This window comes from Cryptomeria japonica, chromosome 2 (assembly GCF_030272615.1).
Source record: "Cryptomeria japonica chromosome 2, Sugi_1.0, whole genome shotgun sequence".
In the NCBI taxonomy this organism is placed as follows: Eukaryota; Viridiplantae; Streptophyta; class Pinopsida; order Cupressales; family Cupressaceae; genus Cryptomeria; species Cryptomeria japonica.
In genome coordinates, this window is record NC_081406.1 from 388,118,083 (window position 1) to 388,262,261 (window position 144,179).

General features: G+C 37.3%; 1 protein-coding gene across 1 annotated transcript; it reads right to left on the reverse strand.

The window, feature by feature from the left end:
- Window positions 1-19,758: 19,758 nt before the first annotated feature.
- On the reverse strand, window positions 19,759-89,662 carry LOC131026870 (hexokinase-2). The gene is made up of 9 exons (XM_057956877.1): window positions 89,085-89,662; window positions 85,313-85,463; window positions 85,010-85,192; window positions 60,737-60,811; window positions 60,332-60,487; window positions 60,042-60,140; window positions 59,785-59,915; window positions 20,840-20,921; window positions 19,759-20,689 (listed from the first exon to the last, which is right to left on the reverse strand). The coding sequence occupies exons 1-9, from the start codon at window positions 89,411-89,413 to the stop codon at window positions 20,348-20,350; spliced, it is 1,548 nt and encodes a 515-aa protein (XP_057812860.1). The 5' UTR covers window positions 89,414-89,662; the 3' UTR covers window positions 19,759-20,347.
- Window positions 89,663-144,179: the final 54,517 nt, after the last annotated feature.

Below are 144,179 nucleotides of genomic sequence, written 5' to 3' on the forward strand. Positions count from 1 at the left end.
TGATATTGTTGGTGTTATCCTAAGCGAGGAAATGCGAAGGAAAAGCACAGGTGAGACTCCAACATCATCGGGTAGTGTTTTGAATGTGGAGAACAGAGGAAGATCAAAGGAAAGAGGAAAAGGCCCTGGGAATGAGAAGTCACGAGGGAAGTCAAAGAAAGGATGCTCTCAATCTAGAGGAAAGAAAGATTGCTGGTACTGCGGAAAGCCTGGTCATCTAAAGAAAGACTGTTGGTCTCGGAAAAACAAAGAAGGAGACAAAAATGAAAATGACAGTAAGGAAGCTAATATTGCAAGTAATACTCTACAAGATGCTTTAATCTTATGTTTGGATAATGTTAATGATTCCTGGGTAATAGATTCTGGGGCTTCATTTCATGCTACACCCCATAGAAAATATTTTCTAGATTATGTTCAAGGTGATTTTGGACAGGTATATTTGGGTGATGATGAGCCCTGTCAAATTGTTGGAAAAGGAAAGATAAAGATCAAGTTGCAGAATGGTAATGACTGGTTTCTGCAGGAGGTAAGACATGTTCCTAATTTAAGAAGAAATTTAATTTCTGCAGGGCAACTAGGTAGTGAAGGTTGCATAGTTACCTTCTCAAACAGTATGTGGAAGGTCACTAAAGGATCGTTAGTAGTAGCTAAAGGTGCGAAGGTAGGCACATTATATCTATGTACTGGTAACACTTACTCTACCTTAGCTGCTACAGATAAAGTTACTGCAAGGACAACAACAATAAATGTTGCAAGAACAGATTCGATAATGTGGCACCATAGGCTTGGGCACATGAGTGAGAAAGGGATGAAAATCCTTCACTACAAAAATCTATTGCCAAGACTAAAGAAGATTGATTTAGAGTTCTGTGAAAACTGTGTTTATGGTAAACAGAAAAGAGTCAGATTTCTCAAGGTTGGAAAAGAGAAGAAGAGTGAGAAGTTAGAGCTTGTACATTCAGATGTATGGGGACCGGCTCAGGTATCATCTCTTGGTGGCTCTTGTTATTATGTTATTTTTATTGATGACTCAACTAGAAAAACATAGGTATATTTCCTAAAACAAAAATCAGATGTTTTTGAAACTTTTAAGAAATGGAAAGCTCTGGTTGAGAATGAGACAGGAAAAAAGTTGAAGTGTTTCAGATCGGATAATGGAGGTGAGTATTGTAGCAAAGCATTTGAATATTACTGTTCCTTAAATGGGATTCGAAAGCAGAAGACAGTTCCAGGAACTCCACAGGAAAATGGTGTGTCAGAGAGAATGAATAGGACCATCATGGAACGTGCGAGGAGCATGAGATTGCATGCTGGATTGCCCTTACATTTTTGGGCAGATGATGTACATACTGCTGTCTATTTGATAAATAGAGGACCTTCAACCCCTTTGGATGGTGGTATTCCAGAGGAGGCATGGACTGGTAAAAAGGTAAATTATTCTTTTCTAAAAACTTTTGGTTGCGAAGCTTTTGTCCATGTTGATAAAGAAAAAAGAACCAAGCTTGATGCTAAATCTCAGAAATGTACCTTCATTGGATATGGGATAGATGAATATGGCTATCGGTTATGGGATTTTGAAAATAAGAAAATAATTAGAAGTAGAGATGTTATATTCAATGAGAAGGTTATGTATAAAGAACAGATGCAGGAAAAGAAGCATGAACAGGACAAACAAGAATATGTGGTGTTGGATGAGATTCCTGAAAATGAAATGCCACAGGTACCTGATGCTCAGCAACAACAGATTGTCCCACAAACTCCTGCAAGTGTTAGACGTTCTACGAGGACAAGTAGACCCCCTGAAAGATTTTCTCCTTCTTTGTATTCTATTTTATTAACAGATTCTGGTGAACCAAAAGAATATGAAGAAGCAATGCAGGTGGATGCCAAACAACAGTGGCAACTAGGCATGAAAGAGGAGATGGACTCCTTGATGAAAAATAAGACTTGGGACTTAGTCCCTTTACTTGCAGAAAAAAGAGCCTTGCCTAACAAATGGGTTTATCGGCTGAAGGAGGAGGAAGGAGGTCAGAAAAGATATAAGGCCAGACTTGTGGTAAAAGGTTTTGCACAGAAAAAGGGTATAGATTATGATGAAATATTTTCTCCAGTTGTAAAAATGACTTCAATTAGAACTGTACTTAGTCTTGTGGCTGCAGATGATTTACATCTTGAACAATTAGATGTCAAAACAGCTTTTCTCCATGGAGATTTGGAGGAGGAAATTTACATGTTGCAACCACAGGGATATGAGGTCAAAGGTAAGGAGAACTTGGTGTGCAGGTTGAAGAAAAGTTTGTATGGCCTAAAGCAAGCACCCCGACAATGGTATTTAAAATTTGATAGTTTCATGGCTGAACACGGTTATCATAGATGTCATTCTGATCATTGTGTATATTTTAAGAGATTTGATAATGGCAGTTATATTATCCTGTTGCTTTATGTTGATGACATGCTTGTTGTTGGGTCTAACATGCAACATATAAATGATCTTAAACAAAAATTAGCCAGGTCATTTGCTATGAAGGATTTGGGTGCAGCTAAGCAAATTCTCGGTATGAGGATTACACGGGACAGGAAAAATAGAACCTTGAATTTGTCCCAAAGTGAGTATATAAAGAAGGTGTTGAAAAGATTTAACATGCAGGATGCAAAACCAGTTAGTACACCTTTGGCTAGTCATTTCAAATTGACTAAGGAGATGTGTCCAAAGGCACAGGAAGAGGTTAATAAAATGTCTAACATCCCGTATTCATCAACTGTTGGCAGTCTGATGTATGCAATGGTATGCACAAGGCCAGATATTGCACATGCAGTGGGAGTTGTGAGCAGGTTTATGAGTAATCCGGGTATGGAACATTGGAATGCTGTGAAATGGATTCTTCGGTATTTGAAAGGAACTACTACGAAGGCATTATGTTTCAAAGGATCTAATGCTGCTCTAAGTGGATTTGTTGACTCTGATCTGGCAGGTGATATTGATTCACGGAGGAGTACTACAGGGTATGTTTTTACTATAGGGGGAACTGCAGTCAGTTGGATTTCTAGGCTGCAAAAGGTTGTTGCACTTTCAACCACTGAAGCTGAGTATGTTGCTGCTACAGAAGCCAGCAAAGAGATGATTTGGTTGCAATGTTTTCTGAAGGAATTGGGTCAGACACAAGAGGATAGCCCATTGTATACTGATAGCCAGAGTGCCATTGATCTTGCGAAGAACTCTGCTTTTCATTCAAGGACAAAGCACATTCAGCTCAGGTACCACTTCATTCGGACTATTTTGGAGGAGGGTCAGTTACGGCTTGAGAAGATTCACACAAGTGAGAATCCTGCCGATATGTTCACAAAGGCAGTTCCACAAGAGAAGCTGATTTCTTCATCAGTTTTTGTTGGTCTTCTTGATTAATAATTGTGGAATTTATACCAGTCAAGTCCTAGTGTTTTATCCAGCGGATGTTGCATGTACAGTGGTGTCGTGTAGTATCAGTCTCCAAGTGGGAGATTGTTTGGTGTGGAGCCTGATCAGTCTCCAAGTGGGAGATTGTTGAAATGTGGCGACTGATCAGCAAAGTACTGTACACTCAGCATGTATCCTCGCCAGGGTCCGGGGCCGGGCCGGGCCCCGGGCAGGGGTTCGGGGGCGGCAGCCCCCGAGAAAAAAAATTTTGCCGTTTTTTGTTGATGAAAACCGACATTGTAATAAAACCCTAAAAGGCCGACTTTGTTTGTTGCCCTAAAAACGCATGTTATAAGTGGCTGGGATGCTTAAGGCATTGTAAGGTTGATGTACTATTTTTGCTGGATAATAAGAAAGATTGGACGGCTGTGTATGGTGGACGTAACCATTCTGGGTGAACCACGTTAAATCTCTATGTTATCTGTGTCCTGTTTTATTTCTTTATCTTTTGTATTTAAATCTGCATATAATTGTTAGTTCATATTTGCTTCAGATCTGCTTGAAACCCTAACATGTGCGTGGTACTTATTACTTGTAAGCGCATACAGGGTACTGAGACCATTATTCGCTACCCTGCGATAACAGTTTTTAGGCTTAGGAACGCGTACGCGCTACTTATTAGTACAGAATGGGAAAAAAATATCGTTGGGCTTGCCAACATTTTTATGGACTAACAGCATGTACGCGGTTATTAATGTAGCGCGTACGCGGTTATTAATGTAGCACATACGCGGTTATTAATGTAGCGCGTACGCGGTTATTAATGTAGCGCATACGTGGTACATAGACATAGTTTTAGTTTCCCAAGAGCCTCAACGGCCTCAAAAGAAGTTTTTGAGGTCGTTGAAGGCCCCACTGGAACTGTGTCTACACTTCTATCACTGTTTTATACATAGAAGTAAGTATTTTTTTTGTTTTTGCATGATTTCAAATAATTGAATTGTTGTTCTTATTAGTTTTGTCATGAGTATTGTGACTGTTTAATAGTTTGATTCCAAAAAATAGTGATAAATAAGATGCATATTTATGGTTTTTTTTTTTTTATGAACTTTTGTTTACATATATATGTAATATGATTCTATTTAGGACAACCGATATCAACCATGGGAAAGAACAAGAGAGGAATGATGGAACAATGAGAGGTTGAAAAGGAAAGACAAAGGCAGCCTATAAAGAAATTATGTGACATAAGAACAATGGGAGAAGAAGGTATGTCATCCTCAACATCTCAATTCGATTTACCAAACGAACATAATGCACCTAATGCAATTGAAGAAGAGACATTTGATTTACCATATGAACCTAATGCAATTGAAGAAGATGCCGCATTGAATAATTAATTAAATGATGAACATACACCTTCTCTATTTGATGAATTGAATGTACATAATGCACCGACGTTAACACCTCCTAGAATCATTCATAGGAAACCAAAGTATCTAATTGACATTGATGAGAATATATTGAAGCCAATGCCCAATAAAATGAATGAACGAACTTGTAGGTGAATGGTTAAAAGAATATGGAAAAACTATTTTGAAAACTTAAATCAAACCACAAGATGTCAGTTAATTGTTCAAATGATTAAAAATTTGAATTTTAGAGAGAATGAAAATTCTAGGCCTAAGATCATCTAAAAGTAACAGTGAAAGAACTATTGTGAGAAATCTATTTGATGCATATCAAGCTATTGGTTCAAAATCATGTACTAAAGATTCTAATGCTACTCGATGTGTCATTACATCAACCATAATGAGCAAGAAAATAAAAAAAGATCGTTTGATAAGCAAAACAAGTCATTAAACATTAGTAGAACAACATTAAGTAAAGCATTAAAGAGGCGGGAAAAAATAGAGGAACCTAACAATAATTCTCTTTGGGCATTCTTGGGTAGACTACCATGCAAAGACAAGGTTGTTGTTGATGCACTAAGAACATTAATTGGAAAATTTTGGCATGACAACACAAGAGTTTCGCCCAACCAAAGAGATGTTGTTAGAAGGCGAATTGGGTCTACAAATCATGAGCCACATGCCAAACACTATTTGGATATGACTCAAACTAAATTTTATGAAAGATTCCTTCAAAAGTTTCCTCAAATAAGAATTTCTCAAAGATTTTTTGAAATGACAAAACCTTTTTATATTAAGATTAATCATGTATGCACCATGTGTTGTTGTAGGATGCATATTGAATTTTCCATGCACTATGATATTTTTCGTCATATTTGTTCTACTTTGCACACTAACGATGTTTTGCAGGAATGTAATATACAAGCACCTCCTAAGTCGGTAATAGAATTTATTTCAAGTGTGCTATGTAATAGACATGATGGTTGCATTTATTATAAGATGCCTTGTTTGGAAGGTTCTTGTGATATATGTGGTGGTTTGCAACGTTTACCAAGATGCGTACATTTGGAGAGCACACATGAAATTGGTACGAAACTAGTTTCTTTTGGAAAATACAAGACAGTCACATATGGAGTTAAAGATAAAAAAGATTTGAAGGGATGTGAGCTAGTAAAAAATGATATATGTGTAGCTAAATTGATGAAAATGTTTCAAGAGAAACTAGTTTATGAGTACATAATGCATACACACAGAGCTCGATGGTTAGATGAGCAGTTCAAGTTATTTAAGGACACATTTCCTCTTGGCACCATTGTCTCTATCGTTGATTTCGCTAAAAATTATACACTACAACCTCAAAATGAAGTGCAATCTATGTATTATCACTCTACACAAGTTTCTATTTTTGTACACATAGCATTCATGCATGCAGATGATAGCACAGAGGAGGATAGAAAGGTTGTAAGAGAGTATCACTTCTACATAAGTGATGATCGTACTCTTTCATCGGAGTTTGTACAAGGATGCTTTAAAGTTTTCTATGATGGTTTAAGGGAAAGGAACATATGATACAACCGACACTTAACATGGTCAGATAATTGCACCGCACAATTCAAGAATGCAAGGATGTTTTATTGGTTGGCAAGGATGCATATGACAAGCGTTGTACAATATTTTTGGAATTTCACTGAGGCTGGACATGGTAAGGGAGAGCACGATGGTGCAGGAACATGTGTGAAAAGAGCCCTAGCTAGAGAAGACTTGTAGTACGAAGGTGGTGCTGAGTTGATAGATGCAGAAATAATTGTGCGATGGTGTAAGTCTACGATGGGTCCAGGTAATCCAGGTACGTCAATGGTTCATAGATATTTTTGGCTGATCACTGAATCTAACATTGAAAACTATCTAGATTGTTGTACAGTTGCAGGATCGAGTGACATGCACTCATTTATGAGTTCAAATTCAAGTTCACTGGTAATTTATATGAGACAGATGGTATGTTTTTGCTCTTCATGCATGTATTGTTTGTGGGAAGAATGTGAATCACAAGAGTGGGTTGACAAATGGTCTTGTAGACCGTTGGTTCCCATTGATTCATATCAAATTCCCAAAGCACTACAATTGAGCCAGATGGAGACATCAGTGGATTTTGACCATGTATCCGACCTAGTGGATTCAGGTGATTTTTTGAGTTAATTTTTTTGCAAGTATTCCTTTTGGTTCATTTTGTTGTACATCATACTTTATTTTTGGCATCAATTAACACTTTATAAAATGCAGGTCATGTGTATGCAGTTGTTGCAGAAGAGAACAATGAAGAAAGAACATATTACTATTTGTGTTGTTGTGTTGAGCCAAAAAGAAAATTGACAACCACTATCATTGACGGAGAGGGTATTGAGTACCCAATAGGGTCTATTGTCGTGACAGGAACATGGCTTTGGAGATACCCTATCAAGAATTATGATGTTTGGTTGTTCGAGGACTTTGAAACACACAGACATATTCTTCATTTCTCTAACCTTGTTGTTGCAACAAATATTCATTTGATGAAGTATCGTGGTAGACCTCATAACAAGATTTTATGGAAAGTTCGTGAATCTAACCATGAGGCAATACCTGACACAATACGGGTTAGAGTCAATCCTGAAGGCTCACTTGATTAATTCTACGGTTCAGAGTAGAATGATTTTGAGAATTTTGTATAAATCATCGACAAATTATTCTATATTCATTTTTTGTATATATAAATGCCCATGAGCTGATTTTTACATGTTTAGGGGCATAATTTTATATATTTAAATGGCAATGATCTGATTTGTACATATGTACATGCCAAATTTTGTATATTAAAATGGCAATGAGCTGAATCGCACATATTGTAATGCCAAATTTTGTATAAAATCCCATGAGATGATTTGTAAGATATTTTTTTGTATAATCAAATAGCCAAGAGCTGATTTGACCATATTTAGAGGCAAATTTTTTAATAATATGTGACAATGTTTTGTGACTATTTTGTGTGTCAATGTTTTGTGACTATGTTTTGAGTATATGTGATGTGTCCCTGGTCAATCATGAGCATTCTTAATTCTTGTATAACCATGGAGAATTATTTGAGTCATTATCAGGTCATATGGGTCATAGATTGAGACTAGATACAATTTGAGCAAAAATTGTCATTGTTGTCAAAAACATTGTCAAGCAACTTCTACATTGCGTCGGTAGGGTATGACTCTCGACGTTCCAGTGCTTTGGGATGCATGTCAGGGCCATGCCTAGCGTAAACCTACCTACCTAGATGTGCTCACAACGTCGGTTTGTGCACGCGATGAACCGAATCAATTCTAGCCAATCATGCAACTTTGCATTGCATGCAACTGATGGTTTTTGCTGCAGACGAAAAAATGCTACCAATTGAAAATGGCTCCGAGTTGTCAAAAATCGAGATAGGACATTGTAGAGGAGCCTCACGTGACCCCACAAGTTCAAACGGATCGACCATATGTGTCCTGGATTGGAACAAACAGTCCGTCAAATTTTGATAGTTTTTTGGACTCATGGCACTTGAGAGATCGCCCCGGTATGGTATGACTCTCGACGTTCCGACGCTTTGGGATGTATGACAGGGGCATGCCTAGCATAAACCTGCCCACCCAGATGCGCTCATGATGTCGGTTTGTGCACACGATGAACCAAATCAGTTCTAGCCAATCTTGCAACTTTGCATTGCATGCAACTGACGGTTTTTGCAGTAGGCGAAAAAATGCTACCAATTGAAAATGGCTCCAAGTCGTCAAAAACCAAGATAGGCTATTGTAGAGGATCCTCACGTGACTCCATGGGTTCAAACGGACCGACCATATGTGTCCTGGATTTGAAGGAACAGTCCGTCAAATTTTGACAATTTTTTGGACTCAGGGCACTTGAGAGATCGCACGGGTACGGTATGACTCTCGATGTTCTAGCACTTTGGGATGCACGACAGGGGCATGCCTAGTGTAAACCTACCCACTCGGACGCGCTCGCGACGTCGGTTTATGCACACGACGAGCAGAATCAATTATAGCCAATCCTGCAACTTTGCATTGCATGCAACTGACAGTTTTTGCAGCAGGCGAAAAATGCTACCAATTGAAAATGGCTCCGATTCATCAAAAACCAAGATAGGCCATTGTAGAGGAGCCTCACGCAACCCACAAGTTCAAACGGATCGACCATATGTGTCATGTATTTGAAGAAACAGTCCGTCAAATTTTGACATTTTTTTGGACTCAGGGCACTTGAGAGATCGCACCGGTATGGTATGACTCTCAACATTCTGGCACTTTGGGATGCATGAGAGGATAATTCCAAGCGTAAACCTTCCCACCTAGATGCGCTGGTGACGTCGGTTTGTGCACACGACGAACCAAATCAATTCTAGCCAATCCTGCAACTTTGCATTGTATGCAACTGACAGTTTTTGCAGCAGCTGAAAAAATACTACCAATTGAAAACGGCTTTGATTCATCAAAACTAAAATAGGCCATTGTAGAGGAGCCTCATGCGACCCCACGGGTTCAAACGGATCGATCATATGTGTCCTGGATTGGAAGAAATAGTCCGTCAAAGTTTGACAATTTTTTGGACTCAGGGCACTTGAGAGATCGCACCGATAGGGTATGACTCTCGACGTTTCGGTGCTTTGGGATGCATGAGAAGAGCATGCCTAGCGTAAAACTTCCCACCCAGATGCTCTTGTAACGTTGGTTTGTGCACACGACAACCAAAATTTGACCATTGCGAGCATGAGGGTGCTCTCGCACCAAACACATATTGTTGTTTATATTAATATTATTGATTACATAGGCAAATATTCATTTAAATTTATAAAAAGGCAACCACCAAATACATCGAATACACAATAATGAACTAAATACAAGGAGTTTTGTAGGGTTAATTCAACATTTTAGAAATTTTATCAAATCATATTCCACGATTGCAATGTTTTATATCATAATTTTTTGTTGTTTATATTCATATTGTTGATTACATAGGCAAATGATCAATTAACTTTATAAAAGGACAACCACAAAATACAACGAATAAAAATAATGAACTCACTACACATTTATTGGATCGAATATCAACATTTATATATATCAAAAAAAGGCATGTCTGCCAAGTCAATACAAGTATTACAAAAATGTGGCATATGCCATGTCCAAATCGATATACAATAAAAATATAGAATATATCTACATGTATTGGTCATTCTATGACCAAAACTAACACTATATGATCCTAAACTTGTGGTGGATCATCAAAATCAAGCCTCTTCGATGCAGTACGTAGCTCTGTAGATGGTTGCAAAACCATAATTCAAAAGCCAAGTTAGAATTCTTTTGTAGAAAATGGTTCACAATTAACAACATAACTATGCATTTAATTATAATTCCTTTGCAATTGAAATGTAGATTACCTCATCGGCTGATCTAGGAGCTAATGTCTTCGCTCTCCTCTCCTTGTCACTCTTAGGAGTTTTCTTGAAGACATACTGAAATGGATCCACGTTATGGCTGTACTGCGAAGGGGTCTATTGTAGATTAAATGTACAATTAATACAATGTACTAACATAAATATATCAAAAACACTTAAAAGCTATAATATATAGAACAATGACATACCTGTGCCTGAGATGCTTCTCCAATGGACTGGGGATGGCTCACCATCGATGGAGAAACTGTCGCTATTACCTATACAAAAAATGTTCAAAGATTAAATACAATTAATATAATGATAAGTATTGTAGGTTAAAAACAATTAATTTTACATATCAAACAAAAGTTTACCGGATCCTGAGATGCTTCTCCAGTGCATGGAGGAGGGTTCGCCATTGATGAAATAGGTATGGATATTTCTTGTATGAAAAAAGTATAAGATTATAATATATCACAAGTTCACATGTACACGTGCATATAATCATGAAATCGAGAAAATAAAGTAGAGATACATACCTTCACCCTCTCTTGATCCACGGGTGAATCAGGTGCATTCAACAATCCACATAGCTCAATGGCCATTGTACATGTAAAATAGACAAAAAACACTAATCAATCTACAAACCCCAACTAATACTTGATTTCAACATTTTCAAACAATTGTACAACTAAAAATGTGTTCAATTACCTTCTTCCCACATTTTGGCGTCTTCGAGGAATTCTTTTCCTTAGGACGAGCCCTAGACGCAGAGGGGGTACCCTAAAAAAACAAAATTAACATGAGATAAGAGTACAGATAATAAATTAAACATAATTTTAAAAATCTAAAATAAAATGACTTGCATATTCCATCAAAACAATACATAAAAAGGGTTGTACAAAATATGATACCGTATAGCCTTGTAGGCCAAAATCGATCGCTGAGAGCGTGATGTCATCAAACTGGGACATTTGGTCCCCTGTCAACACCTACAAACCAAAAATTGGACCAAGCATTAAAGATAGTTAGTATATCTTGTATTTTTTTGAATTCAAAGTGTACTATTCTATTTTAACATGTTACAAAATTTATACCTCAGGCATTGAAGTTGCAGCTGTAGTAACTGGGGGAGGAGTATGGGATACCGCTGCTACATTATGAAATGCATATTATTTGTCTCAATTTAAATCGATGTATAAATGAAAATGCATTTATGTAATTACAAATTTAAAGTGATTGATAAATAAAATGCTATGAATTCAAATCAACACACCTGTGTCTATCGCTCATGGGCAAACACCATGTCCATCAACTCATCTGTCAACGTGAAATCCTCAGTCGTGCGGACCTGACATCTACTCCCGCAAATCATGCACAGATGAGATGAGGATCCATCTACACCGGCTGCATCATCTATCCCTGAGCAACTGACACACATATGTTGAATGGGCTCTCTATCGCCACCTAGAGCAACTAATGGCTCACCATCCAAAACAATAGGGTGTGCTAACGACGTCCCATGCTGGATGATGGAACCAATCAATGTTGTGGCCGCCTGAAGAGTCTGTAGCTCCACCAACTCTTTCAGCTCTACTAGGATAGCCTTATGTACCTTGGGTTTGGGTGCTAGGGGGCGACGACTATGTGGGTAATCGCCTACGGGCTCCAAGTCTATCTTGGGCAGAGCCACCACCTCTACCATGGAACTCTCTCATGTCAAAATAGTTTGGGCGCAGATTGAGCATAAACTCACAATATACTTTTCTCAAAAAATATAATGGCACCTCATAATTATTACAAGGTGGATCATCAAAGACCATCCACCACCTCTGCCAAAAAAGATTCTTCATCTGCACATTGGTACACCAATGTATGGGAAACCTCTTTGCATTAAGAGGTAATGACTGACCAGTTTTGGGATCAACGAAAAGGGCACATATTTGTTGTTTACTAATATTTTTGTTTTTTACTCCCTCGTATGATAGCCAATCGACGTAGAATTGATGACACATATCCCTAAAGCTTCCCCATTTGGTAATTTGTGTGGAAACAGCTATGGCACCACTAGCTAATGCTTCTAGGTTAGTGGCGAGGGATTGATGATGCTCAAGTTCGGATGTTTTCAATTTAACAATCAGTCTATTGATTTTAGACATATTTTGCCCTAACTGATTAATTAATTGCTCCTTTGTTTTAGGTGTGCGGTCAAAAGGAGAAATTGGGGGTGTATCTTGTGGGTTTTCAAGAGGTGCATTTGGTTGTTCTTGTGGGTTTTCAGGAGGTGCATTTGGTTGTTCTTGTTGTGGATTAGAAGAATCTGGTTTTTGAAACAAAAAATGAAAAAACCTAATCAAAATTAATGAAATTAAATTCAAAATGTAAAACAAATTGAACAAACGGGAAAGAAAGACAAAAATAAACAAAAACTAACCTTGATCCATAGTGTCTGGAGGAGAAATCTAGCACCTCGTTCGCGGTTTAGGAGAGAAAATGAAGAAAAAACAAACTAAAAACGTGCTATTCACGAGAAAATAAGACCTAGTTTTTTTTATAAAAAAAATTGATAGGCACCGCATACGCAGTTCTTTTGGGATTATTAGCGCGTACGTGCTCATTTTCTTATAAGTAGCGCGTACGCACTCATTTTCCTAGAGGTAGCGCGTAGATGCTACCTTCTCTAGGCTCAGGAACAACAAACCTAAGCGCATACGCGGTCATTTCAAATTTTAGAACCACGTACGCGCTGCTTGTTTTTCCATGTTTTTTTTGGGTGGTGTCCACTTTTCTGGCCACCATCTTTGTGCACATACCCAACAATAGACTTTTGAAATGTCTACGCTTAGAAAGGAGATTTAGAACCCATGCCAAGAATAACACCCAAATTGACCCATGAACTAATGGTTATATAAAATAGATGCCAAGTGCCTAATTTATGATCATAATGATTATTTGACCTCCTAAATCATCATGTCAGAGTCAAGGTAATTGCCCATCTTGGCTTACACACCCAACAATGATTGTAGAGAGTCAATCACACAAAAAGAAAGAACATAACGATTATGAATGCCACCATACACATTCAATTGCCCAATGGCCACAAAGGACTTATTCCACCACAATCAAATCTCATTATTATCTCCCACTAGTACAAAATTGATAATCATTTGTAGCTTCCACTTCACAAATTTCATAAAACTGAAATATATTTGATTTTGCTTACAATCAACTAGGCTAGGTATCTTACTATCAAACCTAATATCAGTTATGAAGCATGAAGAAAGTTGAAATGTGCAACGCATAAACTTTGCCTCCTCGTTTGTGTATAAGATTTAAAGCAATTCTGAATAATATATTTACCATTTCGAGGAAGAATAATAATGAAAAAATCTTTTAAATTTTGAGAATGAACGAGTTATTTTGTTTCTCCATAAATTAATAGAAACTCAAGTCATTGGATTATATGAATAGAGAATTTAGATCACTTAAATTATTGTTAAATATTATTATTATATTTTATAATTTTAATAATTTTACATTTAAAGTTAAAAATCAAATCAAATTGAATTGAATTAAAATTAGATTAATTATATATTTTTTAAGGGTTGTAAAATTTAAAATTATTTTAAAGTAAGAATATATTTTCAAAATGATATTATGCTTGATCCTTTTTATTATATAAAATAGTAGAAATATGATGTAGTGTATCTGAAGTTTAAAATATTAGCATAGACTTCCATTAGCTAAATTTGGTATTAGAAGTTCAATCATAGTGATTATTTGAAGTATGTTCAAATAGTTTGATTTTTTAAGTCAAAATAGAAATTATCTAAAATAGATATTATTATTTTTTAAAGACACATCATATTTTAACTTCTATATTAATATGTGAAATGCTTGTTAGGAGTTGTAAATTCAATTAAATAATTTAGGTTAAAATTACAATAGTATGTATATGTATATGTATATGTATATGTATATGTATATGTATATGTATATGTATATGTATATGTATGTGTATATGCATATGTATGTATGTATGTATGTATGTATGTATGTGTGTGTGTGTGTGTGTGTGTGTGTGTGTGTGAGAGAGAGAGAGAGAGAGAGAGAGAGAGAATCAAGAAAATAATGAAAATTTTAAAAATAGAATAGATGATTATTGTTCTATTAATATTTCTTGTGATTAATTTGAGTTCAATTTAAGAAAAATATTGTAAAAAGGATATAATTTTCTCTGTGTATTTGAAAGAATTTCTATTCTAGATAAGTTTCCTTTTTCAAATTGTTTTAAATGTATTTCTAAACTCCAAGATAACTTTTTGTTATTGTTTTTTTAAATATTATTCTTTTTTCAACAAGTAATAGTAGTTTATGGCCAAGTTATTATTTTTCTTAATATTAAGTCCATTTTAGAATATGAAAATATAGAAATGTTCTAAAGTCAAAGGAAGTTCTAGGTTTGTAGGTCACAAGTCAACTAGGCTTTAAATTTAGCTTCTTTTGGCCACTTTAGAAATACTTTATGATGATAGAACAATCTCTTAGAAGTGAGAGTTATGTTCAACACTATAACAATTGCCAAAATAAGTATAAGATATCCTATAATTGAGTAAAAGTTCATTTGTTGTGGGCCTACCAACTATAGGTTGATAAAAAAAAAACTTGTATATCAAAGAGTAAGAGGAAACATACAACATGGCTACCAAATAGTCATTCAAGACCCTTTCAAGAAGTAGCCACTTGCAAGGCCATCCTCTATTTAAATAAATATCATATTTATTTTTAATTCTCATCATCTTCAAAAGGATATGATAAAAGCCTCCTTTAACAAAAGCATTAAAGTGTGTGGACTTGTTAGAAAGAGTATTGCAAAATAAGACAAGAAGCAATGTTAATAGACTTATTCCACGTGTAGATAATGAGTTCTCTTTTAATCTCATAAGATCACCATACTAGCGAGAAATAATGAGTATGGCACTCTCATCCACCCTACTCCCATTGGCCCTAGAGATTTCATGCCCTAGTGTTGCCCTTGCACACTGTGCCCTCCTCTTGTCAGCTTAGGAGTTCTCATCATCTAGTTTGTGTGTTGTTATGCTTGGATTGGTGGCATCTTGTCACAAGCTAGTGTCTGTTGTGGATGTTGTCCCTCTATCTAATTTTCTTGCCCTTTACACTGGGGTCTCTCTTCTTCCTTTACCCCTTGTCCTTGGCTTGGCCTTTGTTGTTCCCCATGCCATTGTAATTAGTGTTCATCCTATCAGCCATCCCCCTCTAGTGGTCGGCTCTAGGGGATTGTTTCTTCTAGGATAGGGGTTGTGACGGCTTCTGTTCTTATGGCTATTAACAAGGTTGCTCAAAATTTTGACTAGGTTTTTAGGTCAGTTATTGATCCTCCTCCCCATAGGAAGTTCGATCCACTTTCTTGTGCCAAAAACTCCCCTATGGTGGTTTGTGGTTAGGATGTAGTGGAGAATGAAAATTTCTACCTTAGTAGGATTTTGGTCTACAAACTTTTTAGTCTATGGCCTTCTTTGTCGAATCTTCACATCTAGGTTGTGGGCTCTTGGCAACCCCTTGGGGTTGGTAAGATTTAACTTTACCCCTGTGCTAAAGGATTCTTCATTTCTTCCTTAACTTCTATGGAGGACAAGAATTCGATCATGGGGTAGTTTTGACCTTGGGGAGAGAATTCTCTCTCTTTAGCCTCTAAAACCTTCAACCCACTTAGTGTGCATCCAATGTGGGTGCGACTTTTGAATCTTCCACTCCAATTCTAGGAGGTGTCTTGTTATGAAGCTAATGGAAACTCTATTGGTTGGTTCTTGAAGGTTGATGAGTCCACTTCCTATATGGGCATTCTACCTTTGCTTGTTTTTTTGTGGACATTGACCTTTCCATGCTTCTTCATAGAGATGTGGTTTTGATGGTTGGGGACAGGCCTTGGACTTAACCATGGATTATGAGGGCATCCCTTTCCAATGTCATTGTTGCTTTACTATTGGACATTTGGCTTTGAATTGCTCTCAGGGGCACCAGAAGGGCCTTGCTACTTGGTAGAAGAATGCTTTTGAAGATCATTTGGCTATTGACGACCTTGTTTATTCGAAGGATGACTCCTCTCAAGGCTCTAATGATTGTTTTTCTTATGGGGTGGCATTTTCATGTCTTGAGGACCTTGTGGTGATTCCTCCTTTTGTGTACCATCTCCCTCCTTTATTTGTTTTCACTCTGATCTAGTCTTCTTTGGTGTATGTTGGCTACCTTTTACCTTGTCTTCCTATTGTTCCCCTTAATTTGTTGTTTGTCCTCTTATGGGGTGTGGGCTCCTATTTCTTCCCCTCCTTGCGAGATTTTGGATGGTAGCATCACTTGGGTTGTTGTTTGTAGACAAAGGAGAGATCGTGTTTCCTCTTCTCTCCCTTTTTTCTCATGTTGAGAAAGAGATGTTATTAGTATAGGGACAAGACCCTTGTTTCTTGTTGATTCTTATCTTTGATCAAAAACTTTGTCTGACTGATTTAGGTTTTTAAATCTCACCACTCATGAGATTCATCCTTCTTGCCTTAATGGCTATTTTGGTAACAAGTTTGGGCCCCTCTTGATTTATCTATTCAAAATGATAAATAATGAGTGTACAAATAAAGCCTATAAAAGATACACAACCCCTAACTACGAAAAAGGTATGCATCATCATATTGGCCAAGGAAAAAAATGCATACTTTGTTAGAGTCCATTAGAAATTCATGGATAAAAAAAGAGACCATAATTTTTTATAGATTATAAGATTGTAAAAGCACATCTTTAATCGATATAGTTTGCCTTAAAAGGATAATTGCTTTTAGGATGGTTGTATGACTAAAGCAAAGGATGCAAAATTCATTGCCAACATCCTTAAGAGTTCCTTGAGACAATAAGGCCTTAAGACATTTTAAGTATAACAAAAAATACAAAAAATTATATTTGCATTTGCATGGCTCTTGGTCAAGGTGAGATACATGCCCATATTTTGAACACTGTTTATTGTTCACTTGTTCAATTTGATGATATAGAAGTTAACACATTAATTAAATAAATAAAATAATTCTAAAGTGAGCTTAATTCAAATGTTTGTAATTAATCATCTTATTTCATAAACCATCTTTTCTTTTCTTTTTTTTATCGATAATGGGCCGAAGCCGAAACGCTTTTGACTAGAGTTATGAACCAATGAGACCACATTTTTTGAGGGGCCTCATCCTCATATTTGTTTAGCAATAACACCCTTATATCTCCTTTGTGTCGTTCTCATGTCTTCCACACCCAAGCATCACCTTATCCCTCCATTGCATGTGTTGTAGTTGTTTCCACTGTAGACAACGTGGATTGCAACATCTACAACAGCGACTGGGGGCATTAATACCCCCCACATATCTAACCTCACGGGGATGCAATGGGTGGAGGTCAAGCCACCATCAACTCCATATAAGCGCCAGTCCACTTCACCTCTGCAGACACCTTGCATCATAGATGGGCAAGGTTCCAAGAAAACAAGAAGCTCTAACAAGCTCGAACCCTAAACCTCCCACAAAGGAAGCTCGCAACTTATCGCTGCGTCATGAGGTCATCCCCTATATCACAAACCATCTCTAAAAACTTCTTGAAATTAAAATTATTGAATACATTTTTCTAAAAAATTTATAATATTTTTATTATTTACTTTATTTTAAAAATAATAATTTATATTTGTAATTTTACTTTATCTACTTTATTTTTTATATTTAAAATTTTATAAACAAAATATATGTTTTAATTTCAGATTACATTTAATTTGTTTAAAAAATATAAAACATTATCACCTCACACAAAATTATCTTCAAACAAGTTGTGAAGGTGCTAATGACAATATGTGTCATGTGATCAATAAACTTTGAGGTGTATTAACTCAATCAAATTCAGAAGGGTTGAAAAGGTCAAAACAATTATTTTAAAGGGTCCACTTTTCATTGAATCCATCATGTATGTGCCCAATATATGACCAAGTTAGGTCTATTAGAGAAAATAATTGAAATAAAAGCAACACATAAACTAACATTTTTCTAGTATGTGAAAACAATAAAATTGAAAAGTGGAACAAAATGACCGCTCTACTCATTTTATTGTTTTGACTGACTAGTAAGTATTATAACAAGTAATTAGCGATGGATACAAGGTAACGTTGACTAGTTTCGTTTTTGATCCAGACAATTGACATAAGTTGTATAGGGAAGCTCATTCATGGTGTTGCATCCATAACCAAGGGTCTATTTACCTACAACACCTTGCCATCAAAATTTTATAGCACAATGTAGCTTTTATTCTTTCATTTGTAAATTCATATAAACAGGTACTTTTGTTTTGAAATTATCTTGAATCTCAAGAGGTTAAGAGTTCCTCTTTAACCGAGTTGAATGAACTACAGTAAATAGTTACTTATCTAGTGAATTAAGTGCAAACGACTATCAGCTAAAATAGGCAGAGGAAATGACATGGGTGTATAATTAACTTGCATCTCATCTCACACAAGCATGTCCAATGAATGTAAGGCAAGGAAGAAAGCTAACCGACATTAACTTTGAAATGCAATGTCAACGCTACCCGACATATGTTTTTGTTGCGTAGCTTTCTTTAAATTTGGTCAATACTGTGGCACGAAGTTGCCCCACAGAGCATTTACAGTGCAGCGACTAAAAGCGGCATTTGCACTGCTTGTAATTCTAATGAGCCAAATAATGTTTTGATGCTCTTGATGAAGAGCAATATATGATGATTTATACGGACTTTCCACATACTGTTACACATTTGAATCACTGTGTCTTGTACGTAATGTTGACTATATATATATACATATAATAGCTGTACCCAAGCCATTTAGAAACTAGGTTTTTTTAAATTTGGCAAAACGCTATATGGAACTGGACACTGAACCAGCAACTTCACCTGTAACCATTACAATAGTTAAACTTGCACCTGCTGCTTTTTCAAGATGAAGACAAAATGCAACCAGGAAAGGTACATGTGTGCTATAAGCATGTACCACATTTCCTAATAGCCAATGGCAGAACTCGTTAAGGAAATTTGTCATTGTTTTCCAACTTTCACTAAAAAGTACATTTAGTTCTTTTCTCCTTACATGTTTTATGAACGATACAACATCATTACTGATATTTTACCATTGCAAGATAGCGTCCATAATTAACCTTGTATAATCATAATCTCCTCAATTATCATATGGCAACTCAACATGACAAATAATTGCTTCAAAATCCATATGGCAACTCAATTTGCAAGCCCTTTATGCGCTAAATTAATTCTTTAATGAAAATGAGATTTACATAATTCTGATTCTCAAAATTTAGGTGTTCTGATGGCAGGAACGAGGGCATGCAACTAGAGATACACTAATAAACAAAATGAAAATTACAACTCCTCGAAAGGCAATGGTACAAAGAAGTTAACAAGAATACAGAGGAACGGAAAGCAGTTTGACTCCTTTGAAATATGTCCAAGGACAAGAGTTCAAAATTTCCTTCTCTGCACAATTTGGAACATAGAACATCTAGTTTTATTCAGCTCCAATGCTACCGATTCATTCACAACTTCATGCTACAGGTGATAATTCAACATTTATAGTCCCTATAAATAAGATGGAATCTAAAACTCTAGCAAAGATAAAATTCACATAAAAATGTCAGAGTCGAGCAAAGCAACTGTAAGATCAGCACAGCTGTAAACTTACTAGTAATTGCCTCATAAACTGAGCCAAAGTGATCCCTTGTTTTACTGACCATTATAAACCAAATTCAGGTTCGATTCCGTGCTCAAAATTTTCAATTTCTGCCTGAGAAACAATATTCCCAAGCAGACCTTTTATTTAGACTGTAAATTAAACTCTACAGTTGACCTCCAAAACAAACAAGCTAATTGGTGTCCACATGCCTGAGAGAGATCAAAATCAGTTGCTCCATATGACCGGATGATTTACCCTTACGGGGCTAAAGAATCAAAAAGTTGTGGTAATGTGCCGCAGTAGCAGAGAAATCTTACAAAGTACCTGCATCAAGATCTCTTTGAATACTGTGAGTTAGAGGCGGCAAGGAGAGTAGCTCCAATACCTGAACCATCTTTTGAATGTTCTATAACCACAGTTTCTGAGACCTCACTTCCAAGCAATTCTTTGACTGCAATTTGCATGTTTTGCCTGAAGAGAGGATAGTGCTCATACAGTCCTCCATCAATTGCCACAACAGTCTTATTTTTGCCTGTGGGTCCAATGACATCTCTCCCTAATTTCTTTAGTATTCCCACAATACCAGCTCCTGCCAAACGAGCAGCACGTACTGTTACAATGTTGCAAACTTCAACCACAAGTTTTCGTGTTTCCAGAGGAATGTTTGATATCTGAAAGAAAATGCATCAAACATAAGTACTAACCGAGGTATGTAAAGATTTTATAGCATTATTTGATTAAAAACAAATTCATATTTCAAGGAGAGGTTGAAAATGCTCTCCTAAATTTGTATACTGTTTGAATTTAATGGCTGGACTTACCCCAAACACATTCCTCAATGTGTTTTCAACTACTTCTAGATCAGAAGAGGCATCCTGGTGCATAGAAGATACATTTGGGGTCCTGATTGCTCCAAACAGAGAAAATAGGTATATCAGTATGCAGAACTAAAACTGCTCTCTTAGTAACATTGAGTTGTGTTGCTAGTAATCTGTAACCAGTTTAAGAGACAAAAGAAGATCTATAGGCTAATAGCATATTGGCATAAAATGTCCTATGCTTGAACAAAGCATTTGCAATAACCAGGGACATGTACGAGTGGTGTTCCAGACCTTCAGAGATATCTGAAGGCAGCATAAAATCATGAGATTGCCAATGTAGTCAATGCTTTATTAGGTAAAGTTGTGAAAAATCAATATTGTAGCACACAGCTAAGGAAAAGCTATTATATGCTAGAAAATGAAGAATGAAAATATAAACAGTTGCCATGCTTCAATCTATAATAGAATAGAAGCTTAAAATATATGACAGATGTCTGGTTAACATTACATTTGTATAAACAGTGAAAAACCAATGACTGCAACTTCACACAATACAGCAGATGTCATAATTGATTTAACTATTAAGCATAGCAAGCAGTTCTCTGAAAATTCTGTCAAGATATGACTTGCCCATTTTTAGAATTAACTATAGATACATTTAATAAGAGAAAATGTAGGTAATAAGAATTTTAATAACATAACTCTGCAGGCGAAGGACTCTAACATGTTTCCAATCAAATGATTCTGCAGGTCTACACTACTTCCCAAAACAGTTTCCTACTTTCTATACAAATGCTGTAAGCCTTTCTTAAAAAAGGACTGCAGAAAATGAGTTTGATTTGATGAGCAAAATCGGTGGCCTTTATTCCTTTGCACAAACTAAAGCTTGAAGAAGGATTTTCACAAAGCTCTTTTGTCATAATAGACAGAGATACACATTCGGGAAGCTTCAACAAGGAAAGATTAAGGGTGATGATGTGCAAGATGATTGAATAAAAGGTGTTATGATCAGCTCTCCTATTGTAGACTGTCCCAATTTAATTGCATATTAGCCAAATTGCAAAAAGAAACATAAGAAAAATTTCAGACAGAAGTCGCATACATGAAAAACCAGTTTTGTTATTGGCAAGTGTTGACTGATAGGACTGAAGCTAGATGATAAGAATTGGCACGTGTATTCAATTTCTTCAAATAGACAAGATTCCAAATTCAAAGTACCATGATTGGTCTTAAGGTTTTCAAAACTTCTTAAGAGGAGTTGCACTTGCCATGGTCAAAATGGAAGAGCTTCATTAAAATCATCATCAAGAGCCACATGTTAGATTGACTAATTTTAGTCTGAGCTATTTATAGCTCATACTAATTTTAGTCTTCATTGTTTTTCGAAATGGCTATTTTAGATTGGTTATTTTTAGACAAACTTCTAGAAGATCTATTTTAGTTTATATTCATCCTTAACATAAATCTATTAGAAGATTTCTTGATATAGGGTTTGGAATTTGTGAAAAAACTTGTCTAATAAGTTTGCTTTGTGTACAAGCAAACTACTCGTAGCATACAAGTTCTAGTTGGCTTTTTTATTATTCCTCATGCAAAACTTTGTAAATCTTTTGAAAAGGTATTTTTGGCGCTTAGATTTTCATGAATGGTAATTTTAAGCCTACTTTCTACTGAAATTATTGATCAATTTGCCTTGTGGTATCTCGTGTTTACTTAGGTGAATTAAATTGCTTTTAGTGAGTTTTGCAGGCTTTGTATTTTAGGTTCGCTCGAGGTTGGCAACTATTGGTTTGTACACAATTTCTTAGTTCAATTTGTCAAAGTATTCATGTCCTTGTGTTTATCTGATTTAATCATTGTGTATACTTACACCTTTTAGTTTTTGCTTTTCGTTGAAGGGTGTAAGGCTGTAAGCGTATGCTTATTGTTTACATCAGCATTAGTCAAAAACAGAAAACCTCTTGTATTGCGTGGAAGTGCTGATTTACCTTGTGTCCTTAGCCCTAAGAACAAAAAGATAGATTTGTTTTTAGTTTGTGTTTTCTGCACACTGAAGTCCCCACTAGTTCCAGATCTTATTAGTTGATTTTTTGAACAAGGAAAATATCATTTCCTTCGCTTTTGTAGGAGGGAGCTTCCCCTTTGAATTTGATGAGAGGTTTATCCTCACACACTGTTCCATTTTATATTGCATTGAAAGGTGCATATTAGAACACTAATTGATCAAAGAGCTAACCAATCCCAAACTTCTTATTTCAATTCAACATTTATTTATTCATGTTAGTGACTCAACTCGAGTATATTAGTCTAGGGTCTGATTTTTGTGTTAATTTTTATTTCTTTGGAAGATAAGGGTGTCTCAATATTTTTCTTCAAAATATCAGTAATATAAAATCCACTTAAATCTTTTCTAAACATTAATATTTCAAAAATTATCTCTATTATAAATGTTTTTTAAGCACATTCATATTTTTACTTCCCAACATTATATCAATCTATTTTCAACCACTTATTTCAATGTCTTCAACCGACATGTTACATATGTTTAACCACTTAGGAGGAAAGTTCATTAATGATGGGGATCAAATGACTACACATCCTCCATGAATAAGAACAATTTCCACTATATCTATGATGATCATAATCTGTACATGTTCCATATGTCATGAGTCAAGACCAACAATGTCTACCATGTTCTACAAGTGATGACTGGATCCCACAATGTCCCCTCTCCTTGAATTAAGAAAAAAAACTGTGTCCCTTTTCTTTTCTCTGCTTTGAAGCAATTCTGGACATAATGTCCTATTTTGGAACAATAGTAACATATCTTCGACTTCTGTGACACTTGCAAACAAACTATTAAAGAAAACAATTCCTCTACAAATTGATCCTTGATGTGATCACATTATGATTGGCATCAACATGAGCATGCTCATCAATAATAGTATTCGGAGGAACATAAGTATAAGCAATATTAAAATTATGAACACAATTAGAACTTATCCTCAAAAGCTCTGACCTAAGGTTTTCAAACTCTTTCCTAGATGGAACATCATGTTCAAAGCCAAACAACTTCAAACCTAATAATATCTCATTTGGGAATGCCTATCCATAAAACAAATGAAGGCTTGTCGAAATGAGAGTTAATATAATCCCAACAAACCCAATCTACCCTACAATAAAATCCATTCTTATCTTCCTCTATATAAGGAAACTTTCAGTTTAACAAGCAAAGACCACAATCCCTAGGTCTTCAAAATTGTCTCAAGAAATAATATCTATAACTATAATTTGTCACATCAACACATCTCTAGAACCATCTCCATAAGAGAAATTAAGACCACATAAAAAGATTACAAATGCTAGTAAAGAGTGTCTCACTGCAAACAGCTCAGAATTTCAAAACAATTTGAAAGCAAGCTAAAACAAAGTTTGCATGATCTAGCTAAACCCTCTAGAATAACAGGTCTGTATATGGCAGATGATGATCTAGTGGACATCAAATCTATAACACTCAAATTTTTTAATTCAAATACACAATTCAACAAATGGGGAAAGGACCAATTTTTTGTAAGTGGCAATATAAGATCTGCACTTACACTTTGCTCTTCATTGACTGTGAGTTGACTCCATTGCCCTTGATGACTACATTGATTGGAGTTTGGACTACCCCTATTGATGTGCAAAAATTATAATTTGATTCTATGTTGGGTGGCTTTCTCATCAATCAAAATAGGCATAAATATACAACATTTGGGCCAATGACAATGACAAACGTTGACCACTCAACCCAAAATACACAAATTTTGATATTTTGCCACTTAGACCATTGATTCCAACAAATGAATCATGTTCCATCATATTGTACACAATATGCCAAATTCATGTTGGCATCATTGTTGATTTGACACAATGACATAATGTGCACTATATGCCAACATTGCCAAAAAATACCAAGTGAGACAGGGAAAAGTCGAAATGGTGCGAGACAATTCCTTAACAACCAATATGTGACTAGCTAGACTAGCCCATGTGCCCATTAGCAAAATGTGGTTGTTGCATCTAGCTAAGCATGCAAACACTCAATACATTCCTATCACTCATCCACATGACTACCAACTTTCCGTATAGTTGCTACAAATCTACAACTTCCAGGGGTTTTTTGGAGGCTAAAATGGTAGAGATTTTTCATGAACAAAAAATGGTCTCCCAATGATTTTTTGCAAGAATTGAAAAGAATAATCATATCTGAAAAATTATGTACCTATATGGAGGTTCATTGGAGACCCTACTTTTTTCTGTACAAACAAAATCTTGTGTTGAGAGCCTCGCAATTCAATTCCCTGCAACTAAGCTCCTATGTAAAATTCAGCAAGAATGCAGGGTACACAATCGCTAAAATTCCATTGCTCACAAAATGTGTTATATCTCCTCTTTTGTCTAAAAAATCACCCATTAACACTCCCTTTGTTGCAGCAAAGGACCATAGCCTAGGGAGTTTAAACCATACGCTCTGATGCCATGTGACATTATTAGCATAGGCCCATAATCAAACTTGTCCAATGCTATGCACAAATATCAATAAATCAAACAGACCCAAGAAGTTGTGTTTTCCACATTTGAACAACATTCACAACATCATGTATACCAGCTTATTATTACCAAGCTAAGAAAAAAGATTATTTGAAAAATGTTCTCACCAATTTAAAAAATGTTCTCACAATTTGCTACAAAATGGAATATGGTATACCAAATACATTTAATCTTATGATGTTGTTGATATCCAAATCTTTGTTTGTTTTAAATCCATTTGTATCTATCTTTCTCCTTTCATTGATGAGATTTAGAAGTCATGTGAAGAGTTATTAGAACCTCATAGGGAGAATGTGGTAGAGGTTCTCATAGTAGACCTCAAACAGAGGATACAACTTAATAGATCTATTGTAATTTGTATCCATGTTACAACACACGGAGATACTTATTCTGCAACATATTTTGTTGATAATAGACATGGAGATCATGAACTAAGGAACAATTAACTACAGTTTGACTATCAATTTGTAGAAGAGGATGCAAAAAAATCTCAACTACAAACTTCAAAGATTAAACATTTTTTTTAAATTCGCTAAGAAATCAGGAGTCACAATCAAAAACACAGTAACGAGTGTCAAACTAACATGGCACCATACATGCAAGAAGAACAAATTGGCAGTGTAATGTCCCCTTTCTCCAAGTGATCACCTAGAGGAGATTATTAGCCCATTTTATTCCCGTGGGCTGATTAAATTGATGCAAGGAAATAAATTATTTAATTAAATGTTAAAAGTCCTAAGTCCTTGGGATTATTTATATTTAATTAATTAGCAATTGGTCATACTTTATTTTAGAAAGTGACTTTATGATAATGTCAATGACAAATTATAAAGTAAAGTCACTTTTGGAGGGAAAAGTAAAAAAAAGAAAGAAAGAAAATAAAGTATTACTTTCAAAAAGGAAAAGCATTATAAAAGGAGGAAAAAGTGAAATGTGGATTCACTCTTGAGTTGTTAATTTCAAAGAAACTTTTCCTTCAGAGCTTGAGAGATTTAGCTTGCAAGTTCAGTAAACCCTAGGACGGAAACCCTAGAGGTTTTGGCTATTTGGACGGAAATCCAGATCAGCCCACTTGGTGAATTCATCTCAAGATTCGCAATTGCACATCATTGATCAGTTTTCATGGAGATTCGATGATCTATCTTGCAGATTTAAGAGGGTTTGTTATTTTATGTATGGAGGCATTCCGGGTATGTGTTACTTGATGGCATTAGGCATTTTCTGATTTGTAACAGCACAATGTGTTTGAAAACAGCAATACATTTCTATATCAAAAAATACCGTTGACTTATTTAGATTCTTTGTATTTCATTGATTGATTTTCTTGAAAATCTATATTGATCATTTTGCATGTTTGTAATATCCCTACATTAATAATACCATTATTACCATTTCTTTCCCCTTGCACTTAATATATGTATTAATGATTCAATAGGTTATAAATGAATTATTACTATTATTGTATATGAAATGATTATAACATTAGGTATTCATATCAATACTAATATTAATATTTATTAATCTTAATATTAACATTAATTAATCTTAATATTAACATTAATGTATGTGAACTAACAATATTAATAATATTACCATATCTACATTGAACTAAGAAATGATATTAAAATATTATCATTAAACACATATAAACCTTATATTAAGAAATAACATAGAAAAATAAAAAGACAGAAATATTAATAATGGTCATACACGAAACGGCACATTAGTATCTATTTTTAAGATGTGTTCTTTCCTAAAAGAAGTCACACCCATATTCAAAAAGGAAGGTGTGACTTTTCAAACACCGACGGGTATATTACGATGGGCAAATTTCCAACCAAGGGGAAAGAGGGAAAAGATAAGAGAAGAAGATCTCAGGACTGGGCACAAAGGGTGACAGGCTGGAGCGATCTTATTGGTGAGTATCCCTTCCTCAGTTGCTGATTGTATTCAACAGCAACTTAACTCAGCACTTTCATTAAATATGATTCTATTCTTTGTGAAGATTTTCTTATTAATAATATTAATAATGAAAACAAAGCAATAATAATGATAATAATAATATATATATGTATATATATAAGAACATTGGGAAGAACAATGGAAATCTGAGCAAATATATGTATATGTAAACAAATTAGAGATTTGTTCTGCACAGCAAATAAACAGAATTAAAGATTCACCAATCTAATAAATACAATGGATTAAAATACCTGAAATGTGACTATAGTAATTAACTATAACATTCTGAGATGAGACTGAAAAGTCAGTCCACGGAGTCTTGTAAATAGAATTTCTTAAAACTAATCTAATCTTCAAACTAATAACGTATTTCTCCACATCCCCAAGGGAGATGGGGGCTGCTAGGGAGGGGCGGAGTAATTCCATCTGATAGGATGCCCCAAGGGTGAAAGACTCCTCCTGAAATTTGGGCTGCATGCCCCAAGGGTGAATGGACTGAGTTCAGTAATCTGGGCTAACTTGAGAGTTGGTTTCAAGCGCCCTAGACAACCAAACCCTCTTCTGGGAGTAGGGACGGAACAGTAGGAAATTAGAGGATGATTTTTTGAGAAGTTCTCTTATAAGATGCGGTTAATTATGCCTAATTAAGGTAGTAACATAGATATTGTTTGGATAATTGGCAGAGTATAATTAGGGAACATTACAATTGGTATCAGAGCACCATTCCTGCCAGCCTAAGGAGCAAAATAATTTATGCTATGTACTAGGAGTGCTACATCCACCATGAATGAACAAATGATCAATGAAATAAGAGCCTTCATGGAGAAAACAAATCAAACATTCATAGATCAGAATGCAAAAAATGAAAAAACAAACCAAGCACTACTTCAAGCCCTACAGAATATAGGGAATACAACCTACAAAAATAATCCCTCCAATGAGAGAGATGTCAGTTCAAATCCATCAAGAAATAACAACGGATCATCTATACCTAGAGTACCCCAACCACCATTCCTACCCAGGGAAGATACTCCAAGGGAAGAAGATGAAATTGACCCTCCTTCCAATAGCACAGAGGAAATTGCTAGAGCATATAGAGACTTGGACCCGGAGGTTAGGGAACTCGTAACATTTAGGGAGTTTTGTGAAGCTAAGAGACAAGAGGTACCTAGGAAAAGAAAAAAACAACCAAATAAGGAATTGAAGCATAAGGTGAATGAGGTAACACTTCCTAGCTTTGATGGGACAAATAAAATCACAGCTCACACTTGGTTACAAAAACTAAACACCTATCTCACACTCAACCCAATGACAGAAGAAGATGCACTCCAATTTGCTACCCTACACTTGGAAGGTTTGGCCCACGATTGGTGGCACCATGGACTCCTCACCCAAGGGCATCAAAATATAACCTCGTATGAAGAATTCTCACAAAAACTCATTAAGAGGTTTGAAAGGAGACACCCTCAAGAAGATTTTAAAAGGTTGACACAATTAAAACAGCAAGGATCAATAGAAGACTATATAACAGAATTCCAGAAAATCTCAATCCAGGTCTCAGGAATAGAAGAAGACAGACTTACCTACCTATTCGTAGAAGGCTTAAACGACTCACTCAAGGGGTTAGTGAGTGCACTCAATCCACTATCCTTAGAAGATGCCATTGAGAAGGCATTAAAACTGGAAGTAACATCAGCTAGCAGCAAACCCTCTTTCAACCATGGCAAACCCTTTTCCAAAAAGAATGAAGCACACAAACCCTCCCAATCTAAGGAAGGTCATAATGAACTCAAGAAAAAGAACTTATGTTACACATGTAAAGAGCCCTGGGAACGAGGACATTCCTGCCAAAAGAAGGAAAAACTATGTTATAGCTGTAAAGAAAAATGGGAACCGGGTCACAGATGTACCAAAAGGGGTAGAGCCCAAATGATGGAAGCAACCTCTGAGGATGAAATGGAGGAAAATGATAACAAAAGAGCTAGGGCCGAAGAAGATGAACATGTAACCTTAGCCACCATCACTCATACTTGCAAAAATCAATTATTTCACATCAGAAGTACACTTAGAGGACAAAGAGTTATCGTCCTAGTGGACAGTGGGGCGTCCCACAATTTCATCAGTGAAGCATTAGTGGCAAGAAGAAAGATCAAAACTGAAAATTTTAGAGGGTTTACAGCAGCAACAGCCACCGGACACATGATCCAATGAAACAAAATAGTTCCACAACTGGAGGTACTCTTAGGCAAACATCCCATCAAGGATGATTTCTACGTCGTACCTTTAGATGCTGATATGATCCTAGGTTCACCATAGATATACTCCTTGGGATGTTACATGACGGATCTTCCCAACCTAACAATCCGCTTTCAGCATGAAGGGAAGGAAGTTACATTGCAGGGTATACCTAACGGGACCTCAAAGGTAGTTTCTTGCAAAAAGATGGAAAGAATTTTTGGGTAAGTTTGGGGGCAGAAATATTATTAATAAAGTCAAACTATTGTTTCTTGGTAAACAAACTTACAAGTTTATTTTTGTTGTAATATTTAGGAAAGGTCAAGGACAATGGGTAGCACAATGTTTGGTCCTTGACAAGTCTACTTCCCAAGGAAGAGCTGTGCACATTGACATAAAACCCATTCTCAAGAAGCACAAAAAGGTCTTTGATGACATCCCTCCAGGATTACCCCGCAAAAGAGGATTTGAACACATAATAGAATTAGAGAAGGGAGCACGGCCAGTAATCACCACTCCATATAGACATCCCCAAAAGTTTAAAGAGGAAATAGAGAAAGCTATAAACGAATTACTTGAGATGGGACACATTCCACCTAGTTCCAGCCCTTTTGCATCATCCGTGGTACTTGTCAAAAAGAAGGATGGAACAATGAGAATGTGTATAGATTACAGGGCATTGAATAAGAAAACTATTAAAAATCGGTATCCTATTCCAAGGGTGGATGAACTTATAGATGAACTCCATGGGGCCAAATACTTCTCCAAGATCGACCTAAGGTCAGGATACCACCAAATCAGAATGAGGGAGGAAGATATTCCTAAGACAGCATTCAGATGCCACTATGGACACTTTGAATTCCTAGTCCTTCCCTTCGGGTTAACCAAAGCCCCGGCCACATTTCAGTCTTGTATGAACCATACTTTAAGGAAACAACTTAGGAAGTTTTTGTTAATATTCTTTGACGATATCCTGATATATAGTAAAACATGGGAGGACCATCTTAAACATATTGATGAAGTATTGGGAATACTGGAGCAAGAATCACTATATGCCAAAGCTTCAAAATGTGAATTTGGATTAAAGGAAATCCTATACCTAGGCCACAAGATCAGCGAACAAGGTGTAAGCGTTGACGAAGAAAAAATCAAGGCTATTAAGGAATGGCCTAGACCCAAAACCTTAACTCAACTAAGAGGGTTTTTGGGGCTATGTAGTTATTACCGGAGGTTTGTGAAAGGATTCTCCAAGATTTCAGCTCCCCTCATGGACCTAACCAAAAAGGGAACTTTTGGATGGAATGAACAAGCCCAACAAGCCTTTGACAGCCTCAAAGTGGTAATGAGTACATGTCCTGTTTTGGCCACCCCCGACTTTGGCCTCAATGTGATGCATCGGGAGAAGGCATTGGTGCAGTCCTCTTGCAGAACAATTACCCAATTGCTTTTGAAAGTAGGAAACTCACCACAACCGAGAGGTTCTACTCCATATATAACAAGGAAATGTTGGCTATTATGCATGCCTTGGCAAAATTCAGGCAATACCTTGTTTGTGGGAAGTTCTTGGTTAAAACAGATCATAACAACCTACAGTTCTTCCTACAACAAAGGGATCTTAACGATCAACAACAAAAATGGGTAAGCAAACTACAAGCCTACAATTTTGATATAGAATATGTTAAGGGAAAAAACAATATGGTAGCTGATGCATTATCCAAAAGACCCTATCTATGTACCATAACGGATATCATGGCCGATTGGAAGCACTCCATTATTTTAGAATATGCCAAAGATCCTCATGCAAATGACATCATCGAAGGCAACATACAACATGAAGACTATAAAGTGGTAGAGGAACTCATCCTCTATAAGAATAGAATATATCTTACACCGGGTTCAAAAATGAAGGAAAGAATTATTAGGGAATACCATGACAACCCTATGGCAGGACATCCAGGATATTATAAAACATATAAACAGGTGAGAGAAAAATATTCTTGGATAGGTCTTAAGAAGGATGTATTGAAACATGTCCAAGAGTGCATAACCTGCCAACAAAATAAGGCAGAGCAAACTCATCCAGCAAGACTACTTCAGCCTTTGTCGGTGCCAGATCAGAAATGGGAAAGTATTTCCATGGACTTCATAATAGGCCTCCCAAAAATTCAAGGGAAAGATTGCATATACGTAGTAGTGGATCGACTGACCAAATATGCACATTTTATGGCCATATCTACAGAATCTAGAGCCCCTCAAATTGCCGAAGTCTTCTTCAAAGAAGTGTTTAGACTACATGGGTTGCTTGAGAACATTGTCAGTGACAGGGATAGCAGATTTCTTAGCATGTTCTGGCAAGAACTCTTCCGTCTAGTGGGCACCAAAATAACACCTAGTACAAGTTATCACCCTCAAACCAATGGACAAACTGAAATTGTTAATAAGTGGATAGACGGATATATGAGGAATTATGTTACGGGACAGCAAAATGCATGGGTAAAATGGCTACACCTTGGCGAACATTGCTATAATACTACGTACCATCTATCCATTGGAATGAGCCCCTTCAAAGCACTATATAGTTATGAACCTACTTCTTTTGGGAGTTTAATCCATCCAGACAGCACAATACCAGGGGCTAAGGATTTTGCACAACAGAATATTGATATCATGAATGCTCTCAAAGATAACTTATATCATGCTCAGAACTAACAAAAGCTATATGCGGACTGGAATCGAACTGAACGAACATTTGAGGTTGGAGATTTGGTTTTCCTACGACTACAACCATATAAGCAATCATCTATCAAAACTAGTGGAGCAGAAAAACTTAAACCACGATTCTATGGCCCCTATAAAATATTGAGGAGAATTGGTGAAGTAGCGTATAAACAGGAATTGTCGGGAAACAGTAAAATTCACAATGTCTTCCATGTTTCATGACTTAAGAGAGTTCTTGGACAACATACTATACCGTGTGAAGAATTGCCCCCACTTGATGATGAGGGTAAGCTCATATTAGAACCTGAAAAGGTCCTCAATATGAGGGAAAAGAGGTTGAGGAATAAGATAATTCCAGAATATTTGATCAAATGGAAGGGGCTACCTGAAGAAGATGCAACATGGGAAGGAGCAGAAATTTTTCAGCATGCTAACCTTAAATTGCTTGAGGACAAGCAATATTAGGGAAGGACGAACTATAATATCCCTACATTAATAATACCATTATTACCATTTCTTTCCCCTTGCACTTAATATATGTATTAATGATTCAATAGGTTATAAATGAATTATTACTATTATTGTATATGAAATAATTATGACATTAGGTATTCATATCAATACTAATATTAATATTTATTAATCTTAATATTAACATTAATTAATCTTAATATTAACATTAATGTATGTGAACCAACAATATTAATAATATTACCATATCTACATTGAACTAAGAAATGATATTAAAATATTATCATTAAACATATATAAACCTTATATTAAGAAATAACATAGAAAAATAAAAAGAGAAAGAAATATTAATAATTGTCATACACGAAACAGCACATTAGTATCTATTTTTAATATGTGTTATTTCCTAAAAGAAGTCACACCCATATTCAAAAAGGAAGGTGTGACTTTTCAAACACCAACGGGTATATTAAGATGGGCAAATTTCCAACAAAGGGGAAAGAGGGAAAAGATAAGAGAAGAAGATCTCAGGACTGGGCACAAAGGGTGACAGGTTGGAGTGATCTTATTGGTGAGTATCCCTTCCTCAGTTGCTGACTGTATTCAACAGCAACTTAACTCAGTACTTTCATTAAATACGATTCTATTCTTTGTGAAGATTTTCTTATTAATAATATTAATAATGAAAACAAAGCAATAATAATGATAATAATAATATATATATGTATATATATAAGAATATTGGGAAGAACAATGGAAATCTGAGCAAATATATGTATATGTAAACAAATTAGAGATCTGTTCTGCACAGCAAATAAACAGAATTAAAGATTCACTAATCTAATAAATACAATGGATTAAAATACCTGAAATGTGACTACAGTAATTAACTATAACATTCTGAGATAAGACTGAAAAGTCAGTCCATGGAGTCTTGTAAATAGAATTTCTTAAAACTAATCTAATCTTCAAACTAATAACGTATTTCTCCACATCCCCAAGGGAGATGGGGGCTGCTAGGGAGGGGTGGAGTAATTCCATCTGATAGGATGCCCCAAGGGTGAAAGACTCCTCCTGAAATCTGGGCTGCATGCCCCAAGGGTGAATGGACTGAGTTCAGTAATCTGGGCTAACTTGAGAGTTGGTTTCAAGCGCCCTAGACAGCCAAACCCTCTTCTGGGAATAGGGACGGAACAGTAGGAAATTAGAGGGTGATTTTTTGAGAAGTTCTCTTATAAGATGCGGTTAATTATGCCTAATTAAGGTAGTAACATAGATATTGTTTGGATAATTAGCAGAGTATAATTAGGAGACATTACAATGTTCAATCTGCATGTTTGCATGTCACAATATTACATTATGATGAAACAAAACATGAGCAAAAATGAAAACCCATATCAGATTTGAAGCAATATCATCTGGGATATTTCAGGCAGCTTTGGAAGCATTTATAGTTTTGTTGCACAGAATAAAATCAGCAATTTGAGAAAAATGATATACAACAAAAATAAAAGCATGTTTCCTTTTTAATTGATGATAGACGTGGAGATCATCAACTAAGGAGGAATTAACTACAATTTGACTATCAATTTGTAGATGAGAGGATGCAAAAAATCTCATCTACAAACTTAAAAGATTGATCATTTTTTTAAATTCACTAAGAAATCAGGAGTTGCAATCAAAAACACAATATTGAGTGTCCAGCTAACAGGACACCATACATGCTAAAAGAATGAATTAGTAGCTTTGGGAGCATTGATAGTTTTGTTGCATGGAATAAAATCAGCAATTTGAGAAAACTTAAAAAATGACATACAACAAAAATAAAAGCATTTTTCCTCAATGTAGTGTACAATCTGCTTATAAATTCCATGGAAATGGAATCCCAATATTTGTAGGGAACAAGGAAGATAGCTGATATAAACCAAGTTTTCTAGTAGTAACACATGAACACCTAATAATGTCTTCCACATGTCCTCATAAAAAGCCAATACATATATCTCTGTAAATGCTGCAAAGTTTTTAACATAACAAAACGAGCACCAAATGACCAATAGTGGACCTCTTTAATGGGTGCAAGCATGATGCACCAATAGGAACACTAAGCTGGTTTAAAATGTACAATAAACCATCTCTTATTGTATAATCCAGAAAAGTAGTCCAATTTACTATTGGAGGTTGATGTATGGAAGTGTGCGTATGCAAAACCAAGGACGGAGGTGTAGTCAACAAATTAGCAGCTCTATAAGCACTCCCATAATTAAGCTTAATGAAAATTGAAAAATTTGAATGTGAGAAGCTCATTTAAAGTGCCTTTGTTTTTTCAACATTTAAAGTCCATTTAAGGTGTCATTGTTCAGTATGAGAGATTGATTACTTACCAAACGATTTAGTCCTTCCATGACTTGAGTGCTTGAGCCAATGCATAGAATTATGTGATGTGAAGGATTTCTGTTTGGTTTCAAAATGTGTTTATGAATTTATATGCAACTGAGGTGATCTTTGTGACTATAGCATTTTGTTCTATCTCAAATGGCTTTTGCCAAACAAAATATCCATATGATTCAGCAGGAATAAAGAATTTGTATGCTCTTTCCATTAAATCTTTTTCAAAGCTAGCTAATTCTCTAATGCTTGGAAGCAAACTCAAATAAATTTGTTCCTAAGCAGCTTCTTTGTATCAATGATCTCTAGAAACATCAATACATTATTGCACCAACCTAAATGTGGCCTGGGTCAAAGCCATCATGCTCGTAGATAGCTGTGATTCCCAAAAGTATACGAACTCTTCTTCACAGCATCTTTGAAATGCTCTTGCTGGGTGATTTCATGATTAGGGCCATCTTCATCATCAGCAGCCAAAAAATGTTATCACAATTTGCAGCAACAAAGGAAGCAAGAAAAAAAGTCATTAATTTCTTGAGTTAATTAAAAAAGGACCAATGGAGCATAAGAAGCAATAAGCCTCAAGAAGACTAGATCAAAGGCCTTGATCATGACAAGCCTAATAATGAGATCTAGTAAAGGTAAAAGATACTGATGCAGGAGCATCTTGGTCTACGAATGAGCCTGCATCGCCAAAAAACTGATTTCAAAGTTTTGGTTGGTATTTGTTTCATGGTTTGTTTTTTTGACAAACATGCTTAAACTCAAAATGTTGCTACAAGTTGCAGGGATTCTCTTATGCTACAAGTTGCAGGGATTCTCTTATGTTGCTACAAGTTGTGCTACAGGTCAGCTACAAGTTGCTACAGCCATGTATTAGGCTGCTACAGATCAATTACAAGTGTTAACAGGCCACTACAGGAGTGCAACAAGCTGCTACAGGTGTTCTGTAGACTATTGCAGGCAACATGATAACATGCTACAAGTCATTGGAAACTAGTCACAACCTGGATTGATTTGTTCATATGAATATCATTGCTTTCAGCAATATAATCTATTTCTAAATGAATATGCAGCAACTTTTTGTTATTTATTAGCAGTCATTGTTCTACCTAAAGACCAATTTTCTTCTTAACAGGAGGCTTACCTTTGTTGTTTTTGTCACTGGTAACACTAGGTCAGAAAATTGTTATGATATGGCAATTGCTCACTTGTTCCTGCCACCACTACTCACCTTCCTTCGATATGGCAATTGTTCACGTACATTTCAGGGGAGTTTTCTTGCGCTACTGATTGTTGACGGCCATAGAAGTTTGTTAGACAGGGTATTTGGAGTTCCTGCATCATCTAGGCATTGGACAGTTATTCTCAGCAGTTGTTTCCTATTCCTCCATGCAGCAGATCATTTATTGTCATGTCCCCTCCTTGGCCATTATATATATAACTTAAATCAATATGATAATTATCAATAATAAAATTATTTGAAAACTATTATTTTTTTATTAATATTCATTGATATTTATTATTAATGTGATGAACCTTATAGTATATTTTTATCTTATAATATTACATCTTAATGTTTTATATAATATTACATCTTAATGTTTTATATCATAAACATAATTTATATATATTAAATTTAATTCATTAACAATCTAATTTATAAGTGAGGAAGGACAGTGATTAAAAAATATGAAGAGGTGCATATTCATTATGAATTGTTTACAATACTAATTCCATAGTGGCCAGCGAACACTTAAAGAAGAGATTAATTAATATTAAGACACAATAAAAAAATGATACGATTTGTTGGAAAATAAACTATGGCAGCCTCCGTTAAGACAAGAGATTCAACTTGGTGAAGACCATATAGAAGGTGCGATCATTACCTAGTGCTGCAACTATCCCAATAAAATAATAATAAAACACATGATCATCCAAGAGGTGTGAGATTAGTAAAACAATATCAATTCAAATGTTAATTAATAAAAGACAGATTTGTTAGTAAAGATTACCTTCGTAAAGAAAGGATGTGCCCCCTCGGTGGTATCTATCCAAAGGTATATGACATTCAGAAAATATATATGTAAAAAGAAAATGGGAATGGAGAAGGGGAGGGAAAACAGATATTATCTGAAAAACATCGATCAGATCAGATTAGAACTGTTATTAATTACAGGCAGTGATATCCTTGTTCTCGGTGGTATGCATAGGGGATATGCTTAATACGTATGCTTAATATGTGAAGCCTGATAATGTTATTATGCAGAATTTAATAATACTATTAATAGACTGCAATACGATGACAGTCATATTTAATTTCATTACTGTGGCAGACCAGAACTGATGCATGTTAGATATGTCTGCTTTTACAGCCACAATAGGTAGAAGTGGTGTTAATAATTTATATAGTAGGTAATTACCAAATATATTGGTAATATAGTTTATATATATATATATGTATATCAAGCCAATATATTCAAATTAGAATAAGGATAATAGATTTATATATCATAATGATGTTAGAAAGATTTATATTGGCTTGATATATATATATATATACTTGATTATATTTTCTTAGATTATTTATATATGTGTGTCTTATCTCGTAATCAATCAAAGGAATGAATGGAGGAAGTATGTTAGGTAATTGCAGTTTACCGGTTCTCCCAAGCTAAGTAGGCCACCCCAAGGGATGGAATTGTCATAGTGGGACGTTCCTGCCTCTTGTGGGCCAAGAGGTGAGTTGTCATAGTGGAACACTGCACGCTCTTGGGCTTAGTTGGGTTGAGCAGTTTACAGGCACCCTCTCAAGGCTTTCCTACCAAACTAAACTATGATTGGTTATAGGTAGAAAGACATGTTTATCATTCTTTTTAATATATATGCTATTAATCCATGTATTTATTCGTCAATTCGTAAGTTTATTGAATGAATAGATTAAGTCACTTTCATAATTTGAAAAAAATGATAAACTATATTATGGAATTACTATTTTAGGACGAAATTTAGGTAATCCCTAGTTGGGGACATAACATTTATCTTGATCATCTGAGCATTTGTTTTGGTTGGCAGTCAAATTCTTGGCGGTTTCTTTGGAAGTTTGCTTGTCTTTGCATGTATACAATTCACCTTCCATTGAGAGCAGTGAGGATGGTTATTTCTGGGAGCAACAAACTATATTCAAGTGAAAGCAATCTGATAAGGGGAGGAGGCCATATGGAAAAGACCTGGTTAGCTGGCTCTAAAAATGGGGGGACACAAATTAGACAAAAGGTGAATCCTCTAAGACAGGGCAGAGGGATAAATACTGCTCCTCCAGTCAAAGAAAGGGGGGCCAAAGAGTAGAAGAGACAAATAAAGCTGAATGGCTGATTGGGTCAAAGAGACGAGCCAAGGGAAAGAGAAGCCAAGGGAAAGGCAGCGAAGCAGGTGATTAATTTGTAGCTCATACATCTAGGATGAAGAACAGTCTTACAGTTCATTGTTGAACAGTCTTTGGAAGGCTCATCTAAGCATGTTGAAGACCTATTCCAGGCAGATTTTATGACTTTAATGCAAGTTATATTGTTTTTGCTTCTCTCTGATGTGCATGTGTTAGTGAGTGTGAGGCTGCTAGGTTTAGGTCATCTTCCATCAGACACACTTGCTTAGACTGCATCGGATGGAAGGCATTTTGAGGGATTGACTGAACAGACACAATTGACAAGCATTGATACCAAATGACATTAATACAGTTGAAGCTACACGAAAGAGCAAAAAAGATTGTCACATATGTATATGTACACTCATTTATATTGTGTAGATACAAAATTATAAGCACATCAAAAGAAGCTTCTGGATATAGGACACTTCTAAAAGATGAAAGCTAGCTGCACATGGAAGCTTCTGGATAATTGCATAGAAAAAAAACAAAACATACAAACAAATTATATGATTTACCAGTCCATTTGACTCTCTCAACAATATTGCATGGAATTCTACACAAAGATCATTTCCAAATGCAATTCATTGTTCACTTTGGTAATTACCAATAATCAAGAGATTTAAATCATTTAATAGTGGAGAACCAAAAGAAATGCACAAGAATAGTGCAGTGATCTCCCTACTATTCAACAAAGAGGAAAACCAAGGAATGTTTTGACATAATAGCAACTTTTAGTGATCCTCATCTTAATTGAAGTCCCACAGAAAATAAGAACTTGAATGTTAGATATAAAAATCTAATCCAAATTGAATTCAACATATCCAACAAAGAACTCATATCATAGAACATAGAAAAATCTTCAACAGAAATAAAAAGCATTTAAAATCCCCCCTGAGGTTTGGCTTTAGTGGTGTGGCTGCCTGCTGTGCGTGGTAGTGTAGACGTGTTTTTTTATGACAGCGTCCAACACAAAATAAAGTTGCCCAACGGTCACTTTACTCTCTCTTGATCAAAGTTCAATCGTATGCTAAGATTGCAGTAAGTTCAAACGATTGACTCCAAAGTTCCAGTTATGCAATGGATGTGACTCAGTAAGCTTGATGTGATATGCCGGTAATCCAACGGGACTTACGCACACTTGAAGAAGATTAAACAATTCTATGACTTTCAACGAATTTGATCACGAATGATTTGTTAATGAGAAGCCCTTTTTTAGAATTTTTTGATTGAAATATGCTGAAAGTAAAAGGAAGGGCTTAGGGGTACAACTTGAGTTGGCCTAGTGGTGGAGAATTTGTGCTCTTGAAAGAGAGGTCACAAGTTCAAATCCAACAAGGGGGTAGGGTATGTACACCTTATCGGCTTTGGCCCATTACCCATCAAAAAAAAAGGAAGGGCTTAGGGAAAACTATTCTAAAACTAAGAACAAAGAGACAGTAATCGCTTGAGTGAGATCAACCACACTTTCCTTCCGCCAACTTCATACAACTACACAAAGGCAGTGCAATCTTCAAAGGTTGTGCAAAATATTTTCATAACACCAATGAATACCATCAAAGAGCAATGTCCACCCAATGATTGAAGTTAAGTTTCCACATAAAAAAGCTCAAACTAACTTTGCATAGTTAATAACAATCAGCTATTAACAAAAGGTATGAACAAGGATCTCACTACAAACAAATATACTCTAAGTGAGGAAAGCAAGACCATGCAAGCTACAAAACAGGACAAACATACACCTTCAAAAGAACAATGTATTAAGTTTACTGCTTCAATAGCTTTTCGCAACAATCTTAGAAATCTCTCGTCTCCTTACAAATGAGGGGGTCACCCCTATATATAGGTCTCAAGCCATTATTACATGCATAACCCTAATTAGGGTTTGCCTTAAAATGCCCATTAAACCCACTAACAATTAATTCCTGCATGCCCAAAATGGCATCCACTTGTGCATTAAATGCACCATTTTCCATCAAATCTGCCATATACATCATAAATGCAATAAATGTGCCTCCATGCAAAATCGTCGATGATGCCATAAATGCACCACCATCTCCCGAACGCGATGGCTGCATGCAACAAAGATGCTCCACTACTTGCATGTGTTGACCCAGCCGCCACTTGGTCAAACATTCCAACCATGCATGCGCCATTGTGTCAAAAGCTTCTCGTCCAAAAATAGATGACCATTATCACACTCATTAATGGCATATGCAACGAACCTGGCGACGACAACCATCAATTCTCCTACAGAGACACTTGGCACACTTTCCATCCTGAATTCCATCAAGGCAATTTCCTCTTCACACGTGGAGAAAAACTTCTCCCATTCTGCCACCAATTCTTGTGTCCTCCACATTGTGCTGGAAAATAAGGAAACATTTTCCAGATGTGCCTTGGAAAATGATTCCACAAAGAAATATTCATGTAAACGGTCCCTTAGGAAATTCACCGTCACTCCTTCCTCGGCCAGCCTTCTTGCGAATAATGCCTCAACTGCATTGAGGATTTCATCTTGTACTATCCTGATTGAGTCTTTCAAGGTCAAAGACTCCACGCTGAATCTCTCGAAAGATTCCTTTCCAGTGCAGACGGTACAAAACCATCGAGGGAAGTTATAGATTTCGTTCTCCTAGACCACCTTCCCATCTATCAGTGTCTGCCTAGGAACTTTCATCAATGCTCTAAGTCGGCGAATAGTCAAGTCCTAGTAAATGTGCACATCCTCCCATGAACTATCCACGACCTCCATCCTATTCAGGAGGGCAAGAAGCCTAGAATGAAGGCGAACCAGGTCTTCAATAAATTTTTCGGCTGCAGTGAAAACATCCTCCACCCACTCCTTAGAGCATTGAGCTCTCTTCCTGACCTCTTCAGCAACATCAACAAACTCCTTAGGGAGAGAGGTGGAAAGAACAAAGAATGGGTCTTCCTCCCTGAGTGGATGTTTCAAATTCTTTACATACTCACATAAGGCTTTATTTTCACTTTTCAACCTTTTGTTTTTCTCCTTCATCTTCTTCATCCTTTCTCTCATGGCCAAGGAGGATTCTTCAAAAATCTTCCACTACCTGTGTTGTGGATGCACACCCCAAATCAACTTCTCTGATTACATATTCATCCGGCGCGATCTCATTTCTACCGCAGACTCAGCAAAATGTAATGTTTTGGATCCGAACTCGCCCCTTGTGATTTTGGAAAACTTCCGAGCGGCCTTCTTTTTTGCTGGTTTGTCCATTCTTCTCAAAAGTTCTTCCAACTCCTATGCTGGATCCACTTCCTCTTCTGGCTCTCTTCTCAATCTATCTCTCATCCAATTTGGAGCGGCTGTTGACTGATCCTGAACCTCCATGTGTACGTGTTGTGAAACTTCCTCCATGTCCCCAAGAAGTTCTTCAATGAAACTATCCTGGCATTGCTCTTCTAGATTAAGGGGGAGTTCCTGCCTTTGCATTTCCAGCTGAACTGGCCTGTGAGAAGCACTCATGCTAAGCATATCCTACGCCTGAACATTATCTGGAAAATTGTCCTGAGGCTGACCTCTTGGAACTTCTTGTGCAAACATCTCTATTTCCTACACACTAGAGGAACTGGCCGGTGAATGTGCCTCTTCTACCCTTGGCCTTTTCTGCTAAGGCTCTTTCGGCTGAACACTTGGATAGACTTCCTACTAAACATCTAGATGGACTTCCTACTGAACATCTAGGCAGACTTCCTCTTCCTTTCGCGATTTCTTTGGAACATTCCCCTGCTTGGCGCCTTTCTGTTGGATTTCTCCTTCTTCCGTATGGGCTTGTGATGATCCTTCAGTGGCCTCACTATGGGAGTCCAAATTTCCCATCAGTTGGTAAGTTAAGGGAACATTTGCATCCTTCAATGCCCTAATGTGTCGATCCACCCAGTGCTAGGTGAATTTCATAACTACCCTAGCTAGAATGTCCAAGTCATCAATTTCTTGTTCTGACCAATATGGGGCCTAGATAGGTGTATCTTTCAACTTTTCAAACTTCGGCTACATCACATCTTTGTCTTCCTTTACCTAATCTCGCATCTGAATAAATTCACCCATTCTGATTAAGTCAAGGGGCAATCTAGAATGCATAAGCTTCTTGACTTCAAGATCATCCTTGGCGCTGGCCTAGAAATCCTCCACGTGAAATTTGTGTCTGAACTTTATTCCAACGACCATTCTAATTTTGTTATATGAATCAAAGTATGATCTGGTCGTGTGGAATGTCAAATAATAGAATGCCATCTCTTCAAAGGATTTTTTCGTCGCTGCCAAATTTGGGCACACTTCCACGTAGTCGCCAAGGACAATAGGGAATTCGATAGACAGCTTCTTTTTCTGAATCTGAATCTGGTCATTGGCTGTCAATTGCCTAGTGAGTTCCAGCAGGCACCAGTTTGTTCGATGACTACCTGGGTAGCTTACGCAGCTGGAAGAAAAATCCCTGAGTCCGGATATGTGTGAACTTCGGAAACTGAATGTACACTACTCCAAATTTCCGTATCAATGCTCTAGCCTCTGGTGTCACTCTCGTGTGGAGTTCACCCTGCAATAACCTAGTTAAATACATCATGAAAGTGTCATTCACCAGTTTGAAAGAATCAGTGTTGTACAAGTGCAACTAGGGATAGCACTCATGGGCCTTCAACTGTGTTGGCCCACATCCCTGGGGCTCTTTTCCTGGCAAACCGTCGAAGCTTCTCATCCTAGCCAGCGAGTAAATCACATATGAGCTCATGTAGAAAGATTGGGAACGCATCTCCTTCAGATTCTTCAACAGTTCATGCACATAATGACTTATCAATCTCGCCCAATCCACTATCCCATTGGATTTCATGACTTCACCAACGAAGAAGAACATCCAGGTTTCAAAAGTAAAAGCATGCTGGCACCCCATAATCATGTTCAGCATCATCACCAAATCCACGTACTCTTGTTTGAAATCAAGACTAGTCATTTGTTTAGGCATTTTGGAAATATGAGGTCTTGGCTTCTGCATCCAGGTCTTGTTCATCTTCTCAGCACATCTATCAGGACCCGCATCATATATTGGCGTTTCTCTATCCTTAGTCTTGTAATTCATGGAATGATAGAATGGAATTCCAAAGGTCTCCCCGATAGCCTCCACAGTCAAGTTGGCAAGCAGCTTTCTATCAGATGTCAGGATTGCCCTTCTTTCTGGATTATAATGTTTTGCACATTCTAAAATCAATTCTAGACATTGAACAGCTGGAGGGAAACCGGTTGCCGAAACAATTCCACTTTTAACAATTTTGGCAGTGGTGGGAGATGGAGCACATCCAGCTGTTCCAAATATCCTGAGTCAAGAGCACCCAACTGGAAAGTTCCGAGATTGTATCACTAATTTCTCTCCACTAGAAAAAATCTTGGACGCTGGAAGAAATCCCTTCGCCTCGTTCTTAAACTATGTCTGTCGGGAAGTAACTGCAGCCTTGCTGGATTCCACCATTCCTACAAAACAAAGTAAATTAACATTAAAAATCTGTGTAAGGAATTAAATAAATTGGTGGAGAAATTCCAGTCGACAAATTCCTAATTAGGAATAAAATAAAACCTCCACAATCAAGAACTTGAAAATAAATAAAATTCTTCGCTATTGAGTCTTTGCCACTTCTCTCCAACTTCCACTTTCTCCAAAATCGCACGTGAAAAATATATTGCGTTCCATCGTTTATATAGAATTCCTCACAAAACTGCCAATTTGGCAAGAGACTAATCTTAGCACGTTACATTAAGAATGCGTCATAGTTTCCTTAATAGCTCGCCATGCAAACGAGCCTCGTCATTGTCATTGAGTTCAAAATGGAAATTTCCATTATTCTTTAAGTCATGGCACCATAAATTTGGAATATTCCTTTTTTGCATGTTGTCAACTTGTCAATCTTTCCATCTCGAATTTAAGATGATATCCTTGAAAGATTTTCTTTTCTACTTAGAATTTTGACCATTTATCCGTCTAGAAAGAAATCATGATCATCCGGATTTTGGAGAGAGAAAATTTTGTCCGGGAAGAATTTTCTTGAGTTTTTGAATTTGTCATGTCCCAAAGGAGATTTTTCATCAATTTTCAACATTTCCTATTTTTTAGGAATTTTTTCAAATTTGAGTTCCGGAGTCTAGGATAGAGAAAATTCTCTCCCTTGGCCAATTTTGTCATCGACTCGAAATTTTCTTCAACATTTGGGCGAATTTTCACTCCTGAAGGAGATATTTTGCCCTTTTTCCTAAGGGGATTTCCTTTCTCCTTCTTGAGCGTGATTTCTCCCTTGCCCAAAATTCCTTATCTAAACATGGGCGTGGATTTCATGTCATGGAGGAATTCACTTCCGGAAAGAATTCCTTGCAGACTTGGGCGGATTTCTTCATGTGTGCAGGAAAACGTGGTGTGTTCCTCCACAACCTCATTCTAGTGCTCTAACTCTCCTTGGGCGCCAAAACTCCCTTGTGGAGGATTTTCACATCTTGGAAAGAATTCCTTAACCCCCCCTGTCTAGCGCTTTGCCCTCTTATTGGGCACCAATTTGATGTGGTGCAGGAAAGTGTGGTGTGGAGGAAAATTCCTCCATCACCAAGTTCTGGTGCTCCTTCTTGCTCTTGGGCGCTATTTCAATGCAGTCAAGGAAAATGTGTTTGGTGCCCTATCCTATACATGAGCGCCCAAAACACATGCCCATGGAATTTTGGGGTTGGAGGAAAAATCCTCCATGACCCCATTTTGGCGCCCTCTTTCAAATATGCATGATTTCATTGCCTTAGGAACTTCTTCTAGCTTATAGCCATTTTCAATCGTTTTCTGGGTTCGGATGCTATATTTGGAATTGAAGTGGATTTTCGTGCCTTAGAGGATTTTCAATGCCTTTCCGTTTTTGGAATGATTTCCACAGCCATTTTTCGCTCAAAAGCCTACTTTTTCACACTTTCCGAATTTAGACAAGTGTTCAGGATGTTGGCATTTATGAGTTTGTTGGCATTTTGCATAGAGATTGCATTAATGATATGTTGTCATTGATGTCAATTGAACCAGTAATGGTATTCATGTTATTGTTGATATTGTTGTTTTTGATATTGGTTAGTAACCGATAAGAAGAGCTTTGTGGAAGATGTTGTAAACCGGTATGTAAAGTTTGTGAGTTGAACCGGTAAACCGGTGTAAAGGGTTAAACCTTTCTATGCATTGTAACCAGTAAACCCTATCAGTTGTTAAACCCTAACCGATCAAGTTTGTTGGTTTATTATCTGATAAGCGGTAATGATGGAGACACATATGATCATTGTATGAAGATAAGTTCAAATTGTTTTGGCGTGTTTGTTTATTGTGTAGGGAAGGAGCAAAGTGGATTGCATCTAATGCACAGAGCGTGATGAGTTACAAAGTCCGATGAAGCGGTGATCATGGAGCGGTTGAAATTTTCGTGAAGAATGTGAAGAGATTGTCATGATTTCTAACGGTCAAGATTGTACCGACTTGTTTGTAATCTCGATGATGAGAATTAGGTTTTTGTTGTGTTACCGACCTAATTAATGTGTATTTAAGGTCGATGAAGTTGTTTGTAAAAGTTGTTGGCAAGATTGGCAGAAACCTATTGAGTGTGTAGTTGCCTAACCAGTGAATGGATCTGCACTTTGAGTGAAGGCAGATTGAAGCTTAAAAGGATCTGATCAAACAAATGTAGTGCTACTTAGACAGATCAAGAAAACCTGTTGTTTTCTAACAATTACAATAGAAGTGAAATCCCTTAACCGGGTAAGCTCTAACAAGCTTGGTTACTCATTAAATCCTCCTCTAACAAGGTGGTCCATTAGCTTGGATTCTTAAATCCTCCAACAAGGGTACTCCTAACAGGGTATTGTGCTTTTCATCAAGGCATATTTGTAAATCCCTTAACCGGGTGATTCCTAACCGGAATTAGTTCCTAACGGGACTTATTGTAAAGCTTTAACAGGCTTGGCTCCTAACAGGGCGAACTTCAGAAGAGTTCAAATAGCTATCCTTGTGAGTCTCATCTCACCGTGGTTTTTACCTATTTGGGTTTTCCACGTATAAACATTTGTGTCAAGTGGTGAATGTTTTTGTGGTTATGATCTTATTTGTTGATTTGATTAACTTCTGATAAGGAATGGTAACTAGAAGCATTGAGAGATGAATATGTTGAGTTATGATTAAGTATTGTTGATGTTTAAAAGATTGAAGTTGTTTACTGTTAAGTTGTCATAACAGTTAAACCGGTTGATGTCAAGTATTCTTATGAATATTGATCTTGACTAAGATATGTTTACTTTGTGTGACTGAGTTTGAGTTTGGGAACTTTGTATCAATTTTTCAATATATTGATTTCATGATCTTCACTGATGATTGTTCAAGGATGATGTGGGTCACATTCTTGAAGGATAAGAATGAAGCTTTTGGTAAATTCAAGGCATTCAGAGCCTTAGCTGAGAAAGAGAGTGGCAAAAAGATAAAATGTCTGAGAACAGATCAAGGCGGTGAATTCACTTCTACAGAGTTCACTAATTATTGTGATGATAATGGTATCAAGCGGCAGCTTTCTGCACCAAGGACACCACAGCAGAATGGTATAGCAGAGAGAAACAACCGGTCAGTGGTTGAAGCTGCTAGGACTATGTTGATACAAGGAGGTGTCGCAAAAACATTTTGGAAAGAAGTTGTAAGTACAGCTGTCTACACAATGAACCGAGTTCTGGTGAAAAGAGGTAAGGGCAAGACCCCATATGAATACTGGTATGGGAGGTCACCTGATGTTAGCTATTTTAAGATATTTGGAAGCAAATGTTTTATTAAAAGAGGTGATTGCATAAGCAAGTTTGAAGCTAAGAGTGATGTAGGCATATTTCTTGGCTATTCCACCAAGAGTAAGGCCTATAAATGCTTCAACAACCGAACACAGAAAATTGTTGAGAGTGATGATGTTCGTGTAGATAAATGTCCTGAAGTTTCAGATGTAACCAGTTCTGAGAAGAAGGATGAAGATCCTTGCATTTTGCTTTTGGAACCTGAAACTGTTAAATAAGAAACCGGTAAAGCAAATCCTGATGTACTTGTTCAACCGAAACAAATAAATTTAGAAGAAGATGATAATGAAGAAGTTGAACCTGAAGAGAATGATCATGTTATTCCTAGGTATGTGAGACTGAATCACAGTCCTGAACAGATAATTGGGGATAAGGATGCAGGTGTACTAACTAGAAGGAGAATAAGAGAGAACTCTTGCATGATCTCCACTTTTGAACCTAGAAGTGTTAAGGAGGCATTTGGTGATGATCATTGGGTGAAAGCTATGGAGGAGGAGTTGGATCAAATTGAGAAAAACAACACTTGGACCCTAGTACCCCGACCGGTAAACAAGAATGTTATAGGTATTAAATGGGTGCTCAGAAACAACTTAAATGAAGATGGTATTGTAGTTCACAACAAGGCAAGATTACTATGCAAAGGTTATGTGCAAGAAGAAGGAGAAGATTATGGAGAAACTTTTGCACCAATAGCAAGACTGGAAGGTGTCAGAACATTACTTGCATCTGCAGTTCATAAGAAGTTCAAGGTATACCAAATGGATGTCAAGTCTGCTTTCTTGAATGGGATACTGGAAGAAAAGGTTTATATAGAGCAGCTTGATGGTTATGAATTGACAGATAAGGAAGACATGGTATGCAAATTGCATAAAGCTTTGTATGGATTGAAGCAGGCACCCAAAGCATGGTATGAACGGCTTCATACTCATTTGATGAAGATAGGTTTTGCTAGAACCAATGATGACAGCAACATTTATCTCAAGTCTGAAGGAGATGAAATACTGGTAAGCGAAGTATTTGTTGATGACATTATATTTGGAGGTAATGATGACATGAGTAATTGCTTTGCAAATGAAATGAAGAATGAATTTGAGATGTCATTAGTAGGGGAAATAAAAAATTTCATAGGCTTATAGATACAGTAGATGAAGAATGGTATTTTCATTACTCAATCCAAGTATGTGAAAGAGGTTTTGAAGACTTTCGGTATGAGTGACTGTAAACCGGTTGGAACCCCAATGTTTACAGGTTGTAAATTGTCCAAGGAAGATGCATCTAAGTCTGTAGATGAAAAGGAATACAGGTCAATGATTGGCAAATTACACTATGTTGTTCACAGTCGACCAAATATTGCTCATGCAGTTGGTATTGTTGCTAGATTTTAGAAGAATCCAAAGGAGGCACATCTGATGGCAACCAAGAGAATTTTTAGATATCTGAAAGGTACTGTTGACTATGGGTTATGGTATCCATATGGTGGAAATTTTGATTTGAAAGCATACACAGATGCTGATTGGGCAGGTAATATTGATGACCGGAAGAGTACTACCAATGGAGCATTCTTTCTAGGAGGAAGGCTAGTCTCATGGAGTAGTAAAAAGCAGAGTTGTACTTCACAATCTACTGCTGAAGCTGAGTATGTAGCAGCTTATATGAATTGGACACAAGCTATGTGGATGAGGCACATTTTGGAAGGTTTGAAGATGGAAATCTCAGAACCAATAAAGATTTTGTGTGATAATACAAGTGCAATAAAAAGTTCAAAAAATCATGTTTTGCACGCAAGGACTAAGCACATTGAATTGAAGTATCACTTCTTGAGGCGAAAAAGTTCAAAGTAAAGATGTTATCTTGGAGCATGTTTCTACCAAGGAGCAACTTGCAGATATCTTTACCAAACCTCTGCCTAAGACCACTTTTGAGTATCTTAGAAGTCAATTAGGGGTTGTCCCTCTTCATGAAGTTAGTTGAACATGATGTTGATTGCATCAGTCCCTAAATTAGTTGTAGAATCTTACATGGATTGATGAAGTGGATGTATTTGTTGGCGTGTATTTTGTACACTATCAAACACAGAATAAAATAGCCAAGGGTACCTTATCCTCTCTTGAGTAAAGCCTCTGAATGCTGAAGATATCGCGAAAAGGATCAATCAGGGTGACTTCAAGGTTTTTTGCTGTAGGATCTCTACGTGTGGATAAGCACCAGTAGTCGTTGTGAATGTTGTTTCTTCAAGGGGTCTTACGCACTTTAAAAGTTGGTCCGTGTTACTCTTACTTGACTACAGGAACAGGAATTTCCTAACACTAACAAATTCTTAAAAAAGATCAAAAGATAAGGTTTTCAAAAGATGAATTCTAATCTAATCCTAAGAATGACTCAATGTGGGCTAGACTTGGTAAGATTCTACCAGTTTCAGTATTGCCAAGGAATTACAACTCTACTGGAATTGATGCGATCTTCTAAGGTGATTAGTGATTTTCAAATCATCAAGAATTATAGATACTACCATAAAGATACATATCAATAGTTCAATAATGACTGAAGGTTCAAGCAATCTAAATATCTCCGGTTGACCACGCAAGGCGTCCTTACAATCAGTACAAAGCTAGTGGTTTGGAACGTGAATCTCACCAAAGATCAAGCACAACACTTAGTCCTTCAAACTTAAATACTACTTCGACTGAGAATGATTCAAGAAAGTAAACAACCATGAAGATAGCCACAAGAATTGCAATAAAACACCATAACTTCAATATTTTATTGATCTCAAAGCCAAAATAGACAACAATTGTTCGAAATTCTTTCTTCACTACTCAATCTTGCTACAAAATAACTTTCTTCTCTCCAAAGCTCTAACTATTATCTATCTCCTTAATATCTAATGACAAAACGAAAATGAGTGAGGGTATATATAGCATCCTCAATTACAATGAACGGCACAGATCGAAAGAAGATCAATGGCTGAGATACTGACACCTAAACCCTAATTAGGGTTTGTTACAAAAAGTCCCCTTTTTAGATGAACATTATTAAATGCATAGCCAAATATTTAATTGGCACAAAAATCGAGGAAACATAGACCAATGATAATTAAGATGCCACATCATTCTATAACAACCTTTCTTCTAGAACCTTGTTCCCTTTCCAATGCTCTTTCTTAGCATATGCAATGAATCTGGACACAATTCCTTCAATCTCAGCAATAGGAATCTCAGGAAGATTCTTCATTCGTTCCTCCAAGTGGATCACCTGATCAAAGGCAGTGAGAAGAGCCGTTTCCCATCCAGGTTCGAGTTCTTTGATCTTCTCAATCAGGAGCATAGTAGTGAACATTAGATCACGCTGCCCATCTGTGATGACATTCTCATCTTTGCAAAAGATGACCTTGACTCTCTCTTCCAACTCTTGGAGGTCCACATAAGTCTCAACTTCGATCTGCCTACCAAGAATGGTACACAACACTTCAAACACCTTATCCTGAATTGGATGGATGACACCTTCAACTTGATTGCATTTGGTGCTGATGTCTTCGAAAAGAACCTCTTTCATCTGGAATAGAGTTGACCACTGAAGTAGGTTATGAGCTCCTCCATCCATTATCTTTTCTTGTGCTAAGATCTTCCTTGGTGTTTGCCTGATTACTTGCAGAACAAGAATGATAACATCTCTAGTGTGAGCAAAAGCGGCTACAGTTACCATTAGGTTGTGGACGATCTCAAGGACCTGGATAGCTCGGTGGATTGTCTTCATCATTCTTGTTGTAAATTCAACAGCTACTGTGTGGGATTTGTCAATCCAAGAGCTCATAAGCTGAACCAAGCTCTTGACTCTCTCTACCTCGCCAATTGATTCAAGGGGAAGTGCTTGCATAGGAGATACTGCCGGATCCTGACGTCTCAAGGGCTGATTGAGATGACTAAAGTAGCCTCTCCAAGCACCGACTTCTCTCTCAAGCTTTCTATTCTTTTCCATTTCTTCTTTAAGTTTGTCTTTAAGTGCTTCAAATGAATCGGTTGCCTCATCCAGTGCCTGTTCGGTAGTGAGTGGACCAAGCTCAAATGTTTCTACATCATACTCATCTGCAAGGATTTCACCTTCATACTTGTCCACTACTGGCGTGGCTATCTGCAATTTCCTGGATCCTGTCTCATCTCTGATCACCTTGGACATCTTGGTGGCCTTCTTCTTCTCCGTTACCTCTTGAGAATTTCCTATAAGACTCTCTAAGTCAATCACATCTTCTTCATCTTCAATCACAATCACCCTTGTCAGTCTCTCTTTTAACCAATCCGGAATGGCGGATCTTGTCTCTCTAACTTGTATTTCCTTAGGTAACGGTTCATCTTCTCGAAGAGGAGATGTCGCCTCATCATCATTTTCCTGATCCTCCTGTAGCTCATCAATTTGTAGCGGTTGACTTGATGAATGTTGAGGTGTTTGTCCCTTCTCTAGTTTATCATTCTATACCATGGATTCCATAGATTCATCAATCTCAGGTACCATCTTCTCTTGACCTTCAGCTTGACTTGCCTTCTTTCCATGTCGAGCAGATGTGCCTGATGGGCGATCTCGATTGGCCTCTTGCTTCTTCTTGGAGGGTTCTCTTTTCTCAGGTCTTTCTTTCCTCTTTGCGCCTCTGGGATGAGAATTGTCTTCACTTGCGCTCGCTCCTCCTTTTTCTGGCCTTTCCTCCAAAGTAAAAGTCATTGGTATGTTCTGCTCTCTTAACTTCTGATGTTGTACATCCACCCATCTGCGAGTATATGACAAAACTGGAGCCATCAAAGCTCTCAAGTCCGAAATCTCAAGTTCGCTCCAATCTATCTTCATTCTCTTATCTTCTTTGTCATAGGATGACTGGAGATGTCTACCACTGTCTTGAGCTTGATCGGCTACTCTATAAACTTTGCATTTCCTGATGAAATCTAAAGGTAATCTGGAATGCATCTTTCTTTTCACTTCTAAATCACTTGATAGATTCATCCAAAAGTCCTCTACCTGAAATTCGTGTTTGTACTCCTTACCAACTGTCTCCTCCATATAACCATGAGGATCGAAATTCTCCCTCGAGGCAAAGAATGTGAATGAATATAAAGCCAATTCCTTCTCCGCATCTTCCAAGGCTTGAGTATTAGGACATACCTCAACTGAATTCCCCAATATGATGGGCACGGGAACTCCATTTCCATGCTTGTGTCTGAATGCCTTTGCATAAGCTGCCAACTGTCTGGTCACCTCAAGTAGCACTATCCTGTCTGTCGGATACCTCGGCAACATGTAGGGAGGTGAAGGACACCCATGAATTCTAATATATGTAAACTTTTGAAACTGGATGAACCATGCACCATGCTTCTTCACAAGTTCTTGTGCATCCAGAGATAGTCGATTATGAATCCCACCTTGCAATATCCTAGTGATGTTCATCGTGAAGGTGTCATTGACTAACTTGTAGTCACCTCTAGGAGGATGATGCAAATGAACATAAGAGTCACAAACTCTCACTTCTCCGCGTCCTCTTCCGATCACTCCTCTGTGAGGTAGCCCTGCATATTCGAAACTCCTGATCAGGGCATATATGACATACGAGCTCATGTGGAATGATTTAGTAGGTCTTAGTCTTCTCAACTGCACATCCAGACAATGGCTAATAATTCTAGCCCAATGAATCGTTCCTTTTCCTTGGACTATCACTTGGATGAAGAAGAACATCCACTTTTCGAAGTAGAAGGCTTGAGGAGCCCCTGTAACTCGATTGAGCAAAGTTATCAAATCTCTGTACTCCTCCTGGAAGTCGATCCTATGTGGTGTGTTGGGAATCTTGCTCAGGCGAGGACGGCTTTTGAGCAACCAATTCTTATTGATGAGATTCAAGCAAGTGTCGGGATCATCTTCATACATTGACCTGGCTCCTTCTAGGTTTTTGTAAATCATATCTTTATGCTCTGGAAGATGAAGAGCTTCACTTATAGCCTCCTCTGAAAGGTAAGCCAAAGTGTTCCCTTCCTTGGATACGATCGATCTCGATTGTGAGTCATAATGGCGGGCACACTCGATCATCAGTTCATGACACTGGACTACTGGAGGGAAACCGGCCGCCTTGATGATGCCACTTTCAATTATTCTCTTCGCGACAGGTGATGGCTTGCCAATGTAGGGGACCTCTCGAAACTTCTTCATACTAAAGTTTCCCAAGTTGGTATCTTCGATATTACTCCATTTGGACACGATCCTGGTCTCCAATTCTTCAATCTTTTGATCTTCCTTCATGAGAGCCGAGCGACTAGTAGATGCTCCTGCCTTTGGAGTCGCCATCTTGACACCTACACAACATTTCACAATTAGTTCTTAGGCATTATATCTTGAAGTGTGGAAATTAAGACTCAAAAGGAAGATAAAAGATATTAATTAGGAAACTTCATGATAAATCTTGAGTTATCATTTCCTAATTAACTATGCCAAACTTAGAATTTTCAAAACAAAAGTTCAAAATTCAAATCTTCAACAATGGTGTCAAGATGATTTCGCCATACCTCCTCTTGAGTATTAAACTCTAAGAAATGATGCAAAAATAGGTGGATTTCACTAGGCAAAATGTAGATCAAAGTTCTCCCTTGAATAAAATGCGCCTCCTTTAGCCTTCAAAAGAATCAATTCCACTCCCTTCTAGCCTTCAACACTTGAAAGAAAATCGCTCCAAACAAACCAGATTTCGCACCTTCAATTAGCCTTCCAAATTCACACTTGAAGCAATGATTGAATGATTTGATTAAACTTGATCAAAGCATCCCTATTATATAGAGCGCTTACCCCTTTGCTCCCTCTAGGGCGACTTGGCAAAAAGGGGTTAAAAAAAATAAATAAAATTCCAAAAAGGAGGGGCCGACTTGGTAAAATAAATAAAAATAAGACCTCAAGCGCTCCATATTTAATTTTAATTTAATAAAAAATTAATTTTAAATGCCTCCAAGATAGAAGTTCGATTTTTTAAGGCTTAAAATTAATTTATTAAATGCCAAAATGTCTTTTACTAAATGCGAATTTAAATTTAATTTTCCAAATGCCTCAAAATTAGTAATTTTGGCGATCATTTTAAAGAATATCAATGCTCAATAATGTAAAAATGAAGGATATCACCAACTTCGCCCTGGACCTTCAGTGAAGGTCAGGAGCGATCTTTCAATTTTGCCCTAGCATACCTCCCTTTTTCGTCCAAAACTTCATCTAGGCATTTAAATGGCATTTTTAACTGTGGTTTTGAGTTTGATTTCATTTGATCTCTAGGAGGAAAGTGCTATTAGGACTTTTTCGCCCTGGACCCTCAGAGAGGGTCAGGAGCGACTTTTCAATTTTGCTCTTAATCCTTCATCTTTTAATTGTCAATTCTCCTTGTGGGGTAAGCAATGATCTCCTTCACTCGTTCTATGCATGCTTGGTTTGCTTTTGCAATGCAAAATAGGGGCTTCAAAGATTTTCGCTCTGGGCCTCCAGTGAGGGTCAGGAGCGACTTTTGCAATTTAGGCTAGGATCATCAAGTTTTGGAGGTAAATCCTTGTTCATCACGTTTTGGAGGACCTTTCCACCTTAGCACAACCTTGCCTTAGCGCAATCTTGAAGGGAAGTTGTTGGTTTTGCAAATTTCGCCCTGGGCCTTCAGTGAGGGTCAGGAGCGATTTTGAGTCTTTTTACACAAATTCTTGATGACTTCAACTTCAAATTACCTTCAAGGCGTAGAATATCATTCTTCACTCCCTTTTGAGTCTTGGAAACAAAAATACCATCTCGAAATACAAGGGAAGTAAGAATTCTTGGAAATTTCGCCCTGGACCCTTGGAGAGGGTCAGGAGCGATTTTCCCTATTGTCATCAAAATTTGCACTCTTAGCATCTCCATTCCACTTCAAGGCATTTCAAACACCGTTTCTACCTTGTGCCTAGGCTTAGCTTTGCTCAATTTTGGAAAAAAAAGTTGGATATTAGGTTTTTCGCCCTGGGCCCTCAGAGAGGGTCAGGAGCGATTTTGCAAATTCAAGTTTATCCATCTTTTGTTAGCCCTCCAAATTATCTTCAACGGTCAAAACACACCCTTCCTCACTCATTCAAGCAAGATTTTATCTTAATTCTTCAAAGAAAGGAGAGAAACTTAGAAATTCGCCCTGGACCTTCAGAGAGGGTCAGGAGCGACTTTTAAACCTGGCTTGATTGCCTCCTTGTTGATCGTCCAAATTATATTCAATGGGTAAAACACACTTGCCTTTATCTATTCCAATCATAAAATCACTTTGACCTAGCAAGAAATGTGCCTTTTGAAAATTTCGCTCTGGACCTTCAGAGAGGGTCAGGAGCGAATTTTGCCCTTTAGACCAAAATGCTTCACTTTTCATCATGAAATGTCTTTGCTAGGGAAGATTTCATCTTGTTTCACGCTATCAATAAAAGTTCATGTCCAAGAAAGGTCTACAAATGTGCATATAAAGAATTTCGCTCTGGACCTTCAGAGAGGGTCAGGAGCGAATTTACTCCCCTTGGGCAGAACTCCTTCAATTCATCATCTTCAATCAAGTCTGGACACTTTATCACGCTCATTTCATCCTCCACCATGCCTTTGATATCTCAATTTGACCAAACAAGGTCAGGAATGACTCCAATAAGTTTTTTCGCCCTGGACCTTCAGTGAGGGTCAGGAGCGATTTTGATGATTCCAACAAGATCCTTCATCATTTCAAGTTAAAACTCCTTCAGGTGGGTGGAGAAAGTCATTCATTTTCCATTTATGCCCAACACTTGGTCCTTTTTCACTACCAGATGAGGGAAATCAAAAATTCGCACTGGGCCCTCAGCAAGGGTCAGGAGCGATTTTTCCCTTAGCCTTCAAAATTCATCATTTTTCATGCCTTCAAGTCTTCAAAAGCATCAATTCACGTCCAATCATCCCTCCTGGAGACCCTGCACAAAACAAATTAGAAAAGTCAGTGACAAATATGCCTTAAATAACATTTTTGCCCTGGACCCTCAGCAAGGGTCAGGAGCGATTTCACCCTTTCTGGCTAAATTATTCAAAATTTAAGTCTCCAATCACTTCACAAAGCAGAGTTAGGTCATTCTCAAGGCCAAGAACCAGTTAGCAAGCTTTCTCAAAACAAGAATTTGTGTTTTACGATGAAGTCCGCCCTGGACCCTCAGGAAGGGTCAGGAGCGACTTCTCTATTTCAGGCATCATTTTGCTTTCAAAAATTCATCAAAACTTCCCCAGGCAAGAACACACCAAAATCCTCTTAAAACATCTCAACACTTAGCCAAAATTGTGAAGGAAATCCAGCCTACAAGGATTTTCGCCCTGGGCCCTCAGAGAAGGTCAGGAGCGAAATTGGCATTATCAGGCTCTTGATCTATTTCCTCACTTATTCAACTTAGCCCACTAGACTCACTTTCTTCACTGACTGTGTTTAACTGACTTAGACCAGGAAACAACTGGACCTTACCGTAAAGACCTAACCTGAGACCTATTTGACTCCCCTGACAAGCTTACCTTATTTCAACAATCTCAATTCTTCATGAAGACACTTAACAATCTTCCAAAATTTGACTGGACTTAGCTTGAATAACGTCAAAAGGGACCCTTAAGGTTTAGCCCTAGCCTAGACAAACCACTTACTCACTCAAAACCCCCAAAGTAGAGAGAAGAACAAGCAAAACAAAAGCAAAAAAGAGGGGGTCCCCATTCTAATGGGGCAATGTGTGAAATGGTCACAACAGTATTCCACAGGGGGAGCATCAAGTTGCAGTATGATGTTGATGCACAGTGAGAGCAGAATTACATGTTTTTACTTTCACTTTGGCATTGCTATCAAAGGGGGAGAAGAATTATGTGATTGAGGAGAAGAATTATGTGTCTGATTAGGTGAACCAGCGGCAGGCTGAAGACAGACAGAGCAAGGTGAATACTTGGTAATGTAAACCAGGATTCCTATTCACCAATCTCAGCAGCAATCAGAGGCATTGATATTTGTATTGCCATCAATGCCAAAGGGGGAGATTGTTGGCATTTTTGAGTTTGTTGGCATTTTGCATAGAGATTCCATTAATGATATGTTGTCATTGATGTTAATTGAACCAGTAATGGTATTCATGTTATTGTTGATATTGTTGTTTTTGATATTGGCTAGTAACCGGTAAGAAGAGCTTTGTGGAAGATGTTGTAAACCGGTATGTAAAGTTTGTGAGTTGAACCAGTAAACCGGTGTAAAGGGTTAAACCTTTCTATGCATTGTAACCGGTAAACCCTATCAGTTGTTAAACCCTAACCGATCAAGTTTGTTGGTTTATTATCTGATAAGCAGTAATGATGGAGACACGTGTGATCATTGTATGAGAATAAGTTCAAATTGTTTTGGCGCGTTTGTTTATTGTGTAGGGAAGGAGCAAAGTGGATTGCATCTAATGCACAGTGCGTGATGAGTTACAAAGTCCGATGAAGTGGTGATCATGGAGCGATTGGAATTTTCTTGAAGAATGTGAAGAGATTGTCATGATTTCTAACGGTCAAGATTGTACCGACTTGTTTGTAATCTCAATGATGAGAATTAGGTTTTTGTTGTGTTACCGACCTAATTAATGTGTATTTAAGGTCGATGAAGTTGTTTGTAAAAGTTGTTGGCAAGATTGGCAGAAACCTGTTGAGTGTGTAGTTGCCTAACCAATGAATGGATCTGCACTTTGAGTGAAGGCAAATTGAAGCTTAAAAGAATCTGATCAAGCAAATGTAGTGCTACTTAAACAGATCAAGAAAACCTGTTGTTTTCTAACAATTACAGCAGAAGTGAAATCCCTTAACAGGGTAAGCTCTAACAAGCTTGGTTACTCATTAAATCCTCTAACAAGGTGGTCCATTAGCTTGGATTCTTAAATTCTCCAGCGAGGTTACTCCTAACAGGGTATTGTGTTTTTCATCAAGGCATATTTGTAAATCCCTTAATCGGGTAATTCCTCACCGGAATTAGTTCCTAACAGGACTTATTGTAAAGCTTTAACAGGCTTGGCTCCTAATAGGGCGAACTTCAGAAGAGTTCAGATAGCAATCCTTGTAAATCTCATCTCACCGTGGTTTTTACCTATTTGGGTTTTCCACGTATAAACATTTGTGTCAAGTGGTGAATGTTTTTGTGGTTATGATCTTATTTGTTGATTTGATTAACTTTTGATAAGGCATGGTAACTAAAAGCATTGAGAGATGAATATGTTGAGTTATGATTAAGTATTGTTGATGTTTAAAAGATTGAAGTTGTTTACTGTTAAGTTGTCACAGCAGTTAAACCGGTTGATGTCAAGTATTCTTATGAATATTGATCTTGACTGAGATATGTTTACTTTGTGTGACTGAATTTGAGTTTGGGAACTTTGTATCAATTTTTCAATATACTGATTCACCCCCCCCCCTGTCAGTATTCTACCTGATACTTATTCTTTCATCATACCATCACAGGAATGCTCAGTCTTCAGTGTCGGTACCCATGCCTATGAAGAACCTGCCAAAAATAGACTTACTATAAATAGTAAGTACTTCAAAATGTCAAAATTAGGGCAAATTGGGGTAAGATGACACTTACTAAAAATAGAAATTGCTAAAAAAAGTAAGTTTGATTTTTGGCAAAATAAAGACAATCCGAGAGGCAATGAAATCCCTAACAAATAGGAACTTTCTAAAATTAGAAAGCTGCTCAAAATTCACTCAAATTTCACTAGTAGGTTCCTTGAAGAGTCATGATTCCAACACAATGCTCAATTTTTCCAAAACCCTAAGGAAAAGACCTCAAATCTAAGCCTAAAGGGCAAAACCCTAAAATAGGCAAAACAAGTTCTAGACTTGGCCAAATTTGCTCAAACGACTTGCAGACTTGATCAAATTCACCCCAAAACACTTGCAACCCGAGGAGATTGACAAGAATGCCGCGAAAAGACCCAACGAACCAAAACCAAAAGACCAAGAGGACCTAAAAAGTAGGGTGTCCACATTTGGAATGGGGTGATGTGTGATTAGGTCACAACCAGGAGCTTGCCCACTAAGTTCAAATCCCATCAGCGAGGATTGGGGGCATCCTAGTGCCGACCTGGGGGTTATAGGGGTTTCCCCACTAATTGCATTCAAGTGAATGGCATTCATGCCAACTTGCACCTGTTAATGGGTTGCTATCTTGCTGATTCCCCCAATTACCGGAAAAAAAGCATTTAAAACATGATTCAAACCTACAATGCAAATTATTATAAACAAAACTAAGAATTGAGCAACCAGAAGGAGAATAGAAGAAATGCATACATTAATACATATGGCTCTTTGAGTTTGGCTGGAACGCTATCTCCAGATAGAGCAGCTTCTACAGCTATTTTCAATAACAATCTTCTTACAATGTCTCCCAGATACATTCCTGAGATAAGCTTTTCAAATATCTGTGTACAAACAGCAGATTAACAAATTAACATGCCACACAATAAACCATTCTTTTTTTGCAACATATTATCAAATGCATTCTCAATTGAAGGACAATATAAAAATATTAGAATATGTGTCTTTACATGATCTCCAGGATTTATACTTTCTGCATCAAGAGCCTTGTCAAATTCTGTCAAAGGAAGATGAGGAGACCAAAAGTTCCCCCATTCTGTGTTGATAACCTGAGAGTTATTAAAAGTAGTATTAATTATACAATTGCTCTAAACTTGAGATATCTAAACTTAATGGCTATTCTTTCAGTTTCATTCATTTGATAGATGAGACAGAAGAAAGTCTTTCAGTGGTATGTCAGTTAAACACGTGACAATAAATTCAAAATAATCAAAAAATTATCTAGTTACAGGCAACTTACCATATAACCAGACTCTGGGAGATGACCTTTCCATTTTGGGATTGCAGCTGCACGTTCCACATAGCAGGCATTAGTTCCAGTGCCCAGAATAATAGAAGCCATAACATCTTCATCTCGATATCGTCCTCCAGCCAATGTTCCCACAGTATCGTTCACCTGCTTCAAATGTGCTACTTAGCATACATTACATAATTTGCAAGCCAGTATAACATGTATAAAAGAAATAGGTTAACGCCCATCATAGAACAATAAAGGTCATTGTTGTTCCATAAAATAGCTCTAACACAACTACCATAAGCCTTCTCTACAAAATATAATCAAAAAAACATCATGCAAATTCTTTTTTAGGTGATGGATCTCCATTTTCAAAAGGAAAACTTTAGCAGTGACGTCAGTAGCAGTTACCAGAGCAGAGACACGCATATCCAAACCTTGTCTTTCCATGGCCTCCTTTAAAGCTACCACCACATCCTTGCCAACCTGCAATCAGATAAATCAGTTTAGATATTGGAAGAAAGAGATGAACCACAAAGAAAAAGTTCAGAAATTTATATATGTTGCATTAAAGAATTGTTCATACTTCATAGCATTGAGGCATAGTTCAATTTCAATGTCTGACACTAATGACAAACAAATACTAATTCAATTCCCTTGTACTTATCAGAGTAAAACAACCACAACTCTTATTTAGAAAAAGGAAACACTCTTCTATCCACCCTTGGCCGAGAAGGAAAGGGACATCAACTCAATGCTAATATGTGATATGTGGGACATAGACACAGAATAGTCATAGGCTGATGAAATGGACTACTAGATTTGTTTTGCTTATATGCACAGAAAATATATGCTCCCCATACTTCCAATCGGTGGAATTGTGAACAGTTCCAAGAATCAATCAACTTGTACCTTATAGACAGATCCAAGATGTGAAGACATGAATTATTGGTATGTGGGCAATGCAATGGCTCTCATGTGATAGGTTCAAAAATGACCCAAGAGAAAACTGTAGGAAGGTGTATCATCCCCCTGTTTAAAAAATGTACCAGATCACAACATTTAAAAAATCATGATTGCAACCTTACTGAATAAATCAAATCGCAGCCTTTAATCTATATTCCAGATGGCTGGCTTAAAGATAACAGTAGTTTAAATAGGAGAGTCATTTCATATTAACTTAAAGGAAATAATGGTCATTAAAATTAATAAAGAAAATACTTTAAGATAACAATTTCCTAGAATAGTCTTCGGACATGTAGTGTCGCAGTTAAAACACTTCATTGGTGAAGCGGCCACAAGTGAAGTGTCGGGATGTGGCCTCACCAGTTCATAGCTCCAGGTCAAAGGTGTTTCACGTGGAGCCGGAGGGCGTGTCATGCCAGCGTCGTCGGTCACGTTAAAAAGTTTACCAGGCATTATTTAAAAAAAAAAAAAAAAAATCCTAGAATAAAAGATAATTAAATTATAATTAAGGGTCAAAAGTTGTGACTCTTTCAAAAGGGCAGTGATAATGAAGAGGCATGACTTCTCCCTCATATTGGAAGATATAAAAGGGAGAAGAATTCATTTGAAAGAGCATCAAAAATATTTTCATTATCAGCAAGAGATATACACATTAGTAACTCAGCAATCTGAGTGCTCCTATTTATTCTGGTGGTAAGATCTATATTAAAGGGAATATACATTTATGTGTAAAATAATCTTTATATGATCTTAGTATTGTCATATATGCTGTATTAAGTCTGATTATACATTTCTAAAATCTGCATAAGATAGAATGAACAGAAACTGTAGAACTCCAACCAATCAGACATTCTGTTGTGGAGGGGATGATACGGTACATATAAGGAGGGCAAGCAGCCAACAGGTCCATTCTAGGTTAAACAGGGGTTGATTGATGGATGTGCTTCCGTACCCCTGAACTCTAAAGAGTTAAGCAGGAGGTAACATAACGGTGGTATTTACATAACCCTGAACCTGTTGGATAGGCTCAAAGGCGCCTTGTATGATCTCCCATGGTACTTCACAATAGTAATGGGTTGATTCAATGGAGCTCCAAAGGCATTTATTGAATAACATAAGCATGAAAGTTATATCTGTACCATATTATTGAATACCATAAGCATTTATTGAAAACAAATAAATACACGAGGAAAGGCACTCCCTGTATGCTGCAGCCTAAGATATTGATTGTTAAACCATTATAACATCAAAAAGGAAGGTATCCGGCACTGCATTAAGGTATTCATATTATGTTTATTTGTGTTACTAATCTGGTTGCAGGTTCAAGATTAAGGTTCTAATTCAATAATACACATTTCCAAGCATCCTCCGAACCCTAATCAGGGCAAATTGAGTAAGGTTCCTGTAGGGGACATTACAAGGTGGAAATTTGAAAACCATAATTTTGGCTTGCATGGTTTTGGGTAGTAATGAGATTGGGAAACAAAGGCATCCAAGTGGAAGTTGTCTTTAGTCATATCCCTAGCAAACTTGTTAGATGATTGAGATTGTTAGTGGAATAGCCAATAGCTTTAATAGAATCAAGGTAAGTGACACTAAGGCTAGATCCTTCATCCATAAGGACTAATTTGACATAGACATCACCAATTTTCATGGTGAAAAAGAAAGGTGGATTGTCAATTCAGAATAATATTTCACTGGGATAACAGAATTGATAGGGAGCTTAAGAAACAGACATTAGTTTGTAGTTTAGTCAAATTGGACAAATACCTTCTTGCATTATTGCAAGATATTTTCATTGGAACCATGTAGTGGGAACTCTTGGTCAGGAGATAAGGGAATAGAGATACTCATTTGAAAAGACGCTCCATGAATTTATTGTGATGCATGGGTGAAATTCTCATTAGCTCAAGAAAAGAAATTTTGCTAGGGAGGATGACTAGTTCAGTCATGGGTCCCATTCACCAAGGATGGGTTGCACTAAAATGGATTACTGTGGAGAGAGAGAGGTCATATTAAGTGAAGAAGGATCTGCGGAGGAATTTTTAGATTGCTATTTTTTTATTTTCTTGTTCTTGAGTGCCATTGTCAGCCATGGACAATCATGTTTGGTGTTTTCAGAATTTTGCATTTTTGAGTCCAGGAAATGGATTTCAAATAAGGAATTAACTTTGACAATTTTATAAAAATGTTGGGGTTCTTTTGAATACCCAAAATTAACTCAAGCAATGACATGTCTCATGCATGATAGGTTTACTATATTTTTATCGTCCAAGGTGTAATTAGAGTTTGAGGTGTTATGGTACTTGTTATGTTAAGTTACCTCAAAGCTGATTTACAGCCCTATGGTGGAAACTTATGCTGTGGCCCGACACCTCAATGAATGCTGGAATCTGAACCTTAGTTCTGCCCAGAGGTAAAACATATAATCTTTTATAGCTACATTAAATGTCTTGGTAAAACATATAATCTTTTCTGGCTTGTGCTATCTGTTGAGATTCTTTGGGTTTTATGGAAATTTAGGAGAAGACTCATATTCAATATTGTTGCAATGCAGGATACTATCACACTTGAAATCTCCAGGGAAAGATTTGATGAGTTGAGGGACCTGTTGATGTGTTTTTTATGCACATGCGAACACAGAATAAAATACCTAAAGGTACCTTATCCTCTCTTGAATAAAGTCTCCGAATGCTGAAGATGTCGCGAAAAGGATCAATCGGGATGACTTCAAGGTTCTTTGTATGTAGGATCTCTACGTGTGGATAAGCTCTTTGTGGTATGATGTGATTTTGTTGGAATCACAAGGGGACTTACACTCAATGACCTGAACGTCTGATTTGCTGGAATCACAAATCCTACTAACTAACTGGAAGACAAACAAATGGCAAAAGATGCAAGGTTCAGGAAGTTTACTCTACTACCTAGAATACGAGAAGATGGATGAATGACTAGGTGGAGTCCTACTGGGTTGGGTCTCACCATCAGGCTTGAACAATTCGACACCAACTCAATGCGATCTTCTAAGGGGTGCTTCCAATATGTTCAAATCGTACACCATCAGACACTGATCACCATTCAAGATAATGCATGAAACAACAGACGTGTAACGACTTAAGATTAAGCTCATTTTGTTCCAATTGACCACGCAAGGCGCACTTACCATCAGCAAGAGGCTAGTGGTTTGGTTTAAACGGATTCCACACAGGTGCATTCAACAATTTTCTTCATTCAATCTAATCATCTACCATCTAGAATCGAAGATTCAACAAGAAACCATGCATATTGCAAGAAACGACACACTTCACCATTACTTCAATGAAAATGGAGTTTATTTACAATCAATGGCAACAATTTCTTGCCTTGTCCTCCTATTCTACTCTAACTACTATTCTATCAACTGACTATTTACCTTCTAACTATTAACTCACTAACTATTCCTTAACTACCTTCTATTCACTAACTCTCCTCTATTCGCCTTTACAAATGAAGAGACGGGGCTTATATAGTGCCCTTAATACAATTCAATGGCTAAGATCAATTTGAGATCAATGGCCAAGATTCTACAATGAAAACCCTAATTAGGGTTTGTTACAACAAACTCAATTCTGACCAATGAAATAATTGTATTAATTGGACACATGTCTTCTCTGGAAAATTCGACCAATGGATAGCTGGGGTAGGTACATAGAAGTTTGTGTCACCTCCCATGAGTTAGGTACATTGAATCTGGACATGCTGAGGTGGACCACACCGACTGGAGAAGTGATGACTGGGATGCCACCTCGTCTGACATTTGGTTGATGCCAATTTGATGTTGTTGAGAAGCTAGCTTTAATTAACTCTTCTGAAACTATTTGCTTCTTCAACGAACCCTTGCTCTGACTTCTTTTGTCTTTGATGTGCAGGATGATGATGTATCTCGCCTTGGAATGCTGGATTGGAAGAGGCTATTCCTGATAATGCTTGACCGAAGAAGGCCATCCTTGTCGATGCTAGACTGGAGGAGGTCGCCCTTATCCTTGCTTGATCTTCTTTGATGATACTGAGCTGGAGGAGATCATCTTTGTCCTGGACCGGATCTTCTTTGATGAGAACCTGCCGACTTGTAGATCCTCTGGGCTTGGGAGTCGCCATTTGATGCCTACACAAAAATTCCAAAACTAGTCTTTGAGCATTAAAGGGTAGAAAATAAGACTCAAAAAGAGGATTTAAGATATTAATTTAGGAAATTTCATGATAAATCTAGAATTATCATTTCCTAATTAATCAATCAACACTTAGACTTTTCTAAAAAAAGTGCCCAAAAATCAAGTCTTGAACAAGGATGTTAGGACAATTTCGCCATACCTCCTCTTGAGTACTAAACTTTAAGACCTTTGAAAATGATGCAAGAAAAATGGATTTTGCTAGGCAAGGTTTAAATCATAGCCCTCTCTTGGATGAATTACGCCTCCTTAATCTTCAAAAAAGAATAAATTCCACCCTCCTTAGTATCCACTCTTAGAAGAAATTTGCTCCAAACAAGCTATATTTCGCTCCTCCAATTTGCTCTTCAATTTCGCACTTAGAAGGAATGATTGAATGATTTGAAATGTGAAGCAACACTCCTCCAATATATAGAGCGCTCACCCTATTCCCTTCAAGGCCGTTTTGGCAAAAAAAAGGGGTAAAAATAAATAAAATCTCCAAAAAAGGGGTGGCCGACTTGCAAAATAAAGGCAAAATAATGCCTTGAGCGCTTATTAATAAATTTTAATTTAAAAAAATTAATTTTAGATGCCTCCAAGGTAAAATTTCGATTTTTTTAAGGCTTAAAATTAATTTATTAAATGCAAAATGCTTTTAAATTAATGCGAATTTAATTTTAATTTTCCAAATGTCTCAAATTTAGCAATTTTGGTGCTTAGTGCGAATTGGAGAATATCAATTTTTAAATCAAGGTCTCAATGAAGCTTGCAAATAATTTCGCCCTAGACCCTCTCCAAGGGTCAGGAGCGATTTTCCAAATTTAGCCTTGAATATTTCGTACCTTGACTCTAAAATCTCCTGGAGGGTGAATTCATATCCAGTTAAGGTCTTGCATTTCAAATTTTGACATTCTGCATGAGGAATTTAGGTGGAAATGTGGATTTCGCCCTGGACCCTCTCCAAGGGTCAAGAGCGATTTCTTTCTTTTTAGGTTGTAATCCACCTTAACTTAATCGTTGAACTCTCTATGCAATCTCTAAGATCTATTTCCTTGCACCACCAAGTTACTTTATCAAAAATTTTGAAGGAAATAATGCTTTTAGAGGAATTTTGCCCTGGACCCTCAGCAAGGGTCAGGAGCGATTTTCATAATTTGGCTAACAAAGTTTCATGAAGATGCCTGGTTCATGCAAGATATCTCAGTGAAAACAGAGAATCTTGAGCTATTCGAAGGGGCGCTGAGCTTGTTTCAAGAGGAACTTCCTAATCAAGACCAACATGTTGTGGATGCTCGTGGAATAGTTCATCATCAATGGCGACCTCCTGAAGCAGCTGGTGACTTCACTTCCAACAATACAGTGCCGTTTGAGCCTGAAATATGCCAGGTTGTCTCTTTCCTTAATCCTAGCTTTGAAAGTTATAATGATTTTGATTATGGGGATTTTGGGAAAACAACTTGCATCTGGATTGATCATGGTCCTAATGAATTACCTCAGTTGATCATTTTGAGTGAAAACTTGCTTGAGTATGAGAAATGCGTGGTGAGAGTTTGCCTTTTTGTGTTTAAGGATGAATTTGCCCGATTGAGAACCATCATGTTTGCCATGCTCCTGTTGCACAACCTGAGAAATCATGTGAAGTCATGTATATATTTTGCTTCTTTGAGTCGTGTCGAGTCTAGGACTCTTGTATATAGGTTTAGAGTAGGTTTTCTTTTCGTATTTTTAGATTAGAGGTCTTTTGAACCTTGTTCTTAATTTGCCTTGAGTCATTTGACTCATGATCTAGTGTGGCTCAGGTAGTTTAGTTGTTTGCTTTCTTTAGATAGTTTGCTTTTGGTGTGTGTTTTAGTTTAGTTTGCTTTGAGTCGGTTTGTCGGTCGGTTTGCTTTAGTTTAGGTGTCTTGAGTGGGAGCCTCCAGTTTGTGAGAAAGGTGTTTGTGTTGTTGCTCACACACTGGCAACATCCTGGATCTTATGTTAGACTCATTTCTTAGATATCTATTCATGAAGTGCTTGGAATCCGAGGTTGTTCCTCTTCAGCTTTATCATCTGATCAGGATCTGTATTTGACTTGGAAGGGAATCATTTTCTGTGTCTTGATGCCGACATCTGTTGATTACTATATCTTCACACATTAATAGACTACGAGTCATTATGGTTTCCAGGCAAAGCTATGATTGGTGAAAAATCTAAAATCTGGCTTCAGCGCCACCGCAATCCTCAAACCCTAGTAAGCTTCACTGCTTACAAGCCAAAGGAATTGATGGAGTGAAAAAGCAATATCAAAAGAAAAGAAAAAATGAGAAAATGAAAGAGAAAAATGAGAAAAAAATGAAAGAAATATCGAATTGGCTAAAGGGAATATACGAATAACTCCATCGGGGCTATAGACGCCTGGCTGGCAATGGAGCAATGTTCGTGAGCTTGCGGCGATAACCTCGTCGGGACTATGGACGTCTGACTGGCAGCGAGGCTCTATCCAGGATGCTTTTGAAGTTCAGATAAACTACGTAGCTAATCACAGGGGAACCTGAAGGTTATAATTGTCTTGTCGAGCGGAATGAATACACTTGCACACACCTGGGTAATCAAAGACTAAGTGTCTGGATTTGGTTAAGGATTTTCCTTCCACTTTGAGTACATTTTCTAATCTCCTGATGAGTTGGGTTGAATTTTCCGGAGGTTCTAGGTGTCGATTGAGTCTTTATCTCTGAAATGTTTCAGGAACATTTATTCAAGGTGGCGCTAGATGTTGTGACGTTTTCACACATCACCCCATTGCAAATGGGGACCCTTGCTTTTTTTGCTTTTTAGGGTTTGTTTTTTGGTCTTTTAGGGTTTTGTCAGTTAGCCTTTGCATTTTGAGTGCTGTCGGGGAAATCAATAGGATAGCAAGTTCGGCTTGAGTGATGTCCTGATCCTGAAAATTTGGCTAAGTCTGAAAGTCCTGATCCTAAAATTTGGCTAAGTCTGGAATGTCCTGATCCTGAAATTTGACTAAGTCTGGAAACTGAAAAACCTCAAAAAACTAGATTTTGCTATATAACTCCTGGAGGTCTGAAACCACCCTCAAACATCCTGAAAGTATATATGGAATATAACTTAAAGTATCACTTATACTTAAATGTTATATTCCATAAAAATTATCCTGATAGAGAGTTCGAAAAGTCAAATTTCGCTCCTGTCCTTCACTGAGGATCCAGAGCGAATTTCGCTCCTCCAAGGGTCCAAGGCGAATCGCTCATGTCCCTCACCAAGGGTCCAGAGCGAAAAAGCTTAGTGGAGTCATTCCTGACCTTGTTTGGACAAATTGAGACATCAAAGGCATGAAGGAGGATGTAATCAACCCATTGAAGATAGTTTTGAAAGTGAACAAGGCATAAATGAGCTCATAAAGGCCAGGGCGCTCCTGTCCCTCTCCAAGGGACCAGAGCGATTTTCCCTCAAGACAAGTTTTTGGCAAAAGGAAGGCAAGTTTCGCGTTTGAGGTGGGTGAAGGAAGACGCAATCGATCCGTTGAAGATAAATTTGAAGATTGCAAAGCACAAGTGAGACCTATTTTGCCCAAAGCGCTCCTGTCCCTCTCCCAAGGACCAGGGCAAAAAATGTATTATCAAGTCTATTCCGCCAAATTTAGGTGAATCCAAGCCAAGGCACATGATGGAGACGATATTGGGAATACTTTAAAGGAAAACAAAGTTGCAAAGACTGCAAGACTGGATGAGTGGTGGCCAAGGCGCTCCTGTCCCTCACCAAGGGACCAGAGCGAAATAGTCAAGTATGCCTAATTTTTAAATGCCTCTTTCGTTTCAAATGTTCAAGATGGAGTAAGAAACAATGTTTTTCGCCTTGAAGAAAATTCGATGTTAATATGATTAAGGATTTGTGCCATAAATGCAAAATCGCTCCTGTCCTTCACTGGAGGACCAGGGCGATTTCTACAGAATCAACCATTCCCTTCAAAAGTTTCGTCAAGGCAAGGTTACACAAGGTCAAAAATGACTTTCGAAGGACGATGAACGTGGAATTAACCTCAAGAATCAACAATTTTTAGCTCAAATGCAAAATCCGCTCCTGTCCTTCAGTCAAGGACCAGGGTGAAAAATCCTTAGGAGGGCTCATTTGGTCTTGGAGAGACAAGTTTGGCATGCGTAGAACAAACAAGGATCATCAATTGCCCTCACAAGTTGATTTGACGATTTAAAAGACAAGGGCCAAGGACGAAAAGCAAAAATCGCTCCTGTCCCTCACCAAGGGACCAGGGCGAAAATGGTTTAAAAGGCATTCATTCCAAAGATGGAATAGGTTAAACTCAAAATACCAAGCGAGAACCCCATTTTGGATGTAGAGGACGAAGTTTCAAACGTGAAGAATGAAAGATGGAGGACCAAAATACATGGGCGCTCCTGTCCCTCTCCCAGGGACCAGAGCGAATTTGATTAAAGTACCAAATTCCTCCCATGCCTAGGCGCCAATATCCTCCAAATTGCATTAAATGCTAGATTCGCTAAAAAAACTTGAAATATTTAATTAAGATGGCATTTAATAATAACGCATGGGCATTTAATAATTAATTTAGGCCTTTAAAAAATCGAAGTTTTTAATTACAAAGGCATTTAATTAATTATTATTAAATTAAATTTAAGAAAGGGAGCGCTTGGGTATTATTTTAATGTTTTTTGTAAGGTCGGCCCCCTCTTCTATTAAATTTTATTTATTTTTTGGGCCTATTTTCCAAGTCGGCCTAGGGGCAACTATCAAGATGAGCGCCTATATAGTAGGGGTGTGTTGAGCATGTTAACCCATCATTCAATCATTTGTCCAAATGCGATTTGGAAGGGCAAAGAAGAAGTGCAAAATCTAGCTGGAGTGGAGCAAGTTTCTACAAAGTGTGGAAGCTAAGGAAGGCGAAATTCATCTTGAAGGCTATTGGAGAGACGTATTTCTTGCTAGATTGGAGGATAATTTCCAGATTTTGAAGACATTTGAAGGCGAATTTCCAGATCTTGAAGAAGCTAGAGGAAGGTGGAGTTCTTTTCCAAGCTAAAGGAGGTGCATTTTATCCAAGGGAGAGCTTTGATCTACATTTTGCCTAGTGGATTCTCCTATTTTTGCATCATTTTTTAGAATTAATTCCCAAGTGAAGGTATGGCGTAATCACCTTGGCACCATTTTTGAAGATTTAAATTTTGCTTTGAAAATCCTAAATTAGGAAATGATAACTCAAGATTTATCATGAGGTTTCCTAAATTAAAATCTTGAATCTTCCTTTTAAAGTTTAATTTTTAGATTTCAAGATATATCATTAATTGTGAAATGTTGTGTAGGTATCAAGATGGCGACTCCCAAGCTCGAAAGATCTACAAGTCGAAAGACTCTTCTCAAGGAAAATCAAGCCAGATCAAGGACGGTCTCATGAAGGACGATCAAGCAAGGACAAGGGCGACCTTCTTCGATCCAGCATCATCAAGATAAGGGCGACCTCTTCCAATCCAGCATTCCAAGGCGAGGTACATCATCATCCTGCAAATCAAGGACACAAGAAGTCAGAGCAAAGGGTTCGTTGAAGAAGCAGATAGTTCCAAATGAATTAATTAAAGCTAGCTTCTCAACAACATCAAGTTGAATATCTACCAAGTTACAAGTGTCAGACGAGGTGGTATCCTAGTCATCACTTCTCCAATCAGTGTGGTCCACCTCAGCATTTCCAGATTCAATGTACCTAACTCATGGAAGGTGGCACAAACTCCGATGTACCTACCCTAGCTATCCATTGGTGGAATTTTCTAGAGAGGACATGTGTCCAAGCAATACAATTTTATCATTGGTCAAGCATTAAATGTTATGTAATGGTTGTAACAAACCCTAATTAGGGTTTTCATTGTTGAATCTTGGCCATTGATCTCGAATTGATCTAAGCCATCGAATTGTATTGAGGGCACTATATAAGCCCTGGCATTTCATTTTGTAAAGAAAATAATTAGAGAGGGTTAGAATAGTTAGTAAGCAGTTGGAAGTATTAGAATAGCAATTAGAGTAGAGTAGAGAGAGAAGGCAAAGATTGTTGCCAAGATGTTGTTGTAAGAGACTTGTAACTTCATTGAAGAAATGGTGAAATTTATGGGTCGATTCGACAATTTGCATGGTCTTTATACTTCTCATATTTGATTTCGTGTTATTAGATGAATGGAAGAAATGTGCTTGATTGATGGTGGAATTCGTATATCCATACTACTAGTAGTTTGTTGATTGCAGACTTGCCTTGTGTAGTCAACTGGAATCATTTAGCTTAAGCCTAACTTCAATTATCGCTTCTTCATTGATATGCATCAGCGTGATGGTGTCTATGCCTGCAGTGATGATTTGAACATCATAAAACTTTCCTTCGAAGATCGCACTAACCTTGTGGAGATGTTCCTGTGATGTCAAAACAAGACTTAGTTAGAATTTCATCAAAGATCATTCATTGTTCTTACATTCTTAGTGTTAGGATTAGATCCTTTCCTCGCCCTCATCTTTTTTTCCTTTTTTTTCAAGTCAAAGCTAGTAAGAGCCTGTGTTCCAGCAATATTCAAAGCAGATCAGACGTTCAATCATCAAATGTAAGTCCCCTTGTGATTCCAGCAAATCACATCATACCACAGAGAGCTTATCCACACGTAGAGACCCTACATACAAGAACCTTGAAGTCATCCTGATTGATCCTTTTTCGCGATATCTTCAGCAATCAGAGGCTTTATTCAAGAGAGGATAAGGTACCCTTGGGTATTTTATTTTGTGTATGATTGTGTACAAAATACACGTCAACAGAGGGTCAGGAGCGAATTTTGCCATCTAGACCAAAATGCTTCACTTTTCACCTTGAAACTTTTTTGCTAAGGAAGATTTCATCTTGTATTTGCTCTGTGAATTGGATTTCACGCCCAAGAGAGGTCAAAAAATGTGTTTGAAAGGAATTTCGCCCTGGACCCTCAGCAAGGGTCAGGAGCGAAATTGCCTTTTCTGGGCAAAACTCCTTCATCTTTTCATCTTCAAACAAGTCTGGAGGCTTCATCATGCTCATTTCACCATTCATCATGCCTTTGACACCTCAATCTGACCAAACAAGGCAAAAAATGACTCTAATGGAAAATTTCACCCTGGACCCTCAACAAGGGTCAGGAGCGAATTTGTCTTTGTTGCCCAAAATTCATCATTTTTCATGCTTTCAAACCTTTTAATTGCATCAAGTGACGTCCAATCTTCCTTCCAAGAGACCCTGCACAAAACAAGTTAGCCAAAATTAGTGCCAAATAAGTTTAAACAACATTTTCGCCCTGGACCCTCAGCAAGGGTCAGGAGCGAAATCCTCAATTTAGGCTAAACTGCTCAAAATTTAAGTCTCAAACCACTTCACAAGGCAGAGTCAGGTCATTTTCAAGGCCAGGAACAAGGTTTCAAGCTCAAGCAAGGTGGCAAATGAAGTTTATAATGAATTTCGCTCTGGACCCTCAGCAAGGGTCAGGAGCGAAATTCCTAATCTTGGCCAAAATCCATCATTTTTTTCAAGGTTTTCAAACATTTCCAACTTTCCCTTCAAAATGCCTTGCAAGTCAAAATTTGGTCAAATAAGGCAAGAAATGAGTCCTAGGTTGATTTTCGCCTTGGACCCTCTGAAAGGGTCAGGGGCAAGATTCGCTTTGGACCTCCTGAGAGGATCAGGAGCGAAATTCGCTTTGGACCCTCGGGAAGGGTCAGGAGCGAAATTTGACTTTTTGAACTCTCTGTCAGGATAATTTTATGGAATATAACATTTAAGTATAAGTTATTTCTTATACTTTAAGTTATATTCCATATACACTTTCAGGATGTTTGAGAGTGGTTTCAGACCTCCAGGAGCTATATTGCAAAATCTAGTTTTTGGAGGATTTTTCAGTTTTCCAGACTTAGTCAAATTTCAGGATCAGGACATTCCAGACTTAGCCAAATTTCAGTATCAGGACATTCCAGACTTAGCCAAATTTCAGGATCAGGACATTCCAGACTTCATCACTTACCAACTTGACCTAACTCAAGCAAAACCTGCTATCCAGGTGATCCCCTTGGCGACACTCAAAATGCAAAGGCTAACAGACAAAACCCTAAAAGACCTAGAAAACAAACCCTAGAAAGCAAAAAAGCAGGGTCCCCATTTGCAATGGGGCGATGTGTGAAATGGTCACAACAGGACCTTGGTCACACAGTTAATAACTGGTCTGAGATAAAGTATGCAAGTTATTGGCCTGAATCAAGGAAGGGCAATGAAGAGTTCTTGAATGTATACCTTGAGTTCCAGAAGCAGTACAATAAGTAGTACCAGGATACTCTCTCCCAGGATCTAGACTTGAGAGATGAGCATAGAGCCAATGCACCTGATGATGAAGACTTCATGTCAGAAATGGTGAGATCCAATGAAGACATATCCACTATTGAGCCACCTAAAGGGTGGAATTACATGGACTCCTATAGTGAAAGTTTTACTTGATGTTAATATTGGTAGTTCTTGTCTTTTGATGCATCATTTGCAGTTAATGTAGTGCTAGATACCTTCCTTTTTTATGGTATTATGGTTTAACAGTCAATATCTTAGGCTGCAGCATATTGGGACTGCATTTCCTCGTGTATATTCAACTCTTACTCTTTAGATCCTGCCAGTACTGTGCTATGATCACCCAGAAGACTATGGTTAGACTCAAAAGGGCTGAAGTTAGATGTCTTCTCCATTTTACTATGTAATTCTGATCTGTGACAGCAGTTTTGATATTTTGCCCTCTGAACAGTTGATTGAATGTACTCTTTGAGCTCTTTTGGTAATATATTATCAATTCAAAAAAAAGGTACATTTTATTGAGAGGATTGATCTTCCATGCCATCACTGTCCCGCATACTTTCAGGTCTATAGCGAGGTGTGGTATATTGGGCAAGTGCCATTAGAGATATAGATGTAGCAAAAGGAAGGAGGGATAAGGGTTTCATTTGTGAGTGATAAGGGGAAAGTTAAATCCTTGAAACATTTGAAAGGCTAAATACAATTTTTTTTGTAGAATTGATCATAGTGCATGCAAAGTTCTGTCATATTCTTGATGCATTTAATATTTAGTGCTACTTATCAATGTTATTAGTATTAATTTATTTTAAACTCTCATATAAAATACGTTTATCTGTCATCCTCTTCTATCCATTCAAATATATGTATGCTGTGTGCAGTGGGATGTTAAATAAAGCAATGTTCTAATCTGATCAGACATTTTTCTGCATAAAACAAAATCAAAATAACTAACTTAAGTATGGACTTGTTAAAAGGTTTCAAACTTTCAAGAAATCAACAGAAGGTAACTCTCCTACTTCTTGTCGATCCAATGGGACCCCAGTAGCCTTCTTTTTCTGTTATCCATTCTATTACAATCAGTGATCCAGGACTCTGCAACTCTGGCCCGAACTCTGCGAGTCCAAAGCCAGGTCGCCTCTACAAAGTCCAAGGGGGTCTAGACTCAGACTTGGCCGAGTCTGGCCAAGTCTGCTCAAACTCGGCAGACTCACCAAGTCTTGAGGGTAAGAATATGCCATGCAAAAACACATAAAAAGCCAAAAAAAATTAAAAACTTTTTAAGTGTTTTCACTTGACCAAAAGGTCATTATATTTGCCTCTCTACCCTAAAAGCTCATTTTTATTGTTTACAAACACAAGGAGGAGAGAAAAAGAGGCATTGAAGAGCAGACCAGCAAATTGATTGAAGAGGAGATAGTGATTGCTGATTGTATGTGCAAGTTAGTAGCTTGCATTCACGCATTTAAAGGAGTTAGAGAAGGATTTGGAGGAGGCTTCTACAAATTTGAAGGTGCATTTCTTCAATTTTGGAGCAAATTTGAAGAGGTTACTTTTTTCTGTTGTTTTTGGATTTTTTTATGTTCATATTTCCAATTTATTGTGCATTTGTTTTGGTTTTGTATCATTTTATGCTGATGGAAAAAAATAAGAAACCTTTGTTTTGTTTTTTCTTTATTTTATTTATTTTTAACTTAATTAGAATGTGTAGATGTTGATTTTTTTCATTTATAATATATTGCAGCATACTGTCTCAACCTACCGGTAGTGGTAGTGGTGCCCCAAAGATAGACCCAGTTAGAAAGGATAAGGCTTAGAAACATGCCATCCCCAGATCAAAAAAAGAAGTGATACATTTTCATTGCAAAACGAAATATAGTGGGGGAGTTATTAACCGGCTGATATATCACATTGCACAGATACAATGACATGATGTCAAACCATGCAAAAGAGAACCCCCTAAGGCTATACATGAAGTGCAAACTCAATTAGATAAAAAATAAATGGAAGAAATGTCAAACATTGGTGGAGAGGCTTCTTCAAATCCTCGGCCTCCATTTCCTCCATCTAGAAGTAGTGGTAGTGCAAGTGTAGCATTGGACCTTGGATACGTAAAAAGAAATCCACATTAGATTCACTTTTTGTTCCACACACAACTCCGAGTGCCTAACCATCACTTGAGAGCGTGGCTTGGAATAAGGAGAAGAATAACGCTACGAAAAATGCAACTGGAGATTTTTGGTTCTACAACACTGTTCCATTTCATGTAGCGAAATATTCGTTATTATTTTGATTTCTATGTCATGATTTTCTGCTTATAAGAAATTAAGAGTATGCCACATTGATTATTTTAATTTTTAAAGTTACAAATAAAACTTAATAGTTAATAGTAAATATGTATTCTGTTTATTTAATTTGTTTTAGGTCTCCTTATTGGCGAATTATGGCAAATGCCATTACTATTTGTGGTCCGGGGTTCAAATCCCCTAATGATGAGGAGATAAAAGGTCCTATTTTGAGTCAAAAGGTGGTTGATGTCAAAGCCACAATTGCCAAGCAGAGTGAGGTATGGAGGAGGAAGGGTTGCACCATCATGACTGATGGTTGGACCGACAAATGAAATAGAACACTGCTAAATTTTCTTGTCTCCTCATTAGGTAATTCTACTTTGTATTTTGTAAAGTACATTGATTTAGTGATTAAATTTTTTACTTTTTATTTTACTAAAAAGTTTTTATCTCTTTCTCAAGTAGCAAAGTGTTTTTGAAGTCAATTGATGTGTTGAGTATCATTGTGGGGTGTTGGAGAAAGTGTTGGAGGAGGTGGGTGAGGAGAATGTGGTATAGATAGTGACAGATTATGCAACAAATTATGTGTCCGCAGGTAAACTTCTTATGGAGAGGCACCCCACCTTGTTTTGGACTTGTTGACGTGTTTTTTTGACAGCGTCGAACACAAAATAAAGTTGCCTAACAGTCACTTCACTCTCTCTTGATCAAAGTGCGATTGCATGCTAAGATTGCAAGAAGTTCAAACAATCGACTCCAAGGTTCCTTTATGCTACGGACATGACTCAGTTGGCTGATGTGATTGCTGGTAATCCAAGGGGCCTTACATTTGCATCATTCTTTCACTTCTTTGTTGTGACTGGAACTCCATCATCGGATATGGCAATTATGCGATGTTGCTGCTTCGAACAGACTAAAATGAACTAAAAATAAAAAGAAAGGGTTTAGAAGGATCTAAATCTACTCCTAAGGGCAGTGATAACAATGAATAGTGCTCTGGTGGACAAATTCCAAATAAACCAAGCTCTGCTTCGCCAAGATCAACTACAACTCCGCAAGAACCGGTGCAATCTTCTGGGGATGCTAGAGGATTTTCAAATCGAGAAAGTACATTTGAATACCCAAAAACGACACAATCCAAACAACCATCTACAATCGAACTTAGCACAAATTTAGGGGGTTCGGGCTAACTTTACACTGCAACTTACAATCAGCAAGATGCAAAAAGTATGAACCATGGAAATTCATCAAACACCATTACATTCTCCATTGAAATCAAAGCACTATACTACTTCTACTCTAAGTGATGAAGGCAAAACCATGCAAGCTTTGAAAAAATAACTTAAGTGGACACCATCAGAGAACAATGTTTCATTGTTATTATCTCAAAACTTATCGCAACAATTTCATACAAGTCTCCCTCCCTTTACAAATGAAGGGGGTCACCACTTTATATAGGCCTCAAGCTATGATTACATGCAAACCCTAATTAGGGTTTTCCCTAAAAGATTCTCCACTCAAGATGCAACAAGGTGGGAATCTCCAATTAATAACCCATCATGCCCATATACAATTAATTCAAAAGTACCCAAAATAGCATCCATTGCGCATTAAATGCACCACCTCCTTCAAATTCGCCCAACATGCGTTGAATATTCATCCATGCAAAAATCACCCCATTATGTCATAAATGCTCCATCATTTCCACATGCGGCGGCTACATACAAAAGGAATTTCATTAATTCAGCGTGCGTTGACTCGACTGCCACTTGGCAAGAAAATCTTGGAGAGAGAAAAATTTAGGAGAGAAGAATTTGATCCATGAAGAATTTTTCTTTAAGTTTTTCGAACTCTCCTTGCTCTGGAGGAGATTTTCAACAATTCTCCACCATCTCCTATTTTTTAGGAATTTCCACAATTTTAGGGTTTTGGTCCGGGAGAGAGAGAATTCTCTCACGTATCCATATCTTCAAAATTTTCTAAATTTGGAGGTCATTTGAGCCCTGAAAATGGATTTTTCAAATTTTTCCCTGGGGGGAAATTTCTTTTTCAGTTCATCCCTGATTCCTTCCTTGCCTTAGAAATTTTATCTTCAATTCATCCTTGGGTCTGATTTCTTGTTGTGGAGGAATTCTCCTTTGGAAATAAATTTGTTCCTTACCCTAAGGAAGGAAATTCTTCATGCCTTAGCCAATTTTCATGATTTCCAAGAACTATGTCCTAAAGGAAGAAACTTCAAAAACTTAGTCAATTTTTCACCTTTCCTGGAATTCTGTCCTGAAGGAAGGAATTTCCGACACAGCGCTAATTTTTTCACTTTCTTGGAATTTCTTCTTCTTGGGTGCAATTCCTCCCCGAGGAAGAAATTTTGACTTGGTGGAGGATTCAATGAAATATGTGAATCCTCCATGCCTCCTTCATTTTAGCGCATGTCCTTCATCTTGGGCGGAATTTTGACTTGGTGGAAGATTCAGTGAATTTGTGAATCCTCCATGCCTCCTTGGTTTTGACGCATGTCCTTCATCTTGGGCGGAATTTTGACTTGGTGGAGGATTCAATGAAATTTATGAATCCTCCATGAGCATCCTAGTTTGGCGCCCTCTTCAGTACCTGGGCGCTATTCCTTCCTGAAGGAGGAATTCATCATTTTGTGCACTGTCCATGAGAGGACCATTTTGGCACCTTCCTCCTTGTTAGGGCACAAGTTTGCCAATGGGAAGAAATCCTCAACCTTTTCAATTCTCCTTGCACATTTCATTTTGGCGCCCTTCTCAAGGCTGGGGCGGATTTTTCACTAGGGGAAGGATTCTTGGAACTTGTCCATTTCTCCATGCACTTTCCACTCTAGCGCCCTCCACAAGGCTGGGGCGGAATTTTCACTTGGTCAAGGATTCTTATACCTTTTCCACCTCTCCTTGGAAAGTCAATTTTGGCGCCCTTCTCAAGGTTGGGGCAGATCTTTCATTGGGGGAAGGATTCTTGGAACTTGTCCATTTCTCCATGCACTTTCCACTCTAGCGCCCTTGCTTGGCCTTGGGCGGAAATTTCCCCTGAGGAAGGAATTCATTGTTTTGTTTGTTGTCCATGAGCACATGACTTTAACACCCTCCCTCAGGTCTAGGCGCTATTTCTCTCTGTGGAAGGAATTCATTCCTTGTCCATCCTTCCTTGATCCCTCCAATTTGGTGCCTTGTAGGAATTTGGGATGATTTTTCCAGACAGAGAATTTTCCCGAGCTTTCCATTTTAGGAGTGGGCTTCCAGCACTCAACCACCTTCTGGCTTTCCCTGTCTGCTTTCTGACTTTCCAGAATTAGAAATAGTTGCAAATGCCTGATCTTTGTCACCTTGCCCGAATGGTCCTGTCAGAACAAACTTTCCAAAAATAGAAACCTTCAAAGTGTCAGCGTTAGACCCCTAGACAGGATACAGGAATGACTTACTATAAATAGAAACTTACTAAAAATAAAAATTACTAAAAATAGTAAGTTTGATTTTTGGCAAAATGACGACATTCCAGGACTCCCTAAAAATAGGAACTTTCTAAAAATAGAAAGTTGCTCCATTTTGGCTTAAATTTTACTGGGAAGTTCCTTGAAGGGTCCTGATTCCAGTCGTAGGTTCAGTTTTTCCAAAACCCTAACAGAAACCCTAAAAAGGGACAAAACAGGCCCTAGACTTCACCAAACTCGCTCAAACGAAAAGCAGATTAACTCCAAATGACCCTCGAACGTCTGCAAAGCAGAGAGACTGACGAGACTGCTGCAAAAAAACCCCAACAACGCAAGCCAAAAGACCGGGAGGGCCTAAAAAGTAGGGCGTCCCCATTTGGAATGGGGCGATGTGTGAAAACATCACAATAGGACCCCTTGTGCTACTCATTGCCTTGACCTCATATCGGAGGATCTTGGCAAAATTCCCTAGATTAAAACATGTGTAGCTAACGCAAGGAATATTTGTAAATACATATATAATCATACATGGGTCCTCAACCTTATGAGAAATTCCACAAATAAGAAAGAGTTGGCTCATACAAGAATTACCCCGATTTGCAACAAATTCATCACGTTGCAATCCTTGTTTCAATCCAAGGCCGGTTTAAAACGCATGTTTGTAAGTGAGGAGTGGACCACATCATCATATGCAAAGACCACTACAGGGATTGAGACAGCTGATCGGGTTTTTGATGAGCATAGCTTTTGGCAACCGCTAAGAAGATTGTGCAGGTAATTTTCCATTATATTTTTGTTCTCATTTCCATTTTATTTCCTTATTTTTGTTCACACTTGTTTATGTAAAACTTAAAACTTAAAGCTTATTGTTTCAACTTTCACAATGATCACAGTTCATAGAGCCTCTTGTTGTTCTCCTACGAGTTGTTGATGGAGAGAAGCCCGCAATGGGCTACATTTATGAGGGTATGGACAGGGTGAAGGAGGCCATTAGAGCTATTTATTCAAGGAATCAAGCTAAGTACGGTCCCATGTGGGAGGTCATTGATCGACGATGACACAATCTACTTCATAGGCCTATACATGCAATTGCCTACTACCTTAATCTGAAGATTCCAATTTCGCCCAGATGTCAAGGCCAACGATGAAGTGTGGAGTGGGCTCTACGACGTTGTAGAGCGAATGTCACCTGATTCATTAGTTGGAGCATACATAGTCCATGAGATAGAGATGTTTAGGAATGCACAAGGAGACTTCTTTTCACAAGACATATGCAAGCAAAACCAGATAAAAATGATGCCAGATAAAAATCTATTCAAGGCATAGTTTAAAACTTAAATCTTAAACTTTTCTCTCTATGATTCTATTACCATTATCACAAACTCAAAGTTATAGAATAGAAATGATTTTTACAGAGGATTGCAGTTCGTATCTTGAGCTAGCCATGTAATGCTTCAAGATGTGAGCGCAATTGGAGCATGTTCAAGCATATTCACTCCAAAAAACGCAACAGGTTGCCAATCCAAAGGTTGAATGATCTTGTGTATGTTCATTACAAACTTCGCCTCCATCACAGACAGATCTTGGGCACTGACACATCTCCTATCACTTTAGAGGAGGTTGATCTACAGGAAAAGTGGAAAATTGAGGTTGATGATCTTGTCTTCAGCGATGAAGACTTAGAATGGGTTGCTAGGGTGGATCGCGAGGCAAAGGCAGTAGCGATGGCAAAGGAGAAGGCTAGAGCACGAGGAGAGCCATTGGAGGACCTCGAGGATGATGTGGATGAGGATGTGGATGTCACTGAGGTTGAGCTTGAGACAAAAGCAAATGCCATGGCTGCAAAACTATCTAGAACCTATCTTAGGCACACACGTAGGAGGGTTGCAGGGTCGAGTGGTCACTGATATTGGCTCCTCTGAGCATTAGACTTCTAGACTCTAGCTTTTATTTTGATATATGTTTTAAACTTTTGATGCCATGGATTTCATATTCTATGAATTTTGTAGACATTTGACTCTATATATATTTCTAATGTGTTATTTAGTTTAACTTATTTCCTTCAACTCAAGCCTAAAATTTGCATTTATACTTATGTGATCAATGTAGACTTGTGTATGTGTTCAAAATAACTTCTATTTGATGAATTTGTTGTGTCTTTAAGGTTTATTTATTAAAGGATGCACGAAACAAGTTTTAAATCCTAAAAAATCTTTGAATTTCTTGTTTTTTTCAATTTGCCGAGTCTTGGTCGAGCTCGGGTGCCGAGTCCGAGTCTGAGTCTTGTAACACTAATTAAAATCTACGTGTGCTACAAGCATTTAGAATTCTAGGATGTTAAGTAAGGCACATGACTATATCTCTTCACAAATTTCAAATATAAAGCCATTAAATCATCCAAAAAAAAGCTTGACAAAATACAAAGTAGTTTGTGGTTCCAAAGCCAAAATCTCATGTAATGATGACGTCAAAATGCCTTCTATTGCCTTGAGTAATTTCCAAACACTCTAGAAACTGTTGCAAAGGCCCCTCAAATAAGCCTGACCCCATTCCTTAAAGTTACCTAACCCCTAGGATCAACTGAATCATAACAAGGAAGAAGAAAATCACTGTTGCATATTGTATAATTTAAAACACTTCATGGTGTTACAAATTTGTTTCCCATGAAATATAAAGAAAAATAGAGCAGTCTCCCATTTGTGCTATTTATAATACCCCACATTCAAGGATCAACTGAATCATAACGAGGAAGAAAAAAATCAATGTTGCATGTTGTATGATTTAGAACACTGTGGTGCTACGTATTTGTTTCCTATGGAATATAAAGAAAAATAGAGCAGTTTCCAATTTGTGCTACTTATACTATCCTGCATCCAAACCATAGAGATGCAGTAATAATTACACCAGTTCCAATGGCTATGAAACACAACCAAACTTATGCAACGCCATTCACAGAACCAAGAAACTGCCAATAAGAGGAATGAAATCATTCTTCTCTCAATGCCAAGACGCTATAAAAACCTGAAATACATTACTAACTAGAACTGCATGAATACACACCAACTAAGAATTTATAGTTATTTGAATTTATTTCTACAGTTTCATTTAAAAACAACAATGAAATGAAATAACTTGTAAGGGTAAGGAACTTGTGCTCCAAGAATCAGCAGTTGGAATGAAAGTTACCAGTCTTCTATTCATAACAATACCTAAAAGCATGTTTATGTTCCTCTTGGCCACCCTCACAGCTGGCAAAAGGGTCGATAGAAATAAAAAGGAATCTCAATTCTGTCCTGCATACATACCGAACATTTCTTTATCCCACCCCAACTGCTCAGAATACCCTTATGTCCCACTACAAACTCACACCCATAGCTCTAATATTTGTATTGTTTTCATCACTCTAGAGGATTATGGAAGACTAAAAAGGCATATGAGATGTGGAACAGTCCAAGTCACAACCAGGACAAAGAGTATCTTTTTAATCACGGATAGGGCAAAACACAGAATTAAACCAAAATCGCAAAACAGCAAGAAGAATGGCTCAGCTAACTAAATAAAATATATAGTAAACATAATATTTAGCCTACTGCCTAAGCCAAATGCCTTGTAAGTTTATCCATTCCCATATGTGTTTCTCCTGAAACATAAACAAACACCCAGAATAATTTTGAAATAAAATAAACAAGCTGTCATTTCAAACTTTAAATACAAGGACTCTAGAACTCACGGTCCTTTTATATCACTTTCCAAACTCGTACTCTTCTTCTCAACAACCACTCTCACACATTAAGGTGGACAATCAAATAAACACAAGGAAGCAAGAGAGCAAACAACATTCACAAACTTTTTAACAACACTTCTGTATACAATTAAATCAAAATAATTACCTGCAGGTATGTGCTCATTAAAAAGGTTTTAAGAGATGGAAGAAAAGTAGGAAATAATCCCACTTTGCTGCCAATCTGATGGGCCCCTAAGTGCCTTCTTTTTCTTCGCCAACACCCAAAATGTTATGTTTTCCCCTTAACAAACAACCAGTTCTTCCAGCTGACATTTTTCAGTTCTAGAACATTTTAGACTACTGCTGATACCCAGATCGAATTGAATCCTCCTCTCTGTGTTTTTTTACTCTTACTATATTGATGACCATGCTTACAGATATATTGATCAATTAACAAGAAGTTAAATGTTGACTAAATTTTCAGGTTATTTTTATGTAATAGGCATGGGTACCTAACATAGTGTAGGGTCCTTCTGAACTTGCATGTACAGGCTTGTGTTTCCATTGCATGCTGCATTTAACAAGTTTTACCAACCAGTTTACTTTCCTTCTTTTGTCTCACACATTTTCTTATTTTAAAAATACACATGCACTATTTAACCTTTAACTAAAATTTAATATTTCAATGATGATTATTCTTTTTTGAATAAAGTCAATGTCAATTCTCTTGCCCATTGATCATGCCACCTACCACTAGTGCCATGTCATCATGTCAAGTCAACAGGTCGACTGCAAACATAGAATTTTGTTATCTCGGAAACATGTCATGTAAATGATCATTTGAAAGCACATTTCACATTTAGTTCATTTCTGAATTACATTTTACACCAAAAGTGTCATTTCTGTTTGGGTCATCCTACCATATGATTGACAACTTGACTCATTAACCCTCCCTGGAAACATGCACCCCCAGAACCTTAATTGTCATGGCATTGCCACTGTGACATGTCCACACACCAGGTGGACTAAAAGTACCTCAACTATATTATGATAGAAATAAAATTTTAATTAGTCGCATGATAATATAAATGCATTAAATTATTGCACGTCATTAGAAAACCCAAAATCCAAACTATAACATTCTATTCACATTTGAATGCCCAAGGTACAAACCAGTCCATAAAAATGTCTACTCATTGAAAACTATTAGTTGTCGGATAGTTGCAATTTTGATCAATTACAATTTTTATGCCTCTTATCTGCTAGGTTTGTTCAATCTTTCTGGCAAGGAGCCTTACTAGGCTGCATAAAAATCTGCTTGTCTTGTCCGATTTCCTAAGTTACTATTAATGTCTTTTCATTACCATTCAAAATAGAATTGTTGACAAAACACAGGGAGAAACATACGCCACTAATGACCAAAAAACATTGGAGATTTTAACACAATACTAAATCAATTACAATACATTGAATGGCAATATTAACATTCACACTTATAGAAATTTGTACAATAATTGACAGATGGCATTCAATACAAATTTAGTGAATCGTTAATGTTCATTTTAGCTAAGTCCTAATTTGGACTGTATATAAATTATAAATCTTAACTTTTCCTCTCTCCTATTGAGAACAATAGAAATTCATTTACTTGATATATACTATTGAAGAATACTAAGATAGCAAAAGAACTTCAAAGTACAAGGGTCTTAATAACCAACCATTTCAGAGACAGAAAACCCCTTGCTCCACTTGATAAGTGTACCAGAGGCAATTGCTGTTTGATGCACTGGAAAAGAAAAGGTGAAACCAAGCTCCCGTTGATGGCCAGGTTCTACACGGAAGTTTTTACCTTCCTTTGTGACAAAATTTGCTAGTTTTGAAGCAATGTAATCAAACAGTTCCTGCAATCAAAGGCCAACTAGTGCTAAAAATAGATACTTATAGAATTCCTAGAAATAACCAACATGGATAAAAGTACAGAAAAGTTGGAGCACAGTTCAAATTTTTAGTGAAATACCAACCTTTTCTGTGCCAACCATCAAATTTGTAGGAATAGTAACTTCTTCAAATTCTTGGTCAACAACTCGTCCTTCCTTACCACCCAGCTGTACACGCAACACACGGAAATTGGTTCCCCCAAGATCCAAAGCATAGAAAAGGCCTTTCTCATTCCTTCAAGCCAAGAAAAGGGAAAAGAATGAAAAATAATGTGAAAGAAGGGCTCAGAACTGTTTAATCCCCAGGTAATAGGAAAAAACCATTATTCAATACAAAGAATAAGTGAAATCGCAAGTCAAACACATTTGCACAATGTTCAAATGGTAACTCAGCTTTATTTGAAAAGTCAAAAAGTAAGTGTGAACTGCAAACAAACCAAAAGAGGCATTAAGTTCATAAGTAAAGATAATTATCATTATTGAAAAGTCTAATACATTTCAAGCAAAATTTGGAGAAATACTCAAAACTACGGAGATACAAAATAATGAATTGCCAGTGCAAATAATAATAATATCAAATTGCTTAAAACAAGATAATTATTCAGGAAGTACAACCTGAGTTGGCCTAGTGGTGGAGAACTTGTGCTCTTGAAAGAGAGGTCACAAGTTCAAATCCCACAAGGAGGTAGGGTATGTACACCTTATCGACTTCAGTCCATTACCAATCAAAAAAAAAGATAATTATTCAGAAATACTAAAAAATATGTACTCTTTAATTGTCATGAGCAAAACATTTTAAAGTTAGATGACCTCTAGAACCATATGAAACATAACGATGGAAGAATGGCCTTCTCACACCCCCAGGATACAATTAGAATTGCTCTAGAAATGATTTTGCTTCAAAGTTATTGGAAACCATAGAGTAATTTGATTTTCATAGTGAAATACATAAAAAAGTGGCTAAGGAATTCATATCATCAAAAAATAAAAGAGAAGGTGATTTTTTTTATTTTTAATTATTTTTTCATTATTTCCTGAGGTTTTAAAATTGGATCTTTACCAGGTTTTGTCCAAACTGATTCTGCCTGCCAAAAAGGTCTAAGATTGATGAAATCATGAAACCATGCCAATTTTGGGTGAGAACTCGGAACTATGTAAGTGGTTGGAATAGCTTTGACAATGACATTTGTCAAAAGAAAGTTAAGAGAGGTTATAAAAATTCCGAAGAATCCTAATAACCTAAATAGAGATGAAAAATTAGGCAAGAGACCAATTATTCTAGAACTGAGAAAGCCTAACGATTTGGGGGTAGGCAGAAATATTTAATGCATGAAAAATAATTGTCAATACAATGTAAAAGCATTAAATATTTTTGTGAAAGCACTAAAGAGGGGCTTTTGGCATTTATTATTACTTTTGAATTTTAAGGCTTCTACCTTTTGCAGTAAAAATACAGTTTTCCATGTAAAGAGCTCCAATCTGTAATTCAAATCATTCGTCCTTCTAATGGGCTAAAAATGGTTACCCAAAACATTGATTGTAATATTTTGCATGCTGTTTATTCCCAAAAATAAATTGTTAATGATACTCACATTATGTTAATACTAAATAGGAATTATCTAGTTAATTTTAATTTTTTAACAGTCATATAAGTTAAAACAATTTTGAAATCATCATAGAGCTGACACTGCACATGATTCTATATAAGAGTTCAATAAAAATAAATAAATCAGCAAATCTCCATGCAAAATCAAACAATTCCAAGAAATAAGCATTTCTTAACAAACAATATCATGAACTTTAAAAAATGTGAACATGAAGGACTCGAGAGCTTATAAGTATAAAATTAAACAATTATATCTTGTGTTTAAGGACAACAAAAGGGATTTCGAGAGAGCTTAAAGTGAAACAATTCGTGAATTCTCTCTTACGATAAGACAGTGCAAAATAGTTTGACCGCACCTTTCATTTTAATTATGACAAGGGACACACTAAGGCAACTTGGATTATGATTGTTTAATTCAAGCATATATACTACTAACATGAAAAAAGAGTAGGATTATTTGTGCACATTTGTCTTAGTTAAAGGAGATCAGAAATTATTCAGACAGATGGATGATGGTTAAGTGTGGTTCATTTAACAAAATCTAATTTATCCAACACAACTAAAAAATTTGCTATTTACTGAAACTTACTCGCGATTGCCATTCAGATTGGTTCATTTAGTATTGAACAGGAGATAAAGAGCAATTTCTCAACTCACTGGCAAATAAAATTACGATTTTCAAGACAACAGTCCATGAAACCACATGAGCATTTCACAAATCCTTGTTCAGAATCCAGTAAGTCAAAGGCAAAGCATTCAGCTTTCCATTGGACCTTAATGGATAAATTATGGACTTCAACTAGTTAGGTAATAGTACTATTAGAATCCCTCCATATAGGCTTGACGCTCATTGCTTGAGGAAAATAAAAGCAATTATGAGACTAATTTGAGAAAAAGCATTAAATGCCTTAAAATCCACATACAAGAAGATTCTCGTTACAAGGAGTTTCATAAAGCTACTCATTACAGAAAGAAATTTAGTAAAGAAAATGATGATTTACAAGGCCAACTGGAGGACAGAGTTAGGAAATGTCCTAAGTAGAAACACCTAAGTGATTTTTTCCCCTGTGACCAAACTTACATTGGTCCACAGGTGCCTACATACGTACAGTGCAGGTACGCAGCACCCAGTAGAAATGCCCATTGGGCATGCTAGTTCAAGAGTGCAGCAGTATGCAAGGTGCAGGAGTATTCAGGGGACAAACCATCAAAACTTGGCATGCTGTAGAATTTAAACAGGAGCATCAAACTTGAAATCTGGAACTTAATATTAACTTCATAATGAAACTTGGTACAACTGAAATCAAGTACGTCTTATTTCACTTTTTCCTCGCAAGTTTGGTTTTTTACTATAATTGTGTGTTTCTATAGAATTCTATAGAATTCCCTTGAGAGGTTCGAATAACTATTGTACGGAAGGGTGTACATGCATTCCAAGCACTCTGAAATGAGTCCATACCTTTCAATGTCCGGTTGTTTGAGCCGCTTTAATGATTTTCTTTTTCTAATAGGGCAGTGTGTGAGATTTAGAGTAAATGCACCAGGCCTGACAAGGTGCATCAGGTTGTACCGGGTGCTCCTCAGATGCAAAATTGCATGTGCTTTGCCCCCGCACACACATACCCGGTTCAGGTGGATCACGATTTCAATCACCCACACGTACCCCTACAATCCTACTGGCGATTTATGCCTCTTTACATCAAATTTCTCAGAAGCCTTCGAAAACAAACACAATGATTAGGAATAAAAATTCAAGGAGAGAACGATGCAACATTTGTTAACATAAGTTCAGCAAGTATATTGTTTAAGGCTCTGCGGAGGTGTAAAAAATCTACAACATAATACAAGACCAGACATTTCTTGTTTAGTTCATCAGAAATGGTATTTCAATTTTTTCTGTTTTAAAAATTCATCATTCTGTCTAAAAAGTACTCGATCCCTGCCTGCAAGAATTCGGCCTTTTTGGAGGACAGTTTTCCGCTGACTTTGTAGATATAAAAGAAGATACGCCTTAATTGGAAAGGGGCAACAAAGCAAATGAATAGTCAAAGATGCGCACCATGAAATGCTGACAAGAAATGAAAGGCAAAGGTGAAAAAACTAAATGTCGAATCAGTACATGTGCGATCATAAATGGTGCTTACACACAGATGCCATTTATTAGAGATCCAAATAATAGAAGATAAAAACGCTGTGAGAAAATAGTAGAAAGAGTGATCTAAGGATATAAAAGGGTGTCAATCAAGTTACCCTGTTGGCAAGGAATCGACATAGGTGATGACCATCTTGAGCAATTGATTATCAGATGCAAGACCCGCTTCCATATGCTCTACCAGCGCATCCGCCACCTCCCTCAGGCGAGGGATCGGAGTGGCGCACGCCTCCTCCACCTCCTTCACTATTGCTTCCGCCTTTTTCCACTCCCATCGCATTGCCTCCTCCTTCTTCACCTTCGCCATTTCCATCCTGATCTTCATCCTCATACTGCCCCTTCCTCCCCATAAACATTGCTTCCTCTGCGCACTAAAACTTACATTCTGAGGGGTAATTGGATGCAAAAGCCTGCCACAAATCGCCATTTTTTATTTTATTTTTTTGCCTGATCGGCAATCGACAATCTCTGATCCCTAATCCCTTACCCACCCAATTTCACAAATCTATGAATGTGATCCTGTGCTGGGATCTGCCCTCCCCGTATTCATTCAGTTGCGAAGTCAAATAGTGGCTATTAACATTTCAATGTCATCAGAGCGTCTATTGACAGTAGCGAATGGCGTTTCTTCAACCGGAAAAGCAAACCTGACGTCACTACCCCCGGCCCCATTCGTTTTTGTACCAACTATATATTTTGATTTAATGAATGAATATAGGTATCGTTTTCCCTTCGTCCCTCGTGGACTTCCCGATGCGACATTATTTTTATCGCCCCTAATTTGTCCTTATCCATTAAATGTGTGCTTCACTAGGGCAACTTCTATCCAGCATCCATATTATAGCATTGACCGTGTTTATTAATTAATTGAGTTATATTTTAATTATTAATTAATTATTAAACACGGTCAATGCTACAATATGGATGCTGGATAGACAAAGTTTTTCACTACTTTGTCTTGATCATTCCTTTGATTCGGAGTGTAGAGAAAATAAATGTTTTTATTCCTTTTTATGTAATTTTTTATTAATAAATAATAATTAAATTTAAATATAATGTGAGTTAATCTATTTTAAATGAACGAATTAAATTATTTTATTTACCCAAAATCAAATGCAATATTTAAGATAATATGTAAGTGTTAACATACATTAATAAAACATAAAAGAATCTTATCAACTCTTTTTTGTGCATCAATGATGATTTTGTTTAGAGAGAATGGATTTGGTGGCCTTCATGAGGAGCATAAGGTTGCATTCCAAAGTATGACTTAAATGACCAAGGATGAGGCCAATTTATAGATTTTTCCCCTAAGGATTGGATGGCTAAATTGACCCTAAATGTCAAGGGCTCGTATTAGTTGAAAGCCTTGGGAGGATGAGACAAGGACAAATGTCCTCACATGATTGGTAGATGGAGTGGGGAGAGATTAAAGGAAAATCAATGGTGGAGATTCCCCTAAGAGAAAGTGGAAGGACAAGATAGAAAGATGTACTTGAGAGTACCCTTGAAGGATGGACAAGTCCTTTAGCCCATGTGCCATGGTACAAGGCCAATTCACATGTACAAAGGTACAAAGGCCTTATCTTTGTACACATGTGGGAGATGTAAAGGATTTGAGAGGATTTATTTAGGATTTTGAATATACAATAGAAAGATTAGGGGGCTATGAATTTTAACCCACCTATTGAAAAGAATAAAATAATCACATATGTAGTACCTCATCATACATGGTTGATTGGAACTTACAACATTGGATGAACATTCCTTCATTCCTATATGAGAACCTTGACTTTCTAAAGCAAATCCGTCAACAAGCATGGTAAGAATATTTATGCATAGATCTAACTCATGCAAACATGTGATCAACCAAGATATCCACTCACTGGTACATTTGGGGCTCAATTCCGATGGTCGTTTGTCAGAATTGCGACTATTTTTCATCGGACTACTGACAAACGCAGTCGTCGAAAACTTGTAGTCGGAGATTCTGACGGTGCTCGCCAATGTCAAAATTCCGACAGCCCCTGGGACTCTTCCAACGACGGCCATGACCGCTCATCCGACGAGAGAATGTCGTCGAGCATACAACATCCTCGTCGGATGTTTCTTGGGTGGACATCAAAATTTTGATGCTCGTCCGATGAGAGAATGTCGTCAAACATACAGCATCCTCGTTGGATGTTTCATTGACTGGCATCGAAATTCCAACGGCACCCAGGACTCTTCTAATGATGGCCAATGACCGCTCATACGACGAGAGAATGTCGTCGAGCATACAACATCCTTGTCGGATGTTTCTTGGGTGGACGTTGGAATTCCGACGACACCCGGGACTCTTCCGATGGCAGCCATGACCGCTCATCCAGCAAGAGAATGATAGCGGCCATGACTATGTTTGGATTGTACCCTAAACTATATTCTTAATTGTTCTAATGCAAAGTCCATATTAACTCTTCCCAAAGTTTCTTCAGTATTAGTAATGGCTAATACATATTACAAACCAACATTTCAAATACTTCTTTTTTCGAACTATCAAGTCCTACAACTTTGATCAAATTTCTTGACATCCTCGTATATTTGCAACAAAAAACAATTGTTGCTCACCAATGCAATTGCCTTGTCTACTCCAAAATGCCTTGCTAAACTGACATGTTTTTCCTTAATTAGATTTTATCTCATTGAACTTCTTGGTATGCACATTTGACTTAAACATCTCATTTTGAATCAAGTAATCTAACTACTTACTTCTATCAATGCTTATTGATTCCTTACATGCCTTCCATGCCTCTACAAAATTAGGATCGGCTTCATACAAATACTACTATTACCCTGAAGTCTACCCATCAAAACTAGTGATAGCATCCCTCCCCGTGCGTTTTAAGTAGTCAAAAGCCAAATTGAACCCACAAGCTACCACCAAATCTAACAGGATGAATACTTATGTAACAAGCAACATGGTTTCAATAGAGCATATAGAACATCACCATCAGTGATGATTTATTTGTTAAGCTACTTAAGAAAGGTACAAAATGTGGCTAAGCATCGTTGGCCCAAAATGGTTGTGGAGGAGGAATTAAACTATAGGAAGAAGACTTGGAAGAAGTAAAACAACAAATGGATGGACAAATGCAACATTAATTTGCAAGAACATCCTAATACTAATGAGGAGATAAAAAGTTGGTGTTAGAAAAATTCAGTGATGTCATGAAGACAAAGCAGATTGGACAAAAAGGTAGACTATGTCAAGAATTCAGCCCTAGGTGGAAGCATAAGGAAAAAGCCTATTTGATGGTTGCAACTAAAGAAAAGGTTAAAATTTTAATCATGCAGTTGAGTACAAGTTCTCATCATCTTAGATGTGAAATAGGTAGATGGACAGTCCCCATGGAAGATTGGGAAAAAGAACTTACACCTTTTTGTAACAAAGGGTTGGTTGAAATCAAATGGCACTTCATCATTGAGTGTGATGCTTAAGAGGATATTCTTATTCAGTTCAAAAACAATTTGAAGGTGGACAGTTTGAACTAGCTATTTGATAAGACAAGACTTCACAAAACAATGTGTTTCTTGATCAAAATTCATAATGAAAAAGCTGACATCCAAAAAGAATTTTAAAATGTATTAATTTCGTGTCTCTTGCTCCCTTAAATCTCTGGTAGACATCATTAAAAATCTTTCATTCATTCGTGCTTACCCCACATGGACTTAAAAGCCTCCCAAACAATTAAATTAAAATTGGGAATAAACACGAAAATAAAATAACTATTCCATTTCAATAAAAAAAGACTAGATATAAAATCAAGTTCAAGAATTACTCTTTATCAGCAATGTGAATAGCGGCTACCAAATCAACCTGCAAATAAATGAAAACCATATTAGGGCTGCTAGAAAATTTTAATTATAAAAATTCCAGATATATAAAAATCAAAAAGAAATTATATTTTCACTATGAGTTGAAAAGACGAATTATATTTTCAAATATGAAAATCAAACTAATTTTCTTTTAAACGCAAGAATGATAATTCTTTAACCTGGAATCCAGGCTGAAGAATCGACCACGGTAATTTCTTGTGATAACTAACAACCGCAGTTTGCAAATCCTCTCCACTGATTTCATTTTTACGGAGCTTGGTAAAGACAAAGCAACACTATGCATGCACCATGAAAAGAGCATCTTGAAGTATGATTTCGGACCTCAAGAACACCTATTGAAAATCACACACAGAGAAATGGCAAGGTTGCATTCATAAGAACCCAAGGAATAGTAAGGAACAACCTTGCATCTTTTGAGACTTCTATTACAGTGAGTTGATAGACTTAAGTATAACACCTTCAACAAACATCTTCAAGGTTTATGTTTCAAGACACCAACACAATCTAGAATCAGTCACAAAATATTGTACAAGTTGTAATACCCTAAAAATGGTCATCTAAACCATGGGCCCCTAATCTCGACAACATCACCAAGGTCCTAACCAAAGGCAATTAAATCAATCTTGAGCACATTATTAATTCTTTAATCATCAAATATCACATGGCAAATCAATTACTCAATATTAATTAAATATTCATTTAATTAATTGAATCATTTCCAAGAATATCATTTTTGATCAATTATCCCATTTTAATTTATTAAATATCCTTGCATATTTAATTAATTAATAAATTTTCATTTAATCATGCAAAAGGAATTAATTTATTACAAAAGAGGAATTAATCACAAACAAGAGTTGAATTGAAAATTAAATAAAAGAATTGAATTGAGAGAGAAATCAAACTTGAGATGTTATTTATTTTACTAAATTTAGAACTTGAAATCAGAAAAGCAATTTAATTGAATTATTGAATTATTCTCTAAAATTGGAATTCAAAGCTTTTTAGAAAAAGAAGTTCAATTGCATTGAAAAGACTGTTTTCTTGAATAAATAAAAGAATTATCTATTTTTATCACAAATGCGTGGAATTAATTTTTTATTATTTCCAATGCAACTTGGACTTCTAATTTGAATGCATTTCAATTAAACTATAATTGGAATCTATCTCAAGGTTAACTAAACCTGATTTCTTAATTATTTTCAATTAATTCTAAATTGAGCTTTTCTCTTGGTAATTCTCTATAAATTCAGTCTTCAGCTCTCATTCCAATTTACCCTAGAGATTTTTGAGAACACGCTTGGAGATTATTATCACGCTAATTTCGCTCTGGAGTCATTGAAGATTATTGTGCCTTTTTAGATTATTTGCATCCATTTTACATCCATTATTGCTTGAATTATTCATCCATCTTGGTGTAGTCTAGTCACTGATATTGCTTATAACAATTTGAGATTTTTTTTAATTTTTATTTTTATTTTTTATGGTGGTGGTGATGTTGTCGAGATTAGGAGCCCATGGTTTAGATTGGTTTAGAGTATCGAGATTAGGGACCCATGGTTTTCATGCCCATCGGAGCAAGTTGAAAAATTAGGTTTTTGGTTATATATGGGACAAAAGTGTCATTTTCAAATCATTTTAACCTTCCAAGTTTGAAAATTCAAAAAGCCTTCTGCGAAGAAAATGGTGGTCCCTACTCGTCAACATCGATTCGAGCACCAGAGACGTCATAATCAACCCCGAAACTATGAGCCAGCGGTAAGTGATTGATCTTAAGCCTCTTTATGTTTTCACTTTTGAATTTTTTTTTCATTTTTCAAGTTTTTCACATGTTTGGGGTCGGGTTTCACGTTTTATTGCTTATAACACGCTTGGAGATTATTATCACACTAATTTCGCTTTCGAGTCACTGAAGATTATTGTGCCTTTTTAGATTATTTGCATCCATTTTACATCCATTATTGCTTGAATTGATTATTTTGCTTGAATTATTCATCCATCTTGCATCCATATAGTTAAATATCATATAGATTAAATCCTTCGTCTTGGTGTAGTCTAGTCACTGGTATTGCTTATAACAATCTGAGAGCAATCTTATACTCGCACCTTTTAGAAGGCAATTAGTCGCTTTGTTATGGTTTTTTTACTTATTAATTATTGATTATTAACCATGCATATAATGACTTAATTGAAGTGTTGTGCTTGCAACTTATAGACCACTTTTTCACACACACATCTCTAGCGCCCACCGTGGGGCCGAAGACTACATTTTTTTGCCTCCAAGACTGACTGCTTTGTTTTTTTTTTGTTATTTTCCAAATTTCGAATTTTTCGATTTTTTTTTCCGTTCATACATCTCGTACGACAATTCCCACAGATTGAAACGACAAACTGTAGGTGTCGTACGAATTGGAATCCCGTCTCGTATGAGTTGGGATCCTATATCGTACGAGTTTTTATATTGTCGTACAACTCTGTATTTTCTGGTCAAAAGGCAAATTTCATGATTTTTATTGATTATTCTGACGACTGACCCTGACTGTTTATCTGTCTATCTCAGAATTTTTCATAGCCTAATCAGTTTTTGCAGAACGCTTGTCAAAGAATATGCTTGTCGCACAAAGATAATATGACTATTGATTCGTTGTCTTTGCAGGTTTCCTAAGGAGAATCGACTAAACATCATGTATTCTTTAAATTCATTTTTAGGAACCTAACTTGCTATCTGGTTAAAGAACAAATCTGTCTTTTGTGTTTTTAGAAGACTCTGAGAGGTAGGAGAGTATGCTCTTGTCTTTTTCTAGACAATCAGAAATCCAGACCCTTGAGACTTTTTCTTTGTTTGAGATTTGTACATCTTTAGCAGGTCTGCCCTCTCGAGGGGTTGAAAAACTCTTAAAGTCGTTACGACCGGTGTGAGGGGAACAACCTAAGTGGGAATGGCTAGACGCCAAGTACTCCAACCCACTATAAAATAAATGTGATTTGATGAAAATCAAGTCAACGATAGTGCTCGGGAATAGCTCTCCTTCGTACCTTCGGGTATATTAAACCTTGGTTTTCAAGGCTGGGAGACCTCTTAATTGAGTTTATCTCGACGCGCCGAAAGGATCCCTGACTAAATCCAATTCAAAATTAGAAGCTACCCGGTTCATCTCCGAAAGGGGGATAATCTTTGTGCAAGAGAGATAGTAACTCTCCCAAGATACTTGTCATTTCGTGCCCCCATTAGTGTTTGGAGTTGAATAATACGGCGTTGAGAATCCATTGCGTGAGACCCAACAGTCGTATTCTGATTAGCTATTGTGTGTGTACCTGAGTCTACAAGCAAAGGTTTTCTTTCCTCACCAAATTCCTTAGGGTTTGCATGCTATGATTGGAGTCACTATATGTACTACTTGTTTTCTGTGTTTTCATCCCTGAAACAAAAACTAAAATACCAAAAATTGGAGAAGATAAGAAACAACTCAGTGATTCAAAATTGTTTGTGTCAGAAACTTGTCCATCCTAAGTCGAAACTCTGTCTATGCCAGAACTAGTCCGTCCTAAGTCGAAACTCTGTCTGTGTCAGAAACTAGTCTGTCCTAAGTCAAAACTCTATCCGTGTTAGAAACTTGTCCATCCTAAGTCGAAACTCTGTATGTGTCAGAAACTTGTCCATCTTAAGTCGAAACTCTGTCTGTGTCAGAAACTTGTCCATCTTAAGTCGAAACTCTATCCGTGTCAAAAACTTGTCCATCCTAAGTCGAAACTCTGTCCGTGTCAAATGCTTGTCCATCTTAAGTTGAAACTTTGTCCGTGTTAGAAACTAGTTCGTCCTAAGTCGAAACTCTGTTTGTGTCAGAAACTTGTCCATCTTAAGTCAAAACTCTGTCCGTGTCAGAAACTTGTCCATCTTAAGTCAAAATTTTGTATCCTAGTCCAAAATTACTCCATCTCAGAGTTGGTCATATTCATTTATAATACTTAGCAATAAAAAAAACTCAGAATTTCTAAGCTCTGTCCTGTGAACAGTCGTACGAGTCTGATAATTTATCGTGCTGCACTTGATTTTGTCTCGTGCGAGTCTTCTGATTTGTCATACTAGACCTGATCCTGTGTCGTACGAGTCATTTTAATCTGTTGTATGGTTCTGCATCCTGTGTCATACAAAACAGAATTGCTCTGAGTCTTTTGTCGTCCTACACATACCCATCTGTCATACGGTAAGAAACAACAACTCGTACGAAACATAAATTTTGTCATCTTGTAACTGCTAAATTGTTGTTCGGTTTAGAAAATCCTGTCGTACGAGTCTCTGGTTTTGTCAAAAAAGAATAGTCAAACTTGCCTAAAAACAGTCTACAACGAACATAATACTGGTTATCAATTTTCCTGAGCATAAACAGATCAAGACAGTGTACCTCTGCCATTTGCATTGCATGATTTGGTCGATCATCTTTCAGCTAGTTCAATCAACTACCTATCAAATTTTAGTCACTTAGATAACGTCTTATACAGGATAGATCGTTCTTGAAACCAGACTAAATCTTACACTATGCTTAGAATCAACTTAGATAAGCATCTTATATAGGATAGATCATTCCCGAAACCAGACTGAATATCAGTTGTTTCTCCCAAACAATACATTAACTGAACAACTAGCTTTGAAATTGATCTTGACCTCTGCATCACAAACAGCTTTAGGTCTCACTAATCCATAAAAATGCCTATACAAACCAGGAGTTCCAGTAAGAAAGAAGCCAAAGACAAAGGAATACCCTTTTCATACACCGACAATCCATTTTACGAAAAGGATCCACTCACTGACATATCATTGTCATCAGGCAAACCAATTTTTGATGAGCCTAAATCTCCCACTATATATGAGATGAAACACAATGATGGAAACAAGGACGATAATAACATTCCCGAAAATGATAATGATTCCTCATCATCAAGTGAGGCTGACGAAGACACTGAACCTCTAGAAAAAGAAATCCTTGACCGTCAAAAGGACAAAGACTTTAGAAAAATGATGAAAGCTATCATGACTCGAGAAAATGAAGACTATTTCTTAGAATTAGCAAAACAAGGTGCTAAACTTCCTACTGGATATGATGTTCAAATGCTCATTACTAAAAAGAAAGAATCACCTATACTCATGGTACACAAACAATTACTAGCCTTACGGATGGAAGTCTCGGAACTGAAGAATAAGGACAAGTCCCCAAAACAATATGTCCCTTACCATTTGACAAGAATCTACACATGCCTCCATTTCCTTCACGAGTGGAGATCCCAAAATTTGACAAGTATGATGGTACCTTAGATCCTCAAGATCATGTTAGAGAGTTTTGTGCTGCCTGTATGGAGTTCATGCACGATCAAACGTACCTCATGCGCCTTTTCCCGAGGAGTTTAGGGGGTCAAGCAATGGAATGGTTCTCAAGTCTACCCAAAGGAATAAAAACGTTTGAAGAACTAATCCAACTATTCTTACAACAATATTCATACAACATTCGACATCCTGTGACTATGATCGATCTTTGTAATACTCAACAGAAAACAGGGGAACATCTTCTTACTTTCCTCCAACACTAGAGAAAGATGTTTTCTAGGTATTCTTGACCTATTCCAGACTCTGAGAAAATGGATATATTTGTCAATAACTTGGTCCCCGAGCTGAAATATAGTATACAAATGCAAGTACACCCATCATTTAACAAAATGGTAGATAATGCCATTCGAATGGAAGGTGTGCTCATAAAGAAGGGGGATATCACACCTTGGAAAGAAACACAACCAAGATCTAGCTCTAAAGAGAAGAACAAGTATTGGAAGTTTGGAAAAGACAATAACAAGAATGTTGTTAATGATGGAGTAGTAGACACTGTCAAAACCAACTCAAAATCCACAATATTCAACTTGGCTAGTGGTACACAAGCACTTAAAGCCGCTGAGGCTGCGGCGGAATATCCGCCAAAGAAAACAAAGGAATGGTTCAAAGAAAAGCCTTGGCTTTCCAAACCTAAGCGTGATTTTACTCCTCTCGAAGAATCATATGAATCTGCTTTCAAAACTCTGTTGGCAAACAACTTGATAACGCTACTAGATAACTCCAGACCTTATGATCCAGATGTCAAACCAAGATGGTGGAGAGAAAATGAATACTATGACTTCAATCGGAATAAAGGTCATAACATAAACAATTGCATGAAGCTAAAACATGAGATTCAAGATCTCATAGACGTTGGTAAAGTTGTTGTTGGGAATCACCCAACCAATGTTGATCATAAAGCATTTAAAGACCCTTTGCCTGTTTACGAACAAGGTGATTATTCAAAGAACAAAGGAGGTGCCAAGGTAAATTATACTTATGTCAGTCAAGACAACGTTATCAACATGATTGAGCCTTCCCAATCAGAATATTGCAATGTGATTATAGTCCAAGATAAACCAAATGAATCACGATATGCAAGAGCTCTGACCCGTTCTTAGATGAAAGTCACTCTCCAAGGAGCTAGTTCTTCCAACCTAGCTCAAGCAACATTGAATTCACCAACCCAATCAAACAAATAAAAAGAATCAACCTTGGACAAATTTAAAAGGCTAACTTCATCATCATCTTCTGGATATAGCGTAGTTGAACAGTTGAAAAGGACAAATGCTCAAATCTCAATCTTTGAATTGCTAAAACTCTCATCTGCTCACAAAGACATCCTAGACAAAGCATTGCTCACTACCAACGTTCCAAAAGATTTAGACATTAATTGGTTTCAGTCTATGGTGGGTCATCTAACTTCACCTCACTATCTGACCTTCTCAGAAGAAGATGAGAACTTGCTAAATCATCCACATAACCAACCATTGCATATTGAAGCCATGATCCATAAACACAGAGTTAAACGTGTTTTGATAGATGGAGGTGCGGGGTTGAATATTTGTACGTGTTTTGATAGATGGAGGCGCGGGGTTGAATATTTGTACTTACAGTCTACTTACGCAACTAGGATTCTCTGAAAATGTCATTGATCTTGGCAAGAAAATAACAATAAAAGCTTATGATGAAGAAGAAAGGACTTCTAAAGGTCTGGTGTCATTACCTATCAGAGTGGGACCAGTAGAAAGAGATGTCCTTTTCCAAGTACTTGATATTCCTTTGTCATAAAATATATTACTGGGCAGGTTGTGTATTCATGAAATGAAGGCAGTACTGTCAACATACCATCAATGCTTAAAGTTTCCTTATAACGGAGTTGAAATCAGTATTCCTGCTGATACAAATGTCGTATGTAATGCATTGACAAAAGGTGCAGATACTTTTGTGTCTCATAATAGGGCAACCTCTCCAAATGCAGATCCAGAAGCACTAATGAAAGACTTAGAAAAGAGATTGAAGATTACAAATACCAGCATGGATGGCTACAAGATAGAACCGATACTTTCATTAGTTTCTCTCCTACCAACACCAAAACAGTTCGGCAAGCCATCAGAGGCTATGAGAACACAAACTTCAACTCTGAATACAATATATGATGGTCTCTTTGTACAGTCTTCTACCTCCTTGGCGGATGAAATAGAAGAAGATGTTGTTCTTAACTGACTCTTTAAGGAAGATAGTCAAAATGAGGAGGTACGACATTGTGAGATTTCCTCAAACCAATATGGTCCTCGATACAAAATGATTCAACGCATGGGGTACTCAGGTACTGGTCCTCTGGGCAAACAAAAGGAAGGTATTACTAAACCAATTCAGATACAAACCAAATCCACAAATGATAAGGCTGGACTGGGTTACAATCCGAAAAAGACATCAGATCAAAAACATGTATCTAAGTCTAAGTGGCAGAAAAGAATATCGCCTTTATCATTACAGGAAGTAGACACTCAACAAACAAAAGCAGAGTGTAGGAAAGAGAAAGAGGAATCAATAGTCAAGAAAGAAGAAATAGTTAGTGCTCAAGCTTTGATGGTATCAACTACAATAATACAGGAAGTTGAGGTCCCTGAGGATATAAGAGATGAAGTAGTAAGAATCAGAGAATTGTTTGCACCACTAAAAGTTCCAATCACATATATTGGCAGGTAGCCAGTAGACGATTCAGAGACTGATTCAAACGAGTATGAATGGGGTCCTGACAACCTCTCAGACACATCCGGTACAGAACCTCCAGAAGAGTCTAGCAGTGTCATAGATAATACTCAAGAGTTGATGCGCATAAAACTAGAGAAAGAAATACAGGAAATTAGACAAAAGAGACAAGCAAATTATGAACAAGGACTGAAAGAAGGAAGAATACCAGAAAGCTTCTCATCTATGTACCCCTATCATAAAACAGAACAAAGCAGGTATAGCACTACACAAGAAGAGTTGGAAGCTACAAAACAACAACCAGTTATCATTCCAGAAGAAGCTGAATGGAGTAGGAGACAACAAATCATAGAAATATCAAGATCATGTCAACAGGTGTGTCAGATACAAATGACAAATGAACCACAACATGAAGAAAATTGCAACATTAAAGATGTTGGTATTGATACCATACATATGCTTACTAAATCACCTAAAGAAGACTCAGAAACTTCACCTGATGACTCTAATGACAGTCCTATTCAAGATAATATCTATTCAGCCTCAAATTCTGAATCAGCTGATACAAACAATGAAAATTTGTCTACTGATCTTATCGCTGTTAAACCACGATATGACGTCCAGTCTGGTGTAGTGAACGACGTTACAAGTATGTCTATCCGATTAGATCGATTAAATATTAACGTGAACTTTAATAATCATGATCTGACTCTTCCTGGTCTCGAGACACTTACGCAAGGTATCATTTTGGAACTTGACTTTTCGATCCGCAACTGTGATAACAATACCGTGAGTGCTCTTGAACCTATCCAAGATTTATCCTTAGTACATCCCAAACTGATTGACTATATATTACAAAACTAGCCCATGAGTATACCTATTTTTGCCAATGACTCTATGCTAGCCTATTATCTCAATGCAATTGAACCTATAAACTTTTCCACCAATGAACAGAGTGAAAACATGACTGAAGCGGATATCAAGTATCTTAGTCGCAAAAAAAAGAAAAATAAAAATAAAAGATCTGATGGCGAAAACCACATTGTGGCGGTGTCAGAATCTAAAAAAGAGAAAATAAAGGACGTACCTAAAGGTGAATACCTCTCTAAGGCGCCTGAAGGTGAGATACTTGATATACTGCCAAGTCATTTCTAGGAAAGGTCCTCCATATTGATCGAGCCAACTCAACCAGTGAACATTGGGAGTCAAGAGACACCACACATCATTCATGTAGCTCAATCATTATCAACAGAAGAATTGAAGGAGTTCACTAAACTTTGCATGGACGTACTCTGATATGCCAGGCTTGGATCTTGATCTCATTATGCACCATCTTTCAATTACACCAGGAGTAAAACTAGTTAAGCAAAACTCCGTAAGATGCACCCGCATGTAGCGCTATTGGTCAAGGCTGAATTAGAAAAACTATTAAAAGCTGGATTCATTAGAGCTATAGATTATGCTGAATGGATTTCAAACATAGTACCTGTGTCAAAGGTAGACAAGTCTATCAGAGTTTGTACTGACTTCAGAGATCTTAACAAAGCATGTCCGAAGGACGACTTTCCATTACCAAATATTGATATGATAATCGACATGACTATTGGGTATGAAATGTACTCACTAATGGATGGATTTTCTGGATACAATCAAATCAAAATAGCTCCTGGAGATCAAGAAAAGACAGCTTTCACCTGTGCATGGGGAACCTTTTGATGGAATGTCATGCCATTTGGGCTAAAGAACGCAGGAGCAACCTATCAAAGAGAAGTTACAACTATTTTTCATGACATGATGCATAAGAATATGGCAGATTATGTTGATAACACCTTAGTGAAGACTATGAAAATATCAACGCATATTCAAGAGTTAGGTCCTATACTTGACAGAATGGAAAAGTTCCAACTCTGGTTAAATCCAAAGAAGTGTGCATTCGGAGTGACATCTGGTAAACTACTTGGATACATCATTTCAAAGAAGGGAATCGAGGTTGATCCTGAGAAGGTTCAAGCTATAATGGAAATGCCGCCTCCGAAGAACATCAGTCAAACGAGAAGTCTACAGGGACGTCTCCAATCCATCAGACGATTCATTTCTCAGCTAGCAAACAAAGCTCAACCTTTCACAAAGGTATTGAGAAAAGGAATAATATACAACTGGGATTAGCAGTGTGAACAACATCTTCAGCAGATAAAAGAGTACCTGTCAAATCCACTGATATTGATGCCACTGATTCAGGGTAAACCACTAATCTTATATATATCAGCAACTGATTCATCACTGGGGGCACTTCTAGCACAACAAGATGACAATAAAAAGGAACGAGCTATTTATTACATCAACAGGACATTGGTGTCTTATGAAATGAACTACAATACAATAGAAAAAGAATGCTTGGCGTTAGTCTTTGCATCACAAAAACTGAGGCACTACATGCTAGCACATTCAGTCAAGCTAGTGGCCAAAATTGATCCACTCAAGTATTTTCTCAATAAAGCAACACTTACAGGAAGATTGGCGAAATGGGTAATGATCCTTACAGAGTTGGACATTGAATATGTGGAACGCAAAGCCATAAAAGGACAGGTAATTGCTGATCAACTTGTTGAAGCTCTGCTTGAGGACACTCAACTACTACACATAGAGTTTCCAAATGAGTCAATAATGCACCTTACTCAACAACCTTGGAAAATGTTCTTTGATGGTTCCTTTACTCAAAATGGTTCAGGTGTTGGCATATTAGTCATTACTCCTTAGAAGTATTCAATCCCAAAGTCTTATAAGATTTTATTCCCTTGTAAAAACAACATTGCAGAATATGAAGCTTTGGTGAATGGGATAAAACTAGCTATTGAATGGAAGGTTGAAAAATTGTATATCTATGGAGATTCTCGGTTGGTGGTTAATCAAATCAACGATACATACCAGACTCGAGATGAGAAACTAATGCCTTACAAGAGGATGGTTGATGATCTTAAGAAGTATTTTTCTTTTGTATCATTCCAACAGATTCCTAGATCTGCAAACAGAGTAGCATATGCTATGGCTACCTTGGCATCTATACCTGAGCTACAGGAGTCCAATTTTCGCTTTGATTTCCTGGTGGAAGAGTTATATTACCCCGCTTATGATTCTCTTGAGACCCAAATAGTTTGTTCTATTATTGGACATGACTCATCTCGATACAGCCACATCTATTCCTATCTACAAGACCAAGTTATCCCTGGAAATCTTACCCGAAATGAGAAAAGAAGCCTAACTCGAAACGCTTCGCGGTATTTTATCATAGCTAACAATTTATTTAGACGAGGTTTGGACAGTACATTGCTTAGATGTCTAGAAATTGAAGAATCTAAACGTGCGTTATCGGAAGTCCATGAAGGTATTTGTGGATCTCATTCGAATGGCCTTACTTTAGCTCGAAAACTACTACAGGCTGGCTACTATTGGCCAGACATGGAAAAAGATGCCATCTAATTTGCCAAGACTTGTGAGAAATGTCAGCTTCATGGAAATCTCATACATGCCCCGGCAAGGGACCTCATACCATTTATAACACACTGGCCTTTTCAACAATGGGCCTTTGATCTCATTGGTCAGATATATCCTGCTTCATCCAACGGACATAAATTCATCATAACTACCACTGAGTATTTCACCAAGTGGGTAGAAGCGGTTCTGCTCATCAAAGCAACCAATAAACAAGTCGCCTTGTTCATCCTAAATTATATCATCAGCAGGTATGGGATACCTTCGTCCAGCGTGACTGATAATGGAGGACAGTTTAAGAATAAAGATTTGGACGAGCTTTGTGAGAAATTCAAAATAAAGCAACACTGGTCATCGGTATATTACCCTCAAGGTAATGGACAAGCTGAGGCATCTAACAAAAACCTATTGACTATCTTGCATAGAACAGTGAACAAATCCGGGAAGGCTTGGCATCTGTAGCTCAATCCTGCACTATGGACTTACAAAACAAGTATTAGAACACCTACTGGGGCTACACCTTTCTCTTTGGTGTATGGGTCTGAAGCAATACTACCTGTAGTCACATAAATTTGTCCACTTAATTAAATGAATACTTAGTATTTATTTGATTATTTAACCATCAATTAATAATTAATTAAATTAATATTTAATTAATTCATCTTAACGCTCTTCTCCTATTAATTAAATAAATTATTCAATTTATTTGATTTAATTCACTTAACCAAATTCATACCATTAATTAAATAAATAAATCATATTTGTTTAATTAAATCTTCTCTCACATTTAAATAAATTAATATTTATTTAAAACCCCCAAAATCCCACCTCTCACATTTAAATAAATAAATCATTTATTTAAATCACCTTTATCCTCCACCCACTTGCATTTTCCTACAAATGCAAGTTGCACAATTATTTTAAATAAATAATTTATTTAAATCACCTTTATCCTCCACCCACTTGCATTTTCCTACAAATACAAGTTGCACAATTATTTTAAATAAATAATTTATTTAAATCACCTTTATCCTCCACCCACTTGTATTTTCCTACAAAAGCAAGTTGCACAACTATTTTAAATAAATTATTTATTTAAAATCCTATTTATCCTCACCCACTTGAAACCTTTAATGGTTTCCCTTAAAGTAGTCAAACTTGATGGCTTTAAAGTCTTCAAACTTGATGGCTTCCTTCTATAGTCTTCTTAAGACTTTAATGGTTTTCCTTAAAGTCTTCAAGCCTTTAATGGTTTCCCTCAAAGTCTTCAAGCATTTTAAATGCTTTATCTTCATTTTTCTCATTTAAATAAATTAATATTTATTTGAATATTTATCCAAATTCAACTTACACCATTTAATTGAAATAAATGATTTTATTTTAATTGAAAATACCAAAATTTCTCCCACTTGCATTTTCCTACAAAATCCACTTGTATGCCTAAACCCCTTCTAGATTCTTCTAAACCCTTCCTAATTAGCCTAATCCATCCCCTAAATATTGTCACATTCCTAAGCAAATTGGAGTCACTTCTCAAAGACTCCAAAGTCTTTGAAAAGCAATTAATGCTTTGTGTGTTCAACAAATTAACCCTCAAAGTCTTGGATAACCTTTGAAAGCTTCCAACCTTCAACCACTAAATGGCTCAAAGTCTTTGATAACCATTGAAGGCTTTCAACCTTCAACCACTTAATCCCCAAAGTCTCCAATAACCATTAATGGTTACCTCAAACCCTCCCACATGGTTAAAACATTTGTTTTGACTCAACCTCTACCCAACCCAAAGGTCTCATCAAGCCTTTAATGCTTTGACCATGATTATCTCTTAAACATTTGCACAAAGGTTTATCCTTGGATTAACTCTTAATCCAATGGGTAATCTTAATTTAGACTTGACCCTTACCTTCTAGATAACCATGAGGTCTTCTCAGGCCTTTAATGCCTCCAACCTCTTCTCTCAACCCAATCCTATGTTGACATTTGTCACCATTTTATTGGTGCCAATTGTGCACATGGATCCCCAACTTTCAAACTTGGCCCTTGATTAAACCATTCAATCTTAACCCTTCATTTCCCTATTTCTTCTATAAATAGAACCCTTCTCCTCAAGCAAAAGAAGAAGCATTTTTAGAGTATTGTTGTTATACTGGCATTAGCATAGAGCTTTTTCATAGCATCACTATCTACTCTTGCATAGTATTTGCTTATCATATTCAACCATCTTGAATCTCCATATGGCATCCATGGCTAGTGCTAAAAGTTGAGAGCTACACTCATTTGGGACTTGGAGAGGAGAGGAACAAGGGAGGAGCAACTATGAGCATCTTGATTAGCTATTTCATTCTATGTTTATATGCTTTCTATTTCATGCTTAATATCTCTCTTGATATGCCTGTTTAGGATAATCTTTTGTTGCTAACACTAACGTTTGTTTCTTGTGCTCTTGTGTGTGTTGCCATCAAACAGATTTTCTAATCCTTTTTGCAGAGCATCATTTGGTGAACCCGACGTGAATCCAAACACCAAAAAGATCAATTTTTTCTTTTAACCAATAACATGTTTGAATGTTGAAAATGTCACACAGGTTGCGATTTTGACACTGTTTTGGTGCGTTTGGCATTATTTTGGCGCTATTCCCCCTGTTTCAGTGCTTTTCCCTTCTCTGTCTTTCCCTTTCTTTTAATACGTTTGTGTTAAATAGTGCCTCTGTTCAAACGCAGACTAGCGCTATTGTAACAAAACGTTGTACAAATCACTTTGTAACCAAAAAAAAAATAAAAAACCAAAAAAAAAAAAAAAAAAAATTTAGGCTTGTAGAAGCCCACCAAATAGGCGGATTTTACTAACTATTTTTCTCTTTTGTGCAGATTTAAATTAGATTAAAGAGTAGATTTATATTTTTTTACTAACTTGTTTTTGAAGTTGGTTTTAAAAATGAATTCACTTTTTATTTTGGTTTAAAATTAACTTCACATTTCAAATTTGGGCTTTTGAAAAAGAATCACACATTTGTTTGGGGCTATTAAAAAGAATTTCATTGTTCAAAGGTAAAAAGAACCACAAACTTATACAAAAACAACTTTTTTTTTTTTTTGCAAGTTAGGAAACAAACTTCGTTTTGGTGCTTAAAATCAACAAGGCAAATTTTATTTCTTGCATCAAGATAAAACTCACAATCCACACTTCCATTTTTGGTGCAAATAAAATTCACAATCAACTTGTCTCATTTTTAAAGCAATCTTACTTCATGCAAACGTGTTTTTCATTAAGTTGACCAGGATTTTCAAATTCTAGTTTACTCAAACAATTGCCTTTGAAAATTAAAAAGAACACCATGATTGTTGGAGCAACATCTCCAAATAGTTAGATCACATTGCAATGATAGATTAAAAAGAACAAGTGTTTTTCGTGCTTGGCACACTTGTGCAAAGAGTTGGTCGAGTGGTCCTACCTCTAACACACACTATCCTCTCCCTTGGCTCTCGTGGTCCTAGGTGCAAGAGAAAAGTGTTAGTAACACTCAAATTTTATCTTTTTAAGAGAGGCCTGCCAAGGGATCGATACTCTTGGGAACGACCTCGAGCGGTAAATCCTTCGAGCCGCTATAGAAATCAGGTGAGAGCGAAAGCTGTAGCCTTGGGTATAGCTGTTCCTACAGTGTAACTGGCCGAAAGGACAAATGGGCCCCACCACCAGTTACAAGGCTCTTAAGTGAGTCACTGCAGAATGAACTTATGTCCAAAAACATCGAACATGACTAAACACCTTTAAGTAGTAGCCCACCTGTTCTATTGATTGAGGATATTTGAGGTATAATTTAGTGCAAGAGCATAGATGGTTTTGCTCCCAAGATACTCACCATACATATTTCCTTGAGTAGAAACATAGCTTTTTGAAAGGTCACTTGTGGCTTGATAAAAGTGGTGACTCCCCCATCATAGGGATCATCTATTTGTTATGCTCGTGCAAGACTTAGTATATCACATCCTTACCTGCCACGACGGGATTCATAAGGTATGTAGTACCAAAGTCGAAGAAATATCAAGATGTGGGCTAAATTTATCACAACTGGCCATTTGACCTTAGGGATAAAGAGTGTTTGAAGTGTGTTCGTTTTACAGACCTAGTGCAAATTGAGCCGACTTCAGGCTTTGGAATTACACCTTAAAATAAATCTAAAGGAAGGGTCAAAAACAAGTCCAAGGATTGGGTTGATCTAGACCCATACTCATTTGTGCCTTTTGAGGCAACATTCTTGTGTTTGTGTGTTTGCTTTGTTTTCTTGTCAAAGAAAAATCAGAAAATCAATCCCAAAAACAAAGTATTCATCCAACATCTGTCAACACAACCAAAAATACCAAAAACAAAGTGCAAACAAACAAAGAGTCAAAAATTTATGACCATTCTTCACATCTTGCGAAAGAAGAAGTGTCATCAGAGTATCACCTTGAAAAGGAGACCACTAAGCTCAAAGGCTTTGATCAAAAGGAGGAAATTCTTCTATCTCAATAGACAAATTTTTGTCTCACATAGAGTCTTTCTACATCGCATGCGTCTATACCTTCAAGAAAAAAAAAAACAAACGAGTTTGATTCAGAATCATTAAACTGCAGAGCTTTTATGCAATATAGAGCTCTGAGTTATCACAAAAATCAAGGAGGAAAGATTAATCCCAATTTCTTCCCAAACATCTGTATCACCTACAACACAGCTCGAGAAGTGCCACCAACCCCTGAAAGGGAAGAAGAAGAGTTTGTCCCATTTGTGACACAAAGTTTTTATTGAAAGTTGACAACATTTTCATCCATCATCCCACTCATACATCATCACTTCATCATCAATTCATCCCAAAACTCTCAAAACATTCAGAGGTTCTTGTCCCAAGATCCCTTTTTAGATATTGCTTGAAATCAAAACACATCACTTTTAGATTGTTTCTACATCTAGGATAAGCTCATCCTAAGAGACACATCTACGCAGGTTAAAACTAGTTCATGAGTGAATCCTCTCATTGCTAGGTAGTCAAAATCTGTAACACATCTCAGATTTCTCTACACCTTATCACATCCAAACTTATCAAACAAACAAGCAATTCAAAGAAATGAATTTCGGTTACATCTACCTTAAAAGTGCTAGAGATCTCCATACAACACAAATCACCAACCAATCAATATTTCATTTCATCACCAACTCATCATCATCTTCAATCAACTTCAAAACAAACTTGCAAACAAAATGGCTCAAACCCGATCACGATCAAGGCAACGAGAAATGGAAATTGAGGAAGAAGAGGACAACCTCAATGAATTTCAAGAAGCACTTGGAGGAAATGGGAATGATGAAAACCCAAGTACTCCCACTCCTTCAACAATCGAAAGGGTTCAGCATAACCTTCATTTTAACAGATTATTTGATGAAATACTAAGGAGCAATGCGGATGCTCACTTTTTACGACTTGCTCAAGAAGGAGCCAAACTCCCCTCTGACTTTGATCTCGCCCAATTAAGACAAGCATCAGAAAGACAAAGTCGCCATGAGGAGGAAAGGCGTAGAGATCCCATTAGATATAACATCCCTCGAGGTAACCCACCACCTCCTCCTCCAAATGAAATAGAGATGTTGCGGCAACAAGTCGAGAATCTCGCCCAACAACTTCATAGTGGTGTTAAGACCAATCAATTCTCACTCAACGACATCTGTCCCTATCCGTTTGATAGGAATCTTTATATGCCACCCTTTCCACGCGGGTTTGAAACACCCAAATTTGAAAAATATAGAGGAAAGGGGGAGATCCCCGCGATCATGTCCGAGAATTTCATTCCGCTTGTCTCGAAGTTGCATATGAAGACACATACTTAATGCGCCTTTTTCCCCAAAGCTTGGGAGGAACAACCACATCATGGTTTTCCCGACTACCAGGTGGCATTAGAACATTTGAGGAACTCATCCAGAAGTTCCTATCTCATTACTCTTATAATATTGAACGCGACATCACCATGGCTGATTTGTGCAATACCAAACAAAAACCAGGTGAATTATTCTCAGTATTCCTGCAACGATGGCGCCAAATGTCTAGCAGACGTTCTCTTCAGTTACCTGAACGAGAACTAGTGGAAATTTTCATTTCCAACTTAAACGAAGAAATGGAATTTCACCTGGATGTCAAAGATACAGATTCTTTTAACGATATGATCACCAAGGGTATAAAATGTGAACGGGCACTCATCAAAAAAGGACTCATCAAAATCTTTAATGAACCAAAAGATGGTCCTCGCCCGCGCTTCAATAGCGATAAACCGAACTTCTGGAACAAGAATAAGAATATCGTCAACGATGGAGTTGTGGATGCTCGGACTATCCAAAATGCACAACCTGTGGTTCGATTTGCAGGACAAAATCCTCCACCTCAGAATAACACAAATGTTCCTTCCAATCAAGCTCGCATCACATCTCATGATGAAGCAAGACCTCGTCCACAAAAACAAAAACGCACATACACTCCCTTAGGGGAACCCATTGAAACAGTGATGCGACAACTCATTTCTCAGAATTTGATCACTCTACCTAAGCTATCCAACTATGAGCCGCAAGTCAAACCGGCATGGTGGAGAGATACTGAACATTGTGAGTTCCATCAAGGAAGAGGACACAAAACAAGTAATTGTCACCGATTGAAAGATCTCATTCAGGATCTTATTGACCGAGGAGAAATTGAAATTGAAGGGCATGACCCAAAAACAACCAATAATGATCATCAGATGTTCAAGAATCCACTTCCATCGCAAGATCAAAGGGGTCCTTCCACGTCCAGACGAGGTCCTGATACCACTGATTATACGCAAGCTGCGTATAATTACACTGTCAATCACCTATATGATGCCAGTGAACAAATTGCAACTATCACCTTCAAAAATCCCACCTCAAATTGCAATGTTGTTACGCGTCGCGGCAAAGTTACCATCAAGGCAGCTCCACAAGGCACCACCTCCATCCCAAAGCAGTACAATCTTGTGGAACAATTAGACAAAACCCCTGCGCTCATATCCATTTTAGAACTATTACGCCTATCGCCATCTCATAAAACAATCTTGGATCAAGCACTCCAAGAGGTGTCAGTCCCTGCAAACCTGAACACAGACCAATTTCAAGCCATGGTTGGAAGTCTAAAGTCATCACCTTGTCTCACTTTTTCTGAAAGTGACAACTCTTCCTTCCAGCAACCTCATAATGCCTCACTCCACATTGAAGGCTTCGTCAACCAACACAGGATCAAGCGAGTCTTGATCGATAATGGAGCAGGCCTAAACATTTGCACACTACAGTTGGTCACAGCATTGGGATATGCAATAGAATCAGTGGATCCTCGCAAGAAGATCACCATCAAAGCCTATGATGATGCAGAGCGTTCATCTAAAGGAGCTGTGGTCCTACCAATCCGAGTGGGCCCTGTGGTAAAACACATAATTTGTCAGGTTCTGGACCTTCCTCTGCCATATAATCTATTATTAGGGAGACCTTGGATACATGCCATGCAAGCTGTTCCATCTACCTACCATCAATGTATCAAGTTCCCACATAACGGGGTCGAGATCACAATCTTGGGCGATGCAAATCCCTTTGCATTTTGCCATAATATCAGCCATCAACCAGAGATTACCGTTCCTAATAATAGAGAAGCCATTTCCTCCACATCATATGTAAATCCCGCCTCTCTTGCCAGTTCAAACACTCCTATGCCCAAGCAAGAAAAGCTAAAGATGAAAGTAGCAGAGGAAGGTCCTGGAGAATATAACTTGAGTCAGCTCTTTTGTGTGGGACAAATGCCCACTTCTCCTAGAACACATGGTAAACCACAGCAGTTGCTCCAGCAACCACTAATCACGCCAGCATGTGCCTTAACGCCTTTCATCCTTGGAAAGAGTCAAGAGGAAGAAACACAAGATGAGGACCTAGTGGACTGGATCTATAAAGATCCCATCACCACTGACAAACCGCAAGTTACACTTCCTACGGAACAATATGGCAAAGGCCTCCTCATTATGCAAAGAATGGGATATGATGGTGAGAGTGCTTTGGGATACTGCAAACAAGGACGACACGAACCTCTACTACCAGAATTCAAGCCCAAAGGTAATACAGGCCTTGGCTTTGAAAAAGAGATCCTTCCTAAACTCAGATTCAAAGGAAAACCCAGCAAACCATTTTGCCCACCTACTGCAAAGAGGATACCTTTCATAATCAAAGCACCATCAAGCACTATCCCCACTGCCCCCTCAAGGCTCACAACTCCACCATCACCAATGTCACTCATCCCATCAAACGAACCAGTAATCCTATCAGCAACACCATTTGTAGCAGCAACTATATTGGAACCCGCAGCAACATCTATGGCACCAGTAATTCCAGCAGAAGCCACTGAGTCACCATTACCGATACTTCCAGTGACAAATCCATTAAACCCCATCACAATTCCTGCAACACCGATCACTACAAGGATACATAAACCAATCACACCTGCCGTGTTTAACTCCAAAGACATCCCAGTATGGTATAGCAATCAGATGCTGGAGAGTGATTCAGAGACCGACTCACATGAGTGGGAATTCGATTCAGTGCAACTTAACACTTCAGATGAGGAAGACACATCACCACCTCCACCCCGCAAAGACATCCCTGTTTACGGAGAAGCACAGATAAAGACCACTTGGGTACCTGAGCTGGAAACATCTTCCACAGACCCTACGTCTCATCCTACGCCTGATTTTGACAGGGAGAGTACCATCAACGACCTTCACCACACCGTCTTAACCCTCACTGATACATCTCCCGCACTTAACTTAATCGATGAAGTAATGCCCATTATCCACCCTGAACTCATTGAATGGAACCAACCAAATCCCCCATGTCTTGACCTCTTCCAAAACGATGAGGCTATCATTGACTTTTTGGAATTAAGGGATAATCTACCAAGCGGGGATCACAAAGCTGGATTCGCCATTGAACTTAATAGCGCAGCATACTTCGGGGCGGATGCCAAACCCTTCAGCTGCAAAAATATAACATTAAAACATGGATCTTCCAGTGAAAACCACACTGTGGCACTGTTTGATCCAACAAAAGTAAAAAGAAAGAGCGTATCCAACGGTGAAAACCTCTCTGAGGCACTTGAGGATGAAGGGTTTGACATTCTCCCTGCTAGTACACAACAGGAACGATCGACGATTCTTATCGAGGAAACCAAAGAATACAATGTGGGGACTCCTGAAAATCCTCATATCATACATCTGGCATCTCTTCTCACTCCAGAGGAACAGCCTCAATTTATAGAGTTCTTCCAACAGCGTCAGATCAACTTTGCATGGTCATATGCAGACATGCCTGGGCTTGATCCTGATTTAGTCATGCATCATCTCACAGTAGCAAAAGGAGCCAAACCTGTCAAGCAGAAGCTTCGTAAGATGCATCCTCAGATTGCCGTGCTAGTCAAAACAGAACTCAAGAAACTCCTGGATGTTGGTTTCATTAGACCAATTGATTATGCAGAATGGATCTCCAACATTGTACCAGTTGGCAAACCAAAAGGGGGCATCCGCATTTGTACTGACTTCAGAGATCTAAATAAGGCATGTCCTAAGGATGATTTCCCTCTACCAAATATCGACATCATAGTGGATTTGACAGCAGGACATGCCATGCTTTCACTCATGGATGGCTTTTCAGGATACAATCAAATAAAGATCGCACCAGAGGACCAACATAAGACAGCCTTCACATGTCCATGGGGCACATACTGCTGGAATGTAATGCCTTTTGGTCTAAAGAATGCAGGAGCGACCTATCAAAGAGCAATGACCACCATCTTCCATGACATGATGCATACTATGATGGAAGATTATGTGGATGATTTACTAGCAAAATCACTTACTAGAGAAGGACATCTTCACATCTTAGATAAAATCTTTGATAGACTGGAACAGTACCATGTTCGACTCAACCCAAAGAAATGTGTCTTCGGCGTGACCTCCGGGAAGCTTCTAGGATACATTGTCTCAAGCAAAGGTATTGAGGTCGATCCAGCAAAGGTTAAGGCAATAATGGACATGCCACCTCCAAAGAATATCAGTCAGCTAAGAACACTACAAGGACGACTTCAATCTATCCGCAGATTCATTGCACAATTGGCTGATAAGTGTCACCCATTCACACACCTGCTACACAAGAACATCCGCTTTCAGTGGGATGACAGATGCCAGCAAGCATTTCAGGCGCTTAAAGACTATCTCATGAATCCACCATTGCTGATGCCACTAGATCCAAGTAGACCGTTGTTACTTTATATCTCAGCGACAAGTACAGCACTGGGTGTGCTACTGGCACAACATAATGCAGAAGGAAAAGAGTGTGCTATTTACTACATCTCTCGCACACTGGTGGGCTATGAACTCAATTACACACCTATTGAGCGAGCTTGCCTAGCAGTAATCTTGGCAGCCACTAAATTGAGGCACTATCTGTTAACACACAAGGTGCAACTCATTGCAAAGATTGATCCACTCAAGTATTTACTTAACAAAGCAGCATTGACAGGTCGCTTAGCTAAATGGGTAATGATTCTAAGTGAATTCGACATCGAGTATGTGGACCGTAAAGTTATCAAAGGTCAGGTCATTGCAGATCAATTGGCCGATGCACCACTCATAGGCGATCATCCTCTCATTTCCAATTTTCCAGATGAAGAGATATTCATGATCACAGAAGCACAACCATGGAAACTATATTTTGATGGTTCATACACTAGGCACGGCTCGGGGGCAGGCATTTTGTTTATCACACCTCAAGGTGATAGCATCCCGAAGTCTTACAGGCTCACATTTCCATGCACAAACAACATAGCAGAGTATGAGGCCTTGATCACAGGACTCAGGTTAGCCGTACAATGGAAATTACAAGAACTACAAGTATATGGCGACTCACAACTGGTCATTCGACAAGCAACTAATGAATATCAGACCAAAGATGATAAACTCATGCCATACAAGCAAATGGTGGACAGTCTAAAGACATCATTTACTACTATCACTTTTGAGCAGATACTAAGAGATCAGAATCGAGCTGCTGACGCCATGGCTACCATCTCATCTCTACTAGATCTTCCACAGAATTCAACATGCTACGAGTTCTTGGTAGAACAACTTTGGATCCCCGCTTATGATATCCCCGAATCTGAAATGATATGTTGCCTTGTTGGTTCTGAATCCCCATGGTACGGTGAGTTCTACACCTATCTCCGCGATCACACCCTTCCTCCCAACCAATCAAATAACCAACGTAAAACCTTCATTCGCCAAACTGCTCGATATACCATTATTGCCGAAACCCTATACCGACGCGGTCTTGATGGTACTCTCCTTCGATGTCTAGAACAAGGTGAGATAACAAAGGCTTTGGAAGAGGTACATGAAGGAATTTGCGGGACTCACTCAAGTGGTCCATCACTAGCCAAGAAGATCATGCGAGCTGGATACTATTGGCCATCTATGGAAAAGGATTCCTACTACTTTGTCAGGAAATGCAATAAATGTCAAGTTCATGGCGACCTGATACATGCACCAGCACAGGAACTACAACCAATCACAACACCATGGCCTTTTTGTCAATGGGGCCTTGACCTTGTGGGTAAAATCCATCCATCTTCATCCAATGGCCATAAATTCATTATTACCGCCACCGAATATTTCACCAAGTGGATCGAAGCTGTTCCACTTACCCAAGTCACCGGCAAGCAGATCGCCTCATTCATCCTCAATTACATCATCTGCCGGTATGGTGTACCCATGTCCATTGTCACAGATAACGGTCTCCCTTTCAAAAATCAGGATGTCCGTGAGCTTTGTGAGAAATTTCATATCCAACACCGCTTTTCCACTCCCTATTACCCACAAGGCAATGGTCAGGCCGAAGCATCCAATAAAAACATATTGAGGATCCTAAAGAAGACAGTCAATGATGCCGGCCGTGATTGGCATGTTCAATTGAATCCAGCGCTATGGGCATATCGAACTAGCATTCGGACCCCTACAGGTGCAACTCCTTATTCATTGGTCTATGGTGTTGAAGCTATCTTACCTATTGAGGTTGAGATACCATCCTTACGAGTTTCATTGCACAATCTCATCGATGATGAAGCATACAGAGTATCTCGTCTTCAGGACTTAGAGTTACTAGATGAGAAGCGACAAGTTGCATACAATCACCTCAAAGCCTATCAGCAGCGCATGAGTAGAAGCTACAATCACCGAGTTAGATCTCGTACATTTGAGGTAGGTGATCTTGTTCTTCGAGAAAATCCTCGCAACCAACCAAACAGAGAACATCAAGGCAAGTTTGAATCAAACTGGTTAGGCCCATATGTTGTCACTGCTGTATTCGGGTCCGGGGCATATCAGTTGGCTACATCAGACGGAGAACCGCTCGCAGATCCAATCAACAACATGCACCTCAAACGGTTTTACACATAAGCTGTACAGAGCATCAGGCTCCCCTGCCTATCAGAAAATACCAAAAAACATTCAGAAAAATGTCCTGAAGAAAATATAAAAACATTCAAAAAAGTAAAGAAAAATCATGCATCCAAACGGTGAACAACCACTCCGGTGGCACCTTGGGTAAGAACGATGGTGAAAACCTGGCAAACAGGCGCCACTCGTAAAGGCTATGGCTCCATTATCTTTTCAAGACTTGTTGCGATCACATTCATACATACACACATCCATCCATCTAACCATGGCTTGTTATTTGATCTGTCATCCAAGAAAGTACTTCATGCGTCTAGCATCCCGCTTTTTCATAAATCATGTCCAACTTGGGGGCAATGCCCTTACAATCTAGATGATGGAAGTGGATTCTACATTACTGGTGATTCATTGGCAAAAACATTCAAAAATGTCTCGCAAAATACAAGAACATTCAAAAATGTCTCGCAAAATACAAAAACATTCAAAAATGACTCACAAAATCCACAAACATTCAAAAACTATTACACAAAATCCAAAAACATCAAAAAACCATCGAAAATCACCCAAAAAAAACATGACAACACCTTGTACATATTCATCCGATCAGATACAAAATACTCACACAAATGACCACTTATCACTCGACCAACACAATCAACATCAACAATCAAACTGTCTTCAACAAGGATGCATCATTCCTTACCAAAACAAAGACAAAAGTGACGTTTTCTTTGACAAGAAAATTATGTTAATCTATCAAATACTTGGTTGATTTATGAGTACAATCATTTGTTTATCTGTATCGGGATCTTTCAACATTGTTTTGTATCGTTTGCGCATTATTTCCGATGAAGTTCTGGGGCATGTACTAATGGTGTCTACGTGGGAAGTTCACCAAGCTACGTGATCTTATGCAAAATGCAGTCATAGATCACTATGGCTTGCTGACTACAGCGTATACCTCGACCATATGGGCATGAACCATTACCAAGGATCCATATTCTTTTATTCTTTATGTATATACTGTTTGTTTGCAGGTACAATGCTCATTCTTTGGTTCCTCCTCATCCAATTTGGATAAAGGTTTTTATTTCTTAGTACGGTATGCACTTGTCTCAGGATATGATCAGCCTAAGATCAAGGAGGACGATCCAAGTCATGCATGAACGGAGATAATCCTTGTCTGTTCCGCAAGCAATACTCAGGTCAACTTGATCCATTATATCAAGTTGCTTGTATTAACTTGCTATATCAAAATCCATGTAAGAAAGACTCTGGTCATCTTGAATCTTTATGTCAAGTTGCTTGTATTTTCTTACAACATTTTAAAGCTCAATGATGAAAAATAATGCACCATGGATCGTCATTCCATCTCATTTGTATATATTGCATTCCGTTGCATTCCATCCATCCATACATTCATAAATAGCTGCATATCATGCATACATAGGAATGACAATGCATACTCTATTTTCCTTTTCTTCCATAGGAATGAGTCATAGGTCCTCCATTTCTTCTAACATCAAACCCCCCCAACCCTCCCCATCTCAATAATCAACATCACATATCCTTCATCGTGTCCCAATCAACCTAATCAAGCCACGTTCATCACCATCCATCTCTAACTAGGAGGGATTGTGTTTCCTATCCTAAGTCATCCAATAAGTCAAGAAAGTTACTCTATCTGCACAGATACATCGTCTCACACACACCTAGACTATCAATAGATACTCTGATCAAGTATCTTCGGGTCTCAACAGGTAATCGATTATGGTAATCCTAGACTACATCAGGCATTTATCATAATGACCTAGTCTCAACGGGGTTGCCATGATTCCCCACAACCATCCATCACACGCACACACTATCAATTGATCAACCAATCAAACACAATCCAACGGACAATTACATCAATTGTCTACGTCTCAACGAGTATTTTGCTTCATATACCTTGACTTCATCGGACAATTACATCAATTGTCTAAGTCACCATCAGGTCACTTTGATTCACTTACTCAGACTTTATCATGTCCAAGCAACCAACTGACATCAACTGTCACGCTTTGACTTGACCGGGGCAATTAAACTGATTGCACCAGATTGTCCAAACAATTTTGATCAATTGTATAGCATCAATCAAAACCCCACACTACATCTGCTATGTATCTCTTGCATGACCTCAGGGTACTCGCTGGCTTGTTGTTTCTTCATATTCACTCCATTTTCTCCCATTCTTTCATCATTAGTTCTAATTTCTTCTATTCTACCTCCCCTCCACTTTGCATTCTTTTTCGAGAGATCGCCCGATTTTTCAAAACAAAATTTGGCCCATCTCTCGAGGGGGCATACCACCCATTAAATTTACATTTTATGGGGCATTTCTTCACACCTATTTTTCTTTCTTTGAAACGACGCGATAAACCACACCGTCTCAAAGAGGGGCAAATGTAGTCACATAAATTTGTCCACTTAATTAAATGAATACTTAGTATTTATTTGATTATTTAACCATCAATTAATAATTAATTAAATTAATATTTAATTAATTCATCTTAACGCTCTTCTCCTATTAATTAAATAAATTATTCAATTTATTTGATTTAATTCACTTAACCAAATTCATACCATTAATTAAATAAATAAATCATATTTGTTTAATTAAATCTTCTCTCACATTTAAATAAATTAATATTTATTTAAAACCCCCAAAATCCCACCTCTCACATTTAAATAAATAAATCATTTATTTAAATCACCTTTATCCTCCACCCACTTGCATTTTCCTACAAATGCAAGTTGCACAATTATTTTAAATAAATAATTTATTTAAATCACCTTTATCCTCCACCCACTTGCATTTTCCTACAAATACAAGTTGCACAATTATTTTAAATAAATAATTTATTTAAATCACCTTTATCCTCCACCCACTTGTATTTTCCTACAAAAGCAAGTTGCACAACTATTTTAAATAAATTATTTATTTAAAATCCTATTTATCCTCACCCACTTGAAACCTTTAATGGTTTCCCTTAAAGTAGTCAAACTTGATGGCTTTAAAGTCTTCAAACTTGATGGCTTCCTTCTATAGTCTTCTTAAGACTTTAATGGTTTTCCTTAAAGTCTTCAAGCCTTTAATGGTTTCCCTCAAAGTCTTCAAGCATTTTAAATGCTTTATCTTCATTTTTCTCATTTAAATAAATTAATATTTATTTGAATATTTATCCAAATTCAACTTACACCATTTAATTGAAATAAATGATTTTATTTTAATTGAAAATACCAAAATTTCTCCCACTTGCATTTTCCTACAAAATCCACTTGTATGCCTAAACCCCTTCTAGATTCTTCTAAACCCTTCCTAATTAGCCTAATCCATCCCCTAAATATTGTCACATTCCTAAGCAAATTGGAGTCACTTCTCAAAGACTCCAAAGTCTTTGAAAAGCAATTAATGCTTTGTGTGTTCAACAAATTAACCCTCAAAGTCTTGGATAACCTTTGAAAGCTTCCAACCTTCAACCACTAAATGGCTCAAAGTCTTTGATAACCATTGAAGGCTTTCAACCTTCAACCACTTAATCCCCAAAGTCTCCAATAACCATTAATGGTTACCTCAAACCCTCCCACATGGTTAAAACATTTGTTTTGACTCAACCTCTACCCAACCCAAAGGTCTCATCAAGCCTTTAATGCTTTGACCATGATTATCTCTTAAACATTTGCACAAAGGTTTATCCTTGGATTAACTCTTAATCCAATGGGTAATCTTAATTTAGACTTGACCCTTACCTTCTAGATAACCATGAGGTCTTCTCAGGCCTTTAATGCCTCCAACCTCTTCTCTCAACCCAATCCTATGTTGACATTTGTCACCATTTTATTGGTGCCAATTGTGCACATGGATCCCCAACTTTCAAACTTGGCCCTTGATTAAACCATTCAATCTTAACCCTTCATTTCCCTATTTCTTCTATAAATAGAACCCTTCTCCTCAAGCAAAAGAAGAAGCATTTTTAGAGTATTGTTGTTATACTGGCATTAGCATAGAGCTTTTTCATAGCATCACTATCTACTCTTGCATAGTATTTGCTTATCATATTCAACCATCTTGAATCTCCATATGGCATCCATGGCTAGTGCTAAAAGTTGAGAGCTACACTCATTTGGGACTTGGAGAGGAGAGGAACAAGGGAGGAGCAACTATGAGCATCTTGATTAGCTATTTCATTCTATGTTTATATGCTTTCTATTTCATGCTTAATATCTCTCTTGATATGCCTGTTTAGGATAATCTTTTGTTGCTAACACTAACGTTTGTTTCTTGTGCTCTTGTGTGTGTTGCCATCAAACAGATTTTCTAATCCTTTTTGCAGAGCATCACTACCTATTGAAGTAGAAACGCCATCTCTAAGAGTTTCTTTTCAAGGTCTTGTTATTGATGAAAATCATAGAATATCTAGATTGCAAGAGCTCGAATTGATGGATGAACATCGGCAAGTGGCATTTGATCATCTCAGAGTATGCCAGAAGAGAATGTCTAGAGGATATAACAAGAAAGTTCAACAAAGAGAATTTCAGGTTGGTGACCTAGTTCTGAGAGAAAATCCAAAAAATCATCAGTTTCGCAACAATAAAGGGAAGTTTGAACCCAACTGACTGGGTCCTTACATTGTTATTGCAGTATTCGGCTCTAGTGCCTATCAACTCTCAAACTTGGAAGGAGAACAACTCCGTGAACTGATTAACACCATCCATTTGAAGAAATTCTTCGCTTAGCATTCTCTGTGCCACCAACTTGTACAACTAGAAAAAGTCCTAAAAAAAATTTAAAAAATGGAAAAAAAAAAATACAAAAGAAAGAGAAAAATCATCAATAGAAAAAAAAATAAAAGAGAGATAATGTCATGGTGAAAAGCTGGTAAATAGGCACCTTGGTAAAAAAAAAAAAGGATCTCTGCCAAGCAGGTGAAAACCTGGCAAACAGGTGCCTCTTGTACTCAAGCGCTCCATCTATCAACGCAACATTTGCATTTCCCACTTTCATGCATCTTTGCTTTCACATGTACACATTGTTTAGTCACTTTCATGACATCCTGGTTCGTTGGAACCCTTATGACTTGAAACTGATCAATGTCCTAGTCTTAGGTTACTTGACAGAGCACATTACGTATCCTAAGCAGTGTCAAACAAGTCATCTTTCCGTCAGTGAAACCTGGTCGTCCGCTCTGAGTCAGTCACCTGTCTCCTGACTACCAAAGATTTTTTTATCATTAAGTAAACAAGCAAAACAACATAATGGAAAACAATCACTAAACAGTTTGAGCTATGAATGGAAATTTTCTTTGTATGCTGTCTTTTATTTTGGTTTTTGATTATTATCCCTCTGAGTAACTCGAGGAAGTCTATTGTGACTAAGAGAAGCAAGGATTGGGGGCATAATATTTTCTTTGTTTTCTGCTTGTAGGAGTGATCCCAATGATCTGGAAACATATAAATTAGTTGGGTGTCTGTGATAAGAGCCTTCACAACAAGATGAAATCACCTCACATACCTTGACTCCGCTTATTTGTATGCTACAGGGAGGTCCATATCATTTCTTTGTTTGTTTTGTGGGAATTTCTTTATGATGCAATTCGGGTCCCTGTGAAATCTGTCCAAGGATATGAATGAAAAAAGGGTCATTGTGGACAAGATAATTAATATTGCACATTGAAAAAGAAAGGAACTCTAACCTGCCTGTTGTGTTCGTTATGCTCAGTGATGAATCTTAAGTATTTTAAATCCAGTGACTAGGTTTAGGATGCATTTCGTATATCATTTTGCATATCATTCTGCATTTTTGTGAATTTAGAGTGATTTCGATATGGCAATAATCTCTTTATCTTCTGAATGAGAGCTGAAAGCATCATCATTTCTTATGCTAAGCGGTCTATTTATCATCATTTCTCTGATCGAGTACTTGTGTTTTGAGATGTTTTAGCATACATAACATTTAATATAGCTTCATCCATTTCATTATTTACTCATCTGCATTCATTTTATTGCATAGAAAAATGAAAACATTACATTACTCATATTACTCATTACATATTCATTTATTTGCATATGAAAAGAAACAAAAATAGACATCTATAATCATTTGCATTACATACATTCATATTGAAAAGAAATGCATACTTATAGAATAAAGCATATAAAAGACATCTCATAAATGAATCAACACAAGTACGATGAAGTCAAATCAGATCTTGTATATATATATATATCATGTCAAGTCTAAGAATACAAAATGATGTCAAATGACATATACAAACTCCCATTGGAGCAAGAATCGTATAGGCTACAAAAAAATGGGTGTGTCTACAAAAAATATCCGAGCTATAAAAAGAAATAATCTAGCTAGCACCCTCTCCCTCATCACCTGGTGGAGGAGGAGGAGCCTGATGCCCAGGATCCTGATGAGGTGCCCGAGCTCCCTCTGATCGTGCCATATACTATGAGTAGGGTATCACCTGCTGTGCAACAGGAACTGTGACACTATATGCTGCCACATAATAAGCTACCCTACTACTCTAAAGAAGGACCTCCTGTCGTAAAGCCTCTATCTCTGCTCTCGACTCTACCCTCAAAGATGCAATTTGGCGATCATGCTCGGCCCTCACCTCGGCACGTCGTCGGTCTCGCTCTGCCGGCTGAGTTTGAGCTACTGTCAACTGTGACTGCAGCTTTGCAAGAAGTGCTCTCATCGACCGCCCTGCGTCAGTCCCCTACTCTCTCACAGTCTCTCCACCCCCATCTCCACTTGTAGCTCCTCCCTACTCATAAAGAGGCTTAAGATCAATCACTTACCACTGGCTCATAGTTTCAGGGTCGATTATGACATCTCTGGCGCTCGAATCGATGCTGACGAGTAGGGACCACCATTTTCTTCACATAAGGCTTTTTGAATTTTCAAACTTGGAGGGTTAAAATAATTTGAAAATGACACTTTTGTCCCATATATAGCCAAAAACCTAATTTTTCAACTTGCTCTGATGGGCATGAAAATTGTACCCTTAGCTAATTTGACCGTTCTGATTCCATTTTTGGGATTGAAATCAAAATGCGAGATTATTTTTCTAGTCCATTTCACAGTTTGGACCGCTTAGTGCTCTTTTCATCAATTGCTCATTTTTTCTTCCAATTGCGCTCAATTTCAATTCTACACATCAACATTACGATCAACTCTGCGCTTAACTCATCAATCAACGCCGAATTTTTCAAATATTGCTCAGAATCAATTTGTGCTCAAATAACTTATTTTTGCCACACAATTGCCTATAATCATCAAGTACCTTCACTATCTTTCGATTTCGTTCCTGAGGGGGCATACTCACGACCTTATGACCTCACATCTCACAAGTCGAGAAATTTTCTAAATCTACTCACGACCTTATGACCTCACATATCACAAGTCGAGAATTTTTTTTAAATTTTCGTCAAAAGTCGAGCAAAATCTTTTCAACTAAAGAAAATCAATTCTTATTGCTAAGGGGCATCTCAACTTCATCACTTCACATCAAGTTGAGATCTCTCGATCGTCTGAATCGAATAAATCACTAAGGGCATATCAGTTTCATCGCTTCAAATCAAGCTGATATTTGTCCTTCATCTGAATCAATCTCTTAACGTTAATCAATTTCATCGCTTCACATCAGGCTGATTTTTCGTTTATACTCAATCAAAAGTTTAAAGAGTATCTTTGATCACACTCAATCTAAGTAGGTGTTCAGTATTCATTTCTTGATCAAGCTGAACAGTTTATCTTCATCGTATCTTGATCAATCAAGTTCAAGATCAATTTTTATCATCACTCACTGCATCTAAGTTCAATCAAGTTCTAGATCAGTAAGATCCACTTCTTGATGATTCAAGTTCAAGTTCGGTATATTTTGTTTCTATCGTTCCTCAGTTCAATCAAGTTCAGGAATGGTATCACTTTAATCATACTTCATTCAACTTTGTCACTTCGAATCAAGCTAAACACCTTGCTCTTCATCCAGTTCGTGATCATTCAAGTTCAGAACTGGCATCTCCTAGACATCACACATTCTTTGAACCAACGCGTTGCTCGCACATTAATTCAAAGAGGGGCAAATGTAATACCCTAAAAATGGTCATCTAAACCATGGGCCCCTAATCTTGACAACATCACCAAGGTCCTAACCAAAGACATTAAATCAATCTTGAGCACATTATTAATTCTTTAATCATCAAATATCACATGTCAAATCAATTACTCAATATTAATTAAATATTCATTTAATTAATTGAATCATTTCCAAGAATATCATTTTGATCAATTATCCCATTTTAATTTATTAAATATCCTTGCATATTTAATTAATTAATAAATTGTCATTTAATCATGCAAAAGGAATTAATTTATTACAAAAGAGGAATTAATTACAAAACAAGAGTTGAATTGAAATTAAACAAAAAGAATTGAATTGAGAGAGAAATCAAACTTGAGATATTATTTCTTTTTTCTAAATTTAGAACTTGAAATCAGAAAAGCAATTTAATTGAATTATTGAATTATTCTCTAAAATTGGAACTCAAAGATTTTCAGAAAAAGAAGTTCAGTTGCATTGAAAAGATTCTTTTCTTGAATAAATAAAAGAATTATCTATTTTTATCACAAATGCATGGAATTAATTTATTATTATTTCCAATGCAACTTGGACTTCTAATTTGAATGCATTTCAATTAAACTATAATTGGAATATATCTCAAGGTTAACTCAACCCGATTTCTCAATTATTTTCAATTAATCTTTAATTGAGCTTTTCTCTTGGTAATTCTCTATAATTTCAGTCTTCAGCTCTCATTCCATTTTACCCCAGAGATTTTTGAGAACACGCTTGGAGATTATTATCACGCTAATTTCGTTCTAGAGTCATTGAAGATTATTGTGCTTTTTAGATTATTTGCATCCATTTTACATCCATTATTGCTTGAATTGATTACTTTGCTTGAATTATTCATCCATCTTGCATCCATATAGTTAAATATCATATAGATTAAATCCTTCATCTTGGTGTAGTCTAGTCACTGGTATTGCTTATAACAATCTGAGAGCAATCTTATACTCGCATCTTTTAGAAGGCAATTAGTCTCTTTGTTATTGTTTTTTATTTATTGATTATTGATTATTAACCATGCATATAATGACTTAATTGAAGTGTTGTGCTTGCAGCTTACAGACCACTTTTTCACACACACATCTCGACAACATCACCACTTCAATTAAGTCATTATATGCATGGTTAATAATCAATAATCAATAATTAAAAAACCTATTAATTTATTATTATTTCCAATGCAACTTGGACTTCTAATTTGAATGCTTTTCAATTAAACTATAATTGAAATCTATCTTAAGGTTAATTTAACCTGATTTCTCAATTATTTTCAATTAATCCTAAATTGAGCTTTTCTCTTGGTAATTCTCTATAAATTCAGTCTTCAGCTCTCATTCCAATTTACCCCAGAGATTTTTGAGAACACGCTTGGAGATTATTATCACGTTAATTTCGCTCTGGAGTCATTGAAGATTATTGTGCTTTTTAGATTATTTGCATCCATTTTACATCCATTATTGCTTGAATTGATTATTTTGCTTGAATTATTCATCCATATTGCATCCATATAGTTAAATATCATATAGATTAAATCCTTCGTCTTGGTGTAGTCTAGTCATTGGTATTGCTTATAACAATCTGAGAGCAATCTTATACTCGCATCTTTTAGAAGGTAATTAGTCGCTTTGTTATGGTTTTTTACTTATTGATTATTGATTATTGATTATTAACCATGCATATAATGACTTAATTGAAGTGTTGTGCTTGCAGCTTACAGACCACTTTTTCACACACACATCTCAACAACATCACCACTTCAATTAAGTCATTATATGCATGGTTAATAATCAATAATCAATAAGTAAAAAACCTATTAACCATGCATATAATGACTTAATTGAAGTGTTGTACTTGCAGCTCATAGACCACTTTTTCACACACACATCTCGACAACATCACCACTTCAATTAAGTCATTATATGCATGGTTATTAATCAATAATCAATAAGTAAATTTTTTTTATGGTGGTGGTGATGTTGTCGAGATTAGGGGCCCATGGTTTTCATGCCCATCAGAGCAAGTTGAAAAATTAGGTTTTTGGCTATATATGGGACAAAAGTGTCATTTTCAAATCATTTTAACCCTCCAAGTTTGAAAATTCAAAAAGCCTTCTGTGAAGAAAATGGTGGTCCCTACTCGTCAGCATCGATTCGAGCGCTAGAGACGTCATAATCGACCCCGAAACTATGAGCCTTTTGAGAACACGCTTGGAGATTATTATCACGCTAATTTTGCTATGGAGTCATTGAAGATTATTGTTCTTTTTAGATTATTTGCATCCATTTTACATCCATTATTGCTTGAATTGATTATTTTGTTTGAATTATTCATCCATCTTGCGTCCATATAGTTAAATATCATATAGATTAAATCCTTCGTCTTGGTGTAGTCTAGTCATTGGTATTGCTTATAACAATCCGAGAGCAATCTTATACTCACATCTTTTAGAAGGCAATTAGTTGCTTTGTTATGGTGTTTTACTTATTGATTATTGATTATTAACCATGCATATAATGACTTAATTGAAGTGTTATGTTTGTAGCTTACAGACCACTTTTTCACACACACATCTTGACAACATCACCACTTCAATTAAGTCATTATATGCATGGTTAATAATCAATAATCAATAAGTAAAAAACCTATTAACCATGCATATAATGACTTAATTGAAGTGTTGTGCTTGCAGCTTACAGACCACTTTTTCACACACACACACACATCTCGACAACATCACCACTTCAATTAAGTCATTATATGCATGGTTAATAATCAATAATCAATAAGTAAATTTTTTTTATGGTGGTGGTGATGTTGTCGAGATTAGGGGCCCATGGTTTAGATTGATTTAGAGTATTGAGATTAGGGGCCCATGATTTTCATGCCCATCAGAGCAAGTTGAAAAATTAGGTTTTTGGCTATATATGGGACAAAAGTGTCATTTTGAACTCATTTTAACCCTCCAAGTTTGAAAATTCAAAAAACCTTCTGTGAAGAAAATGGTGGTCCGTACTCATCAGCATCGATTCGAGCACCATAGACGTCATAGTCGACCCCGAAACTATGAGCTAGTGGTATGTGATTGATCTTAAGCCTCTTTATGTTTTCGATTTTGAATTTTTTTGTTCATTTTTCAAGTTTTTCACATGTTTGGGGTCGGGTTTCACGTTTTATCGTGCGAGACAGGATCCTGTCTCATATGAGTAACTAGTAAAATTTATTTTGTCATTTAGGGTCATTAGAATTGTCATTCGGGATGCACCCTCGTATCGTACACCAAGTCTGTTAAAAGACCATTTTGTTGTGCAGGAGCCAATAGTATGTCGTTTGGGGTTGTTTTGTCATGCGAAAGCTATTCCTGGCTCGTACGAGATTCCGTCTCTCTGTGTTTTGTCGTTCGAGAGACAATGAGCATTTTTGAAGGTCTAAACGTGAAATTTTGATTTTGCATTTGACTTAGTTGGATTTGTGTGATGTTTTATTTCTCTTGTAGACTCATGTGGAATGTTTTATGATGCTTCATTGTTGGGTTTTTGCAGGTTCGATTACCTCCTGTGCTATTTAGATGCATTTATCCTCCCACTATGGCATTAGTTCGACATTTATCTGAGGTTGAGCAGCTCATATTGAGTTGTGTGGCTTGACTCATCTATTGAGATTACCTGATATCCGTGTGAATCACGGAATGCTCACGACATTGTTCATTCAGAGCAGAAAACATTTCATTTGCTAGTGGGGGAGTTGACTATCACTCCCAAGGATGTATATAGGATCCTTCGTATCCCTTTTACTGGGGATAAGGTGGATTATGATTCAGGGCACCTTCCAGGATTATAGGCAGTGAGGCATGTCTTCAGTTATCCTGACATTTTGACTCGTTCCATTAGTTGGGACATACTGATGAGCAAGTACAGTGAGGAGTATCCTCTGGCATGTGTTCTAGCAGGGTTCATAGGCTATTTTCTGATGCCAGACAGAGGGCAGCAGGGTTTCCAGTGCGGATGGGGTCGGATGGTAGAGAGATTGATAGAGACCCCTTAGAGACTTGGTTGGGGTTCGTGTTTATTGGCCCACATGTATCGAGAGATGCATGCGATCGTGTATAGAGATGGGTGGAGCATGGCCGCTGGTGTATATATTTTGCAGCTGCTGGTGTATATATTTTGCAGCTGTGGGCTTGGGAGCACCTTCCCGTTTGTTGGCCTATAGTAGATGATAGTAGAGAGCTCAAGCAGCCGATTATATATAGGTATGCTAGATACATTACGCAGCCCCATCTGGGCAAGATAGATTTTTAGAGACAATAGCTAGATGACCTGATAGCCGTTGTATGGAGACCGTACAGAGGCTTGGAGCCGTGCAATGACTGGTGGATGGTTCGTAGGGACCTTTTTATTACGCGCCCTCTTATTGGGAGATCACAGACCATTGTGGAGTGGCTCGTCGTTTCTCGAGTGATGAGGCAGTATGGCCGACCTCAAGGGATCTCGCAGGAGTTTACAATGTATGCACGTTATGCAAATGAGGAGAGACAAGGATGGTCTCCATGGTTGTCCTATGCTTTGACGATGCGAGAGCTGACTGGTTTACATCACCTGAGGTGGGATTATATGGGTGATGTGGCGGATGCGGGGGTATTGCCCCAGTATAGAGATTGGTTTCAGTAGCATCCGTTCCCTCAATTCACAGATCCAGCAGAGCAGGCTCTTCATATTGAGGATGTTGAGGATGATGCCCCCGTACTGGCATAGGGATAGGGATAGGGTCACAGGCAGGGATAGGCACAGAGAGCTGAGGCTCCACAACAGAGTGGTGGTGATCCTGGTGCTAACAGCAATAGGGTGCCAGCTGATGTTGGACAGTAGAGGGGTGAGGGCGGATCCCTAGGGCATGTAGGAGTGAGATTGGGTGGGACTAAGGAGGAGCCAACAGCTCTGAGATAGGTCCGACAGCTGCGGGATGAGCAGGGTGAGCTACAGGTGGAGATGGGGGTGGAGAGCCCATGAGAGAGCAGGGGACTGATGCAGGGTGGTTGATGAGAGCACATCTTGCAGAGTTGTAGTCACAATTGATAGTAGCTTAGACTCAGCTGGCGGAGCGAGACCGACAACTTGCCGAGGTGAGGGCCGAGCGTGATCGCTAGATCGCATCATTGAGGGCAAAGTTGAGAGCAGAGATAGAGGCTTTACGATAGGAGGTCCCTCTCCAGAGTAGTAGGGCAACTTATTATGTGGCAGCATATAGTGTCGCAGTTCCTGTTGCGTAGTAGGTGATACCCTACTTGCAGTATATGGCACGATCAGAGGGAGCTCGGGCACCTCGTCAGGATCCCGGGCATCAAGCTCCTCCTCCACCAGGCAATGAGGGAGAGGGTGCTAGCTAGATTATTTCTTTTTGTAGCTTGGATAACTTTTGTAGACACACCCATTTTTTGTAGCGTATACGATTCTTGCTCCGATGGGAGTTTGTTTATGTCATTCGAAATCATTTTGTACTCTTAGACTTGACATGATATATATATATATACAAGATCCGATTTGACTTCATCATACTTGTGTTGATTCGTTTATGAGATGTCTTTTATATGCTTTATTCTATATGTATGCATTTCTTTTGAATATGAATGTATGTAATGCAAATGATTATAGATGTCTATTTTTATTTCTTTTCATATGCAAATAAATGAATACAGATGAGTAAATAATGAAATGGATGAAGCTATATTAAATGTTATGTATGCAACTAAAACATCTCAAAACACAAGTACTCGATCAAAGAAATGATGATAAATAGACTGCTTAGCGTAAGAAATGATGATGCTTTCAGCTCTCATTCAGAAGATAAAGAGATTATTACCATACCGAAATCACTCTAAATTCACAAAAATGCAGAATGATATGCAAAATGATATACGAAATGCATCCTAAACCTAGTCACTAGATTTAAAATACTTAAGATTCATCATTGAGCATAACGAACACAACAGGCAGGTTAGAGTTCCTTTCTTTTTCAATGTGCAATATTAATTATCTTGTCCGCAATGACCCTTTTTTTCGCTCATATCCTTGGACAAATTTCGCAGAGACCCAAATTGCATCATAAAGAAATTCCCTCAAAACAGACAAAGAAATGATATGGACCTCCCTGTAGCATACAAATAAGCGGAGTCGAGGTATGTGAGGCGATTTCACCTTGTTGTGAAGGCTCTTATCATAGACACCCAACTAATTTATATGTTTTCAGATCATTGGGATCATTCCTACAAGCAGAAAACAAAGAAAATATTATGCCCCCAATCCTTGCTCCTCTTAGTCACAATCGACTTCCTCGAGTTACTCAGAGGGATAATAATCGAAAACCAATATAAAAGACAACATACAAATAAAATTTTCATTCATAGCTCAAACTATTTAGTGATTGTTTTCCGTTATGTTGTTTTTCTTGTTTACTTAGTGATAAAAACTCTTTGGTAGTGAGGAGACAGGTGACTGAATCAGAGTGGACGACCAGGTTTCACTGACGGAAAGATGACTTGTTTGACACTGCTTAGGATATGTAAATTGCTCTGTCGAGTAACCTAAGACTAGGACATTGATCAGTTTCAAGTCATGAGGGTTCCAATGAAACTGGATGTCACAATAGTGACTGAAAAATATGTACAAGGGAAAGCAAAGATGCATGAAAGTGGGAAATGCCAACGTTGCGTTGATAGATGGAGAGCTTGAGTACAAGAGGTGCCTATTTGCGAGGTTTTCACCTACTTGGCACAGATTCTTTTTTTTTAATACCAAGGTGCCTATTTACTAGGGTTTCACCAGGGCATTTTTTCTGTTTTATTTTTTTTTATTTTTTGATGATTTTTCTCTTTTTTTGTATTTTTTTTTATTTTTCCATTTTTTTGATTTTTTCAGGACTTTTTCCAGCTGTACAAGTTGGTGGCATAGATAATGCTAAGTGAATAATTTCTTCAAGTGGATTGTGTTAATCGGTTCACGGAGTTGTTCTCCTTCCGAGTTTGAGAGTTAATAGGCACCAGAGCCGAATACTGTCGTAACAATGTAGGGACCCAACCAGTTGGGTTCAAACTTCCCTTTATTGTCGCGAAACTGTTGATTTTTTGGATTTTCTCTCAGAACTAGGTCACCAACCTAAAATTATCTTTGTCGAACTTTCTTGTTATATCCTCTGGACATTCTCTTCTAATATACTCTGAGATGATCAAACGCCACTTACCGACGCTCATCCATTAATTCGAGCTCTTGCAATCTAGATATTCTATGATCTTCATTAGTAACAAGACCTTGTAAAGAAACTCTTAGAGATGGTATTTCTATTTCAATATGTAGTACTGCTTTGGACCCATACACCAAAGAGAAAGGTGTAGCCCCAATAGGTGTTCTGATACTTGTTCTGTAAGCCCATAGTGCAGGATTGAGCTGCAGATGCCAATCCTTCCCGGATTTGTTCACTGTTCTATGCAAGATAGTCAATAGGTTTTTGTTAGACGCCTCAACTTGTCCATTACCTTGAGGGTAATATACCGATGACCAGTGTTGATTTATTTTGAAATTCTCACAAAGTTCATCTAGATCTGTATTCTTAAACTGTCCTCCATTATTAGTCACAATGGAGGAAGGTATCCCATACCTGCAGATGATATAATTTAGGATGAACAAGGCGACTTGTTTACCGGTTGCTTTAATGAGCGGAACCGCTTCTACCCACTTGGTGAAATACTCAGTGACAGTTATGATGAATTTATGTCCGTTGGAGGAAGCAGGATATATCTTACCAATGAGATCAAAGGCCCATTGCTGAAAAGGCCAGTGTGTTATAAATGGTATGAGGTCCCTTGCCAGGGCATGTATGAGATTTCCATGAAGTTGAGATTTCTCACAAGTATTACCAAATTGGATGGAATCTTTTTCCATGTCTGGCCAGTAGTAGCCAACCCGTAATAGTTTCCAAGCTAAAGTAAGACCATTCAAATGAGATCCACAAATACCTTCATGGACTTTTGATAACACACGTTTAGATTTTTCAGTTTCGAGACATCTAAGGAATGTACCGTCCAAACCTCGTCTAAATAAATCGTTAGCTATGATAACATACCGCGAAGCATTTCGAGTTAGGTTTCTTTTCTTATTCCAGGTAAGATTTCCAGGGATAATTTGGTCTTGTAGATAGGAATAGATGTGGTTGTATCGGGATGAGTCATGTCCAATAATAGAACAAACTATTTGGGTCTCAGGAGAATCATAAGTGGGGTAATATAACTCTTCCACCAGGAAATCAAAGCAAAAATTGGACTCCTGTAGCTTAGGTATAGATGCCAAGGTAGCCATAGTATCTGCTGCTCTGTTTGCGGATCTAGGAATCTGTTGGAATGATACAAAAGCAAAATACTTCTTAAGATCATCAACCATTCTCTTATAAGGCATCAATTTCTCATCTCGAGTCTGATATGTATCATTGATTTGATTAACCACCAGCTGAGAATCTCCATAGATATACAATTCTGCAACCTTCCAATCAATAGCTAGTTTTATCCCATTCACCAAATCTTCATATTCTGCAATATTGTTTGTACAAGGGAATAGAATCTTATAAGACTTTGAGATTGAATACTTCTAAGGAGTAATGAATAATATGCCAACACCTAAACCATTTTGAGTAAAGGAACCATCGAAGAACATTTTCCAAGGTTGTTGAGTAAGGTGCATTACTGACTCATCTGGAAACTCTATGTGTAGCGGTTGAGTATCCTCAAGCAGAGCTTCAACAAGTTGATCAACCATTACCTATCCTTTTATGGCTTTGCGTTCCACACATTCAATGTCAAACTCTGTAAAGATCATTACCCATTTCGCCAATCTTCCTGTAAGTGTTGCTTTATTGAGAAGATACTTGAGTGGATCGATTTTGGCCACTAGCTTGACTGAATGTGCTAGCATGTAGTGCCTCAGTTTTTGTGATGCAAAGACTAATGCCAAGCATTATTTTTCTATTATACAGTAGTTCATTTCATAAGACACCAATGTCCTACTGATGTAATAAATAGCGCGTTCCTTTTTGTTGTCATCCTGTTGTGCCAGAAGTACCCCCAGTGATGAATCAGTTGCTGATATATATAAGATTAGTGGTTTACCTTGAATCAGTGGCATCAATATCGGTGGATTTGATAGGTACTCTTTTATCTGCTGAAGATGTTTTTCGCAATGAAGATCCCAATTGTATATTATTCCTTTTCTCAATACCTTTGTGAAAGGTTGAGCTTTGTCTGCTAGCTAAGAAATGAATCGTCTGATGGATTGGAGATGTCCCTGTAGACTTCTCATTTGACTGATGTTCTTCGGAGGTAGCATTTCCATTATAGCTTTAACCTTCTTAGGATCAACCTCAATTCCCTTCTTTGAAATGATATAGCCAAGTAGTTTACTAGATGTCACTCCGAATGCAAACTTCTTTGGATTTAACCAGAGTTGGAACTTTTCCATTCTGTCAAGTATAGGACCTAACTCTTGAATATGGATTGATCTTTTCATAGTCTTCACTAAGGTGTCATCAACATAATCTTCCATATTCTTATGCATCATGTCATGAAAAATAGTTGTAACTTCTCTTTGATAGGTTGCTCCTGTGTTCTTTAGCCCAAATGGCATGACGTTCCAGCAAAAGGTTCCTCATGCACAGGTGAAAGCTGTCTTTTCTTGATCTCCAAGAGCTATTTTGATTTGATTGTATCTTGAGAATCTGTCCATTAGTGAGTACATTTCATACCCAGCAGTCATGTCGACTATCATATCAATATTTGGTAATGGAAAGTCATCCTTCGGACATGCTTTGTTAAGATCTCTGAAGTTAGTACAAACTCTGATAGACTTGTCTGCCTTTGACACAGGTACTATGTTTGAAATCCATTCGGCATAATCTATAGGTCTGACGAATCCAACTTTTAATAGTTTTTCTAGTTCAGCCTTGACCAATAGTGCTACATGTGGCTGCATCTTATGGAGTTTTTGCTTAACTAGTTTTACTCCTGGTGTAATTGAAAGATGGTGCATAATGAGATCAGGATCCAAGCCTGGCATATCAGAGTACGTCCATGCAAAGTTTATTTTCTTTTCTAAGAATAATTGAGTGAACTCCTTCAATTCTTCTATTGATAGTGATTGAGCTACATGAATGATGTGTGGTGTCTCTTGACTCCCAATGTTCACTGGCTGAGTTGGCTCGATCAATATGGAGGACCTTTCCTAGAAATGACTTGGCAGTATATCAAGTATCTCACCTTCAGGCACCTGATAGAGGTTTTCACCTTTAGGTACATCCTTTATTTTCTCTTTTTTAGATTCTAACACCGCCACAATGTGGTTTTCGCCATCAGATCTTTTATTTTTCTTGTTTTTGCGACTAAGATACTTGATATCCGCTTCAGTCATGTTTTCACTCTATTCACTGGTGGAAGAGTTTATAGGTTCAACTGCATTGAGATAATAGGCTAGCGTATAGTCATTGGCAAAAGTAGGTATACTCATGGGCTGGTTTTGTAAAGTCTAGTCAATCAATTCAGGATGTACTAAGGATAAATCTTGGATAGGTTCAAGAGCGTTCATGGTATTGTTATCATAGCCGCAGATCGAAAAGTCGAGTTCCAAAATGATACCTTGCGTAAGTGTCTCAAGACCAGGAAGAGTCAGATCATGATTATTAAAGTTCACGTTAATATTTAGTTGATCTAATCTGATAGAGATACTTATAATGTCGTTCACTATGCCAGACTGGACATCATATCATGGTTTAACAGTGATAAGATCAGTAGACAAATTTTCATTGTTTGTATCATATGATTTAGAATGTGAGGCTGAGTGGATATCGTCTTGAACAAGACTATCATCAGAGTCATTAGAATCATCAGATGAAGTTTCCGAGTCTTCTTCAGGTGATTTAGTAAGCATATGTATGTTATCAATACCAACATCTTTAATGTTGCAAGTTTCTTCATGTTGTAGTTCATTTGTCATTTGTATCTGACACACCTGTTGACATGATCTTGATGTTTCTGTGATTTGTTGTCATCTACTCCATTCAGCTTCTTTTGGACTGATAACTGGTTCTTGTTCTATAGCTTCCAACTCTTCTTATGTAGTGCTATACTTGATTTGTTCTATTTTAGGATAGGGGTACATAGATGAGAAGCTTTCTGGTATTCTTCCTTCTTTCAGTCCTTGTTCGTAATTTGCTTGTCTCTTTTGTCTAATTTCTTGTATTTCTTTCTCTAGTTTTATGCGCATCAGCTCTTGAGCATCATTTATGACATCGCTAGACTCTTCTGGAGTTTCTATAGTGGATGTGTCTAAGAGGTTGTCAGGACCCCATTCATACTCGTTTGAATTAGTCTCTGAATTGTCTACTTGCTGCCTGCTAGTATATGTGACTGAAACTTTTAGTGGTGCAAACAATTCTCTGATTCTTACTACTTCATCTCTTATATCCTCAAGGACCTCAACTTCCTGTATTTTTGTAGCTGATACCATCGAATCTTGAGCACTGACTATTTCTTCTTTCTTGACCGTTGATTCCTCTTTCTCTTTCCTACACTCTGTTTTTGTTTGTTGAGTGTCTACTTCTTGTAATGTTAAAGGCGATATTCTTTTCTGCCACTTAGACTTAGAAACATGTTTTTGATCTGATGTCTTTTTCGGATTGTAACCCAATCCAGCCTTATCATTTGTGGATTTAGTTTGTAGCTGAATTGGTTCAGTAATACCTTCCTTTTGTTTGCCCAGAGGACCAGTACCTGAGTACCCCATGCGTTGAATCATTTTGTATCGAGGACCATATTGGTTTGAGGAAATCTCACAATGTCGTACCTCCTCATTTTGACTATCTTCCTTAAAGAGCCAGTTAAGAACAACATCTTCTTCTATTTCATCCGCCAAGGAGGTAGAAGACTGTACAAAGGGACCATCATATATGGTATTCGGAGCTGAAGTTTGTGTTCTCATAGCCTCTGATGGCTTGCCCAACTATTTTGGTGATGGAGGGAGAGAAACTAATGAAAGTACCAGTTCTATCTTGTAGCCATCCATGCTGGTATTTATAATCTTCAATCTCTTTTCTAAGTCTTTCATTAGTGCTTCTGGATCTGCATTTGGAGAGGCTGCCCTATTATGAGGCACAAAAGTATCTGCACCTTTTGTCAATGCATTACATACGACATTTGTATCAGCAGGAATACTGACTTCAACTCCGTTATAAGGAAACTTTAAGCATTGATGGCATGTTGACAGTACTGGCTTCATTTCATGAATCCACGACCTGCCCAATAATTTATTATATGACAATGAAATATCGAGGACCTGGAAAAGAACATCTTTTTCTACCGGTCCCACTTTGATAGGTAATGATACCAGACCTTTAGGAGTCCTTTCTTCTTCATCATAGGCTTTTATTGTTATTTTCTTGCAAGGATCAATGACATTTTTAGACAATCCTAGTTGTGTAAGCAGACTGTAAGTACAGATATTCAACCCCGCGCCTCCATCTATCAAAACACATTTGACTCTGTGTTTGTGGATCATGGCTTCAATATGCAATGACTGGTTCTGTGGATGATTTAGTGAGTTGTCATCTTCTTCTGAGAAGGTCAAATAGTGAGGTGAAGTCAGATGACCCACCATAGACTGAAACCGATCAATGTCTAAATCTTTTGGAACATTGGTAGTCAGCAATGCTTTGTCTAGGATGTCTTTGTGAGCAGATGAGAGTTAGCAATTCAAAGATTGAGATTTGAGCATTTGTCCTTTTCAACTGTTCAACTACACTATATCCAAAAGATGATGATGAAGTTAGCCTTTTAAATTTGTCCAAGGTTGATTCTTTTTGTTTGTTTGATTGGGCTGGTGAATTCAATGTTGCTTGAGCTGGGTTGGAAGAACTAGCTCCTTGGAGAGTGACTTTCTTTTGAGAATGGGTCAGAGCTCTTGCATATCGTGATTCATTTGGTTTATCTTGGACTATAATCACATTGCAATATTCTGATTGGGAAGGCTCAATCATGTTGATAACATTGTCTTGACTGACATAAGTATAATTTACCTTGGCACCTCCTTTGTTCTTTGAAGAATCACCTTGTTCGTAAACAGGCAAAGGGTCTTTAAATGCTTTATGATCAGCATTGGTCGGGTGATTCCCAACAACAACTTTACCAACGTCTATGAGATCTTGAATCTCATGTTTTAGCTTCATGCAATTGTTTATGTTATGACCTTTATTTTGATTGAAGTCACAATATTCATTTCTCTCCACCATCTTGGTTTGACATCTAGATCATATGGTCTAGAGTTATCTGGTAGAGTTATCAAGTTGTTTGCCAACAGAGTTTTGAAAGCAGATTCATATGATTCTTCAAGAGGAGTAAAATCACACTTAGGTTTGGAAAGCCAAGGCTTTTCTTTGAACCATTCCTTTGTTTTCTTTGGCCGATTTTCTGTCGCAGCCTCAGTGGCTTTAAGTGCTTGTGTACCACTAGCCAAGTTGAATATTGTGGATTTTGAGTTGGTTTTGACAGTGTCTACTACTCCATCATTAACAACATTCTTGTTATTGTCTTTTCCAAACTTCCAATACTTGTTCTTCTCTTTAGAGCTAGATCCTGGTTGTGTTTCTTTCCAAGGTGTGATATCCCCCTTCTTTATGAGCACGCCTTCCATTCGAATGGCATTATCTACCATTTTGTTAAATGATGGGTTTACTTGCATTTGTATACTATATTTCAGCTTGGGGATCAAGTTATTGACAAATATATCCATTTTCTCAGAGTCTGGAATAGGTTGAGAATACCTAGAAAACATCTCTCTTTAGCATTGGAGGAAAGTAAGAAGAGGTTTCCCTATTTTCTATTGAGTATTACAAAGATTGATCATACTCACAGGATGTTGAATGTTGTATGAATATTTTTGTAAAAATAGTTGGATTAGTTCTTCAAACATTTTTATTCCTTTGGGTAGACTTGAGAACCATTCCATTGCTCGACCCCCTAAACTCCTCGGGAAAAGGCGGAGGTATGTTTGATCGTGCATGAACTCCATACAGGTAGCACAAAACTCTCTAACATGATCTTGAGGATCTGAGGTACCATCATACTTGTCAAATTTTGGGATCTCCACTCGTGAAGGAAATGGAGGCATGTGTAGATTCTTGTCAAATGGAAAGGGACATATTGTTTCTAGAGAATATTGTTTTGGGTACTTGTCCTTATTCTTCAGTTTCGAGACTTCCATCCGTAAGGCTAGTAATTGTTTGTGTACCATGAGTATAGGTGATTCTTTCTTTTTAGTAATGAGCATGTAGACATCATATCCAATAGGAAGTTTAGCACCTTGTTTTGCTAGTTCTAAGAAATAGTCTTCCTTTTCTCAGGTCATGATAGCTTTCATCATTTTTCTAAAGTCTTTGTCCTTTTGACAGTCAAGGATTTCTTTTTCTAGAGGTTCAGTATCTTCATTAGCCTCACTTGATAATGAGGAATCATTATCATTTTCGGGAATGTTATTATCGTCCTTGTTTCCATCATTGTGTTCCGTCTCATATATAGTGGGAGTTTTAGGCTCATCAAAAATTGGTTCGCCTGATGACGACGGTATGTCAGTGAGTGGATCCTTTTCATAAAATGGATTGTCGGTGTATGAAAAGGGTATTCCTTTGCCTTTGGCTTCTTTCTTACTAGAACTCCTGGTTTGTATAGGCATTTTTATGGATCAGTGAGACCTAAAGTTGTTTGTGATGCAGAGGTCAAGATCAATTTCAGAGCTAGTTGTTTAGTTAATATATTGTTTGGGAGAAACAACTCAGATTCAGTCTGGTTTTAGGAACGATCTATCCTGTATAAGACATTTATCTAAGTTGATTCTAAGCGTAGTGTAAGATTCAGTTTGGTTTCAGGAACGATCTATCTTGTATAAGACGTTATTTAAGTGACTAAAATGTGATAGGTAGTTGATTGAACTAGCTGAAAGATGACCGACCAAATCATGCAACGCAAATGGAAGAGGTACACTATCTTGATCTATTTATGCTCAGGAAAATTGATAACCAATATTATGTTCGCTGTAGACTATTTTTAGGCAAGTTTGACTATTCTATTCTGACAAACCAAGAGACTCGTACGACAAGATTTTTTGAACCGGATGACAATTTAGCAGTTACAGGATGATAAAATTTCTGTTTCCTACGAGTTGTTGTTTCTTACCGTACGACAGATGGGTATGTGTAGGATGACAAAAGACTTAGAGCAGTTCTGTTTCGTACGACACAGGATGCAAAACCATACGAAAGATTAAAATGACTCGTACGACACAGGATTAGTTCTAGGATGACAAATCAGAAGACTCGTAAGAGACAAAATCAGGTGCAACACTATAAATTATCAGACTCGTATGACTATTCATAGGATAGAGCCTAGAAATTCTGAGTTTTTTTGATTGCTGAGTATGATGACTGAATATGACCAATTCTGAGATGGACTCATTTAGGACCAAGATACAGAATTTCGACTTAAGATGGACAAGTTTCTGACATGGACATAGTTTCGACTTAAGATAGACAAGTTTCTGACATGGACAGAGTTTCGACTTAGGACGGACTAGTTTCTAACATGGACAGAATTTTGACTTAAGATGGACAAGTTTCTGACACGGACAGAGTTTCAAATCACTGAGTTGTTTCTTGTCTTCTCCAATTTTTGGTATTTCAGTTTTTGTTTCAGGGATGAAAACATAGAAAACAAGTAGTACGTATAGTGACTCCAATCACAACATGCAAACCCTAAGGAATTTGGTGAGGAAAGAAAACATTTGCTTGTAGACTCAGGTACACACCCAATAGCTAATCAGAATATGACCACTGAGTCTCACGCAATAGATTCTCAATGCCGTATTATCCGACTCCAAACGCTAATGGGGGCACAAAATGACAAGTATCTTGGGAGAGTTACTATCTATCTTGAACAAAGATTATCCCCCTTTCGGAGGTGAATCGGGTAGCTTCTAATTTTGAATTGGATTTAGTCAGGGATTTGTTTAGCGTGTCGAGGTATAAACTCAATTAAGAGGTCTCCCAGCCTTGAAAACCAATGTTTAATATACCTGAAGGTACGAAGGAGAGCTATTCCCGAGCACTGCCGTTGACTTGATTTTCATCAAATCACGTTTATTTTATAGTGGGTTGGAGTACTTGGCGTCTAGTTGTTCCCACTTAGGTCGTTCCCCTCACACCGGTCGTAACGACCTTAAGAGTTTTTCAACCCCTCGGGAGGGCAGGCCTGCTAAAGATGTACAAATCTCAAACAAAGAAAAAGCCTCAAGGGTCTGGATTTTTGATTGTCTAGAAAAAGACAAGAGCATACTCTCCTACCTCTCAGAATCTTCTAAAAACACAAAAGATAGATTTGTTCTTTAACCAGATAGCAAGTTAGGTTCCTAAAAATGAATTTAAAGAATACACGATGTTTAGTCGATTCTCCTTAGGCAACTTGCAAAGAGAATGAATCAATAGTCATATTGTCTTTGTGAGACAAGCATATTCTTTGACAAGCATTTTGCAAAAACTGATTAGGCTGTGAAATTTTTTGAGATAGACAAATAAATAGTCAGGGTCAGTTGTCAGAATAATCAATAAAAATCATGAAATTTTCCTTTTAACCAGAAAATACAGAGTCGTACGACAGTATAAAAACTCGTACGATACATGATCCTAACTCGTACGAGACAGGATTCCAGTTCGTACGACATCTGCAGTTTGTCGTTTCAGCCTGTGGGAATTGTCGTACGAGATGTACAGACAAAAAAAAAAATTGATAAATCTGAAATCTAGAAAATAACAAAAAAAACCAAAGCTGTCAGTCTTGGAGGCAGAAAAATGTAGTCTTCGGCCCCACGGTGGATGCCAGAGATGTGTGTGTGAAAAAGTTGTCTGTAAGCTGCAAGCACAACACTTCAATTTAGTCATTATATGCATGGTTAATAATCAATAATCAATAAGTAAAAAACCATAACAAAGTGACTAATTGCCTTCTAAAAGATGCGAGTATAAGATTGCTCTCAGATTGTTATAAGCAATACCAGTGACTAGACTACACCAAGACGAAGGATTTAATCTATATGATATTTAACTATATGGATGCAAGATGGATGAATAATTCAAGCAAAATAATCAATTCAAGCAATAATGGATGTAAAATGGATGCAAATAATCTAAAAAGGCACAATAATCTTCAATGACTCCAGAGCAAAATTAGCGTGATAATAATCTCCATGTGTGTTCTCAAAAGTCTCTGGGGTAAATTGGAATGAGAGCTAAAGACTGAATTTATAGAGAATTACCAAGAGAAAAGCTCAATTTAGAATTAATTGAAAATAATTAAGAAATCAGGTTTAGTTAACCTTGAGATAGATTCCAAATATAGTTTAATTGAAATGCATTCAAATTAGAAGTCCAAGTTACATTGGAAATAATAATAAATTAATTCCATGCATTTGTGATAAAAATAGATAATTCTTTTATTTATTCAAGAAAAGAGTCTTTTCAATGCAATTGAACTTCTTTTTCTGAAAAGCTTTGAGTTCCAATTTTAGAGAATAATTCAATAATTCAATTAAATTGATTTTCTGATTTCAAGTTCTAAATTTAGAAAAATAAATAATATCTCAAGTTTGATTTCTCTCTCAATTCAATTCTTTTATTTAATTTTCAATTCAACTCTTGTTTGTGATTAATTCCTCTTTTGTAATAAATTTATTCCTTTTGCATGATTAAATGGCAATTAATTAATTAATTAATTATGCAAGGATATTTAATAAATTAAAATGGGATAATTGATCAAAAATGATATTCTTGGAAATGATTCAATTAATTAAATGAATATTTAATTAATATTGAGTAATTGATTTGCCATGTGATATTTGATGATTAAAGAATTAATAATGTTCTCAAGATTGATTTAATTGCCTTTGGTTAGGACCTTGGTGATGTTGTCGAGATGAGGGGCCCATGGTTTAGATGACAATTTTTAGGGTATTACACAAGCTATCAAATAGGAAAAAAGAACAGTCTTTGTTGAAAACAAAACACTAAAAATGAAAGAGTATTTCAAAATAGTAACAATACTATTACCAAAAGAGATCAAATGCTACAACCTCATAATCCATATCGCAAAGACAATCACTGTATAATGAGAATTCTTAGAGAAAAAAATGAACATGGGGGTTGTTGTAGTTCAATGATAGGAAGTGCAAGGTCAAGCAAAAGATGCCATAAACCCAAAAAATACAGTCATTTGAAATCTCAGAAAAGTGCAATGAAAGATTTAAAAAAAAACAGTGAGCTGGAAATAAGGTTGCATGAGGACATAACAATGATATTTGTGCCTAATGAAGGCAGAGCATTTACATTCATACACAGTGACCAAGGAGTAGCTGTAGGCTTTCCTTTGACTATTATAGCAATCATAGTAGAATGATAGCAATAGCTCAAGATTTGTCCGAAATCTTGTAAGGACAAAGGCCATGACAATGATCAACAAGAGAAGCAAAATAAATAGAGAAATCTTTAATGATGAGGAAGCACAATGAGAAAATAAGTCACAGTATGATGAAGGATAAGAAAAATGACCTTGTAGCAGCCAATATTCCCACCCAAATCAAGTCTAAAATAGAGGAATAGTGGGATCCAAGAGTTTTGATCAGTCAATAGCCTAGTTGAAGGTATACTAGAAAGCTCATTGATCAATCAAAATATCATGCAAATACTTTAATGCTTAGTTTCATCGTCATGAATCAATTCAAAGGCATAAGAGGGGCTTGAAATTTATTTATGTAGCAGTCATATCACTGTCATGAGCCATCAAAGAGTATTCTTAGAATCTCTAATGATATCTTAATATGAGTTGAAAGTGCCAAATAGGTAAACAAGTTATGTTTACTTAAAATGAGTTCCAACCATTTTTACTTCTTGAAGTTCATATGAACAGATAGACTCTATCATGCAACCACT

What these genes read in the sequence shown, in the direction of transcription:
- LOC131026870 (XM_057956877.1), bottom strand. Translation starts at nt 89,413, where the DNA reads ATGGCGATTTGTGGCAGGCTTTTGCATCCAATTACCCCTCAGAATGTA. An exon ending in TGATGGTTGGCACAGAAAAG is followed by an intron (nt 85,193 to 85,312) that starts GTTGGTATTTCA and finishes CTTTGATTGCAG; the next exon opens with GAACTGTTTGATTACATTGC. An exon ending in TCCCAGAGTCTGGTTATATG is followed by an intron (nt 60,141 to 60,331) that starts GTAAGTTGCCTG and finishes AATAACTCTCAG; the next exon opens with GTTATCAACACAGAATGGGG.